At 37.8% G+C, this 126,983-nt stretch overlaps 1 protein-coding gene and 1 pseudogene across 2 annotated transcripts; one reads left to right on the forward strand and one right to left on the reverse strand.

Annotated features, from left to right (window-relative positions):
• Window positions 1–22,043: 22,043 nt before the first annotated feature.
• Window positions 22,044–118,844, forward strand: TRIM24 (tripartite motif containing 24). 2 transcript variants are annotated; one of them, XM_090287563.1, is made up of 19 exons: window positions 22,044–22,497; window positions 52,938–53,056; window positions 66,904–67,051; window positions 71,793–71,925; window positions 77,947–78,063; window positions 80,775–80,889; window positions 85,581–85,727; window positions 90,243–90,360; window positions 92,775–93,043; window positions 97,598–97,771; window positions 103,489–103,662; window positions 106,006–106,141; window positions 107,576–107,648; window positions 108,907–109,075; window positions 110,455–110,783; window positions 111,523–111,655; window positions 112,699–112,773; window positions 114,159–114,308; window positions 115,073–118,844. In XM_090287563.1, exons 1-19 carry the CDS (start codon window positions 22,134–22,136, stop codon window positions 115,280–115,282), a joined length of 3,153 nt encoding a protein of 1,050 aa, XP_090143689.1. In that variant the 5' UTR covers window positions 22,044–22,133; the 3' UTR covers window positions 115,283–118,844. The 2 variants fall into 2 exon arrangements, with proteins under 2 accessions (XP_090143689.1, XP_090143690.1); XM_090287564.1 differs by having other exon boundaries at window positions 92,775–92,941.
• Window positions 41,503–45,133, reverse strand: LOC150002194 (RNA-binding protein FUS pseudogene; annotated as a pseudogene).
• Window positions 118,845–126,983: the final 8,139 nt, after the last annotated feature.

The raw sequence follows: 126,983 nt of genomic DNA on the forward strand, positions 1-126,983 counted from the left end.
CTAATGCACAATCCACATGTCATCTTATTCTTTTTTTTTAACTGTATTCCTTTTTTTAAATTAATTTATTTTTTAACCAGGTTACTTTATTTTATTTTTTAAATAATGTATTTATTTGTTTGTTTGTTTATTTTTAGAGAGAGGGGAAAGGAGAAAGAGAGGGAGAGAAACATCATTGTGTGGTTGCCTCTCACTTGCGCCCCCAGCTGGCGACCTGACGAGCAACCTAGTCATGTGCCCTAACTGGGAATTGAACCAGCGACACTTGGTTCATTCTCTTATGTGCTACTTTCATTAAGGAATATATGGTGATGTTGCAATTTTATCAATTTTTATATATTTATAATTGAGAATTCTTTTGTAAGGAAGAATTTTTCCACATGATTTCCCTGAGGTGCAGTTCTTATGTAAGAGGCAGAATAACTTTCTGTTAGTGGGCAAATAACTTGCTTCTCTGGCATCCTTCAAAGACAATCAATGTGGTTTTGTGTTGAACACTTGAATTTTCACACATGTGACATTTAATTCATTGTGGTTATCATTCTTCTTGATGTTCAAATGATTGCTTTGATAGCCCCTTCAAGTTGGTTGCTGTATCCTTTTGAAAAGACCACAGTAGTCTTTCATAATTTCTTTGCTTTCTGATTAAGACAATGTATTTCAGAATTTGCCCCAAATCTGAGATCACTCAACTCTGCAAGGAGTTCTGACATAAAGAGGTTCCTGGTCTCATCAAAGTCCACCATAAAATTGCTCAAAACATTTTCTCAGAAATACTAGACCCTTCCCAGAAGGTGGTTTAATTATTATATCAAAACAAAGTTCTACTCTAAACCACTTTTTCTCAATTTTGAGACCATTTTATTTCTTGTAAATAGTAAAATGTTATATAAATTACTTAAAGAGCAGCACTACCCGATTGGCTTGGTGGATTGGCGCGTCATCCTATACACCCAAAGGCTGCAGGTTCGTTTCCGGTGAGGGTGCAAACTGGAAGCAACTAGTTGATGTTTCGCTCTCTCCCTTCCACTCTCTCTATAATCAATAAAAACATCCTCGGGTGAGAATTTTTAAAAAATCAAATTCTTTAAGGAGCTATGCAAATGCAAACTTATTATGATCATGCAAAATTCCAATGTTTTAAAGAAGATGCAGAGCGTGGAAGAGAATAAAAAGAGAGAAGCAGGAGAGAGATGATTAACAGAATCTCGAAATTAGTTACTGGATCTATTACTTTTCCCAACACCAGTACTAACGCTTTGAATTTTCTTTCCTTTTCTTATCTATCTCTCTATATTTTATTTTTTTAAGATTTTATTTATATACTTTTAGAGGAAGGGAGAAAGAGAGGGAGAGAAACATCAGCATGCAAGAGATATATCCATTAGTTGCCTCTCATGCGCCCCCCCCCCGGAAACCTGGCTACAACCCAGGTGTGGCCCTGACTGGGAACCTAACTGGTGACCTTTAGGTTTGCAGGCTGGCACTCAATCCACACCAGCCAGGGCTCTATCTTTATTTTAAAAGAGTGCTGGAAACAGCCTAAGTGCCCATCGGTGCATGAGTGGATCAAAAAACTGGTACATTTACACAATGGAATACTACACAGCAGGAAGAAAGAACTCCTACCTTTTGCAACAGCATGGATGGAACTTGAGAGTATTATGCTTTGTGAAATAAGCCAGGCAGCGAAAGACAGATATCATATGATCTCACCTAATACAGGAAACTAATGAGCAAAACAAACAAATGAGCAAAATAGAGCCAGAGGCATGGAAACAAGGAGCAGACTGACAGTGACCAGAGGGGAGGGGGAAGAGGAAGAAGGGCAGAAAGAAAGGAGGAAAGAAGGGGAAGGGTCTAGTCAAGGAACAAGTATAAATGACCCATGGACGTGGACAACAGGGTGGGGACTGACTGTAGGAGAGGGACAGGAGTGGGTGGGGCATGGGGAGAGCAACAGAGGGGGCGGTGGGACAACTGTAATGGAACAACAATAAAAAAGAAATTTAAAAACAGACTTTCGTTTTTAGGGCAGCTTTAAGTTCGCAGCAAAATTAAACAGAAAGTATGGAGATTTCCCTTATGCCCCTGACCCCCACACATGCATAGCTTCCCCCATTATCAATGTCCTCACCAAAGGGGTAAATTTGTTACAACTGATGAATCTGCAATACATTGACACATCATTATCACCTAAAGTTCATAGTTTCTATTAGTTAGCTCTGGGTTGCTTTGCCTTTTTATTTATTAAAATCTGTTGCTTGATTTAAGGGGGAAAAACTTGTTACAGTCTCAAATCTTAGAAATGCAGAGAAACAAATAGAAAAATAAAAATCACTTGCATGATCACTCAGGGAAAGACCACTGAAACATTTTGGTAGATAGACTTCCATGTCTTTCCTTTCTCTTCCTATCTTTTGTAGCTTAGTTTTTTACTTGTTTATACAAAATCTTTTCCTTTTTTATTTTTCAGACAAGAGCAATTTTAATAGCTACATGGTATTTCATTGCATAGTTATAATACTATTTAAGCAAACTCAATACGACTGGCTTATGGGTTATTTCTACTTTTGGGGCTATTATAACTATTGCTGTGACAAAAAAACCTGTACATATGCAATTATTTTAATTCATGCATACTAGACTCCATTGCATAAAGTCCTAAAAGTAGAATTTGGGGGGTCAAATGTACAAATGTAATTAGGTTTTGCTACGTATTTCAAACTGAACTGATTAATACTCCCGCCAGTACACTCATACTTTTATAATACTATGCATCTATAAAAAAAATAATCACAAATAGAAAAAGGAGTGCGCTCTTTATCTGTCTTGGGCAGGCCAGTGATTTTCCCACCCTCTTCCTTCCACAGCTCTCACTCATGTGCACTCACTCTCTCTGGAGTAGGCCCTGCCTTTCCTTCCTCTGCCTTCCCCAGAAGTGTTTTCTTTGCCTTCATCCTAAGCTTCAAGAATCCTTCTTTTTTTGCCGCTGCAACTTGTTTCCTGAGCCCATGAAACCCAGCTGGCTCACTTCTTCCAGGGCTCACTTCTTCTGCCTCTGTGACCTCCTAAATAAACTTTCAGTTGTATTTGAAAAAACAAATAGGAGACCGCACTACTGGCTTTTAGAGGAGCTAAATGGATATTGCTTTCCATTTCCAAGGAATGGATGTTCACCAGTGTAAGGGACAAAGTGGATTCACTCATTATACAATTTGGGGGTGGGAGTAAAGTACTATACTTGAAGCTTTTAAAAAGTTGTGAATTCTATTATTCCAATAGGAAGCAAAACTTAAAATTGCATAATTTATGACCAAATCTCATCTGGAGTGATTCAATTCAAATATTTATGAGCAATGAATAATGAATCGAGTGTAGTAAATGGTTATTTCTCTTAATGATTGATACTTAATGAAAGAAGGGCATATTCTCAGGACTGAAGTGTGCTTGGACCTTGTGATTTCAATGCGAAATTTTTTCCTATGCAACAAATTGTAGGAAATCATGGTTTTGAAAGAACTTTTCCTTTTTTCACTTTGAAGTAAGATTGGTATTGGGGAGGCTGCCTGAAATAATGGAAGAGTTTTTAGAAAGATTTGTAAAAATATAAGATTACTCAAGGTATAGTGACACTTGGCATATAGCTGTGGAGCACCTATCATGTTCAAGGTCCTATGCTGGCAAGTGGGTGTAGTAAGATGATTAAACTGAGCTTCTGTTACTCACAATCTAATGAAGAGACAATCATAACACAAAGTAAGTGACATTGGAGTTCTGCAAAAAACATAAATTCTTTGTGGGAGGCAGGTATGAGCAGGACAGGGCTATTCAACAAAGACTTCACAACTTTCTAGGAATCTAGTCATGAAAGTCTGTAACTTCACTATGATTTATAACATTAAAATATTGAAGAAACATTGTTCCCAAGAGATTACTTTTTTAGACTGGAGAGGAGTCAGGACTACTTATCATAAAGCCATGAGCCAACGTTATCCTTTTTTTTTTTTTTTTTGAAAGATCTACAGCAACTTTAATCTTTTTTTTTAAATTAGAATTTATTTAGTTTTTTTTTACGTGTGTAATTTTGTTTCCAAAGATTTTATTTATTTATTTTGAGAGAGAGGGAGAGAAACATCAATGTGTAGTTGCCTCTCGCACGCCCCCAACTGGGGACCTGGCCAGCAACCCAGGCACATGCCCTGACTGGGAATCGAACCCGCGACACTTCGGTTCGCAGGCCAGCGCTCAATCCACTGAGCCACACCAGCCAGGGCAGCAACTTTAATCTTAAAAAAAAAAAAAATTTTAATTACAGTTTACATTCAGTATTATTTTGTATTAGTTTTAGGTGTATAGCATAGGGCAATATTATCTTTTAAAGATTCAAATGCATAATAAAGAAACATTTTCAAGATTGGTAATAAATTTTCCCCATAATTCTAAAGGCTTTTTGCCATTGTTTTCTAGCTTCCTGTATGACTATGGAGAAATCCGACTCTGTTCCCATATATATGACCTATTTGTTTGTTTTCTTTTTAGGAGCTTTTAAGATGTCTCATTACCTTCTTTTTAAAATTTTTTATTTATTGATTTTTAGGAAGAGATGAAAGGAGAGAGAGAAACATTGATTTGTTTTCCCACTTATTTATGCATTCATTGGTTGATTCTTGTATATGCCCTCACACTAACATCTAAGAGATTATAAGTAGACTCCCCTTCTCTTCTGTCGCTTGATTCCTGGGTGTGGACATGCGCACTTTGTTCTGTTGCAAATGGTGATAGCTAAGACTTGCTTGGAACATTTAACGGACTTTATTAAATGGTTGAAGAGATCAGAATGGAATTTCAACACATCAGGCTAAATCTTTTTGTATTTATCATTCTGAACCTATAGTTAATTTACAACTTTTCATAGCCATAATGCCACTTTATTGAAAACTCATTTTTTTAGTATAATCTTTTTTCACTCAAAAACATAATAAATATTCTAGAAGCAGCAATATTTTGACATGATGGTTTTAGACAAAGACCCACTCACCAATTCACTTGAATTCATTTCTAGTTAAAAATATCATGTGGAGCAAATCTGAATTCTGTGCTATGTTTGACATTGTATTGTGTGTGTTTCCGTGTGCATAGAGGGATTCTTCTGTTTTGAAGGGCTTTTCTGTTTAGCTTTCATTTTGTCCTAAAAATGTTTCTGTGTGTGTGTGTGTTATAACTTTATTTTTAAGAGTATATTGAGTGCAAAGTGGTATTAGCCTCTAAAATCTATGAAACAAACATTTCTCTAAATGAGTCTAAAGGAAACATAATATTCAGATACACAATACTGTCCAGCATTAAGACAAATGTTTTAGAATTGTGAAGAGTAGTTTAGCTCCTGGATCTCAGCTCCGTCCCCAAAAGCTCTTTCCTTTGCATTTGCACAACTAAAGCAAAATTACAATAATTTTCCTGGAACTCAGGGATAACTGACCTTGGTATAAATCAATTCTTTCCTTCTAGGAGGCCAATGATTGTTTATATCTTATAAGTGACACTGTTTTCAGTTTTCAGTGTCTACTTCTGCTGGAGCCTGTTACAAGCACATGTTTGTGATATGTAGAGGGCTGTTTTGTGTGGTTTCAAGAATTGTAGCCCAGAAGCCTCGAGCAGGGCTCCTGCTGGGGGCCTCGTCAGACTCAACGGGAACACTGGGAAGGCAGAGGCAGACAGGATCGAAGGCCACTCAGAAGATTCCCATGGAATTGGATTTAAAGAATGCATATTATGCATCAGAGCTTGTTCTGCTTTTCTTATCTCTTAGTTAACTATAAACAATCTGTAGCTAAAAATGTCTGAAGCCTTGCACCTGATGTCAGCATGGCGTCAGGATGTTTAGCAGACCCTGACACAGACTGGTCACTGTGTTCTTTACATTGATATCTGTAATCAGTAACTGTCAACTGTAACCCAAGCATCTAAAGCTTATTGATGATTCATAAGTCTTGACCTTGTATCTCCCGATTCCCCTCCTCAATAAAAGGCACGGGAGATGGAAACTCTGTGCACTTCTCCCATAGAGAGATTTGCCACCTCCCATCCCTCCAGACAAAATACAGTGTCCTGGGTAATTCTGTTCTCTCATCCGTGATCCTGAAACCTCTGCTGGACAGGGAGCTTCCCACCGAGCCGGGGCATTGGAGGCAAGACAGCCTTAGTGATACAGTCTTTCCTGTAAGTCATCAGGGTAACTGCTCAGCTAGCTGCCTGCTGAGCAGCCTGGCACCAAGGAATAGACAAGAGTCACACACAGTAACTATACTATTCACTCAGCTTTGATTGAATCAGGTTCACTCAAAGTGGAACATCAACATACATTAGCATCCTAGTCACACTCTAACCATCTAAGAGAAACATAACACACACGGCCAACAATGGGGAATAATAAACCCGAGTCCCAGAGCCTCAGTCTGCAGGCCCAGGAGAGTCATCAGCATTTTCCAAGGAAGGTTCTCCAGAGCCAGGTGGGCAGCTGGGCAGATGGAGTCCTCAGTCCAGCAGGGCAGAGCCTCCAGAAGCCAATGCCAAGGGAGATCAGTGCAGCATTTAGCAGCACTCTGGTGTGTGGAGCTTGGCACTTTCGAGGTATAACTGAGGCAGCTTCACCCTTCTGGGTCTCTTGATAAGTGTCTTGGCACCCCTGATGCCCAGTGGGGAATTTTCCCCAGGAGCCTATCTATGGGTGGTCCTGCTCTGCAGACATGGCTGCTCTGATTACATGTGCAGCTAATTTAGGTGTGTCTCCTTGACAGATGTGTCTGCTCTGATCATGTGTGCAGATATCTTAGGTGTGTCTCCTTGTCAGATGTGTTTAGAGCGACTTACATAATTTCCCTCTTGAACCAAAGTGTCCTGGCTGACTGGCAGCCATCTTGGTTGACATAAGTGACTCTACTTTGTGTTATATACTTTGTGCTATACTGATTGGGCCAATGCCATTTTATTGGTCCTGCCCTCTATGAAGCCCCCTCCCCCTCTTTTTTTGAAATAGTATAGAAGTCTTTAAAAAAATTTTTTTACACTCATCATACCATGAATTCTTAGGGAATGGGTCCAGCAGCTGAGACTGCTTTCCATTGGTTCTCACACAGAGCGTCTCTCTGAGTGGGACAGGTTGATGCTTCAATTGAACCCCGGTAATGTTTTCTCTGGTTTCCTTCTTTTTCCCATCATTTTCCTGCACACATTTCAAAAAGCTATCTTGGCTCTTAAGAGTACTTAATGAGCTCAAAACTTACACTGATTCTCTTGGCAAGCAGCTTGCCCTTAACTTCTGTGTTTACAACGATGCCCATCACTTGCTGGGTGACATTACAGACTCTTGCAGTTTTGCCAAGGTAACATTGTAGGGCGTTCTTTTGTGAATAATGCCCATTTCCTTGGTGTCTACAATATCACCTTTCTTGTAGATTTACATGTATATGGCTGAAGGATAACTTCACATTTTCTAAAAGGCAGGTGCCCCTCCTCTTTCCCTTTGTGTTAGTCATTTCGGCGGATTACTTGAAGACAGTGGTTTCGGCCAAAAGCAGGAACCCAGTCTTAATGTAGCTTACCTTCTCACACATCACAACCAACTTTTTCTTTCTCTTTAATGCCATTCCAAGGCTCTCAGCTGAATTCTTGGCATTAGATGACAAAGAAAAAGGAACACAATTGCTGTCCCTAGCAACCCCACCCTTCTGCTGGGGAAAGAAATACAATTATTATGCAATTAATTATAATAAAAATAAGACTGAGAATTATAGAGCTATAAACCAAAGACAGAATTAATGGTCATGACACAGACTAAGAATATAAGGGTCATAAATTAATTTTCACTAGCGATTAGCATCTTCATGCCATCTGCTATGACTGCTTTCTAGAACGCACATATACACTTTTGAGTTTTGTAGCAGGCCCATGTATTTCCTTTTCAAAAATATACAAATTCATTTTTTTAAAGATTTTATTTATTGATTTTTTAGACAGAGGGGAAGGGAGGGAGAAAGAGAGGAGAGAAACATCAGTTGCTTCTTGCACACCCACAACTGGAGACCTGGCCCACAACCCAGGCATGTACCCTGACTGGGAATCAAATCTGGGACCCTTTGGTTCACAGGCCGGCACTCAATCCACTGAGCCACACCAGTCGGGACTAAATTCATTTTTTTAAATAATAAAACTTATAAAACTTGATAAACTGATTATAAAATGTAGATGCTTAGTGATGTGATACCTTTTTAAAGATGATTTCTGATTGTTTAAACTTTACAGTATAGATTTGACTAGACTATATGACTATGCAAAAGAAGAGTATTTGTATTCTTATTCAAACTACTTCTCATAAGCACAACTCTTTAAAATACATTATAGAAGATAATAAAGATACTTTATTTTTTGTGTAAATAATGTATATGGAAGACTCAAAATAATTTGAAAAGAGAACTAAACGAGATAGCAATATATGTTATAAAGATATGGAAATTAAAATTGTATCCAAGAATAGCTAATCAATCAATAAAATAGTAACAAAGGTATACTCATGCATATATGGAAATATAATGTAAACTATAGGTCATATTTTAAATTAGCAGGAAATGGAGGAACTATTTAATGAATGAAACTGGTACCATTGGTCATCAACATGGAAACAAGAATGAAGTTGGTTTTCCTTCCCCTCCTCCCTCAAAATAAGAAAATGTTCAGGTCACAGAGTTGTTACTATATTATGTGGTTGTTAAAAAAAATGAAGTACATGTATGTGTAAAAATATAAGAATATCTTTTTAAAATTGTATTTATTTTAGAGAGAGAGAGAGAAACATCAATTTGTTATCTCACTTATTTATGCATTCATTGGTTGATTCCTGTATGTGCCTTGACTGGGGAATCAAACTTAAAACCTTGGCATATTGGGTATGAGGAGATCTTTAGACTGTAAAGTAGAAAGAGTAAGATACAGAAAAAAAAATCTATGTAGCACAATCCCATTTATGTGTGTTTGTGTGGTGTGTATGAGAGGGAGCCAAACCTAAAGCCCCAAATACACATTTATATGAAGATATATATATACTCACATATATATATATATATATATATATTCTTTTCTCTCTATACACACACACACACACACACACACGTGTATATATGCATAGAAGTATATACAATAAAATGCTACCATGGTTTCTATGAGGAGGATAGTAGAGCTGGGTAGAGTAGATGTGAGAGCCAATATTCTTTATCCCAAATTTCTATATATTCTTAATTTAAAAATAAATAATACAATGAAACAGTTACATGGGAAGGGGTGTAAAAAATATAAATCACTAAATAACTATGTAATTAGTTAATAAATTAATCTGTTCAGTTAGTTTTTGTGAAAAGTTTTCTACCTGCTATTAGACTGGTGCAGTGATTTCCGAACTGTGCTCTAGGGACTCCTAAAGGTCTCTAATGCCCTTTCAGGGGATCCATGAGGTAAGTTACTTTTAAATTATACTAATATGGCCCTGACTAGTGTGGTTCAGTGGGTTGGGTGTCGTCCTGCAAACTGAAATATTTGTCGCTGCTTCGATTCCTGGTCAGGGCACATGCCTGGGTTGCAGCCCAGGTCGCCAGTTGGGGGCGTGCGAGAGGCAACCGATCTGTGTTTCTTTGATGTTTCTCTTGCACACTGGTGTTCATCTCCCCCTCTTTCTCCCTCCCTTCCCCTCTCTCTAGAAATAAATATATAAATAAGTAAATAAATAAGTGTGTGTGTGTGTGTGTGTGTGTGTGTGTACATATATACTAATATGTTATTGGCTCTCTTTTGCTCTCATTCTCACATGAGTTTGCAGTGGATTTTCCAAAGGAAGAGGATGGTCATGAGGTTAATGAGATTAAGGAGGACAAGGAGAGTAGAGTAGCAAGATTTTTCACTGTGTAGTTTTCTTATTTTATTTTTAAACAATATTCATATGTTACCTATTAAAACATGTACCATAAAAGATAATATGGTTGAATACTTACATCATCTCTGGATAGAAGACATTTCTGAATATGCCCCAAAATCAAAAGCCATAAGATAAAAATAATTTTTTTTAAGTTAATAATTTTATCTAGTAGGAAAAAAATCCCCAAAATTATAAGACAAGTGATATGTTGGAAAATAATTCTGCAACATATGATGTGTGATAAACAATGGTCCCTTTCAAATCAGTAAGAAAAAAGATAAGTACTCAAGGCCATGATCAGGCCATCACAAATGAAAAAGCCCTAATGAAAAAAATAAAAATAAAATAATAATAAGTTACCTTTTTTAGGACATTCAGATTAGCAAAGATTAACTAAAATAATGGCAAAGATGAAGGGAAATTACCATTCATATACAACATTGGTGGGCATATCACATAATTTATTTCTAAAGGGCAGTGTGGCAATAAATATGAAGATATTAAGTGCTTCTTGCTCCAAGAATTCCAATTCTAGGAACTTAATCTACTATCACAAAGAGAAATTCTAAAAACAATCATAAATCGAATTACTAATTTCTGCCCCCACTGCCCCATCCAAGCTCCCCTTATCCTTTTGCTAATAGAATCTCCAGTCCTGCTGAGTGTTAGAAGGGTGCATGATTGCTTCACTGAAGAGACCATTTCCTGGTTTACCTGGAAGCTGGCTGTGGCCCTGTAACAACATAATGTCAGTGGAGGTGAATGTTCAAATTTTTTTTTAATTAATTAAATAATTTTTTAACAAGGTTATTCTATTTTATTTTTATTTTTTAATTTTATTTATCTGTTTTTAGACAGAGGGGGAAGGAGAAGGAGAGGGAGAGAAACATCAATGTGCGGTTGCCTCTCATGTGCCCCCAACTGGGGGGATGTTCAACTTTTGGGTTACCTGATGAAAATTGCCAGTTCTTCTCTTTTCCCAAGTGAAAACATGGCGCTTGTGGGCCAGATCGGGCCATGTAGAAAAAAACCCAACATTTTAAGGTAAGCCAGAATAATACACTAAAAGAAACCTGCTCCCTTGAATGACTGAGAACCAGAGCTGCAGACCACATTCATTTCCAGAAAAGAAAAATAAATTTGATATTGTATGAGTCGTGCAAACTGTCATACCAGGTTAACCCATAACTTGACAACTACAAGTTTAAATGTTTCTCAATATAGTTTTTTCCCCAATAAACTTTGTTAAAACAGAATTGCGAGCAATTATTAAAAGTGATTTTATAACTCTATAAATGTCTACATGTATTGTTGGGTTTCATAGTATACTTGAATTGCTATAATAAAATTCTACAGACTGTATGGCTTAAACCACAGAAATTTATTTTTCAAAGTTCAAGAGGCTGGGAAGTTCAAGATCAAGGTTCCAGCCAATTCAGTTTCTTGTGAGAGCTCTTTATTCTGGGCTTGCAGATGGCCAACTCGGTAGGTGTTCACACAGTCTTTCCTTGGTGCATATATTTGCGGGGGTGGGGGGGTGGGATTGGTGGGTCAAGAGAGAACAATTTTTAATGTGCTCAGGTCTCTATATTTTTATAAGGACACAATACTATCCAATTGGGGCTCCACCCTTATGACTTTCTTTAACTTTAACTCCTAAAGACCCTATCTCCAAATATAGTCACATCTAAATTTGAAGGGGGACACAGTTCAGTCCATAGCATTGAGTTTAAAAAATTACTAAAATCATGTATATTGTGATTCTAAGAGTTTCAAATTATATATGTATTTCAAATTCTATAATTATTTCAAATTATGTAATTATTTCAAATGATGTATAATATATGTAACATTACACACACACACACACACACATATATATATATGTAATATATGTATATATATATATATATAAATATATCAAGAGGGGAAGGGGGGAAGAGAGAGAGAGGATGTTTACATTGATAGAACCTGAAAAGATGCTTCCCAGTAGCAATGAACTCTGTGTAGGTGGGATTTAAGTAGGCAATGACAGGCATCCTTGGGCTATATTAAGAACAAATTATAGCACAGAAAAGCAGGTGTAACTAAAAATAGTGGTTGACACATATCACTACCATAAGAGCAACCAAAAGCTATATAATAAATGAAGATTTGTTTCCTGTAGGGAAATTTAAAGTAAAAATATAATGATAATAACCTCAAGGAATGACAGGTTTCAAAAGTACAAATGTGTACAATGAATTCTACTCTCAAATGAAATATTTCTTAAAAAGCAGAAATCGCTTCTTGCTATTTCTGTGCTTGATGTTGGGTGGTGCTAGAATAAATATTTTAGAGGTTATATCTCAGGAATAAACCATGTCATCATTTTCAGAGTGCTTTCAAATTTCTACTTTGGTTCACTCATTCATCTCTCACTTAATTACCCCTTTCTCAGTGTTATGGATCTACTTACTCATTCCCCTTTTAGCTCTTAGTAGCTACACTTTTTTCCCATTCTCTTGTTAAGTTACATGTTAAATGTCTATGTAAGTAACTGTTGCATAGGGAAACCAGGAGCAAAGTTCCTCTCCTCATGGAATCCCACAAACAACACAATTCTCCCAGCCACAACGTGTAACAACACATGTGAAGTGTTCCTAACCAACGAATTCACCCAGGCCTTCGTATCCAGAATTTTAAATGATGTTCAGTCATGTAGGCAGGCAGCACCCACGTGACTGACGTTAGCTAATCATTCTCCAGCTCCCCACCAGAGGTAAAGCTGACACAGCATGGCCCAGGGCCTCTAGTATACAAAAAAAAAAAAAAAAAAAAAAAAAATTGTTCTAGCCATAAGTCATGTTGTTGTTAGCATAAACTATCTGGTCAAACTGATGGAGTGTGGCCCAAAGCCCCACATATACAAAAACACTCTTATCAGGTAGGATAAAGGTTCAGAGGTCATCTCTCAGGAGTTAGTCAAGGGCAAATTCTTTCTTTGTAATGTGCAGGATTTGAGTAATCAAAACTCACTGAGTTAACCCTTTAGTGCACTCCCAAGTAATATGTAGGCTATAAAAATTTGTTTTAGAATAACTACGTATGGTGCCAGTTGGGTACTGGAAATATCAGGGGGAATGCTTTGTAAAGTATATGATAATCTAACTGCTATGCTGTACACCCGAAACTAATACAAAATAATATTAAACATAAACAGTCACTGAAAAAATATTTTAATGTAAAAAAATTGTAAATAAAAGTAAAATAAAATTTTTTCAAAACTATAAATAAATAAAATAAAAATAATTGAACTTTTTATCTTCCTGATGGCAGAAAACTTAATCTAGTCATATTCTTAATTACTTTAGGTTTAACCCTGGCCAGTGTGGCTCCGTTGGTTGGGCGTCCTCACGAAAACCGAAAAGGCACATGCTGGACCTCCGGCCAAGATGGAGGCTTAGACGGACATGCTCGGTCTCCCTCTACAACTAGAGAGGAATACAACTACTTCAAAACAAAAGATAACTAGAAATTCCAGAAAATAAAACTACACGGAAGCCCAACGTATGAAGTTATAAACCAGCAGCGCCCTTTGGGCAGGTAAGAAGAGCAAAAGGGGGCGGTACTGTTTGCGGTAGCACCAGGGACAGCGGCAGGGAGAACAATCCCAGTGGCAGGGAGAACAATCCCAGCTGCAGTCGAACCCCAGTGGCTTGCGACCCCAATGCTGGGAGAAGCAGCCACCATATCGCCTTGAACAGTGAGGCCCAGGGGGCAGGAGGACGGATCCCGGTCTCCTAGCGGAATAACTGTGTGACTCCATCTTGGACCCCCGCCCCCACACAAAGCGCCACAGTGCTGCGAAATAGGTTGCGGACAGGCGCCGGTCGCTGGGTTGTGACCACAAAGCACCACAGCGCGGCGAAAAAGGTTGCTGGTTCACCGCCGGTTACTAGATAGTGACCACAAAGGGCCACAGCGCGGCGAAAAAGGTTGCTGGACCACCGCCGGACGCTGGGTTGTGACGACAAAGAGCCACAACGCGGCAAAAAAGGTTGCGAATTGCCGCCGGTCGCTGGGTCGTGACGAGTACACAGGCACTGCCCCCTACAGCCGGCCCAAGAAAACAAAACGCATCTGTCAAAATGAGGCAGACAGCAATAGAAATCCTGGTGGCGCAGCTCACCAGGTAACAGATGGAGAACCTGACAGATGAACAAATAAGAAACCTGTCAGAGGCTCAGTTCAGGGCCATTGTTATCAGGTGGCTTACAGAATTAACAAAAGATCTGGAAAAAGATGAGAAAGAATCGAAAAACACTCATAACGAAAGGAACAAAACCACATACGAGACAGATGGTGAGGAAATAAAATCCAGAGTTCAAATCAACAAACCGGAACACAGAGAAGGAACAAACAGTCAACCAGTGCAGAGAGAAAAAACGGGAAGCAAGGAAAATGATGAGAGGATCAGAAACCTCTGGGACAGCTATAAAAGGCCCAACATAACAATCATTGGTTTGCTAGAGGGTGAAGAAGATGAACTAGAACTTGAAAAATTAAGTGAAAATATAATAAAGCAGAACTTCCCAAACTTGGGGAAGGAAATAGACTTACAGGTCCAGGAAGCACAGAGAGTTCCAAAAAAACTGGATCCAGGGAGAACCACTCCAAGACACATTATAATCAAAATGTCAAAAGTTAAAGATAAAGAGAGAATCTTAAAAGCAGCAAGAGAGAAGAAAAGAATCATGTACAAAGGGGTCCCAATTAGACTATCAGCTGACTTCTCAAGGGAGACCCTGCAGGCAAGAAGGGACTGGCAAGAAATATTCAAAGTAATGAAAAGCAAAAACCTACAACCAGGAATACTCTATCCAGCAAAATTGTCATTCAGAATAGAAGGGCAGAGAAAGTGTTTCCAGGACAAAACAAAACTGAAAGAGTTCATTAGATCCAAACCACTGTTATATGAGATGTTAAAGGGACTGGTTTAGAAAAAGGAGGATCAAAACTATGAAATCTAAAATGAAAACTGCATCACAAGAAACAACAACAGAAGCTAGAGAATTGAAACAAAGGCAAACTAAACAGGCAACGAGAGTGGAAAAAGAACTATAGGTATGGGGAACATATTGGGGGGAGGCCAGCAGGGAGGGGGAAGGGGGAGAGGGAGGGAGATGATATAGGAATTAAGGATCATGGTAGGAGGGAATGGAATAGACAGAGAGAGGTTGAGAAGAACTGTATGTACAACCAATGGACATAGACTTAAAAGGGGGGGACAAGGGGAAGGAGGGGGACCACCGGGTGGAGGGGAGAAGATGGAAGGGAAATTGGGACAAATGTAACATTATAATCAATAAAACACATTAAAAAAGAAAAGAAAAGAAAGAAAAGGCATGTACTTAGGTTGCAGGTTCAGTCCTGGGTCAGAGCAACCAATGGATGTTTCTCTCTCACAATGATGTTTCTCTCCCTCTCTTTCTCCCTCCCTTCCCCCTTCTCTAAAATCAATAAGCATATCGTCAGGTGAGGATAAAAAAATTACTTTACGTTTTGTTTCCAGTTTGCTTTCGGTCATCATTTCAGGATTTAAATCAGTCAATACAATATTCATTCTCCCTTCTACCTAGGGCTGATTTGCAGACCCAAGTTTTAATAGTGCCTTATGGAGCGGAGTTTGGATTTGGCCACCTGCCGCGAAATACATATTGGTGGGGAAGGAAAAAGGTCTCTATTAAAATGTTGGCCAATTTTGCGGGGGCAGAAGACCCCCAACTCCGGTCCAATCTCTTCTGCAAAACACAGAAAGAACCCAGCCATCCCCAGGACCAGAGACGATGTTCAGAAACCCTGCTGCATCCTTATCTGTCCTTCTGGAGCCCAAGGCTGCTTCGTGGACGGCTCTCTGGCTTCAGACTCCCTCCCTGGAGTGTGCACTTGTGGGGCGGGCACCGCCAAGGCCTCGCTGCAGCTTCCTATGTCGGGGCCCAGGGCCACTGCCAACCACTGCAAGCAGTCCTGCAGGGGCTCCACCCACGCGGCCTGGTGCGGGAGGCGCCTCACGCCCTCGGGGCAGCAAGCGCTCTGGCCTGCACGTCTGTGCACTGATCTCGGAGGCAGACGAGGGCACAACGGTCTGGGGCCTTCCATGCTGTGCAGAGCCACAGCGTCCCACAGGCCACCCTCAAAGACATGTGTCCCTGGAGCGCAGCCTAGCACATGGGACTCAGCTTTGGCGTGAGCTAACCCCATAAACGGGTCAGCGAAGGAAAGGAGAGAAAGAGGTGAGACTATGCCCGTCCTACATTTAAAACTCCGGCCCCAAAGTTCCATGCGCTCCTGCAGTCTCCCACTTTCTAACCAATCCCATGGCCGAGACTGGCACCTTGTCCTCTCCTGTGCCACCATGTTAACCTCTACTGTGCACATGTCGCTGTGACCTCCCCAGACTGTGCAAACGCGGTGCCACCTTTTTCTTGCTTTGTCGTGAGCTGCGCTAGTTTATTTTTACCAGAGGTAGGGAACTCTATCACACCGCACACTGTGGCTTTGTTTCCTGTGACCCCTCTCTGACTCTGGTTCCTCCTCTCTCCCCAGTGATCTCGCCGGATCCCACTGTATCACCATGGCATACGTGGGTGCCAGGAGTGAATTTTGGTGATATAGTCTTTCTTGTAAGTCAGACCTCAACCACTGTTTGGGCCTTAGGAACCGGAAGTGCCAGGCCATCTATAGGGCCACCAGCCCTACAGGTAGTAAGGTAGTGCCAGCACCAAGGAATAACAGTCAGCACAGGCGACTATTATATTCACTCAGCTTTTATTAATGAAGATTCAATCCAAATCTATAATAACCTGATAACAATAATAACCACTCAGAAATAATCAGCAATAACATCACACATGGGAACTAGGGGATAACGAACCCAGATCCCAAGAGTCTAGATCAGAGTCCGAGTCCGGGAGGCAGCTGGTTAGCATCTTGTAAGGCAGAGTCTGTGAGGCTTCAGAGTCAGCTAGAGCAGAGTGGAAGGGAGCGAGCGGCACCGCTCTCTCCCTCTCAGCGGTCTGTCCGAATGCTCCTGCTTTTATGCTCCTCCTGGTTACAAAGTTGTCTTGTTTTTGTACAGTCTCTCGTAAACACGTTTTTCTCTGTCTCAGTTAAGCGCATATTATTTTCCTCAATCCCGATAGGCACATTTTTTAAAAATATATTTTATTGATTATGCTGTTACGGTCGTCCCAATTTTTTCCCCTTTGCTCCCCTCTGCCCAGTATCCTCCTTCCCCCAACAATCCCACTCCTCTTAGTTCATGCCCGTAAGTCATACATATACGTTCTTTGTTCACCCTTTCCCATATTATTCTTAACCTCCCCCTGTCTATTTTGTACCTGCCAATTATGCTTCTTAATCCCTGCACCTTTTCCCCATTTCTCCCCCTTCCTCCTCCCAGCTGATAACCCGCCAAATGATCCCCATACCTATGATTCTGTTGCTATTCTGGTTGTTTGCTTAGTTTGTTTTTGTTTTTATTTTTTAGATTCTGTTGTTGATAGTTCTGAGTTGTCACTTTAGTGTTCATAGTTTTGATCTTTTTTTTCTTAAATAAGTCCCTTTAATGTTTCATATAATCATGGCTTGGTGATAATGAACTCCTTTAGCTTTACCTTGCCTGGGAAGCACTTTATCTGCCCTTCCATTCTAAATGATAGCTTTGCTGGATAGAGTAATCTTGATTGTAAGTCCTTGCTTTTTGTCACTTTGAATACTTCTTGCCAGTCCCTTCTTGCCTGCAAAGTTTTTTTTAAGAACTCAGCTAATAGTCTTATGGGAACCCCTTTGTAGGTAACTCTCTTCTTTGCCCTTGCTGCTTTTAAGATTCTCTCTTTATCTTTAACTTTTGTTGTTTTAATTATGATGGGTCTTGGTATGGTCCTCTTTGGGTCTAGCTTGTTTGGGACTCTCTGTTTCCTGGACTTGTATGTCTATTTCCTTCACCAAATTAGGGAAGTTTTCTCTCATTATTTTTTCACATAAGTTTTCAATTCCTTGCTCTTCCTCTTCTCCTTCTGGTACCCCTATGATTCAGAAGTTGGTACATTTAAAATTGTCCCAGAGGTTCCTAAGCCTCTCCTTGTTTTTTTTCCATTCTTGTTTCTTCATTCTGTACTGGTTGACTTTATTTCTTCCTTATGTTCCAAATTGATTTGAACCCTGGCTTCCTTCCCTTCACCATTGGTTTTGTGTGGATTTTTCTTTGTTTCACTTAGTATAGCCTTCACTTCTTCTCTTCTGCGTTTGCTGGCACATGTTGTTTACATCAGCTCTGATAGGCACATGTTGTTTATGCTGCTCTACTGTACACACTCTGAGAGGGTGGTGTTACCTTCAGATAAGCACATGTTGTTTACTACCCTGTATTGCACATGCACTGCACATGCTCCAGGGGTTGCATCATCTCTGAGTCATTTTTCTACTGTGCATGCCCTAAACATGCTCTTTACAGTAGGAGAGACGCTGGGTCCTTGGGCACCCTCAGTTCATGGTGGCATACACAGAATGTGCCTTGCCTTCATTGGTTCTTTACTACTGGCATCTCTGTGGAAGCTCCTGAAATAATCTGAGAGTCTTTGGTTTCTGAGCATGCATCCTTCTTGTCCTAACAATGAGACCTCAAGTCATCCAGGCCTTGCAGCTACTACTGAAGGTATCAGGATATTTTCCTTGTGCCCTGCCTTGGCACAATTTGGGGGAAGCTTTTGTGTGTCAGGTGACCTCCAGGTTCTTGACTGTCCCAGGAAAAATTTTAAGGATGAGTCAGAGTGAAAACTAAGCAAGTTTCATTCAGGTAAAGAAAAAGAAAGAGACCAGAGCACAGGCACTACTGTAAAAGAAGCAAAAAGTACATGTCCAAGATGTTGGCCAACTCAAGAGTGACTAGTGCAGTACTCGGTCAGTTAGTTCTTGGAATTTTATGTGTTTCCAAGGTGGAGGTATTGTCTCCGAGCTTTGTGGTGCCAAATTCTGACTGTGCCATCTGATTGGGAGGGGGTGGTCTTGTTCTTATCATTCTGGCAGAGCCATGGTGGTGTAGGTTCCTCTCTGCCCCCATTCTACTTGTGATGTTAATTTAATTGTATGATGGTATAATGAGCTTTGGGGCTGTTCTCTGGTCAGTTTTTCCTCCATGTTGGATTAATCTGGGTCTAATTGGTTTTTGTTATCTATCTCCCTGACTATGGTGATTTAAACCATCTGCTCTTAGGCTTTGTCAGCTGGAGAAGATAGGGTCTTATGATTTATTAGCTAGCTGTTAATTACTCAGCTGTTCTGGGTATTTTTTCAACCATTTGTGTGTTTCCTCATTTGACTTGGCAGGGAATTTTCCTAGTTTTTTACTAACTTCGTTCAGGGTAAAGAGGTTCTCTCAAACCCTCCTTGCCTAGATATGTATCATAACCTTTAAGGGGTCTACTTAAAGATGATTTTGTTAAACTTACTTGAAAGCTCCAGAATTTCTACCCATTACTACCATTTTAGAGGTGGGCATGAGAAATTCTCACTAGCATCTAATGCTCTTGCTTTCCTTGCAGACTCCCTCCTATTCCAGCACAGGCAACTCTTATCTCCACTCTCAGAGGTGATGATATAGGTGATGGTGGTTCAGTTTAGAAAATGGTAAGCCATCCTATTATCCTGAAACTTAAAATGGGTATGGAAGAGCAGTAATGATCGGGCAGGAAGATCAGATAGGAATGCAATTGTGGAAAGCCTTAGATGCAGTAGGAAGACACAGAAATTACAGAACAGGAGAGGGATAGACTGAGAGCTGTAATTAAGGAAGAATAATCTATTGGTAGTGTGGCTCTCTAAAATTGTTTGGCAACACACTTGGGAGGACAATAGTATCTAGATTTTTAAAAATCATGTGAATAAAAAACCTAGAACAATTAACTTTCTGAATTTAAGAAGCTCAGAGGCCATCTCTATTTGAATATGTAATTATTTTAATTATATGAGACTAGGAAGTTTAATATAGAAGATAATTTCCTCTAAAATTGATTATCCATGGTGGTTGAGAAACTAAACTAGTGGGTTATGTCAGATTGCATGGAATTCTCTCAGTACAAACCTCCTCAGTTCACCTTATTCTTTCCTTCCCACCATCATAATCTGAGGGAATAGGGGCACCAGTCTTTAGAAATAATCATATTAAAATCATTAATTTGTAATACAAATTTTTATTTTATAGTATGTGAATATTTTCAAGGTGCAGCTACAAAAAGATAGGGTACAGAATGAGTACTGGAAAAGAAGTGATGAACTAAGTCTGGGGTGGTTTAGGGGAACAAGTTAAGTCTGAAATTTGAAGGGCATTACAAAACAAAGGGAAACGTATGTGCAGGGCAGGAGGTGTTACAATTAAAGCATAGTAATAGGAGCTTCAGCGTGAGAGGTGTATAGGGATGAAATCATAGGGGAACAGTTGAGAAATTTGGGACAGGCCTCTGTTTCTCTATAGAGCACCCAGGTTACAATCCTGAGATGCTGCTAGAAGTCAATATGAGGGTGGGCCCAAGAACCAGGTTTTAAGCAAGCTTGCTAGGTGGTTCTAATGCAAACCAAGATTTAAGAAACTATCATATAAAATGAATCACCCTTGAATATTATTAAGAACTTGCTCTGGAGGCTTATGGAGACTGGATTTAATGACCTGTTTGGAAAGGGGGCTGGAAGCAGAGGAATCATTTGAGAAAGCAAGGTCTTGAGGAAGTGCTGGGATGCCTTGAGTTTGCCCTCCCCTATTGCCTTTTCTTCTTCCAAAATAATTTCAATTTTAACAAAGCCTTTGGTGATCCTACCCCACTTTCCTCAAAGCTCCAGCACTTCATTTGTACTTAAAAATACCACCTCCATACAATTTTTAAAGTCTTGTGTATATATGAAAGCTTTGTTTTCCCCACCCTGGTTCTATTCTTCAAGCTCCTTAAAAGTTTGACCATTTTTTTAGTGAAAACGTGTATAACTTCTGATATAAGTGTGCATGTGTGTGGGGGGGGAATAAAAAAATATTGGATTTATGAATTATTTGAAGTATTCAGATGTATTTTTATTTCTTGTAATGATGCCACATTTATGCAATACATTTTCAAAGTCTTTTATGTTAATTCTTTGGAAAATGAACCATTTTTACTCACTTAAAAAGTAGATCATTAACTTGAAAAATTAATTTCTTTTTCATTGGCGAAATTCTTCAAAAATCTCCGACTCACAAGAGAACCTTCCCTTTATTCTTCATGCTCCATCATTCATCATAGAAATGCATATGTTCAGGTGGCAAAATCCAAGCTGCTTCCACATCTTTTTTCCCACATTTTCCATTTTTTATATTTTATCCTTCTTCACTCTTCACTATCTCCACTTTGTCATCCTTTGACGGTCCCACCATACTCACTCCTACAGGACTCCGTCTCCAGTAGTAAAAGCAGAGTTTTGAAAGCAGTTAATTAATGCGTAGACGCGGTGGAGCTCCGCCCTATAGGAGGAGCCAACACCGGCGGATCGAATTAGTGGTCGGTGGTTAACAAACGAACCCTTAATCTTTTCAGAGGAGCTGCACTCACACAAAGGCCCAATCAGAGGCCGCGGTTCTAGGAGTTCTGAGGGGCGGGGCTGGGCAAATGCCCTCCCACCTCCCAGCCTCCCGCCTCGGCCCTCGGCAGGCCCCGCCCCCTGGCCAGGCGCGTCGGCTATTGGGTAGCGCGCTCCCAGCCGTTGTTTCAGTTGCTGGGAGAGAGCGCGGGGGTGGGGGGCGGAGCGGGGGCCGAGGTGGGCCATGGCCCCAGAGAGGAGTGGGGAGGCTCGGAGGGTTGGGCGGCTTCGACGAGCGCTGTGGCGATTGGCGAAGCGGCCGGAGCGCAGCCTCCCTAGTGCGAGGAACGGTCCCCGCTGACAGATCCCCTTTTTCCGGCCGCGCCACCCGGGGAGGCGGATCCCCGGTGCCTGAGGAGGCTTCCTCTGCCCGCCCTCCCTGCCTCCCTCCCTCCCTCTCTCGCGGGTCACCCCAGCCGCCAGTGAGGAGGAGGAGGAGGAGGAGGTCGTCGGGGGCGGCGGCGGCGGCGGCGGGCGGAGACAGCGCTCCCCCTTCGGCGGCGGCAGCAGCGGCGGGGGCAGGACAATGGAGGTGGCTGTGGAGAAGGCGGCGACGGCTGCCGCGGCGGTTTCGGCGGCGGCTCCCGGGGGACCCTCGGCGGCCCCGAGCGGGGAGAACGAGGCCGAGAGTCGGCAGGGCCCCGACTCGGAGCGCGGAGGCGAGGCGGCCCGGCTCAACCTGTTGGACACTTGCGCCGTGTGCCACCAGAACATTCAGAGCCGGGCGCCCAAGCTGCTGCCCTGCCTGCACTCCTTCTGCCAGCGCTGCCTGCCCGCGCCGCAGCGCTACCTCATGCTGCCCGCGCCCATGCTGGGCTCGGCCGAGACCCCGCCGCCGCTCCCCGGCCCCGGCTCGCCGGTGACCGGCTCCTCGCCGTTCGCTACCCAAGGTGAGAGGCGGGCGTAGGGGGAAGCCGAGGGAGGGCGGGGGGGAGGCGGGTGCCCTTGTGCTGCGCGCCCCGCTGTCATGTCGCCGCCGCCGCCGCCAGGGGTGCACCGCGGGGGAGGGGCGAGGAAGGGGGTCTGTGTCGACGGCGGTGACACGCAGGGCCCGCGCGCCCCGCGAGCAACTTCCACGGGCGCTGTGGACTTGGCCGCGCTGCCGCCGCCGCGCCTGCCCCTCAGCAGCCTCCTCCGGGGCGGGGGCGCCCAGGCGACACGCACTTTTGAAGAATCACTGTCGGAGTCCGCTGTCGTCGGGATCGCGGGTTCTTTGCCAACTGCGGCTGGTCAGCGGCCTCCCCGGAGCTGCGTCCAGGTGCAGATGACCCTCGCCACCTCGTCCGGACCCGCTGGGTGTGCGTGCGCGCGCGCGCCGGAGGGAGGGAAGGAGGGATGGAGATGAAGCGATAGCGACTTTTTTTGATGACTGATTGCCGATCAGATGCTGTTTTCTGTCTTTCATGTTTCGGGTTCTCGATCTTACTGAGAACCCAGTTCTCTCTTCTCCGTTGCGGACAAAGGAATGAAGAGACGGTGTTTTGCTGTCTTTATCTTTCGAAGATTTTATTTTTGAGACGGTATAGGGCAAAGAGAAATAGAACAAAGTGATTTGGGGGCGGGGGTGCAGGATTTTCTTGTATTTTGTAGACAACAGATGGAAATGTTGAAGTTACTCTTCTCTTTGTGCTTTTTTTTTTTTTTTTTTTTTTTTTTTTTTTACTGTGTAACGAGACTTTTGACAATTTCCATTGATAACGTTAACAGGTTTGAAGCATTTAAAGTTTGTTTCCGGTAAGCACAGTAATTATTTTTTTCTAGTAGAATACTTGAAGTTTTTAAATTTTAATATTGCAAATGTTTTAGCACCTCCTTTTGAAAATACAAAGTAACTGGAAAAGCGCAATTCATTTTTAGTTGATTTGAGATGAAACACTAATTAGATCATTGAGCTCGGTCAAGAGACATGTGAAATTAATGTTTTTAAATAGATCGTAGTGTTAGACTCCTCACTTAGTTATGTTAGGAACGGGATCTGGTTGAGGGAGACAGTTTTCCATGGGCCTCTCTCTGTTTCTGCAGGTCCTGCCCGCAGACTGACTGCCCTTTGTTTCTATTTTTATAAGATGTTTGTATAAGGAACAGGCTTTGCAAATAGTGCCTTCCATCGGAGCAAAGAGCAGGCATATATGGTCCAGTATAATAAAGATAAATAAATGACTCGTTCTGGAGTGAAAGGCAGGCTTGCTTATTGCTCATCTTGAAAGATAGGGCTCCCCAAGTGTAGGTTTCCTCTAACACAACCCATTTCCTGTGCTGGTCCCAGCCGGCCTTCACCTTTAATGGGAACTGGGACTCCCGGAGCCAGTGCGAGTGGTGGTGCTTGGCTTATGTTATTGTTGTAAGTTATAAACTGCCCTTTGTGCTCCTGAGTCTCTCGTGTTTTCTGCCAGTATCCATGGTAAGCTACTTGCTTAGCTCGTTAGCTGGGTAAAAAGCTCAGATTCTCTGCGTTAGCTTTGCTCAGTCAGATGTGGCCCACCTGTTAGAAAGTTAGTACCGGTGAAACTTAGATCTTAGTTCTTAATTTTTTAACACATATTTTAAGGTTTCTTTTATTTGTATTTTAAATGGTTAAATGGGCCAGTAGCCAATTAGGATATGAATTTGCATAATTTTAGAATTAAGATGTATTGTGTGCCTGGTCATGACATTCCTACTGGAATAAATGAGAACGTGGGTCATAGAAGCTCTGATTCTCAATTCTGAGACAAGTCTGTAATTTCAGATTTCTCAAAATGTTCTATGTAATTCCAGCCTCCAAGTTTGTTTTTTTATCTTTGTGTTTGTATTGTAAGCAAGAGTTCAAGGAAAGCATTTAAATTGGAAGATAAATTTTTTTTATACTAAGAAAGGGCTTTAACAAATGATCCTTTAGAGGTGCACACCTCTAAAAAAAAAAAAAGCTAGGGTTATCTTCAATAAATTAAAATGTTATCCTGAGTCTTATTGATTTGAATGTTTTCTTCCTCTCTCCTTACAAAGTTATTTTAATACTCGCTAAAGCAAAAGTTTAGAAAGTGCACTTTAGAACTAAATAAGTAGGGTTCACTTGATCAACCTGTTTTTCATTTTCTTAATGAACTTGTGGGTACAGGCATCATGGATCAAACTACAATACTTGCAGGAGCTAAGCAAGTAATTGAGATGGAGAACTCTGAGCCTGGGGTTAAAATGATAGGGAGTAGTGGGGAGTGGGGGAGGCTGCAAATTCTCTTTGGCCCCAGCAGATTGCCATGTGAGGGTGCAGGGCCAGTGCTGAAGGATCCTTTACTTCTTAATTTTTTCTTTAATGAGAAGTCTGAGTCTGGATTTTGTATAAAATTTCTCTAGTATTAGATATTGGCAGGTAATTAAAAAAAAAAAAAAAAAATAGCACACCTACACAGGCCCATGCTGTAGGCCAAACAAGAGAGTTTGGTTGAGGCCACATAACATGTTTCCAGTTACACTCTTTTAGATTTAGATAGGGGTTTTAGCTGTAATAGACTCAGCCGGTATACTTGTTAAAATTGAGATATCAAGGTCCCTGGCCTCAGAGAGCCTAGCTTGGCATAGTTTTAGAATTCTAGAGTATAAAATGAAACCTTAGTATTTCCTTAGCTCAAAATACAGTATTTTATAAGGGTATTCTTTAGAAAATTGAGGCCAAAATTCAAGTATAGAGTAGGAAATCTCAAAATCCTCAGACCTAGTTTCCCTTCCCATTAAACTTTTTGGTACTTCCTATGTTATCCTAAATGAAATTTATAGAAAATAAATTCTGCCCTGACTGGTGTGTCTCAATGAGTTGAGTGTTATCCTCTAGACCTAGGGGTTGGGGGTGGGGGGTCACATGTTCAAATCTTGGAACGGACACACCTACCTGGGTTGCAGGCCAGGTCCCCGGTTGGAGGTTTGTGGGGGGCAGCCAACCGATGTTTCACTCCCTCTCTTTCTCCCTCTCTTCCCCTCTCTCTAAAAATAAGTAAATAAAATCTTTTTAAAAAGGAAATGAATTTTTATCAGATTTTAAAAAATCAAAATCAAAACGTAAGGGAGATAAGTGGTGATGGAAGGAGACTTGACATGGGGTGGTAAATACAATACGGTATACAGATGATGTGTTATGGAATTGGACTCTTGAAACCTATATAATTTTGTTAACCAATGTCACCCCAATAAATTCAGTTTAAAAAGTCAAAATCAACATAATGCTTTCACTTAAAAAAAGAAATAAAGCTAACGTATAAGTAAATGTATTATAATTTATAAATGCTCAGAAATGTTTGAAAAGGGGTCACAGTATTTGTCCAGGGAGTGTGAAATACAAGAATTCATCAGTTTTCTTAGACTATTTTACTTACCGGCAGTCTGTAAGATATATCACTCAACTCTGAGAGCTGATTTCTTTTGGTTCTTGGTGAAAAGTATACATCATTTTGAGTACAGAATATGACAAAGGATTAGTAGTATTTAAGGTTGATTCATATTGTCTAATAGTTTTTTACACAACAGCTCTGTATACAATACTCACCTCTTGATGGAAATTACTATTGTTTTTAGTTTTGGATTACTATAATAAAATTTTATAAATATTTGTAGACAGGTCTTTATGGGGATGTTTTCATTTCCCTTGGTAAATTCTTAGAATTGGATTTTCTTGTTTGCATTATAAATGTTTGTTTACCCTGGTTGTACTGTTTTGCATTCCCTCCAGGAATGTATGACAGTTCTTGATTCACATCCTTGCCTCTTGGGTGTTGTGATTTTTTAATTTTAGCCTTCTAGTGTACATGGAGTGTGTCATGGTTTTAATTTTTAGTTCCCTGATGAATAATGATGAGCAACTTTTCCTCTGCCTGTGGGCCATTCATATATCTCTTTTGGTAGAATTTCAGTTTGTCTTTTGCACATTTTAAAAATTAGGTAGTTTGTCTTACTGAAAAGTAAAAATTCCTTATATTTTGCATCTATCTTGGTCCTATTAGGTACGTGTATTGCAAGTATTTTTCTTCCATTCCTTTAGCATTCCTGTTCATTTTCTCTTTTTTAATGGTGTCTTTTGAAGAGCTGAAGTTTTAAATTTTGCTTATCTGGTTTATCAGTTCTTCAAAAATGTTTAGTGATTTTGTGTCCTAACGATTCTCTGCCTAGCCCAAGTTTACTAAGTTTTTCTCCCATTCCTTTCAACATTTATAGTTAAGCTTTTATACTTATATTTATAATCCATTTTGAGTAATTTTATTGAAAAAAATTCTTTGCCATTATATTACTTTGGTATTTTTGTGAAAAGTTCATTGAACATATATGTTCTATTGCTATACTTTTATTGATCTATCTGTTCAATACTATTGCACATTACTCTAGCACAGCGATTTTCAACCTTTTTCATCTTATGGCACACATGAACTGATTACTAAAATTCTGCAGCACACCAAAATATACATTTTTTGCCGATCTGACAAAAATAGGCATAATTTTAATTCATTCACATTGGAAGGCTATTGTGTTGGCTGTTGTCATTTTTTTTTTTTATTTTTTTTATTTGACAATCTAAGGGAAAAGAGGTCAGTGACCCTGACTAAATAGTAAGGTGTTACATGTTTTAAACATTCTTGATGGCACATCTGTGCACACTTGCTGGAAATCGCAGCTCTAGCATTTTAAGTAAAATTTGAAATTGGGCAATTTTGTTCTTTTTCAAAATTGTTTTCACTCTTCGAAGTAATTGACATTTCTTCATAAATTTTAGAATAAGCGCCTCAGTTACACACAAAAGCCTGCTATGATTTTGATTGGAATGGCATTGAATCTGGATACCAATTTGGGGAGGATGATCTCAACATTAATGACTATTTCTGTCCATGAACATGCTTTATTTCCCATTTATTTGGATCATTAAGTTCTCTTAAGCACTCTTTAATTGTATTGGTATTGCACAATTTTTGAGAAGTTCATTCTAAAATATTTTATGATAATGTTATGATATTGTAAGTGGTATTTTCAATTTTTTTCCAATTGTTTGTTACTAGTATATTGAAATACAATTGACTTTTGTATATTGATTGTATCCCATTATTATGCTAATTCAATTAAATCTAGTACTTGTTTTCTAGACTATTATGTATATTGACTACAGATAGTTATACTTCTTCCTTGCCATTCTTTTAAATTATATTTTATAGATTATGCTATTACAGTTATCCCAACTTTTCGTTTATCTTCCTTTCTACCCCTCCACCCAGCACCCTCCACTCCCTCAGGCAATCCCCACACCATTGTTCATGTGCACGGATCATGCTATGAGTTCTTTAACTATTTCATTTCCTATACTGTACTTTACATCCTCGTGGCTATTCTGTAGCTACCTGTTTAAATTTCTTAATCCCCTCACCTCTTCACCCATTCTCCACACCATCCTTCCATCTACAAACCATCAAAACAACTCCCCATATCCATGATTCTGCCTCTGCTCTTCTTGTTTGCTTAGTTTTTTTTTTAGATTCAATTGTTGATACATATATATTTATTACATTTTATTGTTTGTAGTTTTTAGCTTCTTTTTCTTAAATAAGTCTCTTTAACATTTCTTATAACAATGATTTGGTGGTAGTGAACTGCTTTAGCGTTTTTCTTGTCTGGGAAGCTCTTTATCTACCCTTCGGTTCAAAATGATATCTTTGCTGCATAGAGCAATCTTGGCTGTAGGTCCCTGCTTTTCATGACTGAATATTTCTTGCCAATCCCTTCTAGCCTGCAAAGTTTCTTTTGAGAAATCAGCTGAGTCTTATGGGAATTTCCCTATAGGTAACTAACCTTTTCTCTTGTTGCTTTTAAGATTCTCTTTATCTTTCACCTTTGGCCTTTTAATTAGGATGTGTCTTAGAGTGGGCCTCTTTGCATCCAACTTGTTTGGGACTCTCTTTGCTTCCTGCACTTGCATGTCTATTTCCTTCACCAAATGAGGGAAATTTTCTTTCATTATTTTTTCAAATAGATTATCAACTTCTTGCTCTTTCTTTTCTCCTTCAGGCACCCCTATGATGTGAATGTTGGAATGTTTGAAGTTGTCCCAGAGGCTGTTAACACCATCCTCATTTGGGGGGAGCGGGGGGGGGGGAGTAGTGCAGGGGATTCTTTTTCTTTTAGTTGTTCTGGTTGGGTGTTTGTTTGTTTGTTTGTTGCTTCCTTATGTTTGAAATCATTGATTTGATTCTCAGCTTTATCCACTCTACTGTTGTTTCCCTGTAAACTGTTCTTTCTTTCTTTCTTTCTTTTTTTCAAGATTTTAATCAGAGAGTGGAAGGGAGGGAGAAAGAGAAGGAGAGAAACATCAATGTGTGAGAGATACATCGATTGGTTGCCTCTCCCATGCCCCCAACAGGGGACCTGGCCTGCAACCCAGGCATGTGCCCTGACTGGGAATCAAACTAGCAACCTTTCGGTTCGCAGGCTGGAGCTCAATCCACTGAGCCACACCAGCCAGGGCTAACTGTTCTTTATGTCAATTAGTGTATCCTTCATTTCTGACAGTGTCTTTTTTACGCTGTTGAGGTCCCCACTAAGTTTCTTGAGTATCCTTATAAACAGTGTTTTGAACTCTGCATCTGGTAGATTGCTTATCTCAATTTTGTTTTGCTCTTTTTCTGGAGTTTTGTTCTGTTCTTTCATTTGGCACATGTTTCTTTGTCTTCTCATTTTGGCAGCCTCCCTATGTTTGTTCCTGTGTATTGGGTAGAGCTGCTATGACTCCCTGTCTTGGTAATGTGGCCTAATGTAGTAGGTGTCCTGTAGGGTCTAGGGGCACTGGTTCCCCCATTACCCAAGCTGGGTACTAGAGATGTACCCACTGTGTGGGCTGAGTAAACCCTCCTCTTGTAGCTGAGCCTTGATTGCTATTGGCAGGTCAGTGGGAGGGGTTTACCCAGGCCAGTCAGTGGCAAGGACTGGCTTGACCACTGACCACCAACCTCTGATCTCCATGGAGGATCAGCTGTGCAGGTGCAGCGTGGTGGCGCTCCAGTGTGGTCTGTAGCTTTCTGCTGGTTGTGCAGGCCCTGGGATTTACCCAGGGATTCCCATTATTGCACTAGCTAGAACCTCCAGTACACAATTAAATATAAGATGTTATTGCCTTATTCCTGATGTTAGGAGGAGAACATTCAGTTGTTCACTATCAATATGTTAGCTGTTAGTTTTTTATAGATGCCCATTATCAAAATTTAAAAGTTTCCTTCTCTTTCTTGTGTGCTGAGGGTTTTTATCATGAATGGATGATGAATTTAGTCAAGTGCATTTTCTATACAGTATCTATTAAAATGATTGATTGATCTCTCTTTACTGTTAATGTGGTGAATTACATTGATTTCCAGATATTAAATCAGTCTTAAAGTCTTGGGATATACCCCTGCTTGGTCAGTATGTATTATCTTTTTTGTATATGTCTGAATTTGATTTGCAGATATTTTAAGAATATTTTTAATGTTGATGAGGAATATTGATGATACAGTTTTTTGTATTTTATCTGATTTTGATATCAAGGTAATATTGGCCTTAAAACGGTAGTGTGAGATGTTCCCTTCATCTCTATTTTATGAAAGAGGTTTGTAAAATTAGTATTAATTCTTTCCTTAAATATTTGACTGAATGCACCAAGGTATCCATCTGGGATTGGAATTTTCTTTATGGGAAGGTTTTTTATTAGGAATTCAATGTCTTTATAGATCCAAGGCTATTCAGATTTTCTGTTTCTCCTTCAATTCCATTTTGGTAAATTGTTTGTAGAAAATTGTCAGTTTCATCTAATTGGTACTTTTATTGGCATAAATTTGTTCATACTCATCCCTTATCCTTTTAAGGTTTTCAGGAGCTGAATGATGTCCCCTGTATAATTTCTATTATTTGTAATTCATATTTACTCTTTTTCTTGGTTACTATTACTAAGGACTTATCAACTAACTTCTGGCTTTGTTATTTCTCTTCGTTTGTCTCTGCTTTAAAGGTATATAGTCTTTTCTGTAAGCCACCTCAAATTTTGTGTTGTGTTTTTATTAACATTCCATTAAAAGTATTTTAACATTTCTCTTGTGATTATTTTTTCTATGACTGATGGGTTGCTTAAAAGTGTGTTAATTTATAGGTATATTTTCTAGCTAGCTTATTTTATTATAGTAAAAAAATACTGTATAAGATTTAAATCTTTTGAAGTTTATTGACATTTTATATCCTAGAATATCATCTATCCTCCTGAATGTTCCATGTGCATTTGAAAAGAATTTAAATTCTACCTTTGTTGGGTGTAGTATTCTGTAAATGTCAGTTAAGGCAAGTTGGTTGAGAGTATTGTAAAAATCTATATTCTTACTGGGTTTTTTTCCCCCCTATAAGTTATGGAGAGGAATGTTAAAAACTTTAGTCATGATTATTGATTTATCCCTATTTAATCTGGTTATTTTTTTGAAGGCATTTTGATGATTTGTCTTTCTTTTGAATTGCCTCCCTTTTTAACACTGAAATGTCCTTCTTTATCTCTCATACTACTTTTTCAAACATCTGCATAGTCTTATTAACATAGCTACACCAGTTTTCTTTGTGTTTGAATGACATATTTTTCTATCCTTTTACCTTTAACCATTATATTTAAAGTGTCTGTTGTAGATAGTATACAGTGTGTCTACCTTTTTTATATCCAAGCTGTAAATTTTTGCTTTTGTTTAAACTATTTATATTTTAAGTTACTACTAGTATGTTCAAGTTTAAGACTACCATCATTTTGTTTTCTCTTTTTTTGTTTTGTTTTGTTTTTTTTTGTGCCTCTGTTATCTTTGCTTTTCTCTCAGTTCCTTAGCAGCTGCTTGTCTGGTAAGCTTTGTGAAGTTTTTCCTGAACATGCCTGGTACCCTTCTGTAAGAATGGTGTCGCTCAGAAGGCCATTAAGACATGGTGAGGAGGAAAAAAGAAGTTTATTGGGAGAATCAGCAAGTGGGGAGGGAGCCCTGCCATGGATGGTCAGGACTCCGAGCTCCTAGGGGAGAGGGGGGTTGCTTTATAGGGGGAAGAAAAAAGGGATTTTTGAGCTTAATCGGCCGTTTGGTTATCTGGCAGCTGTGGGTGCGACGGGCTGATTAAAGCAGAACACTGTTTATTTTATTTTCAGTTTGAAGCACCCTGTTATCTCCCAGGCAGCTGCAGGCGGGGAACTTTCAGCCTGAAACATCAGTATCTCCCACGCAGCTGTAGGTGGTGGTAAAGGCGGGCATGGGAACTGGGGATGTCACCTTCAGCCAAGGATGTAGGGAAACCCTGCATATACTAATGATGCCTTTCCTCTGTGCAGCTGGGTCTCTCCAGTGCTTATATTGCTTCATAGCTCCAAGTTCTCTGGCTTCTTAGCCGTGTTCTGCTTAGGCTCTACCTCCCTGCTCTGTGGTCAGGAAATAGTCCTGAGGCAGAGAAATCAAGAAGGCATTTTAGGGGCTCACCTCCTAAGTGTCCCCTTTTCAGGGATCAGAGAAAATTGCATTGACTATTGGCCAGTGCCAGAAAACAGTTGTCTCATATCTTCTTCCCAGTCCCAGTTGTTCCTAGTAGGCAAGCTTTTCTGTATAGTAGTTAAGTTGATGGAAAGTTGATGTTACAAGACCACTTTTAAATTGCATTGCACCTTTTTTAGATACTCAGATGTGGGTAATTTGCAAACTTTGGTTCTTAGATCTCTATATTTGTCTGTTTTTAACTTTTCTTAGAGACTCACCAAGTTAAACAATCACCTAGATGCATGTCTCTCTTGTTTCTTTCTTGCAACCTTGACTCTTTCCTCAAATTTTACTCCTCCATTTTCAATATGTGTCTCCAAAATGGGATGTTTGCCACATTCTGAATTAAAATATGCTCCATTGATATGAAGGAAAACATTTAGGATTTCTTTGCATAAATTAAGTTTTTTTTTTTTTTTTTTTTTTTTAATCCTCACCCGAGGACATTTTTCATTGCTTTTTGGAGAGAGAGGAAGGAGAGAGAGAGAAATATCGATGTGAGAAAGAAGTATGAATTGGTTGCCACCCATACGCACCCAGATGGGACTGAAACTGCAACCTAGGTATATGCTCTGACAAGTATCGAACCCACAACCCAATGGTTACGGGATGACACTCCAACCATCTGAGCCACTCCAGCCAGAGCATAAATTAAACTTTTAAGTACTTGATATGTAGATTATCATGGTCACAGGAATAAGCACATCAGATGGCTACATTTCTCGTGTGGTATACAAAGTATCCTGAGGTACCTTTGGGTGAGTTAGAAATGAGCTCCCTCTTGGCATATGCAGCACCAAAGGATACATGCCTTAAGAAGTAGAATGCAAATTGATCCACTGTTGCCCTCTTAAAATAGGCAGTCCCATGTGTTGTACAACCTATGATACTGTGCATAGTTGCCCTGGAGGTAACGGGATTTCTGTACTGCAGGACCGCAGACTCCTTTGTGTCATGCGTCCCCCCATCCCACCTCCCTGCCCTAGTATTGTAAGTTACCATGTGCTCGGATAAGTTTTTGGATTTTAACATGTTTTTATCTAAAATGACTGTCAAAAAATTGAAGATCATGATAGGCTTTTACCAGCAGCCTGGCCTAAAGCTCTCTGATCTCAATTTCTAGGGAAATCCCATATGGAGGCCACTCAAAAAGCCCCTCAGTTTCAGTAGTCTGGAAAATCCCTAAGTTGTAGGGCACACGTGCAATGGATATAACAAGTCACCCCAATTCCAGTTAACAGCATAGAGATCGTTCCATTTAAGTGTATAACCAAGGTTAGGTGCCGATGACTTGGCTTTTCTCCAGTTTAGGAAAATACAGAGGGCTGAGCCCAGAAAGATCAGGGCTGTCCATATTTGATGGCTTCTTTAGTTCTGTGTAGAGGAACAGATATTTGTCGTTCCTGGTTCCTGACTCTGCGACCAGTGGTGGATTAGGCTAACAAGGAGATCCGTGTTCTATATAGAAAGCTGTAACCACGGCTGCCCCATTTTGTGTTTCATTTTATCACGTGTATGGAGTTGACGGAGTTGTGATTTTCCACCAATCTTAGTAATAATTAGAATCTTTCAACTCTCATTTTCAACTATGATAAAGATAATACTACACAATTTACAAGCATCACAGCAGAGTGGCAGAATTGATACTTTCTGCTTACAGGTTTTTGTCATTCTTCTTGTGAGGCTAATAGCAATGATTATCTAACAAGAACTGGACCTAACAGTTTTAAAAGTTAACAAGAAGACTTTTTGTAATTGATTGACATCCTTTATGTTAATGACGAACTATGCCTTACATGTGTATTACATCTTGGACCATTAGCTGGTACAGTATTCCCTCACTTATTGCAGGTATTGCGTTCCAGACCCCCTCACGAAGTAGGAACCTTACATTTATTCTACACTCCTAAACCTACATAACTTTTAACAAAATACGTATACAGTACCGCAAAATCCCGCAATATAGTGAAAAATCCGCAATAAATAATTAAACATAATAGTTTTAAAAATCCCGCGGTACAGTGAGGCCGTGATAAGTGAACCGCAGTATAGCAAGGGCTACTGTAGTTGTATGAAGCTATCATATTAACAAGACACTTAAAAGTATTTATTTTACCTGTTTCATTCCTTAACAATGTCTTATGTTTATGTGATTTACATACAAGATACACTAGTATTGTAGTATATGTGCATAATAAATATGAAGGGTACATGTTCAAATATTTGTGATTAAAACAACACGTGAACTTAGAACTCTCAGCTGAATTGCCTCAGTGTTTTCTGTACATTCATCTAGTCTTTCAAGACTTTTTTTTCCTTTCAATCTGTTTGGAGTCTGGATGCAGAGGGCCATCTTGTATGTTGTATGCCATTTTACACAGGTAACTGGAGCATCTGCAGATTTTGACCAATGTCTACTGTCTGCGAGGGTCCTAGAACCAATCTCCCACAGATATAGAGGGACACCTTAAGTTTTGGGGAATCCACTGTATGAGAATTTCCAACTGTGTGGGGGGCAAGTGGTAGTGTTGGTTTCCCTAACCACCACGTCGTTCAGAGGTCAACTGTATAAATAGTCCATAGGCATTCATATCATTGTACATAAATTTAAAAGAAAAATGTCATATAGTAATTGGGAGTCATAACTACCAGAAGTTCATCTTTATTTTACTTTGCTTATGGATGAATAGTCTCCCTGGGATCTCTGTATTCAAACATGAAGCGTAACCAGGAAGGGAGCCTGTAGTACATGAGACTCCTAGTGTCTGTCTCTTTGTACTGGTGCATGTGTGATATATGTTTCTTCCTGTCCTCCTCAGTCTTCTGAACTTGACTTGTCATGTGCCTTGCTTTTACTAATCTTCTCAGCTCAGATTTCCCATCCATCTTTTGGTATAAAGTTCTCCTCCCACTCTTCTGTGACCCTTCTGTTTTGGTCTTGTTACTGTCTTTTCCCTCTTCTCCTCCCTTCCACACTGAAGGGTAAAGTGAGATCACCTAGGACAAGCCTTCAGGAATTCTGGTATGTAATGCCTGCTATATGAGGACCAGCCGCAAAGGAGACTGAGAAGAGGTAGGAGAAAGCCAAGAAAAGAAAAAGTAGTATCATGAAAGCCAAAGAAAGGGTTAACAAAGGCAGCAGTGCTGTTAAAACACCAAAATGTGATTTATGTCTGTGCCTTCCTCACTGAGGTCTGATAACAGACCTGGAGGGGAAATCCTTGTGCATTCTGTCTCAGTCCTAGAGGTGTTATAATCATATTTTGTTTCAGGTCTGCTATATACCTATATTCTTTAGAGTTCTCTCTGCTCACTAGTCAATCCTTGTTAACCCAGTTTCTTGATGTAGTTAATAATTACTTGTGCTAAACTTCCTTTTTCCAAACTTAATGTGTGGTTTCTTTCTCCTTATTGTATCCAAATTATGTGTTATTTTTGCCAAAAGTGATTTTCAGTGCTTTACATTAAGAAACACGACCTCGCCCTGGCCTGTGTGGCTCAGCTGGTTGGAGAATTGTCCTGTACACCAGAAGGTCTTGGGTTCAATTCCTGGTCAGGGCACATGCCTAGGTGGTGAGTTTGATCCCTGCTAGGGGCGGGTATGGGAGTATTTCTCTCAAAGCAATGAGAAAATGTCCTCGGGTGAGGGTAAAAAACAAACAAACAAATAAAAAATTGTGATCTCATTCTGTCACATTATTGTTAGTGTTGGTTTTGATCACTTAAGGTGATGAACTACCGTATTTCTCCACTTTAAAAATATCCTCACCCCTCTTTGTAGTAAATAAGTAACTTCCTGGGAGATACTTTATAGTCCTTGTGAATGTTCTGTTCCCCAGAACCTTAAATGGGCATCCACTGATGATTCTTGCCTTCATCAGTTATTGCTGTGATGCTGGAAAATGGTGATTTTTCTATGTTATTAGTTGTTAGTCTACTGCATGGGTGATATTTTTCTTTTCTATTTGTCCTATTGTTATGGGCTCATGAAATTTTTTAATATAATGTTGTAATTCATTTCTCTCATTATTTATTTTGATAATCAAATTGTTCGTATTCGAACAGTAGGAACCCTTTCAAGTTGACATCTTGTCCTTCAATGTGCCCACTGTTGTTTTTGAGCACTTCTTATTTTCTGGCAAAACAGAGTTTCTAGTTTCATTTTTGTACTTGTTCTGCACCAGCCTTGGTCATTTCTCCAAGGAACCCCAATTTTTTATTTTAATGAATTCCAGTGTATCTATTATGAAATTTTCTTTTGTGCTGTATCTAAGAAATCTTACACAGGTTATTTTCTCCTTGAAGTTTCAAAGGTTTAAGTTTTATATTTGGGTCTGTGACCCATTTTGAGTTAATTAAAAATGTTTTAAAAATATACTGATTTTAGAGAGAGGGAGGGCGGGAGGGAGGAACATCAGTTTGTTGTTCCACTTATTATCTATGCATTCACTGGTTGATTCTTGCTTGTGCGCTGACAGGGGATCAATCCCACAGCCTTGGTGTATCGGGATGACACCTTAACTGAGCTACCTGGCCAGAGCTTGAGTTAATTTTTTATGTGGTATGAGGTATGGATTCAAGTTCATTTTATATTATGGATATTTAATTTTTCCACCACTGCTTTTGAAAAAGCTATCCTTTCTCTACTGCATTGCCTTTGTCAAATACCAGTTATCCATGTATGTCTGGGTTTGTTTCTGGGCTCTCTGTCCTGTTCCATTGATCTATTTGCCTGTCTTTATGCCAGTACCACTTTGTTGAGTCTGAATATCAGTGCTAAAAGATCTTATGCCAGGAAAACAACAGGAAAGATATTCTTCAGGGATTTCTTATGTTTAACTATGGAATTGAATTTAATGATGGGGATAAGAGGTGACAAAGTAGTATGTACCTGTAATACGCTCTGACAATGTAGATAATAATACAATTATTTAGGAACTTAAGGAATATAGTTCACATGAATCTTTCCTCAGGAAGCTATTAGAGAATAAATTTCAGACAACCAAGAAATGTCTTAATAGAACTATTGATTGCCTTACAGAAATTCACCTGGGAATAAAAAGATATTATTACTTTAAATAGATTCTGGGGAATGTGATGCAGGGGTGGTATGAGGGAAATAGGAGCTAATTTCTGTGTTGCTTGTACTAGGGAATTAATAAACAGTATCTAATAAAGAGAGAGCTAAGGTTATTTAAAGGTATTAGTATAAAGATAACCATTAGGAACAAAACCCAAACCTTTCTAGATGCCAAAAGAAATATGGGGGGTCAGGGGGAGGGAAATAAAGGAAACAAGAACAGTGAAATAATTTATATATTTTCTTTAAATAGAATTGAGATCCTATCAATAAATGGGCTTAACTGGGCTATAAGAGGAAAAATATATTTTCAGGCGAACATAGCAAAATCCAACTTTGTGTTCTATGCAAAAGATGTAACTATGAAACCGAAAGACTCAAAGGTTAAGAAGAGGTTAGGCAGAGATAATGCCAGACAAATAAGAAAACAGAAGTTACTCTTTTGTTGATACATAAGGTAGAACTCAGGCCAGAAATCATTAACAGGCCAACATATTATGAGGCTACAAGCTGCAAGTCTCAATGAAGGTGTGCTTTTTAGATACATGGATATTAATGACAACTTTGATTTTCTTTTAGATGTTTCAGGAGAGTCAATGAGACTTGGAAACATCAATAATAGAAGATTTAAAAACTTTCTCAGTTGCAGATATATCAAGTGGACAAAATATTTTAAGGCTATTGAATCCCTAAATAATACAGCCAAAATGTAGATCTCGTGGTTGTGTATGAAAGAATACACCTTCTTTGCAAATGTACGTGGAACACTGAAGAAAAATGGTATTTGTTAACATATAAGCAAACTCCTTTGCCCTAGCCAGGTGGTTCAGTTGGTTGGAGTGCTGTCTGTACACTAAAAAGGTTGCTAGTTCACTCCCCCTGTCAGTGTGTGTGTGGAAGGCAACTGATGGATGTTTCTCTCTCCCTCTGTCCCTTCCTTTCTCTCTCTAAAGAAAAAAAAATCAATAAATCCTCAGTTGAGGATTAAAAATAAGAAAAGAAAGCTCCCTAAAATTACCCCCCCAAAATAGATCCTTTGTTTGTTTGTTTTTTTACTAAAAGTCAGTTTAAAAAATTCAAAAACGCCCTAACACGCTGCCTGAAAACTCTTGACTTAAAGTGAAAATACAAACAAAATTGTCAGGTTTCTTGACATGACACATCAGAATCAATTGGTTATAGCAGGAGTCAGAAACTCTTTTTAAAGAAAGATAGATAGTGAATATTTTTAAAGTTTCTGGACCATATGGTCTCTGTTGCGATTTTGAACTCTTCTGTTGTAGCATGATAGCAGTCATAGACAATATATAAATAAATGGGTATGGCTATGTTCCAATAAAACTTGATGTACAAAAACAGGTGGCATGTTGGATATGGTACATGGACTATATATAGTTTGCTTTGGCTATAACACAGAGGTTGGCAATCATGATAAGAGCATTCTTAGCATCAAATGCTTACATCAATAAAAATGAAAGTAAATGAATACTCAAAAAGGTTGAAAACCAACAAAGTAAACCAAAGAATGCAGAAGGAAAGGTAATAACGGGTTTTAGATAACAGAAAAATAGTAGAACAGGGGGCGATCTGGTCAAGATGGCAGCATAGGCAGATGTGGCTCGCTTCTTCACACAACCACATCAGAATTACAACTAAAATATAGAACCATCAGCTAGAACTGTTACAAGTCGAGTTGAATGGAACTTTGGCAACTACAGAATTAAAGAAACCACATCCACTGAGACGGGTAGGAGGGTTGCAGAGGAAGAACAGGCTGGTCTCTCACCCACGTGCGGTGGATAAAAATTCAGAAAGGATATCTCAGGAGCGAGGAGTTTCAACCCCACAGCAGGCCCCCCAGCCCAGGGTTCCAGTGCCAGGAAGATAAGATCCCATAACTTATGGCTGCAAAAGCCAGCGGGGATTGAGTCAGTGAAAGAAATTGCTGGAGCCCCAAGCTTTCCTCACCTACTCAGACTCACTCACTCTTGAGCTGCAGTAGCAGGGTAGCAGCTTGAAAGGCACCAGTGGCATCCAGGGAGGAACTGAAGGGTCTTGCATCAAGGCCAGCAGAGGCCATTGTCTCTTTCAAAACCCCCTCCCCACAGAGCCATATCTGAGACTCCATCAACCTTGCTAACATTGTTTTCTCTGCCTTGGAGATCCCCAGAAACTCTGTCCCACCCATATGAATGGCTGGTCTTGGCTCATGCTTCACAACTTCCTAAATCCTATCTTCACAGCAACAGCTGGCTTCAGGGAGTGCCAGGCCCGGCACTAGCAGCAGCCAGCTTAGATTCACAGCTCAGCTTTGCCTGGGAATCTCCAAGTCCAGCACAAGTGCAGCCATAGGGTGTGTGAATCTTTTTTTCTCTCTTTTTTCTTGCTTGCCTCTCGCACACCCCCAACTGGGGACCTGGCCTGCAACCCAGGCATGTGCCCTGACTGGAAATTGAACTGGCAACCCCATGGTTCGCAGGCCTGCACTCAATCCACTGAGCACACCAGCCAGGGAGGGTATGTGAATCTTCAACTTAACTTTCACCAAGTAGGTAATGTGTGTTCCTGTTGGCTAAGATGAGGACACTCACCAACATTTGGTGTTATCAGTCTTTTAGTTTTGGGCATTCTGATGGATGTTTCTTGTTACTTTCTTTGGATCTTAGGTGGTTTTCCCAAGTACCAGTAAGGCTGAACAATTTTCATATGCATACTTACCATTTGGATTTCAGCAATTGTGAAGTACGTGTTCAAATCTCTTATCTTTCTGTTGGACTATTTTAAAAGGAGTTCTTTAATATTCTTCCATTTTGTTTGTCTTTTTTTTTTAATAATGTCTTTGAGCCAAACTTAGTTTTGTGAATCTTCCCTTGTGGGTAGTGCTTTAACTTAAGAACTTTTTTTATACCCCAAAGTAACAAAATTATTTTCCTCTATTTTCTTTTAAGAGCTCTATAGTTTTGCCCATCACATTTAGGCTTATATTTTTAAGATTTATTTTCTGAGAGAGTGAACCAGAGGAAGAAAGAGAGGGAGAGAAACATTGATTGAGAGAAACATCCCTTGGTTGCCTCTTGTTCGTGCCCTGATCAGGACTGAACCCACAGCTGAGGCATGTGCCCTGACCAAGAATTGAACCCGCAACCATACACGTTACAGGCCTATGCCCAACCAACAGAGCCACACTGGTCAGGGCCACATTTAGGTTTTTGTTTCAACTGCAGTTGATATATATATATAGCAATAGGTTGGAGTCTAGTTTCATTTTTTACCAGCTGTCCTAGCACCATTACTCAAAATGCCATTCTCTTTTCAATGCACTGCCATCCCTATTAGTTATTAGGTATTTATATATGCATGAGTCTATTACTCAGCACTTAATCTCTGTTTCTCAGCCAATTCTAATTTATTGGTCTATTTGTCACTCCCTGAATCAATGCCACCCTCTCTTAATCACTATGTCTTTACAGCTGGTTTTGATAGCTGGTAAAACAGGTCCTTGTGTAAATCCTGCCCTCCCCCCTTCACTTATTCTTCAGTAACTCTTGCCTATTTTTAGCTGTTTGAGTTATATAAGTTTTAGAATCCATTTTCAAGTTCCACAAAAAACCTGACAGATTCCTGATTTTGAGAAATTGTTACATCAATTTGGGGAGAATTTATGTTTGTAATGTTGAGTTTTCTAACCCACAGCCATGCTATTATCTCTCTTATGTTTTCTTTAGCGACTCATTAAACACTTACAATTATTTCCATATGGATTTTGAACATATTCTCTTAGGATTTTTCCTAGGACTTATTTTTTGGTGCTGTTACAAATATCCTATTTTAAATTCATTTTTAACCTTTTGATCCTGGTAATAATAGATGTGGTATTTTGTTAATTATTTTTTATTAATCTTTGTTCATGGGAGATATTGGTCTATACTTTTCTTTCCTTCTGATGACTGCATCTGATTTTACTATTAGGGCCTTATAAAATGAAATAGGAAGGGTTCCATCCTTCTCTGTTTTATGAAAGAGTTGTGTAGAGTTGGTGTTAACTTCTTTAAATGTTTAATAGCTGACCAGTGGAGCCCTCTAAGCCTTCACTTTCTTTTTAGAATGGTTTATAAGTACATATTCAATTACTTTCATTGAATTTCTTTTTTTTTTTTAACTAAAATGATTTTTAATGGGACCAGAGATACAGTTAAAATTACATAGTCTGGCACAAAAACCTGTGGATGATCAGGACTTGGAAGATTACAAAATAATGAGGGTAACACTGGATACAGAAGAAAAGCTGTTGCAGAACCTCAGGAGGCAGGCTGGTATGGCCTCTCCTTGTGATCCTGTCTGTGGTCACCCACAGATTCCATCTTGCCAGGGCCAAAGTTACCTCTGACCCCACCACCCTGGCCCCTTTGGAAGCTCCCACAGTCCTCAGCTCAGCAGCCATCCCAGTCATAGCCTCTAGTGCCATCTGGTTTAGGGGCCTTACATTGGTTGAGTTCATTCCTTCAAGAGAAGTTCACGTTCTCACATGTTTTATTAGGACCCTTTCAGTCCCCCAGCTTGCTGCTGTCCGCCACGCCCACCACCTCCACTGGGAATCCTCCCTGGCCAATGCCACCACTGCCACCACCTCTGTAGCCTCCATGGCCCCTGGGGCCTTCTCACCCTCCTCAGACCTCTGCCTCCACCCCAGTTGAAATCTGCTTGCCAAGTTGCAAATGAGACCTTGATAGGATTCCCAGAGAATTCTTTACCATCAAACTAGTCAGAAGCTGCTTTAGCAGAAGGTGGATCTTCAGATGATACCATTGCCTCTCCCTTCAGCGTGCTCAGCGTGCTCATTTCCCTCTCTCTATACAGATTAATCATGGGCTGCCCTGTTTTCTTATTTGTCTTAATGATACCAGTCTGCTTGGAGTAATAGCCACAGACTCAATTGTAACGTTATTACCCAGGCCTTGCATGAAGATGGTGTTGTCTGAATTATCCTGTTCAGAGTATGATGTGATCCTTGGTTCTGCGGGCCACCAGATTTATTGAAGCCACCATAGCCACTTCAACCTATACTACCTCTGCCTCCACCGCCACCTTCATGACCTCTGAGTTCATAGCCACTGCTGTGGCTGTAACCACTGCCACCAGCCCAGCCCCCACAGTCCTGCTGGCCTCCCCTGTTGCCACCACCACCACCACTACTCTGGCCCTGTCTGCCATAACCATCGCCACTGCTGCCACTACTCACAGGGGACTGCTCTTGGCCATAGTTACCTCCACTACCCCCTCCGCCACCCCCACTGCTACTGCTATGCAGGTTCTGCTGTCTGTAGCCCTGAGCGGATTATACGAGCTTTGCTGCTGGCCGCAGCCAGGCTGCTGACCATGCCCCTGACTCGGGCTGCCCGTAGCTGCTGCCCTGGGCCCTGCTTCCGTGACGTCCCATGGCGTGGCTGGGAGCTGGCTGTCGGCCATATCCGCAGTCAGACTGCTGCCCATAAGATGATTTGAACTCTGGCCACCACAGTAGCCACCAGCTGAGCTATATCCCTGGGAAGCTGTGTGCTATAGCTTATCAATAAAAACCATACATGCTGGCCGTAGCCTGAAGTGTCCTGTGACTGGTTGTAGCTACCAAAACTCTGCTGTCCATAGGGCTGATTGTTCGGCTGGGTGGTGGTTGGGTATAGTTTGAGGCCACATCAACTCTCGCGTGTGTAGGCCAACACACGACATAAGTTCAGCACCATGGAGCACTGACACCTCAAGGACTGACAGGTTTGTTCTTCCTGAGAAAATTTTGATAATTGTGTCTTTCAAAGAATCAACATATTGATCATAATATTTCCAATACTATTTTTTTAAATTCTGTGGAATCTGTACAAGGGACCTCTTTTTATTTCTGATTATGCTCATTTTTTAAATTCATCAGTCTATCCTAGAGTTTTACTAATTTTTACCCACCCACTACCTCTCAGAACTTGCTTTGGTTTCATTTATTTTTCTTTATTCCCACTTTCTATCTCTGCCTGCCCCTGACCACAGCTTTCTGTTCCTTATTATTTCCCTTCTTCTATTTTCTTTCCAGGTTAATTTGTTCTTTTTGTTTCCCTAGCTTCTTGAAGTGCAGGCTTAGATTATTGAATTTTAGACCTTTCTTCATTACCAGCTGGGTTATTTAAAAGTAAGTTGTTCAGTTTCCAAATATTGACTCTTTTCCAGTTGTCTGTTTTGAGTTTATATCATTGTGGCCATGAAGCATATTTTTTGTGTTTTTAGTTCTTTTATTCATACTTGTTTTATCACCCAGCATATGTTGTTATATCTTGGTGAACATTCCATTTGCACTTAAAAGAATAGGAATTCCGTTCAACACTAGTTATTAACTTAAACATCATTTGGATCAAGTTATTTCTATTGTTGGTTTTTTTATATCCCTTTTTTCTGTTTTACTGCTCTTGATTACAGAGAGAAGAGTTAAAATTTCCAACTATCACAAAATATCGTTTCTCTTTATAGTTGTATCAATTTTTACTTTGTGTCCTGAAGCCCGGTTAATTTGATGCATATATATTTAAGATCACTGTAACGTGTTTTCATGATGAAATAACCCCTTTATCATTTACACTGCCCTCACTTTATATCTGGTAATGATTCTTGTTCTGTAGTCTACTCCGTCTGATATTATAAAGTCCTCCAAGTTTCATATGCTTACTGTGTGAATGTGTATGTATTTTCATCCTTTTTTTTAACCTATGTGTGTATTTAAATTGGGTTTCCTACACAGATCATTTAATTGGGTCTTTTGTTACATACACTTGTGTTTAAGTAGCAAGCTGTCAGTGGTATTCACAGGACCATGGACAGAGCACTCTTTGGCATGTGGATCCTTTTCTTTTTCTCCCATCGCTGTTGAAATATACTTGCCTGACTGACAGTGATCCATCTATCTCATGGTCCTGTCATCTAACTCACTTGTGTCTGTGATCCACGCAGTTTAATAAGAATCTTTATATCCATATACATTTTTTTTGGTGGAGATGTGCCACCAAAGAGTTGCCAGTCATTCCTGATACTTAATGTCAAAACATAAGCTCCACATTAAGCTTATGGTTAGAAACTAAAACTTCACAGTAAGGAGACAGCAAATCATAATTACATCTCAAAACCCAAAATCATTAAACATTTACTCTGTTGAAGAAATGAATAAAACCAAATCTTAGTAAGTCTAGCTACTTATGTATATAATTTATGTTCTATCATTAATTTGTACATCAGTCATATTTTGTGACCTTAATTATCTAAACATGTTTCATGATTTCATTTAGTGAACATGGAAACAATCTTGATGAATAATGACGTATAACTTCAAATTTCTTTTCTTTTAAAATATAGAAAAATATACTGAAGTGTTGGTTATTTCAGCTTGATTAATAAATAGGTGGCTTCCTTGTTTAGCTTGTTCCCAGTGTATTTTCTGTATCTTTATCCTTTAATAGCAACAAAGAGAAACAATTTATAGCATTTGTATTGGTCCATTTGTTTTACTGTTTCTCCTTAATTAAAGTTTGACTTTCAGATTTCAAGTGTTCCCCTTTTAAAATTTATTTTAATTATGTTTCTGTGGTATTCTCAGTCTTCCCAGAATAGTGTGTCAAAAAGAATTCTTTCTTCATATAGGCATTCAGATATTTACTGTATAAAATGCAGCTTCTGGTTTTTCTTGTACATCTTCAGCTTGGGAATGAAGTTTGGATAGAGACATAAAGTTGAGATTCACCAACACTTAGTCCCATTGTCACTTGTTAGGTAGAGGCACATCTATGACAGACTTTACGTGTAGCCTTGAAAGTGCTTCGGTTCAGGAAAGACAGATGGGTTCAAGTTAGTATTTGGATGGGAACTGCCACTTCTTTCCTCCTTGATAGGCATAACCATTATCCAGAATTTTGTGTTCATCAGTCCCTTGCTCTTTTTAAAAATTCTTTTCAGCTATGTATGCTTTCCTGTATATTAATAGATTACTTGGATTGGACTATTTTTGAACTTTAATAAAGTTATAAAATGTTTTTTTCTGGAACTTATTTTTTCATTCAATGTATTTTAGAGGATTCAGTCATGTTGATATCTGTAGTTTAAGGGCATTGATTTCATTGGTGTAGAGTATTTTATTATTTGAATGTATCACATTAGTTTGCTTTTACTGTTGATGGACATTTGGGTTGTTTCCAGTTGTGGGCTTTAAGCAAAATGCTGCTATGAACATTCTTGAACATGTTTCCTGATGCTGACGTGTAAGAGTTTCTCCATGTAGAATTGTGGATCCCGGGTATGTGCGTTAGTAAGAGAGTTTATTCATTCATTCACCAAATATTTATTGAGCACTACTACATGCCAAGTACATTTTTAGGTGATTTGGAATCTTGGTTACCTAAGCAAACAAAAATCTCTGCCCTCATTGAATTTATATTCTATTTAGTATAGCCAGACAATAAACAATAACGATAAATAAATGCAGCAGAAGGAAGGAAAGTGCCAGGATTAAAAGAATTAGAGCAGGATAAAGGGGAAGGTGTGCAGGGAGGTGGGTGAGGATGCAGGTGTGTCACCAAAGGTAACAAGTGAAATCAGACTTAAAGGAAGTTGTGCACTACTTTTAAAAATGTCAGCCTAATTAAGGAACAAAAGGAAACAACCATCGCCATTGACTATATCACATGTGCTTTACTGTGTGAGTATATCACACAGTAATGAATGATTCACACAGTAATTAAAGTAAATGATTAAAGTAAAAATCTCCACATTTCTTAGGGAATTATTTTTATTAGTCAGGTTTTAATCACTTCAATCTCTGGGAGGGTATTATTGTAGATATTGATGTATCCCAGTTTGCACAGAGGAACTATACATATACTCAGACTTGTCAAATAGAAATTACATTTACCCACTAACTATAGGTAAAAAGGTATTGTTGAGTTAGCATTTAATTGGATTTAAGTTTATTTAGGTCAAATTCAGCACCATACACAATGGGATTCTTAATTCATGTACTAATATCCTACCTGTCAAAATTATTAACTGATGAGTTTTCTAAGACAGTTTATAAAGTGTAGTAGTTAGAACCTGCACTCTGGGGTCAGTCAGGAATGGGTTCAAATCACAGCTCCACTACTGTGTGACCTTGGTCAAATTTACCAGATTCCCTGTTTTTGTTTCTTTCTCTGTATGAGGATGAGGCAGTGCATACAAAGAGAACACTAAATAGATGTTAGTTTGTTTTGTTTTGTTCTGTTTTTTGTTTTTACATTTTATTTTGAAATAATAGATTTCATGGGCAGTTACAGAGAGACTCTGTGTACCCAGTTTTTCCCAATGATTACATCTTAATAACTATAGTACAGTATCAAAACCAGGAAATTAACATTAGTACAATAGTGTGTATAGTTCTGTGCCACTTTATCACATGTGGGATTCACATAACCATCATAATCAAGATACAGAACTATTCTGTTATTACAAAAGGTCTCCCTCATGTTACCCCTTTATAATCATACCTATCCTTTTCTCTCCCCCCAGTTTCAGGCAAAGCATTAGGCTGTTTTCCATCTTCATAATCTTGTCATTTTGAGAATGTTATATAAGTAGAATCATTCATAAGTGATCTTTTGAAATTAGCTTTTTTCACTGGAAATGATACCTAAGATCCATCCAATTTGTAGTTGGTTCCCCTCTATTGCTGACTAGTATTCCATGTACCATAGTTCATTTAACCATTAACTTATTTAAGGAGATTTTTAAGTTTGACGCTCTTATGCATAACACTGAATTAAGACACTTGTGTTCAGATTTGTGGACCTAAGTTTATTCTCTGGGATGCCCAGGAGTGATATTGCTGATTCATAGGATAAATATTATGTTTACTTTTCTTTGTTTTGTTTTTTTAAAAAACTGCCAATCTGTTTTTCAGTGCGGTCCTACCGTTTTGTATATCCACCAGGAATGGATGGAAGATCCAACTTCTCCACATTTTTACCAGCGTTTGGTACTGGCACTTTTTATTTCAGCTGTTTTAATAATTATGTACTGGTATCTCATCATGATCTTAATTTGCATTTACCTGATAGCTAGTGATGTGGAATATCGTATGTGCTTATTTGCCATGAGTATACCATTATCAGTGAGATGTCTTTTACGGTTTTTGCCCACTGTCTAATTGGGTTTGTTTTTTAATGTTGAGTTTGAGAGTTTTCTCTGTATTGTAGATATGAATCCTTTGTTAGGTTTGTGTTTTGGAAATATTTTCTCCCAGTGTGTAAGTTGTTTTTTCATCCTCTTTACGGGTCTTTTATAAAGCACAAGTTTTTAATTTTGACGAAATCAAATTTTTTTATATGTTCTATTATGGATTGTGTTTTTGATGCCTAAGAATTCTTCATGTCTTAGGTCCTTAAGATTTTTCTCCTGTTTTCTTCTAAAGATTTTATAATTTTATGTTTATATTTAAATCTGATTAACTTTGAATTAATTTTTATGTAAAATCTGAAGTTTAAGTTGAGGTTTAATTTTTTGCCTGTTGTTCTAGCACAATTTGTTGAAAAGACTTTCCTTCCACTGAATTGTTTTCGTAAGTTTGTCACAAACCAGTTGGGCTTCCTTGTGTGGATGTATTTCTGGTTGCTCCATTTGCTTCCTTTTCTTCTGTTTCTATTCTTCTGCCAATGCTGTCTCAATAACTTATTCATTTATAAGTCTTAAAATTGCATAGCTACTCTTCTCACTTCTTCTTTTTCAAAATTGCTTTAGCTTTTTGAATTCCTTTACTTTTCCCAAGGTCTTGGAATAATCTTGTCTGTACTTACAATAAAATCTTGTGTATGCTATAGATCAGTCTGGGGAGAATTGACATCTTTACTGCACTGAGTCTTCCAGTCCATGAACATAGCATATTATCAGCATTTTGTACTTATCAGCATAAAGATGCTTTACATCTCTGCCAAAAATCTGCCCTCGCCAGGTGGCTTAGTTACTTAGACCATTGTTCCATGCACCAAAAGGTTACTGGTTTGATCCCGTCAGGGCACATACCTAGTTCATGGGTTTAATCTCTGGTCGGGGTGCATACGGGAGGCAATTGATTAGTGTTTCTTTATCTTTCCCTTTCTCTGTCTTCCTTCATCTTTCTCCTTTCCTCTGTCTCTGCCTCTCTCTCCCTACTTCTCTCTCACTGATCAATGTTTCTTTATCACTCTCTCTCTCTCTCCATCTTCCTTCTTCTCTTTCCCTTCCTCTGTCTGTCTCTCTCTCCCTCTACCTAACTCTCTAAAATCAATAAACGTATCCTTGGGTGAAGATTAAAAACATGTCTATTTCAGATCTATTTTGTTTTATTCATCTATGTGTCTATCCCTTCCCTTGGTCAGTATCAGACATTTCCTGATTATGGTAGCTAAATACATTTTGAAATTGGATAGGATTTTTCTACTTTATTCTTTTCAATTGAATTTGCTTTTATGCATTTGCCTTTCTATATAAGACTTAAAATAATGTTTAAATTAAAAAAAACAAACCGTTGCTGGGATTACATGAGGAATTGTGTTAAGCCTGTAGCTTGCACTAGGGAGAACTGACATCTTTTACTACATTGATTATCCCTATTCATGAATGCTCTGTCTCTCCATTTATTTACATCTTCTTTGATTTCTTTTATCAGTATTTCGTGGTTTCCAGTATACAAATCCTATACATGTTTTGTTAGGTTTACACTTAAATAAAGTTGTTGAGAGCCAACTTCCATATATTTATAGGGGTATTAAAGTTATTTTATGTTGGATATGTTGTGGTAGTTTGTGCTTTTTGAGGAATTGGTTCATTTCACTTATATTGTCACATTTATATGAGCTGTGTTCTTAGTATTCCCCTGTTTTTATGTCCACACAGTCTCTAGTGATATTCCCTTTTTCATTACTTATGTTTGGTAAGTTGTGTCTTCTCCTTTGTCTTTGTCAGTCTTGCTAGAGCTTGTTAAGTTTATTGACTTTTCAAATAATCAGCTTTTTGTTTCATTCACTTTCAGTTTTCAATTTCATTGATTTCTGCTCTTATATTTATTATTTTCTGCATCCTGTGATATGGACATTGAAGTTTACATTTCATGTGCTGCCTCCCTTGACACCTGGAGGGGGAGAACCTCCTCCTCGCTGTGGATGGTATGGAAGTTCAGGCTTCCACTCAGCCTCTCTTGATAACTCTTTGCCTTGTAGGGGCATGGGTGCCTATTTACTGCATTCCATGTGTTTTTTCATTGACACATTTAAGGACTGGGGATATGGGCAGGGAAGGCAGAGTGCTGATAGGCAGTGGTAAGAGTCTTGACTATATGAGGTCTGTCCAGAAAAAGTCCAGCCATTGTTAATATAATGAGAATGGTTTGCGCAACATTGATGTAACCTGGCAGCCAAGGAGAGTGGCCTAGAATGCGCATGTGTGAGCAATGATGACTTCACTGTACTAGTCAGTGGGGGCAGTGGATGCATGTGTACTGTGCAGCCGTCGCATTCAAAATGAGCAAGTAGAGCAACAAATGTGCATCAAATTTTGCGTTAGGCTTGTACATTCCGTTGTGGAAATCATTCAGGTGATTCAGAAGGTTGCAGCTATGGGCAACTGATGATTGACAGCTTCATTACCACAACACGCCCACTCTTGCATCATGTCTCGTGCAGAGTTTTTGTGAAACATCGAATCACCCAGGTGACTCAGCCCCGCTACAGCCCAGATTTGGCGCCCTGTGCCTTCTGGCTTTTCCCAAAATTAAAATCATCTTTGAAAGGGAAAATATTTCAGACCATCAGTGAGATTAAGGAAAATATGACTGGGCAGCTGATGGCGATTGGAGAACTGTGTGAGGTCCCAAGGTGCCTACTTTGAAGGGGACTTAGGCTTCATTGTCCTATGTACAATGCTTCTTGTATCTTCTTCAATAATGTCTCTTTTTTCATATGGCTGGATAGCTTCTGCACAGATCTCCTATAACAGGCCTTTTTATGCCAGCACAGTATAGAGGCGGAGGGGTATCTCATCATCATGCTGGAGGTGCAAGTTCAGGCTCATGCTACCAAACTGAATGAGGGTGTGCCAACCCAATGTGCAGCAGAGCCAAACACTGAACATCAAGGTTCACGGGGGAGAAATTGGAGCTCTTTACTTGCAGGGCACCAAGCAAGAAAAACGGTAAGCTGTCACTTAAGACCTGAACTCCAGGATGGCTTCTAATCAAAGATTTTTGAATGCAAAGATTGAGGGTTTGCGGGTCTCAAGCAAAGCTGATTGGTTAGTTCTTGTGCAAGTTTCGGTGGTTTTCTCTAGTGTGATTAATGTAGTTACTGACGCCATCGTATATGGATCCTTGAGCTTTCAGACTGTGCTCAGGTGGTCTAAACAGGTCAGTGCTGTTATCTCGAAAGCAAAAGGAAGAAACTAAACATTTTGTGACCTTTGTTATTGGCTAAGCGATCATTGCTTTATGTTTACCTAGCTGCATTTTTCTGTTATCTCAAGCAAAGAATACTTTTAAACATTTTTCCTGGAACTTGCTCTACATGCAGGCCTCTAGGACATTACTAACATACTTTCTTAATCTTCGACTATAAACTATGTGACAACCAAAGCAATTGAAATATTTAATTAAAGCCTATACCTGCATCTCTGTGATCTAATACCTAAACATGTTTACAATTGTTAATTGTCAGGTTCACTCCTCACATGGTCCCCAGTGATACTGCAGGGGCCCTCATCACAACCTAATGGCTCCTACCAGGCTTCCCTGACAGTGGCCAGCGGGGGATAGTTACGGCACCAGGTTTCTGCTCGGCTGAGGTGGAAGTCTAGGGTTCCCACCGGCCTCGGCTGGGAGGGAAGGGAGCACATTTTCCCTGTGGTGTTTGGAGGAGAGCACTTACTGCCTATAAGTTTTCTGTCTCGCCAAACAGCCCTTTTCCTGGTCCTTTGGATAGAGGGGGCATAATTTTGTGTGATTTTTGTTGTTATTTGCACCTTATGGTGGCTTCATGAACACCTTCCTTATCATAGTGAATATAAGGCTAAAAGAAAGCCTGTGTTCCGTGGGTTCTGAGGTCTAGCTGGTGCCACCTTCTCTCTACCTGTAACCGTCTTCTTCTGATTGTTCTGAATAGAATGTCTAGAGTTTTTATCCATGCTTATCTAGAGGAATAAGGGAAAATGTGTTTACTCAATCTCCTGTAAAATGCATTGTCACATACTTCCAGGTTTTGATTAATCCTTTGTTAGTACCATGTGTTGGCTAGACCTTCCAGTTTGGAGCTTGTTTTCTCACTTTCTTCACAGCAGTCTTTTGCTTACTATTGTTCTTTATTAACTTCAATGAAAAATTCTATTAATTCATGTTGGGATTGTTATTAAAACTGCACTGACTGTAGATATGTTTGGGGAGACTTGCCATCTTTACCATCATGAACATGTGTTGTTTTCTTTTTTTATTACTTAGATATATTTTAAGGTTTCTAAATATAGTTTGACTTTTTCTTCCATGTGGCCTTACACGTTTTTACAATTTTATTCCAAAGTACTTAATATATGTTTTTTTGCTATTGTAAAATGGATTTTTAATAAAAGCATTTGTTTATTACTTGTATATGCAAATAAAATTGACCTTTGGATTATTTTGTGTTTATTCTTATGCATTTTATTTTACAAAACTATCGAGAACCTTATTGCAACCTCATTGGTATGAATTACAGCATCAAGTTTGTATTAGATTTTTAAAAATTTTATTAAAAGTTTATATTGTAACTCATTTGTTATATATTGTTTTACCAAGCACTATAAAAGATGATTCATTATTTTCCCCAAAGGGATAATATTTGCACTTGTTAAAGAGAAACAATAGTGTTTTGTAATCTCCCAAGGAGATTTTAAACATAACGAGTATGTCTGTGTACCACTTTTTCAAGTCCTGATTCTATAACTCCAGAGAGAACCAGAGCTTTCTGTTCTTTTAGAAATCTCCCATGTGGTTCTGATATCTCTATTTGAAAACCACTGTTAGCGAAGTTGCTAAACAATAAAAAGAGTAGTCCCCAGGGATGTTCATTTGGAGGCCTAGCTCATTTAAAATAATGGGGACTCATTCATTTAATATAGTAAGTGTGGGGATATGTATAGACACACATATGTAATCTGTATACATACATAAACCAAACTGCTTTGTGTTAAGAAATAGTAGGTATGAATTTGAAGAGAGTGAACATTTATAAAAGAACCTATTCACAGTTTAGATGAGTTATGTTGGTTTAGTGCCTGGTAGATTTATATTAAAACTTAAAATACAAGCTCATGGATGTAGAAGATAGGATGGTGTTTGCCTGAGGACAGGTTGGGGTGAATGAAATGGGTGAAGAGATTCATAAGGTACAAATTTATATTTATGAAGTGAATGAGTCATGGAAATATAAAGCATGGTGACTATAGTTAATACTGTATTACATATTTGAAAGTAGCTAGGAGAGTGGATCTGAAAGTTCTTACCAAAAGAAAAAAAATTTTTTGTCACTGTGTATAGTGATGGATGTTAACTGAACTTATTGTGGTGATTATTTTGCAATATATACAGATATCGATTGATTATGTTGTACTTCTGAAAGTAACATAACATGTTAGTTGTACCTCATTTAAAAAAACTTAAAATGCAATCTTGTCTTTGCAGTTGGAGTCATTCGATGTCCAGTTTGTAGCCAAGAGTGTGCAGAGCGACACATCATAGATAATTTTTTTGTGAAGGACACTACTGAGGTTCCCAGCAGTACAGTAGAAAAGTCTAATCAGGTAAGTATATTAAGTCTTGTATCTTTTGCCTTGAGGACAAGAAATAAAGGGTGTCAAATATTAGAGAATTATATCTATGAAATGATGTACTATTTTATAGGTATATACATTTATAAAGAATAATGAACAATTCACCTTAAGGAATAAAACAGGGCCAAGATAAAAGCCTTGATGGCACCCCTACTTTCCCTATCCTCTCAGAGGAAATCATTATTCTATATTTGACACTATTTCATTTCATTTCTTTGTGATTTTACTCTGTGTTGACAATTAGATTTTTAAGTCCCCCCTTGTAAATTTTTTTCTATTTTGATGATAAGCCCTATAATGATACATATGAAAATTTTCATGTCTTTGATCTAGTAGCTTCTACATTTTAAGAAAGTCTTTTCTACATGGTATCTTTTTTAAAGCCTCATTTGGTAGCATTGTCCAAGGTGTAGTTACGCTTAGAGATCTAGTGGTATTTTTCTTTTCTTTTTTAAAAGATTTCTTTTATATTTTAGAGGAAGGGGAAGAGAGGAAGAGAAACATTGATTGGTTGTCTTTCGCATGCCCTAAACCAGGGATCTGGCCTGAAACTCATGCATATACCCTGACCAGGAATCTAACCAGCAACCTTTTGGTTTGTTGGAGGATGCCTAACCAACTGAGCCACACCAGCCAGGGCCAGTGGTGTTTTTCTTTTTCCCCCGACTTTCATAAACACACATAGAACATTTCTGTTGACCTCTTAAATCTAAATGTCAGGTTCCTAGTGGATGAACTCCAGTGAAGGTGAGCTGTAATTTTGCAGTATGTGCTAAATAAATACGTATTAGTCTAATTTTGGATCATGATTCATTAATAGTTTCTTTAGGCAGTTCCCTTGATTTGAAACAGGTCTGTGATGGAACTGAATCTGATTATGGAAAAATGATTATTAATATAAAATGTAAAAATATAAAAAGTAATGTTTAGGATTCTTCACCAATCACACAGCTAAGGCTCTGTACTTTTCATTTTCGGCTTGTTTCCCTTCGAAACTGTAGGAATTTAGGGTTTACTTTAAATGAATATCACCACTCCTATACGTCTTTTTTGTTTCAAAAGTATACACAGCTCTTCCTAAAGTGAACTTTCATCAAAAGCCAAAACAGGGTTTGGCGCAGGGAATAAACTTTTCTTGTTGTTGTGAAACCAGCTTTAAGGAATGGAATAATAATTATTTATGTGAGCTACAGTGACAAATAACTCCTCTGAAAGTTCCCTTCTGCATACTACTGATTTTGTTTCTGTATTCTAGAGTGCCATATCACTTTGCTTTAGATATGATAATATTTATATTAGATATATTTCGTTAGTCTTATTATACACCAATTATACTTCTTGAGGTGAACTTCAGTAGTACGTGTGAATGATCAATCCAGAAGATTCAAAAACAAAGCAGCATAAGAAATCAACAGGGTAGACTAATGTTACAACATGAAATTGTCATGATAAGAGAATTGAAGGGATTCAGATCTAAAGGACAAATTTAAGAGATTGCTTTATGTCTCTTTAATCACTTAGTTTTCAGTAAGTTTATTTACTCTGGTCTGTCACAGGAACATAAAAGAAGTTATACTCAGTTAATCTAGATATAGAATCCAATAGCTATCTCATATTAAATAAGTGGGGATGGGAAGAGTATTAAAACTGGCTCAAAGAATAAGATGCCTTATAGACATATTTTGGGAAGGAAGACTAGGAAGGTGATAATGTAGAATGAATTAGAGTTATAAAGTAGTAGGTGAGAGGTAGTGAGGGCTGAACCAGCATGGTGGTGATAAGGAAAGGAAGGGTAAGTTGCAGTCCACTCAGGGCTTGATATACCTGATTGTATGTGGAACGAAAGAGAGGCCTCACTGCCAGGATGGTGGTTCCTTTCAGCAGAGATACAGAGGGCAGGGAAGTAGACAGAAGCAGAGAATCAGTTTTGAATGTGATTGCGTTTGTCTGTAGGACTAAGGTAGAGATGTCATCTGTGGTCACACTGGAGCTCTGAAGAATTTATAGCTGGAGATAAAATTTTTAAATTTTTTGTGATGGATAATTTCAAGCATTCCCCAAAATGTGACAGTTTAGCATAACAGACTCCCATGCACCCATTACCTAGCTCAATAGTCATCCTATTCTACGTAGGATAACCTGACACTTCCCACCACCACTAGATTATGTTGAAGTTAATCCCAGGCTTTATATTATCTAATCCATAGTATTTCAGTTTCTATTTCTATGAAAAAAATATTTTTTTTCTATAAACATACCACCATATTAATTTATAGTAATTTCTTAATATTGTCAAACATCCAGACAGTAATCAAATATCTCTATTTGTTGTAGTTTCTTTTTTTAAACAGTGGTTTGTTTCTTTAAAGATCTAATACGGCCTATACAATGCATTTGGTTGATTTGTCTCAAAAATATTTTTTCTTGCCCTGGCCGGGGTGGCTCAGTTGGTTGAGCATCATCTAGTACACCAAAAGGTTGCAGGTTCAATTCCCAGTCAGCACATATGCCCAGGTTGCAGGTTTGATCCCATGTAGGGGCACAGGTCCGGGCATGTACAGGAGGCAATTGTAAGAACAGAGTCGCTCAGATGACCATTAAGATGTAGCGAGTAGGAAAACAGAAGTTTATTGGGAGAATGAGCAAGCGGGGAGACCTGCCACGGGTGGTCAGGACTCTGACCTTCTAGAGGAGAAGGGGGTTGCTTTTATAGGGGGAAGTAAAGGGGTTTTTGTGAGCTTTGCCGGCCATTTGGCCATCTGGCCGCTGTGGGTGCGACGGGCTGATCAAAGCAGAATGTGGTTTAGTTTATTTTCAGCCTGAAACACCCTATTATCTCCCAGACAGCTGCAGGCGGCAGGGTAGGGGGACCATGGGGTCTGGGGATGTCAGCAACTAATCGATGTTTCTCTCTCACATTGATGACTCTTTCTCTCTCTCCCCCATCCTCCAGCCTCCCTCCCCCTATATCTACCTCTCTTTCCGTCCCTCCCCTCTTCTCTTTCTAAAATCAATAAACATATCATTGGATGAGGATTTTAAAGATATATTTAAAAAAACATTTAGTCTAAAATTACCCCTTTGTCTCACTGGCTTTCTTTTTCCTCTCTTTTAACATTTGTTGGGTAACCTCAGTTGTTAGTTCAATAGAGTTAACCTTATTCTGAATTTTGCTGACTGTTTTCATGGAGTCATTCAAAATGCTTCTGTCTCTTCTGTATTTTGTATGAACTGTAATAAAAATGTTGAAGCTGGTTTAGATTCTGGTCCTATTGGGTGTAGGGAAGGGGAGTGAGGGGGCATGAGAGTACTTTCTCTCATAAGTCCATATTCAGAGGCATATGACTGAGGTTTGGTTGTCTCTTTTCTGATGTTAATGTCCATTAAAGATCACTGCCAAAATTCCATGTTTCATCAGGACTTTGTAAAATGATGGTATTCTTATTCTGTCATTTCCCTTTATTTCATTGTGGTTTTAATTTGCATTTCCCTGCTGATTGGTGATGCTGAGCATCTTTCATACATCTATTGGTCATCTGTATGTCCTCTTTGAAGAAGAGTCTATTCGGGTTTTCTGCGCATTTTTAATTGATTGATTGTTTGTTTGTTTTGGTGGTGTTGTATGAGTTCCTTATGTATTGTGGATATTAACCTCTATTGGATGTAACCATTCAGCAGGTTGTCTTTTTCTTTTGTTGGTTTCCTTCACTATGCAAAATCTTCTTAGTTTGATGTAGTCCCATTTGTTTTTTTTTCCTTTTATTTCCCTTGCCCAAGAAAACATACCCCCAAAAAATATTGCTAAGAGCATTTCACAGTGTTTACAGCCTATGTTTTCTTCTAGGAGTTTTATAGTTTCAGATCTTATTTTTAAGTCTTTAATCCATTTTGAGTTTATTCTTGTATATGGTGTTGTAAGGAAGTGGTGGCGCAGTTTCATTCTTTTGCATCTATTGACCCAGTTTTCCCAACAACACTTATTGAAGAGACTGTCTTTACCCCATTCTTGCCTCCTTTGTCATATATTGACCATATAGGCATGGGTTTATTTCGGGGTTCTCTATGCTGTCCCACTGATCTTTGTTCTTTTTCAAGATTGCTTTGCAAACAAAGACAAAAGGTTAGAATTATTATGAGTTAGAGGATGGGCCTTATAGAATGTGAGTTTAAATCATCTGAAGAGGAGGTGCTGCTTGTCTTGTGCTGGTCTCTGAGCCTTTGGCCTTGGGATCTCAGACCTCAAAGAAGCAGGAGTAGGTCAATGGTGTTGGCATTTCTAAAGCTCGTATCTCCAAAGCTAGTTTTACAGGTACATATTGGGAAAAGTGCAACCTGCAGCTAGCTGTTGCTATGGGAAGGAACAGCTTTGACAGCTATGGGGTGAAGCAGCTTTGACCGATGTTGATGTCCACAGACATTGGTAGCAGATAATGAGCCCACTGAGGCAGTCAAGTCCCTTCTGCCCCTGGCATTGCAGCACCACCTGTTCTAGGAATCTAATGTGAAATCAACCTATAAAATATAAATATGGCTTGCACAATAAGTATAGAAAGATAGAGTTGGTGCTGAAAGTAGAAATTATAGAGCTGCTTCTGTCAAAACAGAAAGCAAGTGAGACAGCAAGACTACATGTGTGCACTGGAGATACTTAATCATCGTCTTTTAAAGTTACTTGAAGTAAATAATTATTCTCTGTATGATTAAGCCACCCACTTGATAGGCAGGTTCGTTTGTTTCATTTTGCTTTTGCTGTTTAAGGATTTAATTTTTTAAATTTAAAAGTGTATAACTACATATAAAAGGTTTATACAGTTATAAAGTAATGTCTATAGCACAGGGTGTGTGCAGAGAACTCAAGACTTCTATTCCATCTCATCCACCCATCTACCTTATCTACCCTCTGCCTTATAGGTAACGATTTAATTAATGGTTTATCTTTTTATTTTTATTCTTTTTTTAGAATTTTAAGTAATTGAATGTTTTAAAAATATAAACAAATAAGTCATCCCACCCAACCCTATCTTTTGTTGTTGTTGTTCTATTACAGTTGTCCCAGTTTTCCCCCACTGCTCTCCCCTTCCCTGCCCACCCCCAACTCCCACAGGCAGTCCCTACCTGCTGTCCAAGTCCATGGGTCATTTATGAGTGTTCCTGGATTAGACTCTTACCCTCTTTCCCCCCGTACCCCTTCCTGCCTCCCCTCTGGTCTCTGTCGGTCTGTTCCTTGTTTCATGACTCTGGTTCTATTTTGCTTGCTTGTTTGTTTTGTTCATTAGGTTCCTCCTACAGGAAAAATCATATGGTATTTGTTTTCATTGCCTGGCTTATTTCACTCTTGATGAGTCTGGTTAAAGGCTTGTCCATTTTGTTTATCTTTTTGAAGAGCCAGTTCCTGGATTTATTGATCCTTTGAATTGTTCTTTTAGTCTCTGCTCTGACCTTGATTATTTCCTTCCTTCTACTTGCTCTGGGCTTTGTTGTTGTTCCTCTAGTTCTTGTAAATGTAGAGTTAGATTGTTTATTTGAAAATTTTCTGTCTTTTTTTAGGTAGGCCTGTATTGCTTGTATGAACTTCCCTCTCAAGTCTGCCTCCTCTCTGTCCCATAGGTTTTGGTCTGTTGTGTGTTCATTTTCATTTGTTTCCTGAAACTTTCTGATATCTTCCCTGATCTCTTTGTTAACCTATTCATTGTTTGTTTGTTTTTTTTAATGAATAAAATTTTATGATTTTTCCTGTGTATTTTAAAACATGCATTATTGTTCCCTTTCTCTCATAGTATTTTTTTATTTTTTAAGTATATTTTATTATGTTGTTACAGTAGTCCCATTTTTTTCCCCTTTGCTCCCTTCTGCCCAGTACCCCCCTTCCCTTCAGCAATCCCAACCCCTTAGTTCATATCCATGAGTCGTGCATATAAATTCTTTGGCTTCACCCTTTCCTATATTATTCTTAACTTCCTCCTGTCTATTTTGTACCAAACAATTATGCTTCCTAACCCCTCCACCATTTCCCCATTATTCCCCCTTCCCCCTCCCAGCTGATAACCCTCCAAATGATCCCCATACCCATGATTCTGTTTCTATTCTGGTTTGCTTAGTTGGGTTTTGTTTTTAGTTTTTAGATTCAGTTGTTGATAGTTGTGAGTTTGTTGTCATTTTCATGTTCATAGTCTTGATCTTCTTTTTCTTAAATAAGTCACTTTAACATTTCATATAATAATGGCTTGGTGATGATGAACACCTTTAGCTTTACCTTGTCTGGGAAGCACTTTATCTGCCCTTCCATTCTAAATGATAGCTTTGCTGGATAGAGTAATCTTGGTTGTAGGTCCTTGCTTTTCATCACATTGACTACTTCTTGCCAGTCCCTTCTTGCCTGCAAAGTTTCTTTTGAGAAATCAGCTGATAGTCTTATACACACCCCTTTGTAGGTAACTCTCTGCTTTTCTCTTGCTGCTTTTAAGATTCTGTCTTTATCTTTAACCTTTGGCATTTTAATTGTGATGTGTCTTGGTGTGGGCCTCCTTGGGTCTAGCTTGTTTGGGACTCTGTGCTTCCTGGACTTGATTGTCGATTTCCTTCACATTTGGGAAGTTTTCTCTCATTATTTTTTCACATAAGCTTTTGACTTCTTGCTCTTCCTCTTCTTCTGGTACCCCTATGATTCAGATGTTGGCACGTTTAGAGTTGTCCCAGAGGTTCCTAAGCCTCTCCTCATTTTTTTTTCAATTCTTGTTTCCTCATTCTGTACTGGTTGACTATTTTTTTCTTCCTTATGTTCCACATCATTGATTTGAACCCCGGTTTCCTTCCCTTCACCATTGGTTTTGTGTGGATTTTCCTTTGTTTGGTTTTCCTTCACTTCTTCCCTTAAGCGTTTGCCGTACTCAAGCATATCTGTCAAGCCTGTGAGCATCTTTATCACCAGTGTTTTGAAATCTGTGTCTGTTAGGTTGGCTATCTCCTCATTGCTTAGTTCTCCCACTGGAACATTGGTCCATTCCCTCTTTTGGGTCATACTTCTCTGTCTCCTCATCTTGCCAGGCTCCTGTGTTTGTTTGCCTCCGTGTGTTAAGTAGAGCTGGCGAACCTGTTACGTTGTAAGGAGTGGAGCCTTAGGGATTGGTCAGTACAGGGCAACCTGTTTCACCACGTGGTGGTGCTGTATGTGTGGGGAGGGGTGTGAGAGGGAACAATGCCACCTGCCCAGCACTGGCCCCTTTTCCAGGCAGTTCTCCCACTTCCGCACCAGACTGGCACCCCTCTAGCTGCTGCCCTGGCCGTCGTTCCCAGAGTGGATGTGTCTGCGGATGTTCTATGACTGTGGAGACCCTTTAAACAAGTGGACTCTGCTGAGAGACCGGCAATTTCTGCCTCATGGGTCTGCACAGTCAGAAGCGATGAGGCTTGATTTTCCCTGGCACTGGTACAGTGAGCTATGCAGTCTGGTCTGGTGCTGGGAGCACTCCCCAGGTGTCCCTCCTGACTCTTTTAAATGTGTGACTGCTGTTTCCTCTGGCCCGCTGCTGCTGCCACCACACCGTGTCCTCTCTGCCCCGGCTCTGCCCCTCCTACCTGTCTGGATGAGTATTTCTTCTTTATATCTTTGTTTGTTGGACTTCCATGCAGCTTGATTATCTGGAACTTCTGGTTATCTCTAGTTTTGAGGTAGTTATATTCCTTCTTAGTTGTGGAGGGAGATGCAGCGTGTCTGTCGAGGCCTCCATCTTGGCCAGAAGTCCCCATTCATTGTTTAACACATTGTTGACCAGCAATTTTATATAAAGCTATCCCATATCACTGGCTATTTTTTCATAATTGAATATGAAAATGAAACAATTTACAGAATTTTTTTACAAAATCCTATATTACTCTCAGTTTTAATAATTGTATAGGCTAATGCAAGTGCAAACACAAGTTAACTTGTTATCTGTCAACGATGTTTGGGCTCGAAAACACGATTTTTTTCATGACTGGTTAACAATTAATAGCATGTATTCAGTCACCCTGAAATTGAATGTTTTTGAGTTTTTTCCTTGAGGTTGGTTTCTAGTTTCAAACCATTGTGATCCAAGAAGAGGTGTGACATGATTTCAGTTTTTTTGAATTTGTTGAGGCTTATTTTGTGTTCTGCTGTGTGGTCTATTTTGAAAATGTTCCATGTGCATTTGAAAAGAATGTATATTTTGTTTCTTTGGGGTGAAAGGTTCTGTATATATCAATTAAGTCCATTTGATCTATAGTGTTGTTCGATGTCACGATGTCTGTGTTGAATCTTTCCTTGGAAGATCTATCTACTGTTGACAATGAGGTGTTAAAATCCCCTATGATGAGTGTGTTGCTGTCGCTATCCTTCTTGAATTCCTTCAAGATTTTCCTTATATATTTGGGTGCTCCTGTGTTGAATGCATATATGTTTACTAGGGTTATATCTTCTTGATGGATTATTCCCTTAAGTATTATGTAGTGTCCTTCTTTGTCTATTTCTATGGCCTTTGTTTTTTGAAATTTATTTTATCTGATATAGGTATTGCTACCGTGTTTTTTTTTTTTTTTTTTTTTCTTATTGTCTGTTTCCTTGGAGTATTTTATTTTCCATCCCTTCATTTTCAGTCTGTTTAGGTCTTTCATTCTTAGGTGGGTCTCTTGTAGACAGCATATATGTGGGTCATGTTTTCATATCCATTCAGCTACCCTATGTTTTTGATTAGAGCATTTAAGCCATTTACATTTAAAGTTCTTCATAGGTGCTTATTCATTGGCAGTTTTTCCATTTGTACCTCTGTTCCTCTCTCTCTCTCTCTCTCTCTCTCTCTCTCTCTCTCTTGCCTTCATCTTCTTAAAGCAGTCTCTTTAGCAGCTCTTGAAATGCTGGTTTGGTGGAGATGTATTATTTTAGCCTTTTTTTTTTTTTTTTTTTTTGGTTTGGGAAACTCCTTATTTTGCTTTTCATTTTAAATGAGAGCCTTGCTGGATAAAGTAATTCTGGTTGCAGGCCTTTGGTTTTTATTTCTTGGAATATATCTTGCCATTCCCTTCTGGCTTGTAGTGTTTCTGTTGAGTAATCAGCTGATAGCCTGGTCGGAGTTCCCTTATATGTTGCTGTTTCTCCCTTGCTGCGTTTAAGATTCTCTCTTTGTCTTTAAATTTTGCCATTTTTAATTATGATGTGTCTTGGAGTGGGCCTCTTGGGGTTCATCTTGATTGGGACCCTCTGTGCTTCCTTGGACTTGTATGACTTTTTCTCTCATCACGTTAGGGAAGTTTTCTGTCATTACTTTTTCAAAGAGGTTTTCTATCCCTTGCTCCTCTTCTTCTCCTTCTGGTATCCCTATGATACGGATATTATTACATTTCATGTTGTCCTGCAGCTCCCTTAAACTGTCTTCCTCCGTTTTCAGTCTTTTATTTTTGTTTTATTGCTCTGTCTGGGAAGCTTTTCTACCTTGTTTTCCAGCTCGCTGATTCAATCCTCTCCTTCATCCAGCCTGGTTTCAATTCCTTCTACTGTGTTCTTCATTTTAGATATTGTAGTCTTCTTTTCTTCCTGGCTCATATTGATAGTTTTTATGTCCTTTTTCATGCAGGTGTAGTTTGCAGTAAGTTCCTTATAGTTCAAATTCTCTATAGTTCTCACTGAGCTCCTTGAGCAGCCTTATAACCATTATTTTGACCTCAGTGTCTGATAGTCTGCTTGCCTCTATTTCATTTAGCAGTCTCTCTGGAGATTCCTCTTTTCCTTTTGATTGGGGATTGTTTTTCTCCCCATTCTAGGTAACTCTTCTTGTTTGTTTCTGCTTCTTATATTGAGCTCATTTACTCCTTGTCTTTATGGTGTGACCTTCATTCGTGCATTTTCCTTGATCTTTTGAACTTGATGCTCTTCGGATGCCCTTTATGCTGTTTATGTGGACTCTGGTTGTTATTGGGTTTTGGCTGGGTTGGGTCATTTTTTGGTGGGTCCTTCCCTCCAGCTGGCTGACTGAGAGTCACTTTATCCACCATGTCTTGTATGCTGTTGTACAGGTGCTTCCAGAACAAAACCAAACAGCCCAGGAAACAAACCCACACCCACAAAAATAACCCTCACCCACAATCACACTATCAACAGTACGTGTGCCAATATTAATAAAGATGTAAAGAGATTAAGACTATTATAAGAAGGAAAAATGAATATGAGATGACTAACTGAAAGAAAAATGTTTTTGAAAGGGTAGAGGGAGGAGTAATAATAAAGAGTAGGGAATACATATGAGGTGAAGAGAGAAAGTAAAATTTACATTGTAAATAAAAACGGAGGGAAGAAGGTGGAATGGATTAAGAGAAGGGAAGCATATGGTATTAGGTTTAAACAGAAATTTTTAAGATATATATCATGAGAAAGAGAAAAAGAATAGGAACCACATTGGAGAAAAAGATCCTCAACAGCACTATCAATGACAAGTGAGCAAAAATTAATATAGTCGGGGTGGGAAGAAGAGGGAAACTTAAGAGATGTCTAGAGCAAAGAGAAGTGATTTTGAGAGGATAGAGGGGGAAGAAAAGAGTGAGAAATGAAAACCAGGCTGGGAAAGGGAACAATTAAAATTTTAAGTGAAAAAAAAGAAAGGGCAGGAGGAAAGCAATATGGAGTAGGAGAGGGGAATGGTAAAATTTGAGATTTGAAATATAAAAATAGTGAAGATCTAGAAATAAAATAGAAGAAATGCAACAGTAACCACCATATCCCAACCAATAAGCAAAGACTGATAAAGGTGGAGAGAGAATAGGGTATTTTAAGAATTGCAAAAAAAAAAAAGTGAGCTGATTTATTACACAAAAAAAAAAAGGTTTTGAGAGCCTGGAGGGGGGTGAAATAATAAGAGTGTGGAATGGAAACAAGTCATAGCAAAAGAGAAAATAAAATTTAAAACAAAAATAAGAAGAGGAAAGAAGATGGTAAAATAGAGTAAGAGAAGGAAGGAGCACAATATGAGATTTGAAATAAACTATACTATAAAAACTAGTGACCTAATAGGCACAAACTTGAAGGACAATAAATGAATGTTAAGAAGCTATGCAGGAGAGCAAATAATGCGAATCATGAAGAAGACCATTGTGAAATTCGTCTCAGTAGCATCTAGTGTTTACCACTGTTTTCTCTTTCTGGGTCAGCCCCTGGTGATGTCAGATGGTGTCCCAGCCTTGGCCTAGGCCGCCCGTTGGAGACTGCCAGCGATTGGATCCACAGGCTGTGGCTGTTTCCATCAGTTGTTAATCTAGTCACTCTGTAATCAGCAGCCAGGCTTAAGCACCACAGGGCGGGGCTATTGCTTCCCCTCAGGCTGATGCCACTTGGAGGGGACTGCTGTGCCTGAGCAAGATGGCTCCCGCAGTGTGGGGAATGACAGCACAGGGACCCTGGCGGCTCCCTCAGTTCTGTCCCCAAAACCACCAGCCCCAAACTCCCCTCAAGCATCTCTTGTCCACTCTGCCCCGCCCTTTGCTGGAGCCTTGAGTTAGTGGCTGCAAACAAAATTTTATGTGTTGGCCCTTTAAGAGGCCGTCTGCATCTCTAGCTTTCTCTCCCTGGCAGACAGAAACCCACCCCTTTTCACAGCTGGATGTTATCTGGGCTCCTTTCTGGCTCTTGAGCTGTAGGCTAGGGTTTAGACCCCACACTTCTCAGGGGGAACTACCCCCAGCCACTGGAATTTCCCTCTAGCACTTCAGCCGCCACCCATGGGAGCCCAGCCAACCCTCTCGCGTCTTCTGCGCACTTAGTACCAGTCTCATTCTGGTGAACTGGTTTCGTCTGTCTGTTCAGGGTTATGAGGCTTCTCTCCAGCTGTTGTTCAGTTGGTTATCCTGGATGATTCCTCTACAATTTAGTTGTAATTCCAGGTTGGTCCTTGGAGGACGTCAGTGTAGCTTCCACTTACTCCTCTGCCATCATGGATCTCTGTTCCCAATCCCATCTTTTCTTGGATAATCAGTGGCATGCTTTTCCCACTTGCTTTTTAAATCTTACTTTATATAGTACTAGAGATCCCTCCCTAGAAATATATACAGAGATCTCTTATTCCTTTTTGTAGCATAGTGTGGAGATTTGGTTTTAGGGAACATCCTTTTAAAAGTAAGAGTTGAAGCTAAGGGAGTGGGTGAGACCAATCTCCACATCTGATAAAAATCTACAGAATTAAAGTAAAGAATTGTAGTGGGATTCAGAGGGGCATTCAGAGGGATAAAGGGGATCTGGAGGTTTCAAGGAATCCTAATGTTTTCTGGGGCGTTAGCGTCAGTGCCATTAAATGTGTTAGAAAGGTTGGTGGTAAGAGCTGAGAAGAGGCAGGTTTTGGTTAATAGAAATGTCATCCAAGTATTTGGAAGTTAGCTAATGTAAACCAATGACTGAGGGGGGTTTTTCCTCAGTCACTAATGATGTCACAACGACTACTTCTATGTTGGGTAACTGAGGGGATGTCATGGACACAGTGACGCAGGCAGGACTCATAGGCACTATCTCTTCTTTCCCTCCCATATGCTGTCTGTTCTGCACACCAGTCTGTTTTACTTTCTAAATCTCCTTATTCATCTCCACTTCCACCCACTCTCACCTAAACCACTGAGAAAGCCTCCCATTTGTTTCTGTATGGAAACACTTGCTCCTTTTCTAATCTCTTCTCTACATTGCAGTGGCCGTGATTTTTAAATGCAAGTTTTGCCGTGTCACTCATTTACTTAAAAACTTTTAGGAGACTTCTTTAGACAGAAACCAAATTGCCTTGTGACCCTCCTTGATCTGGCTCCTGCCTGCCTTGCCACCAGCTTCTTCTCTTTCGAGCCTTCCCCTTGATCTCTCCATTTCAGTCACACTGGCCTTCTGTCATTTCTTTGAACATGTTATGCTCTTCTTGCTGGAGGCTTTTGTGCATCTGTTCCCTCTGCCTTAAAAGGCTTTTCATCAGTAATTGATGTCTCAGCTTTTCATATCTCGGTGCTGATATGATCTCCTTAGAGAAAGCCTTGCCTGGATAATCCCTCCTCTCACTTTCCCCATCCCTCCAACCCCACAGTTCCCTCCATCAGTGTTGTTAACAGTTCTTATACTTTTTCTTTAGGGCACTTCTCAGTTTGTAGCCATGTACATGTATTAGTGTGGTTATTACAATAATGTTTGTCTTGCATTTAATCTTCACAACTATTCATTAAATTCCACATTACTACCCTCATTTTACTTATTTTTAAAAGATTTTATTTATTTATTTTTAAGAAGGGAAGGGAGAGAGAAAGAGAGGGAGAGAAACATCAATGTGTAGTTGCCTCTTGCATGCCCCCAACTGGGGACCCAACCTGCAACCCAGGCATGAGCCCTGACCGGGAATCGAACCGGTGAGACCCTTTGGTTCGCAGGCTAGCACTCACTCCACTGAGCCACACCAGCTAGGGCACTACCCTCATTTTAAACATGAACAGTCTAAGTAATGTGCATAAGACTACTCAGCTGGTAAGTGGGGAACTGGGATTTGAACCCATATCCCATCTATGAGAGACTAGGTATCATGAGGGCAGGGACTGTTTGCTTTTCCTTATTGTTGGACCCTCCACACTTAGGATAGTGCCTGGAATATTTGCTATATTGAATTAAGGGCAGTGTCTTTATATTTGCATTTTATATGTTTATAATTTAAAACATAATGTCAGTTTAAATTTACCAACCTTGTTAAGAAGATAAATGATTGAGTCAAGTATGGTTGTTGTATCATTTACATATGCCTAGTGGTGTGCCCACCTTTTCATTTTTCTCAGAAATTGATGTGACATGTTTCCTTTATTAGGTATGTACAAGCTGTGAGGACAATGCAGAAGCTAATGGGTTTTGTGTAGAGTGTGTGGAATGGCTCTGCAAGACGTGCATCAGAGCTCATCAAAGGGTGAAGTTCACCAAAGACCACACTGTGAGACAGAAAGAGGAAGTATCTCCAGGTAATGAATTCGTTCTTTTAATCTCTTTTTTCTCTATCCCTCCCACCATCTTTTCTTCCTTCCTTCCCTGACATATTTTGATATACGCATTAAATATACTCTTTGTTTTAAAACAAAGAGTTCTGTATTATAGTTGAAATTTGAATACTTACAAATATTGGTAAGGGTGAACAGAAATACAGTCCCTCTGCCTTACCATCCTCATTCCAGCCTGCCTTTCCTTAATTTGGCATGACCGTATAGCAAATGAGAAAATAAAGTTGCTTTTTAAACTCATTGTCTCTTATATTTTATTTCTAAGATGACAAACTTAAAAAAAAAGTTTTGTAACCCTTTCCCTCTGATATGCTTATAGTAAGCTTGTTTTGTGATATTTTATATGTGGGTAACCAGAGAAGCTTTGCTTTTTATAATAAATATCATTTCAGGGATTTTAGTGTGTTGTTTATACTATAAAGTTCACAAATACTTTTTTTTATTATAGAATAATGTGTAACTTAAAATTTACCATTTTAATCATTTTATGTGTACAATTCAGTGGCATTAATTGCATTCACAGTGTTATGCTGCCATCGCCACTGCTAGAGGCCCATTCATCTCTGCCCCAGCCCCAGCTAACCTCTAATCTATCTGTCTATGAATTTGCTTATTCTAGGTATTTTATACAAGTGGAATCATACAGCATGTGCCTTTGGTGTCTGGCTTATTCCACTTCTCACTTTTCAGGGTTCGTTCATATAGTATTTATCAGAATTTTGTTCATTTTTATGGATCATTAATATATTTTTGTTTAAAAAGCCACTATTCTTTTTTATCGAGTAAGCCAGTGTTTGTATGCCTCTTCTATATTCCTGGAACTTTGCTAGGTACTAGAGATGAAAAGATAAATAAAACAGATAATTTCCTACCCTTGAGTTATTTAGTATGATGAAAATTATGAACAAATTAGCAAACATAGTTTGGCCTCATAAGTTCTGTGCTTGCACATGAAAGGAGCGAGTACCTCATTCAGATTTGGGGATTTAGGTTGGAGGCTATATCTGTGGCTTCATGGATAAATAGTTCATCACATGAAGGAGAAAGGGTAGGGAAAACTGAAGCACATGCACAAATTTCCAGAGGAGGAAAGTTGAATGTAACTGGAGAGTAAGATGCAAAAGGAAAAATAGTAAGAGATGAGGTTTGGAGTCTGGAGACACAGAAAAAGAGATTGATAAAAGACACAAAAAAGCAAAAAATCAGGTATTGATTTGTGTAGACTTAATAGATCAGTGCTAGAAAGTCTTCTGTTTTTCTTTGAAGCTAGCCATCTATTGAAAAAGAGCAGGAAATGGGAATAAAAGGTAAGGAATATGGAGGTATTTGAAATAACTCCAGATGAAAGAGAGCTCCAGCTTCGGAAACAAAAGGATTGCTTGGTAGCATCAAGATGACATTTGATGTGTGGGCCTTAAAATGTCCTCCCTCAGATCTCAGCAGTCTGGTTGTGGATATAGAGAAGAATTGAACTTATCTAGGGTTGGAGTTTAGGTGTACACGTGTTCCAAAAGTTCAACAGAGTAACAGATGCAGATAATTGTACTAAAATGAAGAATTAGGGGGTTTTAACTGTATAAAGAAAGTGAAGTTGATAGTGTCACTTGGTAGGGAAGAGAAATGTTTAGAGGCTAGACATAGTGATGAAATACAGTGAGAGTAAGTTAACCAAGAATTGGAAGGTTAGAAAGAAGTTATTAGTGGGATGTTTGAATTATGATTCTAGAAATGGAGCAGTTATGGACAATCAAATCTAGGGTGGGCTCATGATATACATTAAATGGAATAAGTAGCTAAAATGAAGTACAGGTCTGTGGAGATGAGCAAGTCTTAGAGGTTTGTCTTTATGTGATAATCTATGTGGATTTCTAAATCATCCATGATTATAATGAGACTTAGTCCTAGGAGGATGCCTATGAGACAGGATGTAAATTCTTCAGTAAATGAAGCCTATAAATGGGTGATATGATTTCCTAATTATCTAAATCAAAAGCTTTATAAGTAATTATTTCTCGACAGAAGGCAAACCAGGATGTTTCCAGCCGATTAAGGATGTATGGTCCTCCTATTGACTATGCTGCCCAGATCATATGAGCATCAAGAAGGATGCAGGGAAGGTTTTCAAATTAGGAACCTTGATCCATCTTTGCATTGCTGGAATTCTTCTAGGACATTTGGTCATATTGAAAACATCCACTGGGACATGTGATTCACACCAGAAGATTATTGAAATTTGGTCCTACCAGAAACACCTGTGAGCATGTTTGGTCCATACAAATGATACTTGGTCCTGTCAAAAATATATGCATTTAGAGAATGTCCCTGGATTTCAAGCCCATAACATTTATTTATACTTTTGGTTTATAGAATTCATTCATAAGGAAATATTATCATGTTTTATTGGCCTAGTAGTTGTATTGCCTATTATAACCCTTCTTGCTTCAGTAGCCTAGTTGGTAATGTCACACGGCAAGGACCAAATATTATGGACCTTTGGAATGGACCAGATGTTTCAGTGCACATTTCCTACAGGACCAAATGTCTGCTGATTGCTGGAATTAATTCAATTTGGTCTTGATGTGTTGTGCTTTTAGTTTACTTTTACGATATTGCTAATTTTCTCTACCTGGTTATTTTCCTTTTTTCATTATGAATTTTATGTATTTTTGCCTTCTTTTTAATCTGAGTAGGGAGTAGGTTATCTTTTTTGTTTTTTTGTAACCACAGAAATACTTCTTAATTGTACTTACCTCATTATGTTATGTATTTTTAGCTCATTAATTTTAATTCCTCTCAGCTTACCTTAGTTTTATTTTAAAGTTCTATTACTAACTTCTTTGAGCTAAATACTCGAAAGAATTACAAGTGTTTAGAAGTTTATTTATGACTTGCCACTTCAATTTCTGCAATTTTTTTTTTATATATTCTACATTTATGGTTACACAGCGGTTGGGCATTCATGAATTTTTGTATTTGTTTTTTTCTACTTTGGTATAGTATAAAGTAATGATATGGAAAGATGTTCATGGTGTATATTAAATACAAAAAGGAAGTTGCTGAACAGTGTGATTATTATGAACCCAAGAATTCATTAAAAGAAAAAGGGAAATATTCCCAGTGCTAGGATTTTGTTATTTTCTGGTTTCAACTTTATAGTTCTATTATATTATGACCAGCAAATGTGAGTCTGTTAGCTCATTCTACTTGCTAAAACACATTTAAGGATTTTGTAAAGGTAGAAAATATTAAAATAAATTTCAGATAAATAAAAATGTATATAAAGAACAGAAACCATAAAAGCTTATCATATAGGGGAAAAAAATAAACATTTTTATTCCTAGAAAGGGGAAAGCATTTTTAGAAGCGGTTCTCAAAAACGAAAGCCATAAAAAATACAAATGGATAAATTTTCCTATTAAAAATTCTAAGGAATGTGCTTGGAAAAAATATTAAATGTGTGTACAATTTGATAAAGAGAATTGGACAGAAAAGTAATAGAGGTTATAAACAGTTCTTAAAGAAATGTATCTAAAGTTTGTGAACTCTCTTTTCTTATAAAATTGGTGAAGATTAAAAGTTTTGAGAAAACTTCATTAGGAAACTAATAGTTTACACTGGTAGGAGTACAAATTAGTACAATTTTTTTGAGGACTATTTCATTATGTATATATAAATTACCATTTGTTCAACAATTCTATTACTAGGAATTTGTCTTATGGAAACATTCAATGAAACAAATAAATAAATGAAACAAATACATTTTATTTGTTTGTTTTAGCATTATCACACAATATTGAAAAATGAGAAACATTCAAATGTCCACTGGCAGGTGGTATATCCATTTGATGGAATACTGTACAGTTAATAAATAAGTGGATGTATTTACTAACACAAAAAGGTATCTAAGATAAAGTGAGGAAAAGATTTACCAGACAATATGTGTAGTGCCATTTTTTAAATTTTATAAAACAAAATATCCACTAGTATATGTAGTTACATACATAGAAAAACATCCAGAGGAATACATACCAGTTTATTAATAGTGGTTCTCTTTGGAGGTGGGATTATTTCTCAAATGTTTGGATTTTATACTAAATTATTAGTGAAGTAACTGGTGTTTACTGTTTAATTAATCATATTTATTTTATTCTGATTTTTTCCATTTAACATTATAACATAAGCATTGCCTAGTTTTATCTCTATTCTTGTTAACTATTGAGAAGTTACATGAATGACTATAATATAATAGTGAAAATTTTATGATTATATTTGTGGTAATGGGTATCATTTGTTAGGATTTTTGCAAAAGTGAAGAAATAATTTTTTTTACCACATCTTTATTAGATTTTCTGAATTGCATTTTAAATCTCTTCCTGTATTTGGAATAGAAAATATCAGATTGTTTCACACTCTCTTATCTAAGCTATTAAAACTTTTTAATTTTATAAAGCATATTTTTAACTACATGGGTTTTTTTCCTGAATTAATGTGAATTTATACACTGGTAAGTGAAAAGCTCCTATTTTTCTTCTAAAATGCTGAAAATACTTATTTTAATATCTGTAAAACCTAGTGATAGTGATGTTGTCAATGAAACAGTTTGTAGCTCTTTTTATCTCAATGGATTTAAATTTAAACACTCTAATAATTATTTACCATTCAATTGCATTAACTTACTTCTTTTTGACTCCCATTGTTTCTACAGAGGCAGTTGGTGTGACCAGTCAGCGACCAGTGTTTTGTCCTTTTCATAAGAAGGAGCAACTAAAGCTTTACTGTGAAACATGCGACAAACTGACATGTCGGGACTGCCAATTATTAGAACATAAAGAGCATAGGTACCAGCATCTTTCATTATATACATAGATTTATAAAACAGATTTATAAGACTAAAGGATTGCTGGCACCCAGCCAAATGACAGTCCGCAGATAATGTTTTGTTCAGCCAACGGTATGTTGTTGGCCTATTCAGGAATATTTAAACTTTGGCACTATTGACGTTTTGGGCCAGATAATTCTTTGTTGTAGGGGCTGTCTGATGCTTTGTATGGTATTTAGCTTCATCTTTGAACTCTATTCACCCGATTCTGGTAGCATCCTCCCAGTTGTCACAAAAAAAAAAATGTATTCAGACATGGCTTTGAGAGCAAAATCACCCTGAGCTAGCCTACACAGTGTTAAAATACGGAGGATGGAGCCCTGACTAGCATGGCTCAGTTAGTTGGCTGAGCATTGTCTTGCAAAACAAAAGGTTTCCAGTTGCATCCCAGTCAGGGCACATGCCTGAGTTGCAGGCCTGGTCCCCTGTCAGGGCGCATGGGAGAGGCAACAGATCAATGTTTCTCTCACATGTTTCTCTCCCCCTTTTTCTCCTTTCCTTTCCCTCTCTCTAAAAATAAATAAATAAAATCTTAAAATATGTGTAATGTAAAGTGAGATTTTTACATTAAAAAAAAAAAACCTAGATCTTTGGTATTTTGAGAATATGAAAGTTGTATCCCTGGACCCCTTACACTTTCATATCAGCATTTGGCTGAAATTCACTTTAGTGCTTTTTATAGTAAGGAATGCCTTTTCCAGTTCATCATACGTCCTACTAAAGCTTACTTTTAAATCTGACCTTGAAAGGAATTTGAATTAGCAACCACTGATTTAAACAGTAAGATTCTGATTGACTTATACATAGGTAATTGCTTTAAATGGTCTAGGCTTCTAATAATGGCAGACTAGGTAATGTGGATCAGCCATCTTAGTGAGGATAGGAAACCTGGACAAAATACAGAATCATTGGTAAGAAATTTTAGAGCTCAGTAGTAAAGAATTGGACTAGAATTGGGCTGGAGTTGGGACAGAGAATGGTAGGGGCCTTTTTCCCCTTTGAGGCATTTGCCTAGAGGTTGAAGAGTACTTTTTAAGAGGCTCATAGGGCTAGGAAGACAGTAATTGGAGTTCAGGGGTCATAGGGATTGAAGTCTTCTCCTTGCCTTCAGTTGGGACCCTGAAAGTCTACACTATTTTGTAAAGATGAACTAGCTAGTTAAGTAATTTTCTCACAGGGACTGAAGCTGAGCATCAAATCTCTGTACCCAAAGTTGGATTAAATGGTAAATATATTGCTGGTGCCCCAAAGTACCTGGTACAATCAAACGTAAATCTTCCCTGGAGAAAGAAAACATCATTCTAGGCCTCAAATTCATTTAATAAAGTATTTTGCAAAATGGTCCAGCACATAATTAAAGATAACCAAGTATGCTTGGAGGGAATTTAAACAAAACCAGGTAGATACAACAAACAATATAAAAAGGCTCTCAGAGCTGCATCTTATATTGAAGATAAGAGGCAAAATGGAAAATTTGGGTAGAGAACTGAAAAAGAATGAAAAGGAAAAGTCTAGGAATGAAAATTAGAATAACTGAAATTAACTCTATAATAGAGGGTTTAATAGCAGATTTGACATAGCAGGAAATGAGAATTAATAAACAAGAAGAAATTTAAGAAAAATTCCAGAATGAAGCATGATAAACAGAAGAATAGGCAGTAGAAGAGGGATAGAGATGATTTAATACAGGGTGTAATTGGGTTCTCAGAAGGAGAGACGAGAGACTGGGAAGGAAGCAACATTTGAGAATAGAAAGTATTGGCTTAGAACTTTTTAAATATGGAACAAAGATATGTAGTCTATATTTAAGAAGCTCTATCACCCTCAGCAACATAATTTTAAAAGAAAGTAATTTTTTAAAGAGCAAAAAGAAAATAACTGCAAAACTAAAATTCTGTACCCAGTCAACATATTCTTCAAATAAGGTTAATGAAAACAAAAACATTTTCAGAGAAAATAAACTGGGAGAATATATATTTGGTTAACCCTCACTCTAAAGTACACTTTAGGCCAAAGAAAAATGGTAGATGATGCATGGCAGAATGAGAGCAGTTAAAGTAAGTATGAGTACGTCTAAATAAATGTTGCCTTATAAAGCAATAAAAATGTCTTGTTTGTGTGCATCGTGTGTGCTGTATATCATACGGCAGACATATTAGGAGGCATACGCATAATTTAGAATGAGGGTAAAAAATACAAATCAATATTACATAAGTTGAAATCTGCATTTTGTAATGTCTAGAGTAGTCACTGAAAGAATAGTAAGAGTGTATAAGGGGAAAGAATAGAATAACTAATAATCAGTTTAAATACAGGTCGAAGAAAGAAGAAACAACAAAGAACAGATAGGATTTAATAAGGACTTGATAGATTTATTATAATCAATGTAAATGGATAAAATGTCCCAAATTAAAAGATTTCAGGCTGGATAAGAAAGAAAATAGGAAGTCTGCTATTTGCTTTTTATAAGAGAAACATCTAAAACCTACAAATGTAAAAGCAATGACGGGAAAAGCTGTGCCATGCAAACACTAACCAAAGGCAAGCTGGCATAGCAGACAGAGCTCATTCTTTGCGATGAAGGGGGAACTTTATAATGATAAATGGCTTTCTTCCTCTAAATGATAGAACAGTTCTGAATTTATGCCCCATAACCTTAAAATATATAAAGGAAAAACAAGCCCTCTAGTTGCTATCTTGTGTGCCCACGTGTGTGCACATATTTTCAGTCTGTCTGCCCAAGACCCCCTGAACGCCAACCCTAGTCCCCCATGCGGCCCCATGTCCTCTCCAACAAGATGAAAGAAACTCATGAACCAGGAGAAACTTGCCAAGCTGCAGGCACGAGTGTGCGTTGGTGGGAAATGGTTTCTTAGGATGTCTTTTAGAGAGGATTCTCTGGAAACCAGGCATCTGTATGACCACTTCAAGGGAACTGCTCATGGAAAGAAGGTGGTTCACAAAGCACCTACTTCAGATGATAAAAACACTTCAGTTCCCATTAAGAAGTTAGGGGTAAACAGTATCTCTGGTATTGAAGAGGTAACTATCTTCACAAACCAAGGAAGAGTGATCCACTTTTAACAACCCTGAAGTTCAGGCACCTCTGGCAGCGAGCACTTTGGCTATTACAGGCCACGCTGAGACAGAGCAGCTGACAGACATGCTGCCCAGCATCTTAAACCAGCGTGGTGTGGACAGTCTGACTAGTTTAAGGAGACTGGCTGAGGCTCTGCCCAGACAATCTGTGGATGGAAAAGCTCCACTTGCTACTGGAAAGGATGATGGTGAACTTCTAGATCTTATGGAGGATTTTGATGAGGTTTCCAAGAAGGGAGCATACTGAATTGAGTCTACTTCTGAACAAGATAAACTTGAAGAAGTTACGGGGACCTGCTATTTTATATTACGGATCTGATAATATCTAGATCTCTAATATTTTAAAGACCAAGCCCCTAGGACACGGCAGCTCTTTCAGTATTTGCTTATACACAAATCATTCTTCGTCACTAATTAAGCTGAAGAAGCCTAGGAATAAAGTTTGAAACAAAGGTTAAATAAAGTCCTTTGCCTGGTATAGCTATATTTTTTTCTTTATTTCATTAACACTGAGTTGCACACAGAAAGCCAAGTTGTTTATATTGAACAGAAAGCTAATCTCGGCATGTAATATGACAGATTATTATTGATGGAATCTTATTAAAGATTTAACATGATAGTATAATTTAAAAAGAAACACAACAACTTAAATAGATCCACAGTTAGAGTGGGAAAATTAACATCTCAATAATCAACAAAACAAGCACACTAAAAATCAAGGATATTTCAGTGAGATTCAAATAACAATTGGCAAATAACCTCATGGACATTAAGAAACATTGCACCCAATAATACACATTCTTTTAAAACAAAAATGGGGGAAAAATTAATCATATGCCAGAGCAGTCTTAAATTTCAAAGGATTAAAATGATATAAAGTCTTATGTAAAACTGCAGTTAATCTGGAAACAGTAATAGAAGAGACAAGTCTCCATATATTTGAAAATGAAGAAATGCAATTCATATGAAAGGATAAAAAGTAAGGGGAGCATTATTGGGGAAAAAGTGGGACAACTGTAATAGAAAAACAATAAATAATTCTAAAATAAAATAAAATGTTCTCAAGGAGGCCAAAAAAAAAACCACAGTAAATGTGCTAGACATTTATATTAGGTTAGAATAAGTGAATTAAACCCAAAGTACCTGGGGAAAGGGATATAATAAAGACAAGTGCAGAAATTAATGACATAGTCAAAGCCCAAAATTGGATCTTTTAAAAAGACTGGTAAAATTAACAAATCTTTTTATGAATGAGTAAAAAGAGAGCAGACCCAAATAACAGGAGTGAAAATGTGGCATCACCATATTTTGTAAAAGCATTAAAAAATATAAAAAGATATCTGTCAATAGATGTGAAAATTTTTACATGAAATGGGACAATTCTTAGTACAACTTAACAAAACTAATAGAAAATCAGAGTAGTCCTTCAATTTCATGTAAATCTGTAATTTTTAATTTTCCCACAAAGTAATCTACAGATTCAAATGATTTCACTAATCAATCTGCAAAATAGATAAGGTAAAAATAGCTCCCTTTTATACAGTCTTGTCCAGAGAATGGAAAAAGAATTAATTCTCTCTAGCTTAAGAGGAAAAAAATAGAAAATTACAGACTAGCCTCACCAATGACATGAACCTAAAAATAAGAAGTTGGAAAGTATATGATTTTCTAATCGCTATACTGTACACTTGAAACTAAGACAAAATACTATTGCATGTAAAATATAATTGAATAATATAATAAAATTCTAAGAAATAAATTAGGAAACCAAGTCCAGTAGTATTATGATTTTTTGGATAATATAATTACAACCAAATTGGCCTTATTTTAGTAATGCAAAGTTTCTTTAACATCTGAAAAATCATTCATGTAATTCATATATATAAAGAATAAAGGAAAAATTATATAACCATCTCAGAAGAAGCAAATGAAACATTAAAAGTATCACCCATGATACAAAATCTTTGCTAACTAGGAATAAAAGGAAATTTCCTAAACTTGATAAAGATTATGAAAATCACTAGTAAACATCATAATGGAACATTGAAAGTTTTTACTTTGAGTTTAGGAAGAAGATAAAGATAACCATTTTGACCATTTCATTTAGTGTTACAGTGTACTAGGATCCCAAACAGTATAGTAATAAAAAAAAGTTTAAGATAAAAAACTTGTTATTTAAGAAGAAATTCAGAAGTTCATTGTTCATAAATATGATTATATACAAAGGAAATAGAATAGAATTATCTTTTTTTCTAACTCTCGCAACCCTGTTTATAACAATTAAATTACACTTACACTTTTATATTCCATTATGTAAAATACTATATTTTGTACATTTTATGAAAAACTTAATGAAACTCTTCATATGTATCTTCTATATCATTGTCTATTTCTCTAGAGATACTCGAGTCATTTTACATTTTTTTGTCAGAGGTTATTATCACTTCTAAGTTAAATATTTTAAAGTGCCTATTTAAAAGTGATCTTCAAAATGTTTATAGCATCAAACTTTCATAGTTATGAAATTGTAAAACAGTTAATAAGTCTGCTGAAATATCTGTAATTACTTCTTGGCAGGTCAGCCAAGTGAGCTCTATAAACATCCAAAGCTATGATGATGTATATATGCCTTTCCCAGATTTTCAAAATAATATAGAATGTTTATGAATAATATATGTAAAGACTTCCTCTTTCTTAAAGAATAATTCTGAGAGGAGGGAAAACCTGTCTTATAGAGATATATTTGGTATTTTAACTGATTGTTTATATCCTTTATACTCTTATTATCTTAAATAGTTTTCTGTTAGTTTTTACTTTGGAGCTTTTCCTCATTTTACACAGATATGTAAATGTGAAATGACTGATTTATTTATTTATTCAGGTATCAATTTATAGAAGAAGCTTTTCAGAATCAGAAAGTGATTATAGACACGCTCATCACCAAATTGATGGAAAAAACAAAATACATCAAATTCACAGGAAATCAGATCCAGAACAGGTAAATAAACACAGTATTATAATAAATCATCTCTATATAATGTGTTAAGTATACTCACTTTCAGAACAGACATTTTATTTAACTCATGGTGAAGTAGACGTTAGGTTTCTGGAAAGTTTGGGTTTGAAAGCATCTCTTCAGCCATGAAATTTCAAAACTATTGTGATAAACTACATTCCGTAGCAGTTCATTTAAGGTATTGATAATTCATCATTGTCGGTGTTTTTCAATTTTAAAGAAATATTGGGATTTAAAAATAAAATTAACTCTTTTCTTCCAGTATTGTAAAACATTTTAACACTTGATTATGTACATAAATGCTATTTTAAGAATTGCTCATTTTGAGATGCCTCCCCTGGGCTAGCACCTTTTAACTGCAATTAATTGGAGATATTAGGAGCAGGAGATGGTTGTTACCCTGTTTCACACACCTTTTATTCTTTCAGATAAAATACTTACAGTTTCCACATACTACCTATTATATTTTTGCCCTCCAGGGAAGATATCAGCTGTCCGAGCCTCACGTCTCACAATTCACTGTGACTGGGGGAGCAAGCCACTGACCTCTGTGGGGAAGAGGGAACTTGTCTGGTTCCCGTTTTGATCCCATTTGGGGCACACACGGACATTTTGCAACCTTTACAACACCTGTGAAATTCCATGTCCCCTTTCTTCTGTTCTTCTGCATACAGAAGTAACATGTCTCTGCCTAAATAAATCAAGGAATGTTTATTAGAAAGAACCTGAATAAGATAGGCCTCATAGGGGATTTGAGTTCTCAGGGAAAATTGGTGTGAGCCTTTTGCGGTTCGTCTTCTATAAGAGGAATCATAAACTGTTATTCTTTAATTTTGGAACATGACTAGGGGTTGGGCATTTGGAATTTTTTTCCAAGGAATTCCTTGGTTTACCTGATTTAACAAAAAAGATTCTTAAGTATAATTTAACTTTTCCTTGATGCCCCATTACTATTAGTGTATCTGTTCATGATTGTATATTGTGGTAATAACAGTTTTAGTGTGTCGCTTTTAGTTTTTATTATTCTCCTTGTTGGCTCTCATTTCACTGTACATTTCTCTTTCACATAACGAATGTAATTAACCCAAAACTTTCCCTTACCATATTTTAGTCACAATATTGTACTTTCACAAATAGATTAATTGGTGGGTGTAAAAATTTTTGTAACTGAGTAATTGAAAACTTGTAATGAATATTTATAGAATAAGAGATGATTATAGTCATTTCTACCATCTAGTGGTAAATGGTAGCAATTATAAAATTACTAATTTTATGTGAAAGATTCACCCTTGAAATTTACCCTTTGGACTTTTTTCTTTTTCTTCAAAATGTACACAGCATGAGCTAAGGGCCAAGTTTCACTTTTTTAATTGACACCTGGTGTCCCTTTGTTTCCACACCGTCTGTTGCAGTTGACGCGCGTTGGCACCTTTGTAGAATGTCATGACCCTGTGTGTGTGAGGGTCTTTCTGGACTCTATTGTGTCCCATCGTGTTCTTTTTTGCCATTGCCCCACTTCCTTCATGACTGTAGCTTTTTATTAAAGCTTTTTATTAAGTAGATCTTAAAATCAGGTAGTGTGAATTCTCCAAATTTGTCTTTTTACCTTTTTGTTAATGGTGTAAGCTGTTTTTACAAAGTAATGTGCTGTTGTGTGGAAGGGTTTTGGTTTGTGAATTGTGGTAAAAATGAAAGAATCTTTGCATTAGGTGTTAATTTCTTACATCTTTATAGCCTACCTGATTATTGAAGGATTAAATTTACTGAACTGACTTGATAATTCATTTTTACACATGTGCAAACACGGCACTGGTTGTCCCTTTTTCATTCTATTCTACCACCACGAGGATTTAGTTTTTTTAACCCTATAGCCAATATTGATGTCAAATAATTATTTTGAAGAATTAACAGCAGAGAATAAAATCTCTGCCCTTTGGTCTTAAGTTTTGGAGGATAGCTATGGGAGAAGCAGGTGAAAGAAAAGCAGCTTTTTATTTATCTCGTAATATTCAGTGAGCGCCCCATTATTCTTTTCTGCTTTTATAAGCTATTATGGTGTGATGCTATGTATTTTCTCCATCTCAATCTCTATGAAAACAACATTTCCATTTTTTCTAATCAAAGGAAAAAACATATTTGGTGATTGATTAAGCATAAAGTAGTTTTTTGGCTACTTATTTAAAGACTGATGTGTTTTTAAAAGTAACAAGCTACTACTGTCTTTTTGCTTCTTCTATTCAAGTACAATGGATACTATAGCAGTTCAGGAAACTAAATAAGAGTGACAGACACATTTACCCTCTTCTTAGTTGCAGTGAATACAATAGAACTCTTTCAGAGTCATTTTTTTTTTATCTTGCTCATTAATCATTTTTTTGTTTTTCCTTTTAGGCTGGGTACTGAGTTTCCTGGGTGTCATCTTTGTCTTTCCAAACCATATTTTCTTAAAATGTGTTTATTCTCTTACAGTTTTATACATTTTGATTTTAAGATTGAATTGATTATGTTTTCAGAAGAATTGTATTTCTGCTGTCTTATCTTCAAGAAAGACAATTTAAACAGAAGCATCCTTAGAAATACCTGAGCTTTTAAGTGTTGAAAACATTTTAATCTAATATAGACCTTTAAAAAATCCATTTTAAATACTGTAAAACAAATTTTCTGAGATTCCTCCCCTTTCATTTAATTTTCAGGATAATTGAAGTAAATCAAAATCAAAAGCAGGTGGAACAGGATATTAAAGTTGCTATATTTACGTTGATGGTAGAAATAAATAAAAAAGGAAAAGCTCTACTGCATCAGCTTGAGGTAAGTTACAGTTAGTGGGACAGTAAGTTGTAGTGATTTAATATAATTTTACATGCACTTATAAGTTTGAAATCTCAGCCTTTTTCATATAATTGTTTTATGATTTAATATTTTTTTCCATTCCCATGTTTTCCTTTGTCAGGCTCTACATTGTCAAGCTGATGATTTATGACTTTATAAAACAGTTGGAATGCTTTTTCTTTCATGTTAATTTTTATAGTAGTGTAGCCTGAAAAACTAGAGTGAATCTACATTAAGAAAGTTTAGCTGAGGGCAAATATGAATATGGGTGCTATCTAGCAAAGAACGATCTTATTTAATAGCAGCTGTGAGGTTGGACTCTATGGAAAGGATGCAAAAGACATTTGTTCTGCTATATCCAGTAATAATTTTTTTAAACCAAATGATATGATGTTTTATAGATTGTAATTTTTTATGCTCTTTATGCTGTTTCAGTAGATTTCCAAATACGATAATTCTAAGTGAGAGAATTTAAGCATTTTTTGAGCTTTTGACATACCCTATAAGGCAAATGTAGATAACCGAATTATTAGAAATCTTTGTGTAAAGTGTTAAAGAACAAAAACCCAGCTGAGTAAATTTGAAGATCTAATTGGCTTTATTAAGTGATTCATGAATCAGGCAGCATCCCATCTAGCAAGTAGGGAGATATTCCTGGTTGGAATGTCTCTGTTCTTATTATTTACATCATAATGCCAAACATAATGTCTTGCTTGCAGGAGGAGCTCTGGAAATGTTGACGAGATGAATCATTTTAGAGATTCATTGAAGTGTGACATCACCAAAGGGGTGGGGTAGAATTGAGAAAAACTTTTAGAAAGATACTCATATACTAAGTTAGCTTTATTTAGTTCTCAGCTATATACACTTTACCTTATGAGATATTAGGTAAAAGGAGATACCTTCTGCCCTCAATATTTTATAGCAATATTTTATTGCTAAAGTCAATACTTAGGGGGAAATACTCAGAGCATTTTGGATAGTTGTTTCCCACTGAAGATAAGAAAAATATTATAGTCTTCATTAGCTGTTTTACACACCTGAAGGTGAAGATCCAAAGCCAGTGTTTGATTTCAAATAAGAGATTACAACTTCTATATGGTATATTAACATATTAATTGCATAATATTTCAGAATTATTTTAGTATATTGGTGCTGAAGGAATTCACAGTAAAGAAGCAATTTGGAATGAGAAAAGAGCCCTGGCGGGGGAGCTCAGTAGGCTAGAGCATCCTCCCAGTGTGCCAAGGCTGCGGGTGCAATATCTCATCAGGGCACATACAAGAACTAACCAATGAACGCATCAATAAGTGGGACAAGTAATTGATGTTTCTCTCTCCCTCCTTTTCTACCTCTCTCTAAAAAAAATCAATCAATAAATAAAAAGATGATAAAGAGCAAAAGAATTGTAATGTTTGAAGATTTTTAAAAACTCCTAGAAATAATTTAGTTCAACATCTTTATAGTTGACAAAATTATAAGTTCTTTGTCAGAAAGTTCTGTTCCTCCTGCAAAAGCATGGCCACTTCTATGACTTATCAAGCATACCAAAAACAAAGACGAAGATAATTCTTTGTTCTTTTACAGACAGATAGTTATTTAGTGAAGAAGTATTCTGGCTAGGAGGAATCAGACCTCACTTACAGGAACTATTTTTTCAAGGTTCTGTGATATTTTATTTTATTTTTTTAAGTATATTTTATGGATTATGCTGCTACAGTTGCCCTCATTTTTTTTCCTTTTGCCCCCCTCCACCTGGTAACCCCCTTCTCTACAGCAGTTCTTACCCCCTTAGTTCATGTAGATGGGTCATGCATGTAAGTTCTTTGGCTTCACCATTTCATCTTTTTTTTTTTTTTTAATGTTTTTTATTGATTATATTGTTACAACAGTTCCAATTTTCTCCCCCTTGCTCCCCTCCAGCCAGCACCCTTCATCTTTTTTTTTTTAAGTATATTTTATTGATTATGTCATTACATAATGATGTCCAGTGGTACATCCCGCACTGTCATTCAAGCTGGGTATTCCAGGTGTGCCCTTCGTGTGGGCTGAGTACACCCTTCTCTTATAGTTGAACCTTGATTGCTGTTGGCAAGTCAATGGGAGGGATTTACCCAGGCCAGTCAGCTGCAAGGACTGGCTGTGACCACTGACTACCAAGCTCTGCCCTCTGTAGAAAACCAGCTGTGCAGGGGCAGGGTAGTGGTGCTCCGATGTGGCCTGTAGCTGTCCAGTGGGTGCACTGGCCCTGGGGTTTCCCACATGGTGCATACCAGGGTCAGCTCCTACCCATGTTTTGCCCAGGCACCCTGCCTGAGCCGTAAAGCAATCTGAGATGCGTGCTACTTGTGCTGGGCTTGGAGAGTCCCAGGTGAAGACAGGCTGTGAATCTTAGTTCACTGTTGGTAATGCTGGGCTTGGAGCTCACTGAGGCCAGCTGTTGCTTGTTTGAGAAGATTTAGGAAGTTGTGAAGCCTGAGCCCAGACCAGCCAATCATATGGAAAAGCAGCTTGGGTGGACCCTTAAATTGGGTGGGATGGAGTCTCTGGGGATCTCCAAGGTGGGTGAATCAGTGTTAGCCAGGTTAATGGAGTCTCAAATAGGACACCAGCTTGCTGGCTCTGAGGTCAGAGGGTTTAGAAAAGAGTCAATGGCCTCTGCTGTCCTTGATACCAGACACTTCAATTTCTCACGCTGTGCCACTGGTGCCTTTCAAGCTGCTACCCCTGTGCTGGAGCTCAGAGGGAGTGAGTCTGAGTAGGTGAGTCCCTGTGTGGGTTCTTTAAGAGGAACTGCTTGGGACTCCAGCAGTTTCTTCCACTGACTCAGTCCCCGCTGGTTTTTTGCAGCCGGAAGTGGTGGGAGCTTATATTTCTGGCACTGGAACCCTGGACTTGGGGGCCTGGTGTGGGGCTGGGACTCCTCACTCCTGAGATATTCCTCCCAAATTTTTATCTGCCACTCATGGGTGAGAGACCAGCCTGTTCTGTGTCTGCATCCCTCCTACCTCTCTCAATGGATGTGGTTTCTTTAATTCCATAGTTGTCAGACTTCCATTCAATTTGGTTTCTGATGGTTCTGGCCGATGGTTGTTCTATATTTTAGTTGTAATTTTGATGTGGTTATGCGAAGAGGAGAGCTGTATCTGCCTACACTGCCATCTTGTATTTGTCTCCTTCTGTGATCTTTTCTTTTAAATAGAAGGATTTAAACAATTTTAGAAGTTTTCAAACCTCCGCTTAAAATAAAAAATGACGTCACACTGCTTTCTTAGAGATTAGTACTGGCTGTGCTTGTTTCCAAACTTTACTGTAAATCAGAATCTTGCAGATTTTTTTAAAAATTAAGATAAAAAGTAAAAGATGACCAAATCTCCAATCTCAAGAAATGAACTTGGTCATCAGTATTATTTTTAATCAACTTTTTTGGCTTACAATTTTTACAGCACCTTTTAAATATGCCTTAATCCTCACACCCATTCTCCTGGTTCTCAGACTCCTCCTTTAAGGTAAACAGGTGAGGTCAATTTTATCTAGGACTCAAGAGAAATCAGCCCCAAGTAGTTGTTACTGTGGAAAACCAAGAAACTAGACCTTTTGATTCTCAATTTCCAACCTAATTAAAAGTAAACAGAATTTCTATTCTTTCTCGAATGTGTCCAAACAGTTTTTCAGAGGTCGAAATAGACTAATAAGTAAGTTATCTCTGAACTTTAAATTAGACATGGCAAAGCCACTGACAGTCACTGCAGTTTTTCCTTTAATTCCTTTAAATGTCTGCTTTCTACATTTGAAACTGATTATGGCTAGCATCTAGGTTCATTTTTCATTGAGACTAATTTCATATTGGAATGTAGCAGTTTTACTTTAAAACTTTTTTTTCTGAAACCAGTAGAAAGCCCTATTTTCTTCCTCTTTCCTTGCCAGGTAAAGGAGATTTTTGGATAGAGACCTTTAAAATAACCCAAGTTCAGTGCTCTGCAGTTTTTATTAGCCTGTGTTCTTTCTTGTATACTTCCCTTAGAGAAAGGTAAATCTGCTTTTATGTAGCTTTTCTGAGAGTGCATTGGCGCTATTAGTCACTGTTTCAATGGGTTTTCATATAAATCTCACTAGACAAAATAGTATGTCTTTTTTACAACATACAAAACATACATGTTGTCTGCCATATGGCATGACTAGGCACAAACATTGCAATCAGGACTAGAATGCCTAAAAGGGGAAGTCATGTCATTGAGTAAATCATGTGATCTGGTAACTTGACTAGGTTGTGGGGGGTTGGGGGGCTACATCTATTTTATTTGGGGCATTGAATTTAACAGACATCTACTGTATTATAGCTGATCTACAGTTTTTGCTCCTTTGGGATATTGGAAGATGCATGGACAGAAACCTAAGTCTGAGACTATATAAAGCAGAACCAAGAGCAGGAGTTGGGGGGGTGGGGGTGGCAGTGGTGGTGGTAGCTGTGGAGGCCCGGGCTGTCGGTAGTATTTGGGTCACAGCATTTTGCTGCAGTAATACTGATTTATTATACTAAGGGAGAAAAAACATTGCAGGTATTTTCAATTTCTTAGAGATGGTGGTTATTCTAACTTGGTAATCTGAAAAATGACTATTAAAATACCTTTTATGCAGAACTAATTTTGAAATTACTTACTTTTTTTCAGAGCCTTGCAAAAGACCATCGCATGAAGCTTATGCAACAACAACAGGAAGTGGCTGGACTTTCTAAACAGTTGGAACATGTCATGCATTTTTCTAAATGGGCAGTTTCCAGTGGGAGCAGTACAGCCTTACTTTATAGCAAGCGACTGGTAAGGTAGACCAAATGTGACATTTAATATACCATCAAAATTCAAAAAGAAACAATGGAGTTATTGGAATCCTTAAAATCCAGAAATGATCATTAGTCTGTTTGTGCTAAACGCCTTAAACCTATTTCTAATTTTAACTGATTTCCAGTCAAGATGGTGGCATAGGTAAACATGGCTCACCTTCTCGCACAACCACATCAAAATTACAACTAAACTAGAGAACAAGCACCATTCAGAACTGTCAGAAATTGACCTGAATGGAAGCCCTACAACTACAGAATTGACAAAACTACATCAAGATTGGTAGGAGGGGTGGAGACAGAGAACAGGCTGGTCCCACAACCCATGTGTGGCAGATGAAAATCGGAAGGATATCTCAGGAGCAAAGGGTCCCAGCCACACAACAGCCCCCAGCCCACCCCCCCACCCCCGCCTAGGGTCCCAGCGTCATAAAGAGAAGTTGCTATAACTTCTGGCTGTGGAAACCATTGGGGATTGAGGCTATGTAAGACATAAACTGCTGGACTCCCTGATAGATCCCCTTAAAAGAGGGCCCGTGCACAGACTTATTCAGACTCACTCCCTCTGAGCTCAGCATAGGGGCAGCAGATTGAAAGGCACTGGAGACATAAAGGGAGAAGCTGAAGTATCAGACATCAGGGTGAGAGCTGGCAGCTTTTACCTACACAGAAGTGCTGGCAGAGGCCACTGTTCCTTTTCTGAACCCTCCCACCACAGAGCTGGCAGGTGGGTGCCATATCTGAGACTCCATCAACCTAGCTCATACTCTTTGCTCCACCCTGGTGATTCCCTGAGGCCCTGCCCCACCCAACTTTTTGGCCCACCCAAGCTGCTTCCAGTGGGTTTTCCATATGAATGGCTTGTCTTGGCCCATTCCTCAGACTTACCTAAATTCTCTCAAACAAGCAGCATCTGGCACTAGCAGCAGCCGGCCTCAATTCACAGTTTGGCCTCACCTGGGCACAGCTAAGCCTGGTGCAAGTAGCAGCCATCTATAGACTGCTTTATAGCTTATGCTGTGTGACCCTGGACAGAACACAAGCAGTGGCTGACTTTGGGCATGTCAACAGCAATCAAGGCTCAACTACAACAGAAGGGTGTACTTAGCCCACACAGTGGGTGCACCTCTAGTACCCAGCTTTGGTAATGGCAGGCTGTGCCACTGGACCCTACAGGACACCTACTACATTAGGCCATTCTACCAACCTGTGAGACCTAGCAGCTCTACCTAATACATAAAAACAAACACAGGGAGGCTGCCAAAATGAGAAGACAAAGAAACATGGCCCAAATGAAAGAACAGAACAAAACTCCAGAAAAAGAACGAAACATAATGGAGATAAGCAATCTATCAGATGCAGAGTTCAAAACACTGGTTATAAGGATGTTCAAGGAACTTAGTGAGAACCTCAAGAGCATAAAAAATTAATCAGAAATGAAGGATACACTAATTAAAGAACAGTTTGTAGAGAACCAACAGTAAATAAATGAAGCTTAGAATCAAATCGGCCTTTTGGAACATAAGGAAGCAAAAAACAACCACCACCAATCAGAATAGCAAGAAAAAAGAATCCAGAAGAATGAAGATAGTGTAAGGAGCCTCTGGGACAACATGAAGCATACTGACATTCACATCACAGGGGTGCCAGAAGGAGGAGAGAGAGAGCAAGTAATTGGAAACCTATTTGAAAAAAAATGACAGAAAACTTCCCTAACCTGGTGAAGGAAATGACTTACAAGTCCAGGAAGCACAGAGAATCTCAAACAAGATGAACCCAAAGAGGCCCACTCCAAGACACATCATAATTAAAATGCCAAAGGTTAAAGACAAAGAGAGAATCTTAAAAGCTCCAAGAGAAAAGCAGTTAGTTACAAGAGAGCCCCCATAAGACTATCAGCTGATTTCTCAAAAGAAACTTTGCAAGCTAGAAGGGATTGGCAAGAAATCAAAGTGATGAAAAGCAAAGACCTACAACCTAGATTACTCTACCCAGCAAAGCTGTCTTTTAGAATCAAAAGACAAAGATATTCAGTCAATCTCATCAGTATAAAATTTTGTTTCTCTAATTTTATTCTACAAATTCATGATTATAATATGGAAAAAAACAATAAAAATAGAAGATAGGGTTACTTAATCTGCACAAAGATATTTTGAAATAGGAGATTGTCCTCTACACTATTTATAGGAAAAAATAGGCATAGAGAGTCATCATGAACCGATATTACCAGATTCCTGATTGACTGAATCATATTTTTTCTAATTTTTAAAAGCCTATAGAACTCGAGTTGGTTTATTGCCTCTTTAGAAGAGGATGTAGTTAATAAAATAAGTTGCCTGTAATGCACGTGGAGTTAAGGCTTATGATAATTTTAAAATTTTCTGAAGGATTTTCAGTCTCAGAAAATTTGAAAATCGCAATATTATACAATCTGTTCTTCAGAGTTCTTATGCTTTGTAAATATAGCTACGTTTACCCAGGTTATCCTTTAAATGTTATTTTTACACATTTAGAAGGATTTCCAGTCTCAGAAATTTTGAAAACTGCTATATTATACAACTATTCTTTAGGGTTCTTATGCTTTATAAATAAAATATAGCCATGTTTACTCAGGTTATCCTTTGAATGATGGCTTTTACATGCATAATAATAATAATAATAATAATGCTGCTCTGGCTGGGTTGCTCAGTTGATTGGAGCATTGTCCAGTACACCAAAACGTTGAGGGTTCGATCCCGGTTAGAGCATGTATGAGAGGCAACTGATCGATGATGTTTCTCTCTCTCTGTCTCTCTGTCTCTCTCTCCTCATCCTCTCTCTCTCTCTCTCTCATTCCCTTTTCTCCCTTCCTGTCTCTCTAATGTGTGTGAAAAGCTGCTGAAAGCCTGAATTGAGGAATTCAGAATAGAGTGGAGAAGAGGAATGGGTGATGATGACATACATGAGTCTTTTGAAGAGTTGTGCTATAAAAGAGAGCAGTTTGGAGGGACAGTAGATGGAGGAGAAAACTTAAAGCATGTGTATATGTTGATGGGCGTCATCCTGTAAAATGGAAAGCTTAGTGATACAGGAAACAGAAGAAAATTACTCTGCAATGTCTATGAGTTGTCAAGGGGGTGAGCATTGTTGCACAAATAGAAGAACTGGCTTTAGCTGGAAACTTGGCATTAATTCATTGTAATAGGAGGAAACACTGATATTGATAGAAGGTCCTTGATTGTTCCTGTTTTCTTAGTGAAATAGTAAGATCATCAGCCGAGACTGAGAATGGGGGAGCAGATCCTGGAAAGATGAAAAGAGAAAGGAGGTTTGAAACAGTCATTTAGGAGAGTAGGGAAGCTAAGGACCAGAGAATGTCATACGATAGCCAGTCAACCTTAGAGCGGTCTCTAAGTTTTGAAGTAACTTTTGTTTTACCAGGGCAGAAGGCTGAGGAGAGGGACAGGATTATGTGTAATTGGGTATGTGAGAGAAGGAGGTGTTGAGGGTATCTGCAAGGAAAAGATTGATGATTGACCCTGGATTTAAGCTGGATAAGAAGGAACTGAGGGATAAGTGGGTAGGGATAATGATAGGGTGAGATCAAAAGGAGAGGGAAAAATTTTAAGAGCAAAGGCTTATAGGACCTTTAGGGTTTGTGGGAGTATTTGTATCAGTGCAAAGAGGAAGCAAGCTGTAAGGAAGGATCATCTAGTTGGGTAGGAGTAGTGGTAAACATGGTGATGGTGAACTAGGAGCTTAACTCTTCAAGGATAGAAGGCGAATGACCCAAGTATTCACTGAGGACTGCATGGGGGTTGGGGTGGGGGGAGGTTGAAAACAAGAAGCTCAAAGCATGGAGCCAGGACAACCATTTCACTAACTAGCAGGCCTAGTTATGGGTGTACTTAGGTTTCCTGAGCAGAGATCAGTTTGTCTTTTCTCTAACTCATTAGCCACCTAATCTAAATTCCGAATCCATCTTTAACAGTGTAAGGAAAATAAATAAAAGTAAAATTTTTTACTTTACAAATACTTAGTTGGTGCTTCTGTGAAGATTTATTAATTAAAAGACTGACTTTAACCTATCACTTGAAGATACTTATAGTTTTGGCCCTAGCCGGTGTGGTTCACTGGATTGAGCGCCAGCCTGCCAACGGAAAGGGTTGCCAGTTCAATTTCCAGTAAGGGCACGTGCCCAGGTTGTGGGCCAGGTCCCCAGTTGGGGGCGTTTCTCTCCCTTTCTCCCTCCCTTCCCCTCTCTCTAAAAATAAATAAATCTTTTTTGTTTAAGATATTTTTAGTTTTGTATTCAACAGCATAGCCAACTGAGTTACATCTCATTTTTTTTTTTTTGTTTTGGAAATAAAACTGTATGTCTACTTTCTATCATTTATATTTTGTTTATTTTGTGTTGGCATACATACAAGAGACTATTTTTTGTATATTTACTGGAAGCATAATAAATTATTTGCTTTATAAAGATATTGATGTTTAATTGTCTCCTTTTTTCTAGATTACATACCGCTTACGGCACCTTCTTCGAGCAAGATGTGATGCTTCTCCAGTGACCAACAATACCATCCAATTTCACTGTGATCCTAGTTTCTGGGCTCAAAATATTATCAATTTAGGTAGGTCACTATGTACATTTTCTCCAGTGCTTTTGTTTCTGGAACTCTTAATGATTGTGATGTCATTGAAAATATATTCCTTCCACCCACAAAGTGTTTTCATTACTTTGGTTTAAAGACATTGAATTTTTGCTAGTATTTTATTAATGTATATGTGTGCCACATACATGAATATAAACGTAAATATATGGATGATTTGAACATCCTCTGTTGACTTGGGACTAAGGAGTTCTATTTTTTATAGAATCTTGCTTGAACTTTTTATCAGAATGGGTTGCTAAAACTTTTGTCATGTGACTGTAATTGATATAGGACTTGATATTTAGAATATTTTCTGATAAAGTAGTATATCTCATACTATTGTCGGCTTACTTACTCTTTAGACACTCATCAAACATCTAATGTTGTTCATTTGCTTTATCTTACTAAGGGAAACTTTTTTTCTTTTGCCTATTACACAATAATTATATATTTATTAAATTTCCTAATGGAAGCGTAACATGCATACAGAAAAGTGCCCAAATTTTAAATATTAGAGTACAGTGAATTATCACAAAGGAACATTAGGAGCTCAAACATCCTTGTGGGCAGTTCAGCATGGAGTTATTTTAACTTTCTAGTTACAGTATTTGCTAGAAGAAAAAGTCTTCACTTTTTTGCCTCCTTTCTTAATTTCTCACAGGGAAATTATAGAAACAAATTTAAGAATTCCCTACACATTCTTCATCAACTGCAAATATTCTCTTTGATCACAGCCTTTGGGCTCATTAACTTTGTTTCAAAATCATCAAAGGTGGTTGGTCTCTCATTCCATAAGTTAGGTGCTGGATCTGAAAGGAAGAAAGGGCAGGAAAGACAGCCCGTACTCTCAGAACACACCAGGAAAGGAAGAAATAGGCTTACACGAAGCTCATCCCTGCAAGGGAAGAACCAAAAGAATGGTGAGAGGGTGACCCCTTAATGGAAAAATGATAAGGTGACCCCTGCGGTTCAGTTTAGAAGCACATGCAGCCATATGTTTACTGATTTATAGCAGACGCCTGGAACTCACACTTTCTCACCTATATTACTAAAAAGAAGCGTCTTAACGCGAGGCATGTATCTAAATAACTCTCTCTAACCCTTTCCCATCCCACCAAACCACATTCAAATAGAGAACCTATCACGAGTTATATATCCATACAAGTAGTCTTATATGTAGAGATGTATCTACTAATAAGCATATCACTTACAATATAGAGCTAGGCGTAGGGAAAATTAAGGATATATGTGTAACTGTACACACATAAGTGGGTATAGTTTTAGGTAAGTCGGCATCGCAAAAACAATAAAAACAGTATCTCCTGTTTGTGAAACTCTTGATATAATAAAGTTAAGTACTATCCTTTCCTGTAGGACTGCTCAGCTGTCATTTACAGCTTCTCTGTCAGAGAACTGGCACAGAGTGCCCCGCGCAGGTGTAAGTGTCGGGTCCGAGCCCCTGAGTGACGAGGTGCGCTTTGGCCCGGCGGCGGAGAGCGACTTCCGCGGGGCCGCTGGGAGGACTTGCGTGTTTCATTGGTGGGCGCCGCTAAGCGTGCTCGCGACACACACTCTTAGGCCTGCTGCACAGTGAAGCGGGTTTATGTTTGCTGGGGGCCGAAGGTGGCTTCCGGCCAAGGATTACACAACACCTGCCGAACCAGCGAGCCGGAAGTGGTTACACAACACATGCTAAGTCAGCGAACTGGAGCTCATGGTCCGGAAGTAGGCCTGACTACGTCTTAAAACTTTGGCCACATATAGCCAGGGGCCGTCCTCTGACACTAAGGAACTTGAAATATTACAAATTATTAATACTAAAGACTCAGGAATACTTTGTGGGGTTGTTTTGAGAGCCAGTGTCAGATGTGCTTGTTCTGTTTTAATATACCACAGCAGTTCTCAAAATACAGTCTGAGGCTCCTTCAGGGAACCAAAGAGGCCTCCCTTTTCCAACAACATATCATGTGTGGCTGAATTTTCGTCATATATTTCAACCTAAATATCGTGACAGATAATACAGAAACAGACGTGAGAGTTCAGCTATTAAGCCAGACATTCAAAGAGATTTTCAAAAATATAAAACAATGTCTCTCTTCACTAAGTTTTTGTGGGAAGTTATTTTTCATAAAAGTGCTATTATGGGTTTATTACTTTTAAATGAATTAGTAAAAATTCTTTTAATTCTCATTTTTAGTTTCTAATATGGTGAATTTTGATAGACCCTCCATTAACAAAAGCTCTTTGGGGCATTCTATTATTAAGAGTGTAAAGGTTTCTCATGTTTGAAAAGTTCCTTGGCAGTTTAGAAGTTCAGCAAGATTATAGCCTTACAAGATGTGGTATTTCACTACAAGAAAAACTTTAGAACTTAACCTTTTCTCTTTAATTAGGTTCTTTAGTAATCGAGGATAAAGAGAGTCAACCACAAATGCCTAAGCAGAATCCTGTCGTGGAACAGAATTCACAGCCACAAGGTGGTTTATCTTCAAACCAGTTATCCAAGTTTCCAACACAGATCAGCCTAGCTCAGTTACGTCTCCAGCATATGCAGCAACAGGTAATGGCTCAGAGGCAACAGGTGCAACGGAGGCCGGCACCTGTGGGTTTACCAAACCCTAGAATGCAGGGGCCCATCCAGCAACCTTCCATCTCTCATCAGGTAAATTTGGAAGCAGGCCTGTCCTAACATAGATAATTATAGTACAATTGTATTCATCAGCTCTTAAAATAACCAAGACATCCATCATCCCTGATTTAAATATATGAATTTATAAAAATTTATTGCATTGAGAATCCCTGTTTTAACTCCTAGATTTTTAACCCTTCTCAAAAAAAAAAAAAAAAAGAAAGAAAAAAATTTGATGGTCTATTTAGCTGATACATCTATTTTCATCTCCTCTTCATTATCTTAATATTATAGACAGTGTGAGGATGCAGTGTTTAGAAAACCACACTATTTCTTAGACACTAGAGCAAAATGAAATAGAAAAGGGCAGGGATGAGGTTCATTAGAAATATACCTTTTTCAAACTTTATTTCTGAGCAAGTATTCCATGAACCATTCTGATTTTCACTAATTATGAAATATTATTTACTTTTAACCCAGTTTTTAAGATAAAATATTTGTATACTTTGTTAAATATTTTAACCATCCTGCTTAAGTTCAGATGTGGGCCTACTTAGATTTAATAAAGGTTTAATAAGAAGTGTAAAGTCTAATTCATACAAATTATCTTATTTTTAGTTATTTATTTATGAATTTATATTCCTATTTCTGAGAAGGATTTGAATTGACTTACAGTAAATGACACAAATGAAATGGAATGGGGTTTAATAAGAGTGTGTAGAACTAGGCTAAGAATTCTCATTATACTTGAGAACAAGACTTAGCTCAGAACTTTTTGCCAACCTAAGCAAAAAGAAATAGAAACAATATCTATATTATGTGGTAAAAAGGAAGCATGCCACTTAGAGGAAAAACATTTTACTAGCACTGAGAAAAAGGTAAATGTGGGTCTTTATGAAAAAGTAATTAAATGGCATAATAGTATTTTTGTAGAAATTTAACAGAACATAGAAGTTGTCTTCATAGGACTCTTACTTTAACCCTGAATAAAAGCTGTGGGCATAGGTAGATCCTGATTTTGTTAAATTGCTTCTTTGAAGGCCTGAAGTATGTGTTTGAGGTTATGGCTTTCTAGTAATTTGATTAGGAAGGCATGTCAGATCCAGGGGAATATTAGTATAACCAATTGATTATTCCTCTCAAACTTTGTTTTAACCCAGGTTTTTACAGGAAGTAAATAACAAGCAATTTAAGAGGTCTTTGGTGAGTGTTCCACGGGAAAGGAATTACACATTTTAGATACCAGAAGAGAAACTGGCAAAGTTGAAATTTTGTTAAAACTGAGGAATGATTTTGTTACTGGCTCTGCAGACTGCAGTGATGTATTGCAGATAGACTGCAGAGTGGGACAAAAAAATTTTCTGAAGTTAAATGTGAAAAGAAGAGAGAGAGGATAGTTACTTTTTGAATGCCTAGTGATAAGCATTTGCATGATTAATATTTATCTTGTCAGAGGTGGTAAAGTTATTTTTTTTAATAGTTTATTAACCTGAAAAAGGGTAAATTGCCTTTTCAATAAGAAGTGAGGAACTGAGGCAGTTAATAGCTACTATGTGACTTGGTCACATTCCCATAGTTACTTATATAAGCAATGACAAAACAGAAATGACCTCTGAGCCTTTAGCTTGTGTATCTAGAAATTTACTTTTGATCTTATTTTTCCTGTCTAGGATTTACTGCTACATAATCTATATAATGTAAATCTCTTTTATACAACCTATTTTTCTCACTTAAAGTTAAAATAATTTTTGCATCTTTTGGTCATTACCTCATACACTTTTCTTTTTCTCTTTACTTTCAATGACGCCTGAACCTTCTTTCACACTCACCTTTCATTTTAAGTTGCTCTGCCAAACATTCACTCATACATTTTCCACTTAATCAATTTGCACTCTTCTATATGTTTTTATATTGCCCTGCTTACCTGCATTCTTAGTTTTCTACCAGTTTATTTGCCTATATGTGCAGGAAAATGACTGTCTATAAGTAGGTGTTTATGTGTGCCCCTGGCTTTGTAGGTATGTTCAAATTGTATTCTATTACACATCTGTCCGTAGGGTTCAGGTAAATTTAAAGGATTACTCCTAAAAATCACTTACATGATAGTTCCCTATTTCTTCTCCTCTGAAGGTTAACCGTGTACTCTGCATGGCTAAAGAGCTAGGTGATACAGAAGTTGAATACATAGGTACATGACTGGTAGACATTGTGAATCTCTGTTTATTTAGCAGTACACAGTGCACTCTATTATACTCCAGTGGACACATCTAAGTTTGTTAGCACTGTCACATATGTTATTTATTTATACATAATTCACAGCGATGTTTCTCAATCCTGAGCCAGATTTACTACTGTGGAAATAATTACACACACGCACGCACACACACACACATTTTAATTTCCCTAAACAGTGAATGCATGTTAGAACATCTGCTGTCCTCCATGGTTTTACACAGTTGGGAACTACTGACATAGAATAAAATCAAAACCTGTAATAATGAAGGGACTTAGAATGCAGATGAGTATAATGATAATATGTCAGTTTCCTTAAGATCACTATTTCTCCCTTTTTTTCCTTCTGTATCTTACAAATTAATCAACACCATTTAATTAAAATAACATTGATTTTGATATTTTTTATGCTCATAACTAATTCCTAATCTTATTCTTTCAAGTTGCTTCCTCTGTCACAGGTTTGTTAGAAATTAACTCAAATCAACTGTAATAGTTTATGAGAGGCAAAAAATATCTCACATCTTACCAGACCACAGGGTCAACATCCATTCCTACACCCTCACAGAGTACATTACTGTGGCATCAAGTGTCTCTTCTTGACTGAATCAATATGAACTGGGTGAGGATGTGATAGTAGGGTAGCCAAAGCTTTTCTACAACTACCTTTATTCTCCCTTAAGGATTATTTTGGGTGCTTTTCCACTTTAAAAAAAAATTATAGGTAAATTTAGAAGTTTTTCACTGTAATTCCCCAACTATTTTCTGTTTGTGTTTCTATGATATAAAAACCCTTCAAATCACAAAACTTTAGTAGAAAAATAAAAAACAGTTGTTATAGCTTCAGGCTTTCTACTTATGTAAACTTTGGCATCTTCTCTATTTTTCTTTAATATTTGTTGTATTCTTCACCCACAAAATTTTTCTTGGTCTCGAAACAATATTTAAATATATTTTTCATTGATTCTATAATTACTGGCTACTCTTGAAACTTACTGAGGGTGAACCCAGTGCTAATTTGTAAGAGAGAGGAGAAAGAAGCAATGTTACCCAATAAAGGATAATAAATTCCAAAAATGGCTGAGGAAAAAGAAGACAGAGCTATACACTTTTTAGCTGTCTGCCTTCACAGTGTCAAAGTTTAAAGCGTTGCTACTTCAACTTTATAAATTCCACATTTATTGTCCTTTTGTGAATGTGGGAGTGAATAGTTCCCTCTCTGAGAAGTTCTGATCATAAAAATAAACAGTTAAGATAGCCTGAAAGTAACTGTTTGCAGTAAGTTGCCAAACATAAAGAGAATTAGATAGTCAAGATGAGACCCGCATATAAAGTTACCTTTTTCTAGAACACTGGTCTCAATTTACAGGGCTAGCATTTATGAGCAAAGAAGCTTGCCTTCCCAGCCCTTTCCCTATTCTGTAATCAGCCAAAGTTGTCCTTGAAGGGTTTCCTTTCAAATCTGTTTTCTTTTAGGGAAACTCATCCTCTAAGCTGTAATTAGTATCTTAACCCCAAGCTAAACACTAGAACATACTTTGGTAGTGATATGGCTAACTAGATTTGGAGAAAAGCCTGAGTGCTGCCTTTTACTAGCTGTGTGGCTTTTCTTCTAGTTGTCTAAGCTTTCTAATGCTTAGTGTCCTAATTTGTAAAATGAGAAGGCAATAATGAGATAACACATATAAAATGCTGTCACAATGCCTGGCATATAGTCTGATCTCAGTAAGATCTAAAACTCATTTATTTTTAAATGTTATTTAATGTCAACTGTTTTTATTATTAATGATTTTATTGGTTAAGAGTGCAGACCTTGGAGCCAGAGTACTTGTGTGAGTTCAGGTCCCAGCTCTATCCCTTACTATCTTTGTTAATCTTTGACAAGTTACTTAAATTTTCCATAACTCCAGGATTGTTGTGAAGATTAAATGAGTTAACCCATGTAAAGAACTTAAAGCAGTACCAGGCATGTAATAACTGCTAGCTAAATGTTAGCAATTAGCATTTACCACCACTTTATTTAGGAGGTTTGAAGAAGGCAATTTTTTGCAAAAGATAATCATCAAGGACAAGACAAGTTTTCCCCAGTTCCCACATGGCCAAGGCCCAATCTTGGTATAACCTACTTACAGTTGGAACCCCCTCTACCAAAGCTCTTAATAAAATCCTTTTCTTTAAATTTCTGCTAAACATCCTGGAAGGCTGCCTCCTTCTCCAATACATTTGTTGTAGTGTTAATAAATTATTCATCTGTGGCAGAGTTGCTTTCTTTTGTAAAAGTTAAAAAATAAGAGTTTTCTATAATTTGTCTTTCAGGAGCTGATTGTCACTGAATTGGTTTAATTTATTTTTCAGCAACCCCCTCCACGTTTGATAAATTTTCAAAATCACAACCCCAAACCCAATGGACCAGTTCTTCCTCCTCATCCTCAACAGCTGAGATATCCACCATCCCAGAATATGCCACGGCAAGCTATAAAGCCCAACCCCCTACAGATGGCTTTCTTGGCTCAACAAGCCATAAAACAGGTATATATATATATATATATATTCTTATTTACCTGTTGCTTATTCTGCTTCTCTCTACTTTGAAATTACAGTGAACGTATAGATAAATGAACAGTTACAAAGAGCAAAAGTAAGCTTTTTAAAATTTTTTTCCTATATTTTTTAAATATATTTTATTGATTATGCTATTACAGTTGTCCCCAATTTTTCTGTTTATCCTCCACTGCCCGGTGTCACCCTTCACCCAGTATTCCCCTTCCCTCCAGCAAATTCCCCTCCTTAGTTCATGTCCATGCATCGTGCATATAAGTTCTTTGGCTTCTCCATTTTCTATATTATTCTTAACCTCCCCCTGTCTATTTTATACCTTCCAATTATGCTTCTTAATCCCTGAACCTTTTCCCCCATTCTCCTCCTTCTCCCTCCCAGCTGATAACCTTCCAAATGATCTCTATTTGTATGATCCTTTTCCTGTTCTAGTTCTTTGCTTAGTTTGTTTTTTCAGTTAGATTCTGTTGTTGATAGTTGTGAATTTGTTGCCATTTTAATGTTCATGGTTTTGATTTTCTTTTTCTTAAATAAGTCACTTTAACCTTTCACGTAATAATGGCTTGGTGATGATGAACTCCTTTAGCTTTACCGTGTCTGGGAAGCACTTTATCTGCCCTTCCATTCTAAATAATGGCTTTGCTGGATAGAGTAGTCTTGGTTGTAGGTCCTTGCTTTTCATTACTTTGAATACTTCTTGCCAGCCCCTCTAACTGCAAAGTTACTTTTGAGAAATCACCTGACAGTCTTATGGGAACTCCTTTGTAGGTAACTCTCTTTTTTTCTGTTGATACTTTTAAGATTCTTTCTTTATCTTTAATTATGATGTGTCTCGGTGTGATCCTCCTTGGGTCTAACTTGTTTGGGACTCTGTGCTTCCTGGACCTGTATGTCTGTTTCCTTTGCCAAATTAGGGAAGTTTTCTTTCATTATATTTTCAAATAAGTTCTCAATTTCTTGTTCTTTCTCTTCTCCTTTTGTTGGTGCATTTGGAGATTTCACAGAGGGTCCTTATAACTATCCTCATTTTTTTTAAATTCATTTTTCTTCTTGCTGCTCTGGTTGAATGCTTACTTCTTCCTTATGTACCAACTCAGTAATTTGAATCCCGGCTTCATCCCCTTCACTATTGTTTCCCTGTAGATTTTTCTTTTATTTCACTCACTGTTACCTTCATTTCTTCCTAGGTCTTTTTGATGTTGTTGTCGTACTCAATGAGTTCTTTGAGCATCCTGATCATCAGTGTTTTGAACTCTGCATCTGATAGGCTATCTCTGTTTCATTTAGTTCTTTTTCTGGACTTTTGTTTTGTTCTTTCATTTGGGCCATATTTCTTTGTCTCTTCAATTTGGCAGCCTCCCTGTGTTTATTTCTGTATATTTAGTAGAGCTGCTTTGACTCTCTGTCTTAGTAGCATGGCCTATTGAAAAGGTACCTGTAAATTGTGTGGGACGGAGCCTTAGGTAATCGCCAGAGCGGGGCAATCCACTTCACTGTTTTGTGACACTGTGTGTGGGGACAGCTCAGATAAGCGGTGATGCCACTACCTAGCTTCTGGAGGTTTGCCTACACTCACCTTGTTTCCAGTCACTTCACTTACTCCCCATATGTGACTGGTGCCCTTCCAGCTGTTGCCCTGGAGCTGACTCCCAGAGTGCATGGGTCTGTGTATATTCTTAGTCCATGCAGATCCCTTAAGTGGAGTCTCCTGAAAATTGGCAGTTTCTTCTGCCACCGCAACCCCCACTGGTTTTCACAGCCACAAGTTATGGGGCTTTATCTTCCTGGCCCTAGAACCCTGGGCTGTGTGGTCTGGCCTGGGGATGGGATCAGTCACTTGTAAGGTATCTCTTCTGATTTTTATCCACCACGTGAATGTGGGACCTCCCATTTCTCCACCACCACCTCTCTGCACAGTGTCTCTGTGCCTCTCCACCTCTCCTACCGTGTGGATGAATGTGGCTTCTTTAAATCCTTGTTCGTCAGACTTCCATACAGCTCGATTTTCTGACAGTTCTGGGTGTTATTTGCTTTAAGGTCTAGTTGTAATTCTTTCTGTGGTTGCACGAGGAGGTGAAGCGTGTTTGCCTACATCTCCATCTTGACTGGAAATCTCGCAAGCTTTTTTTAAAGATAAATGTGAATTACAAAATTTATTACACACTGACTATAGAGTCAGCTAAGAGAAAGGGTCTTAATGCTTTGTAATTAACAAGAGAAATAAAGCCACTTTATATGAGTGAATGCCCAGAATAATCAGGTATTAGTTTTTGCAATAGTGATGTATGTAGGTTTTAGGAGAATACATTAAATTTCCTAAGACAAAAATATTTTTTAAAGGTTTATTATTTATTTATTTTTAGAGAGAGGGGAAAGGAGAACAAGAGGGAGAGAAACATCAGTGTGTGGTTGCCTCTCACGCGCCCCAAATTGGGGGCCTGGCCCGGAACCTAGGCATGTGCCCTGACTGGGAATCAAACCAGCGACCCTTTGGTTCACAGGCCAGCACTCAGTCTACCAAGCCACACCAGCCAAGGGCCTAAGACAGAAATATTCTAAAAAATACAGGTTACTTTCTGCAAAAGAGAACAATAAATTAATCATTAAATGTTTCAAGGAGACTTATTGGAAACAAACTTAGTATGATGGTTTTAATATGGAGTGCATACATATCTGATAAAGTTTAATATTTAAGGTTACACATTAAATCTTATAAGGTTTAATTTTTTTTATTTTTAATGCCTTCAGGTAAAAATATATTCTAGGTGTTACATTATTTTTGAAAAAGTAAATGTTCTCTCAGTGCCTTGTCTTCTCCAAGCACTGCGTCAGCAGTCCTTCCAGCTTAAGGCTTGTAGATTGATTTCAATTTTCTTTTGCCAAGACCAAAATAAAGACTATGATGCTATTTTCATAATTCTGTGACATTCATTTCAATCAAATGATTTGAAATTTTTATTTTAAAAGTACACACACTGCATGTGTTTGAAATTCATAGATATGTCTATTTCATCATTATTTATTTTCCAATAATTATTTTGGCCTTTGAAAGGTTATTTTAAATCTCATTTGCCCCAGCTATAAAATAAGTGCTTTGTAAAGTTGTGCTGACACTTAATACTAATGTGTATTAAGATACCTAGTACATTCTGAGTACTCAAATTTTACTTTTCCCCCGTTTATTATTTATAGTGCATAGACATACACGCCAAGAATGTTTACTGTGTCAAAAATCTAAACATGAATGAATAAATGAACAAGCTGGGAGAAAATATAGTGGAGAATTGGTTTTAATTGGTAGATTATTTTAATTATGGTATACTTGTACAGTAGGAATACTTTTTAGTTATTAAGAAAATGCAGTAATCTATGGGATTACGTAAGTAATTTATATTAAGTATATTATATGGGAAAAAAACATATTACCAAATTTTTGTGAGGTATTGTCTCATTTTTGTGTTTGTTTGTTTTAATCTCATATACATAGAAAAATCCTGGAAGGATATACATCAACTGTAACTGTGATTATTCTAGGGAGCAAAGAAGGAAGTGGGTCCAAAGGAAGGGCATTGGGCAGGGATGGGACAGGTGGATGGATAGAACATTCACATTAATAAAGATGACATTCATATTACTTTACATAGTTTTTTCAATGGAGCATATAAATTAGAATGTTTCAGACACTATTACTCCATATAATATAGTCCATATATCAATGGTACTGTGTTTGGGAATTTTTTTCCCTGCACAATCTTGAAATAACTCTTACTTTTCTTTTCTCCAGTATTTTATTATGAAGATTTTCCAACACAACAATTTGAAAGAGTTGTATAGGGAACAAATTGCTTTATATGCCTTTTCAGTTACTATGTATGTACCCCTTCATCCATCCATCCATCAAGTCTTCTTATTTTTTTGATAAGTTTTGATGTAGATTGTAGACAGCAGTATGGTTTATCCCTGTACACTTAAGCATTCCTGGTGTTAGTTTAGTTAATATGTATATTTATCTCAGCCTCTAACATAAATGGCAGAGTTTCCTCAGATGTTTGTAGATGCTTAATTGCCTGTTCATATATGAGAAATGACTGAAGAAAATCTGAAAGCTTGGGTCTGTGGCTAATGTTTGAAGATTGAGGTTTCATTCTAGTATTGAGGCTACTAGCAGTGTTTATTGGGAGTTTATTGGGAGAATTCCTAGTCTTAACACCTTTATATCTTACCTCTTAGTCCAGTCCAATTCCCAAAGGATCTTTCTTCTGCCTAAAATGCAGGGCCTGGCTCCTCGTTGAAGCTGTCCAGGGGACGAAGATAAGTAGTGAGCCATCAGTAGAGTGGGCAGGGAGCTCAGCAGTCAGTATGTGTATGCTCTCTGAATCTTCATTTTATGTGCTTTACTTCTCCCTTCACTGAGTCTGGTGCCCCTCATACCGTTTTACCTGTTTTGGAGAAGAGACTTCTAGTCTTGAAGGAAGTCCTTATTATCTTGAGGTTGGTACAGGTAGAGCAGGAAAGGAACGTGAGATTGAAAACTTCTTAAACAGACTCAACATATCATTTTGTTTCTTAACCCCAGCCTCACCTCTCATGCTTCTAATTCCCAAGCTCTTAAGGGGTCTGCTTCTGTTTTCCCCACTGCCAGCTTAGGTTTCAGCTTTGTCAAATTAAGTAATTTTCTTTTAAATGTTTTTTCTTGTTCTATTACAGTTGTCCTCCATTTTTCCCCTGTTGCTCTCCCCTGCCCACCCCGCCCCTCTTTTGTTCATCTGGTTTCTAGCTTCCAAAATATGGTTGTTGTCTTCTTCCAAGATTGGTACTGTGGTTTTCTGATGTACGAGGTCTGTCCAGAAAGTATCCATCCATGTGATATGAAAAATAGGGGCATTCATTGAAGAAGATACAAGAAACATTGTACATAGGACAAAGACACCTCCATCCCCTTCAACAGAGGCACCTTGGAACCTCACACAGATCTCCCAATCACCATCAGCTGCCCTGTCGTATTTTCCTGAATCTCGTCGACAGTCTGAAATCTCTTCACCTTCAAAGGTGATTTTAGTTTTGGGAGAAGCCAGAAGTCACAGGGCACCAAATCTGGGCTGTAGTGGGGCTGAGTCACCTGGGTGATTTGATATTTCATCAAAAACTGCATGAGATATGATGCATGAGCAGGTGCGTTGTCATGATGAAGCTGCCGATCATCAGTTGCCCATAGCTGCGGCCTTCTGAATCATTTGAATGGTTTCCATGAAGGAATGTTCAAGCTTAACACAAAATCTGATGCAGATTCATTGCTCTATGCTCAGTCATTTTGAATGTGACGGCCACACAGTACACATGCTCACTCAGTGGTGTTTACCACCCCCACTGACTAGTACAGTGAAGTCATCATTGTTCACATGTGCATTCCAGTCTACTCTCCTTGGCTGCCAGGTACATGGATGTCACACAAACCATTCCCATTATATGAACAATGGCTGGACTTTCTCTGGACAGACCTCGTATATTAACTGTTGTCTTCTGCTAAAAATCAGTGCTTTTTATTTTTGGACAGGATTAATGACAGTTGAATTGAATTCAAATAGCAGAATGTTTCTTCTGCTTTGTTTTGTGTCTGGAACAGGGATTAGGTGGACCTTTTATGTTGTAGGACTGCTAACAGAAAACCTTTCTTCTTCTTTATATTGTAGTGGCAGATTAGCAGTGGGCAGGCTCCCCCATCAACTGCCAATAGCGCGTCCTCTACTCCTTCCAGTCCCACCATTACTAGTGCAGCAGGATATGATGGAAAGGCTTTTGGTTCACCTATGATTGATTTGAGCTCACCAGTGGGAGGTTCTTATAATCTTCCTTCACTTCCAGATGTAAGTATACACTAGATTAATGATAATCTATTTTGAAAATTATATGTGAACTTGCATTTGGTAAAAGACATGGGTTTATTGGATTATAGGTTGTGTGTGTTTGTTTTAGAAGTTATTTATATCTGTTAGAAATATAACAGCAGGAAAAATAAAAAGACTGTAAACACTAGACCATACTACAGAATGTCTTCAGGGCACTGGAGTTTAAGATGTTTGTAAATGGATGATTATGGTGATGGATTATGGAATCTAAGTTGGGAAAGCAGGGAGGTAAGAACATGGGAAAGGGGCTGGGAAGTTGAATTGCTGGAATGTGATATAACAATGACATTAGAGAGGGAGGCTAGAAGTGAAGACATCAGAAGAGACGGAGACAAGTTTAATAATAGAAATGAAAACATTTTCTGTTACATCATACCAGTGCAAAACTACCTCTGATTTATATTTAAATTAAGTATATTTACTCTCTAAACTCTAACTTTGTTAGTATGACTTTAAAAAATCTTTCTAAAGGCAGAAAATATAACATTCTATGGCCCACTCTCCATACATAAGTTGATACTTGTTTTATTTTTTATTATCCTGAAAGGTAATCATACACAGAAACATTAAAAACTTTTAACAAATATCTTGTAAGATTGTGAAATAATTTTTAATTTTTCATTATTTAGTTTTTTAAGTTACTGAGATCAACTAACATTTCCTAATAGTGGCATCATTAACCTTATCTGAGTTATTTCATTATACTTTAAATGGATAGAGTACATGTATTTCTCACACATTGGTAATACATAGGAAAACTTTTCATCTCAGTCTTATAATTATTTTTAGTTTTTAGGATTACTCCACAGTGTAAATAACTTTTCTTACATTAAGATCTGTCAAATCCAATCATTTCAGTACTCTTTCACTCTCTGAAAAGTATTGGCCAAGGTATTGCCAAACAAATATTAAACATAAATGACCATGTATACTTCCGTGCTCCCCCAGCTGAAAGATGATCCTGGAAATTAAAATCGTCCTGCTCTTTTTCTCTGCAGTCCTCAAATACAGGTGACTCTTTGTTCACCAGCCTTTCCCAACTGAGATTCCTCATCTGAACCACAGAGCAAGAAACTGATTTGAGTGGCTATTTCCCCAGTCCTCCCAAGGATAGTTCATAACTAGCACCATTCTAGATGCAGAGGCAAGAAATGTATTTGTTATATACAGTCTGTGCCCTAGGACTGTAGGACTTAATTCTCTTGTAGAATCCTGATTGAGAAAGGCTGCAACTATGTTAGAGAATTGAACTGGATTTTAATCATAAAGACATTCTTAGGAAATAAATGGTTTATATCAGCATGGAAAATATTTGCATCTAAAGCATTAAAGTCTTATTCAATATAAATTTATTATTTTAGCCTGGCAGTCAATTAGGAAATAAGTGCTATTTGTATACCTATTACATTAAAGCAAGAATCTGTGAGGGATCCATTTTTCCTACCAAAAAATAGTAACATACTTAGGTGATATTAGTGTTCTGGAAATGTGTTAGGTATGGACTTGCTTCATTTATCTGATGCATACCAAAACCTCAGTTCTCAAAGTGCGGGCCAAGAAACAGGTGTCCCTACAACCCTTTCAGAGGATCCACAAGGTCATCCCTGTGTAAGGCCAGATTTTCTTCACATTCTTCGACTGAAACCACACATCAAAACCGACTTAGTGCTCTGACTGGTGTGGCTCAGTGGGTTGAGTGCTGGTCTGTGAACCAAAAGTTTTCTGGTTCAATTCCCAGTCAGGGCACATGCCTGGGTTTTGGGCCAGGTCCCTAGTTGGGGGAGATGATCAATGTTTCTCTCCCTCTCTTTCTCCTTCCCTTCATCTCTTTCTAAAAAGCAAATAAAAAATTTTTTTAAAAACAGATTTACTGCGGAAGCAGATATAAGAATCCAGTTGGCTGTTATTAAGCAAGATGCTAAAGTATTTTGCAAAAATGTGAAATGATGCTACTTTTCCCACCAGGTTTTTTTGTGATTGACTACCTTTTGTTATTTTTAAATAAATTATTAAAAACTTTTTGCTTTAATTTTTAAGGGTGTGAATGACACACAATACTCCTTTCTCTTGCTCATGATTTCTGAAATAGTGTGTCCTCAGCATATTTACTAACATGGAATATTAAGAGTGAAAACTTTTATTAAGATTGTTTATGGAGAAAATATGCATCAAAACCTCTCAAATATGATATGTGCATGTTTTGTTATTCAATAATAATTAATGTTTTCTTATAAATTTAAAGTAGCTTTTAGCTTGCAAAGTCTGGATACCATGAAATAATTTGTTGTTGTTTCTTATAAGATTGACTGTTCTAGTACTATTATGCTGGACAATATTGTGAGGAAAGATAATAGTGTAGATCATGGCCAGCCAAGACCACCCTCAAACAGAACCGTCCAGTCACCAAATTCATCAGTGCCATCTCCAGGCCTTGCAGGTAAAGTAGGCTTCTTTTGATTTTGTGTTTTTCCAGGTTTTTTTCAACTTTCAATTAAAAAAGAATTCTCCCTTTTCTTTTTTGTTGGAGTTTGAGTATTTGGCACTAATTAAAATTAATATACAGTACTTCAAGGTGGAAATCAAAGGTCAAACCTCTGTACCTTTTCAATTTCAACATTTCTTATAGACATTGTATACTCCCAGGAGGAAATTAGTAGTATACTTTTCTCTGTTTGATAAGTTAACTTGCCTGTGATGTGGTGTCTTTTAGGATGTAATTTGCCTAGGGTCAAAATTATCAGTGACAGTCACTCTTTTGGTGGTTTGTTTGGTGTTTGTGTTTAAGGATTTTTAACATACCTATTCATTCCTTCAAGAGAGAAGCAGTCTAATACTATCAGAGACTGTGTCAAAATAGGTGTCTTAGACCAAAATAAGGAAAGAGGAGGCTTCCTTAAGTTATTCACTAGTCACATAAACATAAGGCAGATTACACAATTTAAAAGTAAGTGGTTATTTAAAGCATAGACTTAAAGACAAACGGGAAGGAAATTACTGACAAAATAGGGCAAAGACTGTTTAATTATATAACAAGTTCATTCAAATAAATAAGGAAAGTACTGAGGACATAACTAGATAATTCCCTAAAGAGAAATACCCATAATGGTGGTGGGGTGGGGGCAGGAGATGTTTAGTCACACTACTAGTATTCATCTTTTTAAAAATTCAAACAAGATATAATTTCTAACTGTTGAATCAGTGAAAATACTTATTGATGAAAATGTGATGAGCAAAATACTCTGATATGTAGCTGATGGGAGTACACCTTGATGAAACATTTCCAGAAACCATTTTGGCAATATTGCTAAAGCTAACCTTTATTCAGTACTGACTCTGCCAGGCCCTGGACAAAGAACCTTATGTGCATTGCCTAGTAGAATATTTGTTTCACCGTGGCTTTCTTTCTTAGACTGCTTTTGTATGAGCCCCTACCACTTTTTATTGTCTTCTGTAGCTTTCACTTGGCACTAGAGTCCTCCCTGAGATCCTATTCTGGTAACTCTCACACAGGGGACATTCGTCAGTGTTTGGAAACCTTTTTGATTGTTACACCCCTGGGTGAGAACTGTGGAGAGATGCTAGTGATATCTAATAACTGGTAGGGTCAGGGACGCTGCTAAACATTCTACAATGCACAAACAGCCCTCCACAGCAAAGAATTATCTGGCCCCAAATGCCATTTGTGTTGAGTTTGACAGCTCTGCTAGCCTACGGGGACTTGGACTGTGATAGGGGTTCAGCAACTACTTACCGTTTTATATACTTTCATTGTGTGTTCCAGTTTCAATGTAGTCCTAACTGAGAACATGCAATGTGAGTTAAATACGTAATTAATTCATTTTGTAAATGTGTATGATTCCCTTCTCTTCAGGACCTGTTACTATGACTAGTGTACACCCGCCCATACGTTCACCTAGTGCCTCCAGTGTTGGGAGCCGAGGAAGGTAAGCCAATTTAACCTTCTGCTCTAGATAGAAAGTCTCTAATTATATGTCTTTTGCCCCAGTGCTCAAATGCTTTGGCAGTCAGTATATTTTGAGCAAGTTTTTTTTCCTTTTAAATTAAAATAATTTAGTAATTATTATATATTACGTTAATTTAGTAAATTAATGAGTTAAGTAAATTATAATTTTATCTTTAAAGATACAAATATCTTTGTGTATATGTTAAAAATAAAATGTTTTGTTTTTATCATATAGCAAGGAAAAAATGAAGTAGGGTATAACACACTGAACTATACGGGAACACACACAAATGCAAACTTAGGGAAAAGAAACAATAATTTTATGCTAACTTTAGTGTTCTCCAAACTTCCTAATAACCAAATGGTGATTTTGCTTTAAAATAAATTTAATTTGTTGAAATTCTATTTTAACTTACTGCTTTGCTTCTGTATGCATTATGCTTGCAAATTTCTCCTAGATAGTAAACCCAGTTCTTACTTTCTCATCATATGGAAAAAGCATTTTCTGAAGAGAGGAAGTTTTGATTCAATCCCATGAGAACATAGTGGCTTTCTGTAAAAGTTTTTTGTCCCACTACATTTTTTTAAATAGCAGAACATCAATAAATTATGTCCCTAGTTAATTGTCTTCACACTGCTTGACAATAAATCATTAATGTGAGCCTAGAGTTCTCTTTGTCACTGACTAGAGAAGGAAATGGGAAAGCCTAAAAAAAGATCTAGTCCTAAAATACTAAATCTGGCTGCCAAATTTTAGAGCCTCAGAATATTGAAAACAGTTTTCTTTCAATTCATGTATTATTTAAATTTATTTAAATATCTTTTCAGATGTATAGTGTAACTAGATAGATTGATATATAGAACACTTTTTATATGTAAGAAAACTTGTATATAGCAGTTGCATTTAAGTCATGTATCATTTAGTTCTACTGTAGCATAGTTACCATCGTTGCAAAGATATGACTTTATTCTGAAAGCTGCTAAATTTTTTTTCACTTTCTTTTTTTATTGTTGTTGTTAATTTACAGTTGCCCCAATTTTTTCCCCAGTTGCTCTCCCCTGCCCTGCCCACTCCCCTCCCACTTTTAATCCCCACCCCGTTATCCATTTCCATGGGTCCTTTATACTTGTTCCTTGACTAGACCCTTCCCCTTCCTTCCTCCGTTATCCCCCTCCCACTTCAAGATACTTAAGGTAGCATTCTTAGATTTTCTTTTCTTTCTTTTTTATACTTAAAGCTCTGGCTCTTCCAGCAAACCAGCAGGAGCTGATTCTACACACAAAGTTCCAGTGGTCATGTTGGAGCCAATCCGAATAAAACAAGAAAACAGTGGACCACCTGAAAACTATGATTTTCCTGTTGTTATAGTAAAACAAGAATCAGATGAAGAATCTAGGCCTCAAAATGTAATTATATTGATGATTGCAATACAATTCCTACTCAGGGAATAGGATGAGAGAAAATTTTACATATCTCACAGGAGGTAAAAAAAAAAAATCTTTTTTAAAGCACGGAAACAGTTGACTTACAAGTTGAAAAATGTGAGGGAAGTCTCTCAGTAAATTAAAACAGAAACATGGATGGAAAATAGGGAGAAGAGTTTGAAGCTCAAATAAGGACGTTGGGCATTTGAAAGAGAGAACAGAGTAAAACACATGGAACGTAATTGCCACAGAAACAATATAAGGAAATTTCGTGTAACTGAAAGACATGAGCATCTGAACTGAAAGAACCTAACAAGTACCAGAACATTAAGTGAAAAAATTAACAATCATGCATGAAGATCAAATAAACATTTTTAGATATACACACAAGATCACAAAAAATGTAATTTCCATGTACTCATTCTTGGGAAGATATTTGAAAATCTGACTCATCAGAAATGGAGTAAACCAAGAAAGAGGAAAACATAAGAGCCCAGAAGTGGGACCTCACACAGAAGAGAGGCAAGGAAAAGGGCAGTCCCCAGCATGGCAGCTCTGTCGGTGTGCCCTGCAGCAGGAGGGCGGAGATACCATAGGAGTATGTGTGTAAGGGCAGGAAAATTGAGAAGCATTTTATAACACTGTTGGAGATTGTGAAAACAACTTAGTGCTTTGAAATTTTCACCATCCTAGGCTCCAACATAAATTTTGATTCATCTTAAAGTTATTAATGGCTCTATGATTTTTTTTTTTAATCTTCACTAGGCTTGTGTTGTATCTAGGTGTAATTTGAGTTAACAGGTTCAATAAAATGTACTTACAGTACATATGGTTTACTTTTTTAAAAAAAATATTTTATTTAATTTTAGAGCAAGAGGAAGGGAGGGAGAAAGACAGAGAAACAACAATGTGTGGTTGCCTCTCTCACACCCCCAACCAGGGACCTGGCCTGCAACCCAGGCATGTGCCCTGACTGAGAATCAAACTGGCAACCCTTGGGTTTGCAGGCTGGCACTCAATCCACTGAGCCACACCAGGCAGGGCCATGATGGCTTACTTTTATACTACCCACCTATTCTCCCATTTCTGTAACCATCAGCAAATTCAAAGACTTTTCTTTTATTATCCACACCCCTTACTACTGATATTCTGTTTGGATAATGTTTTTCAGCAGAGGTCCATGTCTTCTGTACCACTGGAGACTCTAATACAATTAGCAGTAAATTGGTTCTGTTCTCATGCATATGCAGACTCCTTTGAAGTAACCACGTACTCATGAGAGTAGTCTTTTGTCTAAAACTGCAGTAGTGCTAATAAAGAATGCCAGTTTTAAGAAATACATATACTTCCTTTCATTGCAGACCAACTATCCAAGAAGCATACTCACCACCCTGCTCTTAAATAGTAATCAGAGTGCTGCTTCTGAGGAGTCTGTGCTCAGATCCTATGCCCCTGACAGCACAGGAGATCAGCCTGGGCTTCAACAGGAAAATTCCTCCAGTGGAAAGTCTGAGTGGCTCGAGGCCTCCCAGAAGTCCCCGCTTCACGTTGGAGAGACAAGGAAAGAGGATGACCCCAATGAGGACTGGTGTGCAGTCTGTCAGAATGGAGGGGAACTCCTATGCTGTGAGAAGTGTCCCAAAGTATTCCATCTTTCCTGTCATGTGCCCACACTGGCAAATTTTCCAAGGTATGATAGTACTTGCTTCCCTTCCCCACATTCTTTCACTATCAATAATAGCAATAAACTTTTGACTATTATGACATAAAACCCTTGTAAAAACACTTAAGAGTTTCCTTCCCATACCCTGCCTTCAATTCCCTGTGCTCCTCTCCAAAACCTAGTCTGTTCTGAAAAGAAAAATAATACACCTTAAATTATTACAAGGCGTTGCCATAAAGACCAGTGGTCCTTATGCACAGCTGCCACAGTTGCGTCTTATTTGTCAGGGATTGACGTTTACCAATATCTCAAATTCTCACAGTCCCTTTGAAATGACGATAAAGAGCCATTGAGTTAATCTCTCGGTTCTTCAAAGACTATATATTATGTAAAATTTAATTTCAAACAAAGTTACAAGAATAGTACCAAGAGCATTTCTTTTTCTTAAATCATTTACCACAGCAAAAACCCAGTTACCACAGCAGCTGTAGATTAATGTGTCTTTTTAAGTGTTTATTTTGTATATGTAGTTCTTACCTCCTTGTCTAGATAAATATTTACCACGTAGGCCCCTGCGTCGCATTTCTACTCTTCAGCTCCCATAGCACGGTGTGTATACATAATAGATATATGGTAGATCCTCAGTGATTAAAATTCATGCCAATTAAGTAATTCTGTACCATGGATGGCATGGAGGAGGTAGGAGAGGGATACGGTGTAGAGAGAAATGATGCATTAGGAACTCAAATACTTTATTCCCCAACAGTGGAGAGTGGATTTGCACTTTCTGCCGAGACTTATCTAAACCAGAAGTTGAATATGATTGTGATGCTCCCAGTCACAACTCAGAAAAAAAGAAAACTGAAGGCCTTGGCAAATTAGCACCAATAGATAAAAGGGTAAGTTTTTTAGCATTTCCAACCTAGACTGTTAAACACGGTTTTTGTTGTTGTTGTTAGATGCATTATTGTAATGCAGGTGTGTTTTCCATCAAAAAAGTGTATATTCAATCAAATTTTATATCAACGTTTTTCTTCAGTATTTATTGCTACAAAAACACAGGAATCTTAAATAATATATTTAAAAGAAGACTAACATATTTTAGTTTAAAAAACTTTTTAAGTAACTTTAGTTAAAAAATATCACAGTACTGCTTACATATATATACATTTTCTAGAAGCTTAAAATACTGTACTTGAACAAGGCAGAATGTATATGCTTTATGTGGCCTGAACTCTTAAATTTAGTCTATCTTTAATAAATTTCTATTTTGTTTTATTTATACTACAGATAGGTTTCTTCCTCAGAATTTGTTGACAGAAGGGTTTTTCTATTTACATTTCCTGAAAATAATTCCACTCTTTCACTTAGTGGTACTTGGTTTATATCTCAAAGTCAGCTAAAATACTTAGCTGTAATTAACACTTAGACCTACTGAATCAACATTTCTGTATTAATGAGGAAGCTCCTTTGCTCAGTTATTAAGTAGAACAGTGAGTATGAAAGTTGACATGCGGGGGGGGGGGGGGGCGCCCACCACGCACTACCAGTGCTGCAGCGTTTGCTGGGGGGAACCCATCAGCAGGGAAGTAGCAAAGTGCTGGCAGAGAGCACGCCTTAGGCCTGGATTTGTATCTGCATTTGTATCTCTTCCTTTATTGACTACTAATAATTTAATACACAAATTGCAGAGAGAACTGGAAATTAATTTTTAAAGAGCTTCAAGTGGGTTTCTAGTGATACTGCTTTTGTTCCTGTAATTACAGGGAGGGCTCTCATGTGTCACACAAACCACAGACTGTCAGACAGCATAGTTCAGTAAATGATGGGGAAGGAGAGCAGAGTCCCAAGTATAAATGCTTCTCTTGTATTCATCTGGTTTTAATTTTTATTCAGGTAATAAGCTGTGACTTCATTTTATTTTATTTTATTTTTTGCTTAGAAGTGTGAACGTCTACTTTTATTTCTTTATTGCCATGAAATGAGCCTGGCTTTTCAAGACCCAGTTCCTCTAACTGTAAGTGTTAACATCATTTTGTGCATTTTTACACAGTGGAATGATTTTTCTGAAACTCGATTTATGAGAATCTAGTTTCTGTACCATTTTTCAGTAGTTTCTTGTATCTAATCCAGTCTTAAAGCTTATTCATACATACTGAAAGCTTTAATCTGATACACATTTGACTGTTAACAAATTGGCCCAAAACTTCTCTTCATTTCTCATACATTCTTCTCATCTCATGTATTTTACCCACTATTCTCTGTAATGATTTGTATTAGTTGTCTCTCTCTCAGGAGATTTAGGCATATCTCCTAAACTGTTGGGGGAAAAACTTCCCATTTGAGATAAAGACCCTCAGAATTCCCTGTATATACTTTAATTTATACATCCAGACTTCAAATATTAAGTAGACTTTTAATAGAGGAAGGTATGTGTGTGTGCGTGCAACTGAGTGTTAACCATTGACTTCAAAAAGATTCCTATTGAAAGTTCCATAAGACTTTAATGCGTAATTTTAGAGTGCTCAAAGTGCTACTCAAAATATGTTCTCTGATGTCCAAAATTCCTTTAAAAATTTAGTATTCTACAGTTCGATAAACTTTAAAAAGTTAATGCAAGACTAGGAAAGAAAATGAGTTTAGTAAATATATTCAGCTGATAAACAAGGAACTTCTCTCTTGAGACCAGGTTTTGAGAAGGTGAGATAGGAAAAGGAAATAAATATTTTCAGGGGAAGGAACTTCTGTGCCCAAAAGAGACAGGGTGAAAAAAGTGTAAGAGAAGAGGTTTGTAACCAGTAAAAACTTTCTCCATTTAAAAATTTAACCTAGAACTTGGTACTTTTTATGATCTTGGCTTAACAGTTATGTTTAGTATTAATAACCGCAGTAGCAAAAATAGCCCCCTTTTTCTTAATATATATTAACTCATCCAGTGGTTACAAAAATTATGAGGTTGGTAGGATTATTCCTATCTGTCATATGAAGGTCATTGAAGTAATTTACCCAGGAGCACACTACTGGGTAGCAGAGCTGGGGCTAAAACCGAAATTCAAACCCCATTTACTCTACCGCATGCAGCAAAAACATGTGAAATCCTACAAGGAGTAATACTTTTTCTAGTAATTGCTTTTTGTTCAATAATAAAGAAGAATAGGGAAGTTTAGGGGGGTAAATGTGATTTTTTTTTAATTAAAAATAATTGGTGAAAATTTTTGACACAAGTGGCACAACATTTTTCAGTGTCTGGAAGGCTGTAGGCACTTGTAAAAGTTGCTGCATAAGTTTCCTTAGCAATGACAAAATAGTAGCATCTGAATTTTATGCTACTACTTGTAGAATTTATTTAGGACCAGGTAGAATTTAGTTATTTGCATCATAATATCTCATTTATTTTGAAAGGTGCCTGATTATTACAAAATAATTAAAAATCCAATGGACTTGTCAACTATCAAGAAAAGACTACAAGAAGATAATTTCATGTATACAAAGCCTGAAGACTTTGTGGCTGATTTTAGGTTGATCTTTCAAAACTGTGCTGAATTCAATGAGGTGAGGTGGGGAAAGGGAGACTAATAGCAATATTGAAAGGAATATTAACCAAATACCTTATCAACAAACAAGGAGATTCAGATATCTATGCTAGTGTAAACTTCCAAAAAGTTCAAGTCTGTCAGGGAATGACTTTATCCACATTTATATTCCGACCTTTATTATATGGTGAGTATAAATGCAAATCATAGCTGACAACTTGAAAACAATTTAGAAAATATTTTCATCTAACCTAGAAGAATTTTCTTCATTCCCATCTTTATTTCTTGGAATATAACACTTCTTGAAATACTAAGGATGTGGTTTAAATAGTTCTAATTTGAAATTTTTTTTCATCTGTCAATTTATCTAAATATCAGATTTAGAACCTTTTGTTCATTGTTTGTTCTAGGTATTAGTTACTCATTCCAGAGTTCCACATTTCCTTTGTTCTAAAAATACTGTTACGTAATGCTATGATATGGCATCTTTTTGATCTCTTTGGTAATCCAGTCCTACCACTGCCGCGCCCTTATAGAATAATCCAGATGAGTCAAAGCCTTTTATTTTACCTTTTATCTGACCTTCTCTATAGTTTGTTTGGCCCCAGGCTATTATTTACTGTATATCAGTGACATCGCATAAACATTTTTCCAAAATAATCCACTGGTACTCCTAATCTCAAGTTAAAAGGGAAAAAAATTGTGAGAAATTTACTACTTTTAGTGACTGTCTAAAACATTGGTGTTTGTTTTTTAATTCATATTTTTATTTTTATCCAACAGCCTGATTCAGAAGTAGCCAATGCTGGTATAAAACTTGAAAGCTATTTTGAAGAACTTCTAAAGAACCTTTATCCAGAAAAAAAGTTTCCTAAACTTGAATTCAGAAATGAGTCAGAAGATAATAAATTTAGTGATGACTCAGATGATGACTTTGTACAGCCCCGGAAGAAACGCCTCAAAAGCATAGAGGAACGCCAGTTGCTTAAATAAGCAGCACCATTGGCGTGTGCTGGTTTTTAGATTTTATTGTTTTCAAAAATGTTTTTCAGTAATTTAACATCATTATAAAGAAGAGTTTGTGACCACTCTGATCTATTAAGTTTTTGTTTACTAGACTTTTAATTTTCTTAATAACCCATTTCTTTTAACCTTGTCATTAAAAAAGTAAGAAAAAAAGAAAGGGAGGAAGGAGCAAGAAAGGAAGAAAGAAGCATCAACAACAAAATAAAAACATTGTTCTCATTTCAGGATTTCAAAACTGTATTCTGAAACTATAGCTATTATAGAAAGGAAATAGATTTTGTATGAATTCTAAGTTGAAATTTTAATGTGGTTTGGATGTCTTCATTAAATCCATTTTTAGAAACTACCACTAATCCATTAATTATGGCCCAGCCATGAGTTAGGTGTACTGTCCTTAAGAATAGTGCATAATTAAGAACGGTTAGGTCATAATTAATGAACATGGACGATAATAAGAATTCTATCCTAGGACGCCAACTGGGGCAACAAAAAGTAGATTAGATACTATTAAGAAGGCACCTAATAGTATTCACATAAGATGGCAACTGTATTAAAGAAGCAGGAAAACAAATGTTTGATTTTTATTTTTGTTTTTTTCTTGTCTGTAGAGGTTTGGTATAGCAAATTTTCAAGGCCATTTTTCATACATTTCTTAATTGAACTTCTTCCACTGTGGAAGTAAGCGAACACATTTGGTTTTGCTGGATGTCTGTGTGGTTTTGCTGTTTGTTTTAACTGTGCAGGTGATCCTTTTATAACAAGACTCATTGTTTGCAGTATGGCTTTTAGTGGCACCCAAAATATGAAATACAGCTGTGTGCCGTATTTGATGTGAGAATTTTTTTTTAAATATACCCTTTTGGGCATTAAATGTAAGTTCTCCTGAAAGGGACTAGTTTTCGTGGTTTTCATCTGTCTTTATAATTTGGAATGAAAATGTATTGTGGGATTTGGGAGCAGGCAGTTGGAGGGAATTACAGTTTGAAATTTTTAATTTTTCTGAAACATCTGTTTCCTGTTTTTAGGAATCGGACCTTCAAATTGAATCTTTGATCTCACTTAATTCTAAATTTCATTTTTATTCTGCTGAGACACAAAAGATGTCTTCTGAGGGCAAACATATTCTTAGTGGGCCAGAGCTACCTAGTGTGACTGACATTCTTTTATTTCTTATTGTTCAGTGTCAAAGAAGGAAACTAGATTAAGATAGAAGAAAATTGCTGTGCCATTTGCTAATCTAACGTTTGACAACATATTTACACGAGAATTTTTTTAGTTTGCCAAAGTAAACCTTTATGAAACACTAATTGGCTAAGGAAATTGTTCTCTTTAGGCTAATAGAATAAAAATATGGCTGACTTAAAAGAATATTCTCTTTGGATGGTATCATCTTCCATGAATTAAACCTAGAGGATTTGCTTTCATCCACATGGCATTACCTCTTAAAATGAACAATTTGAAAATATTTTGTGGCTGATTCACTGGGTTTTCAGATATTGCTAAAGATAAAATATGGAAAAGTAACTTAATAGCAATAGTGTCTCACTTTCTATATAGATTTGGGTCTTGTCCATAATGTAAATTATACAATTAATGGTTACAAAGGTCTTAATTTTTCAAATTTGTGTTCAGGGTCATTGTTGTGATGGTGGTATTGTTTTGAATGTGCACTTGACATTTGTTCTCCAAAGACTGAACAAATTTTGATAACAGTGCATATACCATTTAATTCTTATTTTTGCTCCAGCATTTATAGCACACCAGCTGTTGAGCTTTTAGTAATGTTTGTTGGTATCTTAGAATACTATTCTGACAGTTTGTTCTTCCATATTTGTCTTCTGAGTTAAAACAGGAAAACACAAATTTTGAGAAGGATTACAAAGGGAAGCAGCACTAAAGAGAAAAATATATAATTTTCTAAAAGCATTCAAGCCAGAATTTCTAACATCCCCAAAACTTTCACTGATATATTCAATGCCATATTAATCTTTTTTTAAAAAATTGATTTGCGAGAGAGAGAGGAAGGGAGAAAGAGAAACATTGATTTGTTGTTCCACTTATTTGTGCGTTCATTGGTTGATCCTTGTATGTGCCCTGACTGGGGATGGAACCCACAACCTTGGCATACAGGGATGACACTCTATAATCAACTGAGCTACTCAGCCAGGGCAATATTAATCTTTTAAAACAGTATTTAAAAGTGTTTTTCTCTCCAAAAATCCTTCAGTAACAGTTTTTAAGATTATAGTCCTGTGACCTTATTAACTAGCACCCATGTGCTCAGGTGGATCCCAGCTAAGTAGTTCTTAAATTCTAATAGATGATCCTAACTATATATATGCATGCTCAAGTACAGAGCATCCTCCCAGAGATTTAGTGCAATTCCAGCAACTTTGACCTAATGCTCCAGTGTTTATATCTCCAATCAAAAACTCCCAATACTGAACATGATCACATGATCACACCTTTAGCCAGGGCTTATGAATGAGCAGAGCATGTGGGAGGATTTACTCAATTGCAGCTCATCAAAAGCTTTCCCAGGTGCCAAGCATCTGATCTTTCCAGCAATAAGAAAACCCAAGTACATGGTCAGCGACTTATAATGGCTATGGCAGAAGTATAAATGGACTGAGATATACCATATTACATTCCATATATATTTGTACATCAGCATCTGGCAATGCCAGCATTTTGTCCTTTGAATTAACAGGCCCTGCTTATGTTTTCTGAATGGAGGGGTAGGAAATTGGAACGTGCTAAAAGGAAAATGTTTTATTGCGTTGGTAGTTTGACTTTCTTTTCCAAGCTAAGGAAGAGGAGCCCCATTTTACTACACATAGTAGTGTAGTTGTAACATAACTTAGAAATGCTTCCAGAAAGTTTCACTCGAGTCAGAAAGGTAAGTATACAGATCATCGCTCCATTTATGAATTTGCATTTCAAAGTCCTATGGATTGCAGTGCTTAAATGTTTAAATCTGGGTTTCATGGAGAGACTAGACATTGAAAGGAGGAACTCCTCCTCTTGCTGAGCCCTGATCCACAATAATGTGAATCCCCAAAATAAGTTGCTTCATGTGAACAAAAAGTGTTTAGGTTTAAACTGCAGATGTACTCATTTTCTGTTTATCCGTATGTTTTGAATGAGAGAATCAAATGATCTGGTTAGCCATTAGGAGTATGGACATGACCATGAGTTCAGCTATCTAATTTCTTATTGAAATAGAGCACTTCCTTTTAAATAATCATGTACATAGTTTTTAAAGTATTTTATAACTTCATGTAAATTAATAGTTGATGTCTTTTTACAAACATATTGCCCCTTCCTTTTGGGTGTGAATTTACTATGTCATAATTCACATGCTGGTGGCTCATGTTCCTGAGTGAGAATAATGCTAGCCAATCAGATCACAGATTTCTGTCTCCATGAAGGTTTTGCTTATTGTGAAGGACATCTGAGACAATAGACTGTGTTTGTTTAATTTTAGGGGGCCAACTGGTGCTTTGATTTTAATAAAAATTAGCTTTGATGGATTGTTACTGTGAATATTTTACCACAACAAGGAATTCTTAATGGAAAAGTCATTCTGTGTGACTCAGTAGAATTTAAACTAGTTCGTGTCTGCCTTCATTACTATCTTTGTGCTGTCTTCTATAAACTTGATATATATATATATATATATATATATATATATATGGACAAGCTACTAGCCCATAAATAATAGGAAACTTTTTAAGAATTCTAACACATGTACTTCACTACATACAGGAAGAAAAGGAGTGACAAATATCTTCAAACACTGATTTCCACCTTTTACCCCTAAAAAAAGAAACCCAAACTCTTGAAAGTGGGAGAACGAAAGGTGTCATAAAATTTTTACTTGTATGATATCTGCAGGGGGAAGAAGGTGTTCCACAAAGTCTGGGGACTGTTATAAGTTTACCTGTGTTAATTATACCACAAAGGTTAGAAGGTTTTGATTCTTGGAAATACCTGTGTTAAAAACTCGCTCCTATTTAATAGATCCTACTCAGATGGGGATGGGAACAGCCTTCCGTTTGATTCTTAAATGAGGTTTTAAGTAGAATAAGTCCTCATTAGTCTTTAAAATATCCTTTCGAAGTTAGAGGTTAGACATTTAGCAAAATTTTATCTTCCTCACATTTTCAAATGTGGTGTAGAAGGAAGGCTATTTTAAAGTTGTCGATGAAAGAACATCCAAACCTATAGAAAATTGTATAAAAGTTTATTTGAACCAAGATTTGAGGGCCAGCTCTAAAGCAAGATCTCAACATTGAGAAAATGCTCTGGGGAATGCCAGTTTTGCAGCTGATTTTATACATTTAGTCAAAGGAGAAAATGTTAAGGAAGGTCACATAAAATCTGTTGGTGGTAGTTTGAAGAGGCAGGAGAAAGCAAAACATGGTAATACCTAGAATTGGATAAAAAGGAAAAGGGAGAGATACTTGCTTCCTTTTTACATCGGTGGGTACAAGATAGTTAATAATTAACATTTACAGCCCACAGAGATGGTGTGAGGGGAGTGAGGTAACCATGAAATGTTACGTGGTCTCCAGAGTGGGCAGCTGTGCCTGCAGGGGGGTCTGGAAAAGAAAATCCCTCTGACATCTCACAGGTATGTTACCCTAGATGCATGAGAACAGTGTACTGGGCCTCACTTAAGATAGACCTTTTGCTAAGGAAGGGGTAAGCCTGGGATGTGACCGACTACCTGCCATAACCTGCCTAGTTAGGAATTTATGATCAGACCAGCCTGTGTGGTTACTTTGGATTCCTGGGCTTGACAGGCCTTCCAAGAGCCCCTATAGACTATGATTTAAAGAGAGTTACAGAAATTCCCCTCTATATGTAAAATTTTTTGATTCAGACCAGTCAACCTCTGTCTGTTGTATTATATAAATTACAATATGCTTGTACAGAGATTCCAGTTATATTATTACTGTTTCCAATATTTCAATGAGTATTGTCCTGGTTTTTTCATAGGCTGTGAAACTAATCCAAAAATGTTCTCACAGGTAAGTGATATGAAATTGATTTACTTCCATTTCTACTAATGACTAATAAAACACATGTATCAAAGATTTCTCAGATCTAGTGTTCAATTAAATTTACATTATTAGAGTTCGCTATACACAAATTCAGTGTCTTCTTGAAATCCTGGGTGCTAGACAGTGCTGGACAACATCACAAAGTTCCAGAATCCTGGATACCCCCTCAGCTATCGAGAGTTCCTGAAATTGGGGGAGGTGCTTAAGCATCAGATTTGTCATTGGTTGACTGATTTTCAATCATTGCTAGACTTTGGTTTTAATTCTAAATTGCTGCTGTCTTTGGGATATTTTAAACAATTAGTTTTCTATTACAACAGACATACAATATTATATTAGTTTCAGGTGTACAACATAGAGATTAGACATTTATATATCTTATGAAGTGATCCCCCCAATAAGTCTAGTAACCCATCCTGCACCAACCATATTGTTACAATATTATTGACTATATTTTCTTATACTGTACTTTACAGCCCCGTGACTGTTTTTATAAATGGCTATTTGTATTTTTTAATCCCATCCCACTAACCTCCATCAATTTGTTTTCTGTATCTATGAGTTTGTTTTGTTTTTCTTAAATTCCACATATAAGTGAAATAATATATTTGTCTTTCTCTGTATGACTCATTTCACTTAGCTTAATACTCTCTAGGTCCCGCCATGTTGTCACAAATAGTAAGACTTCATTCTTTTTTATGGCTGAGTAATGTTCCGTTGTGTACACGTACCTCATCTTTATCCAGTCGTCTATCGATAGACACATAGTTTGCTCACATATCTTGCCTATTGTAAATAATGCTGCAAAGAACAGAGAGATGCATATATCTTTTTGAATTTGTATTTTTTATTTCTTCAGGTAAATACCCAGAAGTGGGATTGCTGGCTTATGTGGTAGTTCTATTTTTAACTTTTTGAGAAATGCCCGTACTGTTTCCCATAGTGGCTGCACCAATTTAGGTCCCACCAGCAGTGCACGAAGGTTCCCTTTTCTCCATATCTTCACCAATACTTGTTGATCTATTGGTGATGGCCATTCTGACAGATGTGATACCTCATTGTGGTTTTAATTTGCATTTTTCTCATGATTAGTGTCTCTTGCCTGTCTGTATGTCCTCTTTGGAGACATGCCTGTTAGGTCCTCTGCCCATTTTTTATTCTGATTGTTTTGGGGGGGATATGAGTTTCTTATATACAGGGTAGGGCAAAAGTAGATTTACAGGTATTCATAGGGAAAATAATGCAGTAATAAATAACAACACAAGAATAAACTGCATTTTATATACTGACAACTGTAAACTTACTTTTGCCCCACCCAGTACTATTGGGTGTATCACTGGCAAATATCTTCTTCCCTTTAATTGGTTGTCTTATCCTTTTTTGTTGGTTTATTTTACTGTGCAAAAACTTTAGTTTGCTTTAGTTCCATTTCTTTTTCTTTTAGTTCTCTTAGGAGTCTTACTCAAAAAAATATTAGAGTAATGTCAAAGAGTTTAATGCCTATGTTTTCTTTTGGGAGTTTTATAAACCCTTACATTTAAGTATCTAATCCATTTTGAGTTCATTCTTGATTATGGTGCTAGAAAATGACCTGATTTCAATTTTTTTTGCATGTATCTGTCCAGTTTTCCCAATAGAATTTATTAAAGGGTGTGCATTATTGCCTCCTTTGTCATAGATTAATTGACCATATAGGCATGGGTTTATTTCTGGGCTCTCTATTCGGTTCCATTGATCTATTTGTCTGTTTTTATGCCAGTACCATGTTAGGGTTTTGTTTTTTTTTAATGAAGTTGAATAATTTTATTATCAAACTTTCTTGTTTGCCTGCAAGGCTGTGGCTTCACAATATAAAAATAACACCAGCAAACCCAGTGTATTGCAAAATCAAGATAGTACTGTTCATCATCTGACACCACACAAGTTACAAAAACTTTTCTCCACTGCTATTTCCAATGGAAAGATCATTAAGTATCTTGAGCCAATTCCAGAAACAGATATAAGCAGAGTACAGTATTACATAAAGTTTGAGATAACAATATTATCTTTAAATTATGTAATTTTGGTTACTAGTTTTTACCACAGATAATGTCAGGAATTCTGAATGTTGTACTGTAGCCTAGCTTAAAAATCTTAGGGTGTTATGAAAAAGATGCATATTGTTTTTATCTGTAATCATTAAAAAGCTAAGGATTTTCTTCCAGCAGTATTGTTGCAAGTAGTTTCTTTTTTCATGGGTCACACTAATAGTTGCTATTTTAAATCTGCTGTCCACCACTAATTTCAGATAACTATGCTAGACTGAGTCGTGTAATACTGCTTGATTTGGGGAGTTCAGTATTCACTCAACAGATTTTATGCATTTCTCCTATGCTTCTTCACTCATTAGTTTACCTGGTTATGAGGGGTTACTCGGCGACATCTTGATCAGCCAACTCTCTTCATAACAATTGGTTGGCAAGTCCTGGATTTTCTACCAGCACTTCATTAATTTCAGTTACTTCTCCTGATGCAAGAGAATAGCTTTCACACTTTCCAAAGCTCCAAACTCATCTTGTTTGTTCAATTCTGTCCCAACTTCATATAGACTGCAGTAAACAATATCTCCCATAGCTTCCTGCAAAATTGTTGATTCCTCTGATCTAGTACCATTTTCTGTTCTCATCCACCCATGTTTCTCTGAATTTCTGCACTGAAAGCAAATTGGGGATGGTAGACAGTGTATGGAGGGCACCCACCCTCAGGCTGTAGGACTGCAGTGGGCAGGGCATGTAGGCTACAGGTCACAACTCACATGATCTGCATGGCTTGCAGTGCCATCAAGTACCATGCTGTTTTTATTACTAGTGCCTTGTAGTATAGTTAGATATCAGGTATCATGATACTGCAAATTGTTCTTCTTTGTCCAAATTGTTTTGGCTATCCAGGGTCTTTTTGTTGTTGTTGTTCCATATGAATTTTAGGATTATTTGTTCTAGTTCTATGAAAAATGCCATTGGTATTTTGATAGTGATTGCATTGAATCTCTAGATTAATTTGGTTCATATGGACATTTAAATTATGTTAATTGTTCCTTTCCATCAGCATGGTATATCCTTTCATTTATTTTTATCTTTGATTTCTTTTTTCGGTGCATTATAATATTCTGACTAGAGGTCTTTTACCTCCTTGATTAAATTTATTCCTAGGTATTTTTTTATGCCATGTAAATGGGACTGTTTTCTTAATTTCTCTGATAGTTCATTATTCCAGTCCTAAGATTTCTTTATAGCTTCAGGTGCCCTAATGGCTTTTAATTGCCTGGTTTATGCCTACTTGGATTTTGTTATGCCTTTGGTTAAAGCGATCTTAATTTCTTAAGTTATTTCCCCTGGTCTCCCAGCAGTTTAGTTCATACTGTGGACTTACCGCAAGGCTTTGAGTTCCCTAACAGCTGCCACTTACTGCAGACTCCCAGTATAACTGTCCCAGAACCTCTCTGGGAACAGTATATTTTTTTTTAATAAAATGTTTAGATTGGAGAGCTACACATAGTGGGGCAGAGTAAGTCATCCAACAGTGACTTACCCGCGGCCCTCAGTTTTGACAAGAGGAACAGTGAACTCAAAGGGTTCAGCACGCTCCTTGCCTGTGTGATTTGTCCTGCAGGCCATTGGCAGTCAGCTTCCATCCTTGTCACCAAAAACTGTTTAAAATGACTAAAGAAGACCATTTAAGGATTCAAACAAACTTTATTTGACACTTGCTGAAACAGGCAATCTATAGTCCAAGAGTCCTACAGACTGAAGCATGGGGCAGAAGGCAGGACACTTTTACAAGGTAAAGAATAAGGGACAAGAAAGCAAATACAGAGCCCAGAGTTGGCTTGGTGTTTGGGTGCCTCGCTACACTACGTTTCTGGTCAAGCAGCAGAGCAGTTTTGGTTTGCTCATGTGGCACCCCAGGCAGGAGCAGCCTTTATCTTGGGCCTGGAAATTTATTTCAACAAAACTCAACCTATGGCCAGCTAAGAATTATTTTTCATTTTTAACGACTTGGGAGGAGAAAAAGTGATAAATCATGTGTAGTTTTACAAAGCCTAAAATAGTTAATGCCTGGCCCTTTACAGTAAAGCTGTCCTCATCTAAAGCCATTTGTACCGTGGTTCAGATTGGCATGGTTTGCACCCTGTTGGAGCAGCGGTATGAACTCTCATACACACAGTTTTTTAGTGTAGGGACACTTCCGTGTGTTTGCAGCAAGTCTTTTTCCAGTGCAAAATGAGGGTGAGAGGAGTAGGTAAGTCAAGCCTTCGGGTCCCCAAGTTCTGAAGTCTCTACAGTAAGTGTGAACAGGACTAAAAGATTCAATGTAAATGTAAAAACCCTGGGTGTTTCCCTTCACACGGCGTACCTAGCCTAGTAGTGAGGCGTGCCCAAGTATGAGATCATGCGGCGGCGGCTCAGCCAAGGCAGACAGACGACAGGATGTAGGTAAGCCTGCTGCACCTGTTTTTAGTTTTTATTTTTTTAAGAGAGAGAAACATCAAGTTGTTGTTTCACTTAAGTGCACATTCAGTGGTTGTTTCTTGTATGTGCCCTGATTGGGAATCAAACCCGCAGCCTCGGCATGTGAGGACAGCACTCTTAACGCACTGAGCTACCCAGCCAGGGCCAAGCTGGCTGCAGTCTTGATTTTTTTTTACCACATCATGGGAATCAAAGCTTCCCCTGTAAATTAATGAAATTAGAGTAGGAACAATGGATGGGGAAAATTAGTTTTCTTGGTAATTACATACAAGAGTCTTACTAATTTAAGCATATTGTTTTATGAATAAGCAATTTTTATTAATAAACTACGAAGGCCTCAATTTTAATAAATATGCTAATTTCTATTGTAAATTTGATGGCTATTTTGAAAGCCTTAATCATACCACCTCAAGTTCTTAACCACAAAATTTCAGGCTAATTTTGACTGTAGACCTTATAGGAGTATATCAACTATATATGTGTTTTGTCTGGAAAGTATTCACCTACTGAAGGTTAAGAGACTTAATGTCAAGGAAGAAAAGCCACCTTCCCCCAGAGATACCTTTCCAATTTTAAAGTATATTTCATGTAAGTTCTATGTATATTGGCTCTTAGGGAAGAGATCAATATGCAATTAACCCACCTTATTGTGTGCCTTTTTTTTTTTTTTTAATTTTCAGTTTCTTAGTTACCAAGTAGCATACTGAAATAAAACCAGGTTTTTAAGAATGTTTCACAGCTGTCTGTGAAGACAAAATGCATTTTTCTTCTTTGGTAGACATAGGTTTGCAGGTCTTCATTTAATTTGCTGGAAAAAAGGTTATTTAATAGATCAGTACATTAAATAAACTTACAAGGAGTTTACCTTTGTGTATCTGACAATGCAATGGTCGCTTTATAATTCAGTTATTCTAGTGCAATACAGACGTCATTCAGGAAAAAATCACATATCCTCTTCCAAGAGTTTATTTTTTAGTCTACCACACTCATCAAAATGAATAATTCTAAAGTAGAATTACAGCGGTCCCTCTCTATCTTGGTTCACATATCGCGGCCTCACTGTATCGCAGGGTTTTTTAAAATATTTATTTATCGCGGATTTTTCACTATATCGCGGGATTTTGTGGTACTGTATACATGTGTTGTTAAAGTTAGGTAGGTTTAAGAGTGTAGAATATGTTTAAGAACATAAGTAGTGTTTATAAAAGTGGAAAAGGTTAAGGGAGTCGGAAAGGTTAATAAGGGACTAGGAACAGTTTATATGTGGGTGGGAAGGGTTTATAAAGCCTTAAAATATATATAAGTACTAAAATAAATGTAAGGTTCCCACTTCACGGATTTTCACCTATCGCGGGGCGGTCTAGAGGTTATTTGGTCTGTGATTAAAATGCATATTAACCTAAAAGATAAGCTAGGGTTTTTAAAAAGCAGAGTAGCATAGTTTGGACCTAGGGAAAAAAAATATCCGGAGTAGTGTGTTTTTTCCTTTATAGTGCCTGCCTTATATCTACTCACAGACAACAAAACACATCTGTATCAACACAAATACTAACATGTCTATGGTGTACTGGGAATAGGGGATGGGAGGGAGGGCAAGTCACATTCAGCCAGAGGAGCATCATGACTGATGAACAGCCTCATTTAGGGGCAGCAGCTCAAGATCAACCCCAGCTGCTCTCCCGTTCCCCTGTGCATGGACACGCGCACACGTCCCCTTGCATTCCAGCAACGAACAAGCTTCGTGTTGTTTACGTCAGGAAAACGTCAGTGCCACCACCTGCACTTTGAGAGGGGCACAGGGATAGAAGAGGCCCTGTCTTCTACAGCTGTGGCTGTGGGAGTAGACCTTACACTTTGGTGCATCCTTATGTACTTTGAGAGACAGAGTAAGCAGGCCCTGCCAACTGACTGTTAGGTGTGTTGAATGACCACCGGTGCAGCTGACTCAGCTCGGGTAGTACAAGAGAAAGGTAGCTATGTACATGCTCTGTCACCCTAAGGCAACACAAATAGCCATTTCTGCTCCTCTGGCCACCTTCAGTCTGCAGCGATGCTTGTATCCAGATGGAAAAGTGGGAAGGGTGAAATGCT

Source organism: Furipterus horrens, unplaced genomic scaffold (genome assembly GCF_987537825.1).
Source record: "Furipterus horrens unplaced genomic scaffold, mFurHor1.1.pri manual_scaffold_9, whole genome shotgun sequence".
Lineage (NCBI taxonomy): Eukaryota > Metazoa > Chordata > Mammalia > Chiroptera > Furipteridae > Furipterus > Furipterus horrens.

What these genes read in the sequence shown, in the direction of transcription:
- TRIM24 (XM_090287563.1), top strand. Translation starts at nt 22,134, where the DNA reads ATGGAGGTGGCTGTGGAGAAGGCGGCGACGGCTGCCGCGGCGGTTTCG. An exon ending in TTAGAACATAAAGAGCATAG is followed by an intron (nt 71,926 to 77,946) that starts GTACCAGCATCT and finishes TTATTTATTCAG; the next exon opens with GTATCAATTTATAGAAGAAG. An exon ending in TCAAAATATTATCAATTTAG is followed by an intron (nt 90,361 to 92,774) that starts GTAGGTCACTAT and finishes CTCTTTAATTAG; the next exon opens with GTTCTTTAGTAATCGAGGAT.